We start from the raw sequence: 144,179 nt of genomic DNA on the forward strand, positions 1-144,179 counted from the left end.
GCGCACGTGTTAGACAAAGCTTCCGGTCTTTGTGGGGAAAACTTGCACGTTCTTGAAAACTACCTGGCAGATGATTGGATGAACCATCTAGCACAGGCCTGTAGATGCAAACTGTAGATTATAGCCATGGTGATGCCAAGTTTGCAAAGCCTTTGTATCACTTTTAGAAATATAGCAGTGTCTTCTCAGTAACAGGGTAGGCGATTCCTTACGGCACGCTCTGCTTTATCTTGGTTTCTTTCTATAATGCAAATTACAATATATATGTCATGTGTGCAGAAGGCTGTAAACCAGAGATTGAGACTGCACACTCATTATCAACATCTTAAAGGAGGTCATGAAGTGAGCAGTAAGGTCATTTTCCTCATAGACTTTCCTTACAACTGGACCTTTTTGCAGCCATACGCTGACAAAGAATCCATGTATAAGACACTTCCACACTGGCTTCACTTTCAGATGTGGAAGCAATGTTCATTTTGACTGGTGCGGCTACAAGCACAGAGTTTAAACCCTGGCATGATTGTGGATCCTTCAATCCAGAAGTCTGACATATTACCGTAGCTGTTGCATATGTCTGCAACATTAAACTAATTAAAAATTACGTATTTTGTTCATTAGTTCATGGTTCTGGCAGGATTAGATATTCAGCTAGCTTGAATTTATCTTGCATTAATACCCCAAAATGAGTCATTCATAACTGTAGACTAAATAGCTAACTTAGAAATGCTAAGCTAACCCTGTTCCTTATTTTTGTCTCAGCTTTTACTCCACCAGTGCCTTCAGAGCAGCTCTTATAGTTAAGAGTTTCGGTACATGACAGCAATTTCAAAAACATGCATTCTGTGTAGAATCAACATGGCTCTATGTGACCTGCACTTTCTACCATTTCCATATGTTCCCTATCCCATATTTGCCACTGAACGATTTGTAAATTGCAACAAACCACCTGTCTGGTGGTTTTGTAAATGGTCGTTACAGTTACATCAGCGTTGGTGAGGGAGAGTATTTGTAATGCATAGAGGCTGTAACTTGTACTGTTATACTGCTAAATTAATCAGGATCTGATCAAATAGAATCATGTTGTAATGAATTAACTGCATTTTATTAACCCTTTCCCAAATTTTCCTGATAAATCGGTGCTAAGATATTTTAAAGTAGTAGCATATTGTAAGTATTCGAACCACACCTGTACTGTATAATAAAGACTGGAACAGATTCATTTTATAACTCGGACTTTTGCCTCGTCATTTGAAAAGCCAGTACTCGTGCTCTTTCACGTAATGCTGAAATACAAGCAGACCCATTCGGTTTCATTGAATGTTCATCTCTTTACAATGAAAATGTTTATGTTATTCATTCAAGAGCTCCAGCCCTGCTCTGTCACTAATGCATGATAATCAATTCCAAGACGGAGACATCCATCATGTTTTATGTCTAAACCTGATTATAGAAATCATGCTGCACTCTTCTCCTATACCAAGCTTCATGAACCTTGAGCATCCATTCACTTACAGTACACATCTATAAACACGATGTCTCCGAGCCACGATAACATCTGTTAGATGAAAGGGTTGTCCTTGGAATGGCTCCTATGCCGACTCCTTCCTAACCGCTTACATAAAAGTCATATTTGATCTGTGAGTGTATTTGTGTTGTGCAGACAGAGGTGAGGATGGTGTTGACTTTCCTTTGTAACCAGGCAACTGTGAAATGCCTTGCTGAATCAACATTATATCCATAATAACCCGGGGACTTTTTGTCTGGACAAAAAAGGCTGTGGAATTTCATGATGGCACACTTTCAAAACACAACACTTTATTGCAGCATTTGAACAAGATCATCGATTTGACAAAATGAGGGGAACAAATGTATGATCCTAAATTAAATAGCAGGTTGAAGATATAATCTCATGTCTGATGTTAGTATCAGGTTTTGGTTTTTTTTTTTGTAAAACCTAGCTTCACTATAAGATTGGCTCATGATCGCTTCAATATGGGTCACATAATAGACTTTAATATTAGCTAAAAGAGCAGAATTGATATTGAATGACTGTGGTGGGTGACTTGTGTGCCCTGGACCTGCCATCAGTCAGAAGTTGCTCCGGGATGAGTAACAGCGGTTTTTGAATGTTGGGTTAGTTAACATCTGTCCAGTAATCTCCAATTGTGCCTCACTTCTGTTTCCCTGTCCGTCTCTTCGTTCCGTGGTTCAGATGGAGACTTCCAAAGATCACCGTGCTTTGACAAGTCCTGAAATGTGGTCACTGGCAGGATGAGATTTGGAGTGTTTCAGTGAGCTTGGGGTGTGTCATGGGTTTTTGTAGCCAATGGATTTCTTCCCACCAACCATATAAAGTGGAGGATGTCTGCCTATACAGGTTGATGGGTCACAAAAGCCAGGAGACCCTGGGAGCCCCCTTGGACCAACAGGTCCAGGGATACCAGGACTACCTGTCTCACCACGGTCTCCGTTTCTACCATCCTTTCCAATGCCGGGGGCGCCGGTTGCACCTGAGGAAACAAAAACATGTTAAGTATTATGTCAACTTAAAGTGAAAAATGGTATTTTGTAAAGAAACCATATCTGCAAAAGTCAGATATAGTGGCTTCTGCACCAGGAACAATACTTTTCATGTCACACATGCTACTCTTTGGCAGTTTATAAAGGCAATAGGTAAATAACCACTGCTATGCAGATGGCATCCAGGTATATTTATCTATGAAAGTAGACGACACAAATGATTTAGTTAAGTTACAGCCATGCCTTAAAGACATAAAGGTGTGGATGATGTGCAGTTTCGATATTTAGATAAAACTATGTTATACCTTCTTCTTTTTTTTAAACTTTTCTTTTGTTACATTTTATAATATTACACACTAATCTCATCACCACATATTACCACATAGAACAGTATAATGTAGAACCTTCCCCTTTCTTAACCCTAACCATCTGTTCATTTAATTCTAGGATTCCAGGAATAAAGTGGTCAATATCTGAATATGAATGACACAACACTAAGACAAGTCAAACTGCGGGTGCACATTAACAACCTACTAAAACAGCCACACACACGTGATCCATATGTGATCCATATCTCACAGAAATCATCCTTCATTCATTTTAAAGTATATTTCACATAACTTCTCTCAGATATCTAGCATGGACGGGGTGAACTGGGATCTTTCCAGTTTAAAAAATAAGATGATGGGCTAACAGGCAAGCAAAAGAAAAAAGAAGCATTATCGACATTTGTTACACCAGGTCGTGTTTTCAGGTTTTACACTAAATCAGCTGATCTGGCTCAGCTGGTATTTGAGACTCACTCGTTCTTTGATGCACACATTAAACAAGTCTCTAGTACGTTGTGTCTTTCACTGGCATAAATGTTGGTACAATTAGAAACATCCTGTCTTAGTATGACCCTAAACAATATACTTTTGCTACTTTGAGAGAGGCTGCCCCTCCCTGGATAAAAAATACTAATAAAAAAAAACAGGAAAAGGTATAAGATTGTGTAAACAATTACTTTTAGTGGTGAAGGAACTACTCATCCCATAATCCATTGCAAATCCCAGTTTCCAGAGCAATGTCTTCTAACCTTCTTAAATGGTATCCTTTTCATTGTTGTGTATATATTGAATTATAACAGTGTAATTGTGTGTGTGGTAAAGTATGGCCTAGCTCTCAGTAAGTACAGCGCTCTGTAACTCGCTGTATTAACCGTTCTTGCAGTTTAGTCAACCTGAAATTTTCTGGTTTCCATAGTAACTGCTCCACCAAAAGGAGATGTTGCAGAGATGTCAGTTTTTGGGTAGAGTAGGACTTTTCAATTCAATTTCAATTTCACAAAAGTTGCTTCGAGGTGCTTTATTCTGTAAGGTAAAGACCTTACAATGGAACAACAATCAGAAACGCCCCATCAGCTTCCACTTGGAAAAACTTCCTTTTACAAGAACTAGGCTCAGCTGTTCTTTCCAGTGCCGGGGACGCCAAACTAGTAGGTAAAGGCTGGGATCTTTACATCTGAGGTTGGGCTTTGTAAGTAGTTTAATTATCACCACTTTAAAAGCCGGCGATACAACCTGTGGCCTGTTAACAGATGAAAACATATTAAAGTTGCTGTACTTAATGGTACATCAGATGAAAGGCTGCGAATAACAGTAATGTTTTCTTTACTGCTTAAAATTTTATTTGTAAAGAAATGAATGAAGTCATTGCTACTTAAAGGAATAGTTAAAAGAATAGTTGGCCCAACAGAGCCCTGACTCTCTGCTGTTGTTACTGTTGTCCTTGATCAGTGATGAATAGCGAGCTATCGAAGCTTTATTGAGGGTCTTTTTTAAATAAAGTAACAAACTATTTTTTCTACGACATTTCACATTGCATTTTTAAAAAACAAGGTTGATGTCAATTAGATTTATGCGTCTACTATCAGTTCAAGTAATACAACAGCTTTGGACGGCTATAAAATAATGGCTAAATATCAAAATCCCTATGAAATCTTTACTTCCAGAGCCCCACAGCGGAGCTCTATAGTGGTCACTACACTGTGGTACTTTCTGTTGGTGATTTGTGGAGCATTTTAAATGGAATGATCTGACAAATAAATTGTCCTGCTGTGAGATAAAGCCTGTATTTGAGCAAGTTGAATGACTTTTATACAGTACAGTATATATATTTATATTTATATGTGAGGGCTATCTCTCTAACGTGCTACAAAAACTGCACTTTTAATGAGAATTAAAAATTAAAGTCAGTTTTTAGCTCAGTTTGACATTTCGAAGACCCCCTGTTTACTGTGACCAGCGCTCTGCTCTAATTACAACAAGAATCCTTACCTGGTGCACCTGGTGCGCCTTGGCTTCCTTTGATTCCCACACCATCCTCTCCCCTGTCTCCCTTGTCTCCCCTCTCCCCGGCATCACCTGCACAGGGACACGCACATTGATGCTGAGATGAAATGGAGAGGCACAGCTATAGGCACGTAATTAGGAAACTTAATGACTCCACTCTGATTCCGCCCTGTTTAGTGCATCATTGATTGTATAATGTTATGCATCAGTGACTCTCTTCCATCCTCAGAGCTCTCTGCATAACGTCAGCGTTTGCTTTGGCAAAGACAAAGGCATACTGCCAGAGCTGACAGCATTGTTTTCTCTAAAGGCTTCATTTAATTTTTTCCACTACAGCCACTCTAGGATTGGAAGGTCTCCAAGAAAATAGAGAAGAAGCAAAAGGCTATCACAGCCTCGCAGCTTATCTGTCATGGTGTGGGTGAAACGCATACATAATGAACAACCCACTTACAGCTGTAAGTAAAGGATGCTAAAAACCGAGGCTCAGTTTTTACTAAAGGTGAAAACATTTGAAATGCCATACTGACCTTTTTGTCCTGGTGCGCCTGGAAGTCCAAAGTAGCCTGGAGGCCCTTTGGGACCCATTGGGCCTGGAGCTCCTGCTGCTCCTGCAGCTCCAGCTGGTCCAGGGAGTCCAGGAAGACCTGCAGGTCCAGGAGTACCAGGGGCACCAATGGCTGCTGGCTTTTTTGAGAGTTCTTTCATAAATTCAGCTAATTGCTCTAAATGAATTACAACAAATAGGTTTTAATATTTAACTGCTCAACCCTTCATTGGGTTCAATGTGAGGTTTTATTAAGGTGAACAAACGGCACCTTCAACAACAGCTGAACACATTTCCCGAAGCTTCTCGTCACTCACTTTTGGCCCCTGTGAAATCACGAATACTATTACTGCAAAGTTACTGCAAAGGGTTGATGCAGCCAACAGTTGCATTTGCACTGTTTCTGTCAGTTTCATTCGTTAGAAATAATTGCTGAGATTATTCCAAACCAAACTGGTGGATCAGGTGCTGCCATCTCTAGAACCACTAGCATGTCTGCTATGTGGTTTAAGTGTATGCATTTCATATACTGGTTAAATGTGTCACTTACAGGTAGACCTCTCGGGCCTGGTGCTCCGGGAAGGCCCGACTCTCCTTCCAGCCCTCGAGCTCCCATTGGACCCGTCAAACCCTCGTGTCCTGGCTGGCCTGGTCTGCCATCGGCTCCTGTAACTCCTCTTTGGCCCTTCTCCCCACGCTAATGGTGAAAACGAATCATTATGAACCAAGGCTGTATGTGTCAGCAGTAGGATACTGCCCCTATCAGCTAAGATAGCTTGTGTGCCAGAACAATACACAACTCAGTGTTCGAATAGCTTCAATAACATTCTGTAAGCTTTTTATACCATATGCTAAGGTGGGAATTGATTGTAGTACCTATTCAAATGCTCTAAATTGTTTGTTTGTATATACAATCCAAGCTTGCAATGTTAGAAGTCATGAAACACTTTCCATGTAAAAAGCTCCTTAGGCAAGCTTTTATAGCAGACAACTGTTTATGCATACCTCTCCTTTGATTCCATGAACACCAGGAGGGCCCTGAGACACACACATAAAGATAAATCAACATCTCTCAAATCCAGCGACAGAAAATACATTTTTGTTGCATTTAATTAAGCATATGAGTCAAATACCTGGTCTCCCTTTATCCCAGGATCTCCTTGCATTCCTCTGTCCCCCTGTTTTACAACAGATTGAGCAAAAAAGTCAAATTACTGGACGAACCGTTAAGGTTCATTTGCAGATAAACTGGAAATTACAATATTACTCACCTGACTTCCTTTCGGTCCTACTGGTCCAACAGGTCCCTAAACAACACATTATGTTCTTCACTAAACTCTTATTATAAGATTTCTAAGCTTTGGTAAAGAATGAAATTTGTCTCACCAGATCACCTTTGTGCCCAGTATGGCCCTTCAGTCCTTTGGCGCCGGGGTTACCTTTAGCTCCTTTCTCACCCTGAAAATACAACAAACATATTTATGTCTGTGTGTTCAGAGCAACAGGGTTGAGACAGCTGAAGTAGCTTTGTTTTACCACCCCTAACACCTGCTCTGATTCACCTTTTTACATGATGTCATTTGTGAATTTTGCAGAAACTAACTCTTCATCATTAGCTGTTACAGACACATCTCCATTTAGGCTGCAGATAAAAATACTCTGCAGTAGAACAAAGAAGAAAGAAAACCATAAATCAACATCTGAACATTACCTGATGCTGCTGAAGTGAAACAGAGCAAAGTTACAGAGGTTTTATTAAAGACACAGCTGAGCATTTTGCAATTTTGCATAATTTAAAAAAGTTAAAAAAAAAAAAACAGTGGCAGACAGCTCTGTACACAACGGTAGACTGGTGGGTAATAAGCAAGTGAATAATGCAGAAAACAGAGAGAGAGAGACGGAGAGCTCTGCATGAAGTGTGATTTTTATCGTGGTGGAAGCAAAACAGCAAAAGTAAGAGGGAATTCATGACGATGTTTATGTGAAGCGAAACGTGAAGCTAGTTTGGATCTTCTTCTGCTGCTGGTTCAGTCAATGTTGTTTGGAGAGAGATCAAACCTGCAGCTTCAGAATCGAGCGCAAAAAAGACAAACACAAAGAGCGGAGCCGCCGACGCATCAGAATCAGTGAGCTGTCGGCTTTCAGTCCCGACAGCATGTCCATGGTGAGAAAGCAGACGTCTCACTGATTCTGATGCGCCGGGTCCGCGCTTTGTTGTGTTTACGTCTTTGTGCAGAATCCGTGTACTGCTGTCATTTACTGTTTAAAGTTTTTGTTGGTTGTCGAAAATTTTGGAGGTTTAACCTGAGATTCTGGCGTTTCGGGCAAAATGAATTTATATTTAAAAATTGATTCAGGATTTTAATGAATCGATATCACGTTATCCAAGCTAGAATTGATTGCAATCGATAAATCGATAATCAAAACCCACCCCTAACGTTAATAGACCTCTCTGCACTGAATCATACTTGTTATTAATCTCAGTCTCTCTTCCACAGCATGTCAGCTTCCTTTTATCCTGTCTTCCTTGGCCCTGTCTGCAGGTGGTTCATGCTTGCTCTGTATGTATTATTGTAGGGTCTCCCTTACAATATAAAGCACCTTGGGGCGACTGTTGTTGTGATTTGGCGCTGTATAAATTGAATTGAATTGAACTTCCAGAGACGTCATCAAAGTTTCTGTTCCTCTGTAAAGCTGTAAAGGCGTGCCTGGGACAATAAGACAAAAAGACTCGCTTCTGGAACATAGAATTGAACGATGAGACAACACTGATGTCATCAGGCCAATCAAGCAGCTAAAACGGGTTTACTCCGCCTTAGTGATAGAGAGAGGAGCTCACACACATCGATGGAGTTCAGAGTAGAGCTACTGCGCCTTCACTTTGGTTGAAGCCAGCTAAAGTGGTTTAGACAAATAGTCAGGATGGCTCCTGTGTGTTTCTCTTTGAATGTTTTCTGGGAATGCCCAGCTGGGAGCAGATGGATGGATGGACAGGATCTCACCTGGATTCCTGGTGGACCTGCAGGCCCAACTGGTCCTTGTTTTCCTGTTTGACCCTGTACATCAAGAAGCAGTAAAACCTCAACTTCAGTTTGCACATGAATGTGCTGGTACTAACGTACCTGAAAAGTCTAAAAGTGTGACTTGTTTTTAATTTAAATATAAAAATCATGAAGCAATGGGGACAAAATGTCAACTTACAGTTGCTCCTTTATCTCCAGGTTTTCCATCTGCTCCATCTTTTCCAGGCCCACCCTATATGGGAAAAATATCCAAATGAATTTGAATGAGTGTGAATATCACTTGCAGAACCAAGATAACTGATGAAAAATATCTGTAAAATTAGAGGCTCATGGATAGAGTTCTGTGGGTAGCGTAATCTCACAGTTTTTCCAGGAAGTCCAGCTGGTCCGACAGGTCCCTCTGCACCAGTGCTGCCCTAAATCCACAGCAGGAATTGCACTGAATAAGTCAGCTCAAACCTCAAAGAGAGTGTTCTACTGAAGCTGTCAGCTGCAATAACATTAGGGATGTGCTATAAAGACATGCCTCATTAAATGGATGATTATTCCAATTACCTTTTCACCAGGGGTTCCAGCTACTCCCGACTTCCCTGGCAGACCCTAGGAACAAAAACATGTCATGAAAACAAACTGAAAATGTTTGTGTCATTGCCTCACGTCTGTTTCTGTGAGAAGCAATAGATAACATTAACAGGAAATGGGATCAGGGAATTAGCATAGCAGTGAAGTAGCATAAAACGTTGCTTAACATTAACAGGAAATCAATTTGTAACACTTATAACTGTTTGAGAAACAATAGTAATAAAAATCTTTAGGTAAAAGCACACTGGAAATAAGTCACACAGCCTATAGTAAAAACACTGTCCTTTTATCTACTGTGCTGTTTGTGAATTCACATTTACCATTCAAGTCACATCTCACAGCCTTACAGGCAACAGTAGGTGTGCCCTTGCCCTTCCTGCAGGTTGTTTGACTTTAATGTTTTATTTAGCTGACCAGCTTTGTTGCTTCAGAGAGAAGCTCGTCCTCCTTTAATTTACCAGCGTCACTAGCTTCCCAATGAAACGCTAACACCTGGAAATCGTAACCACAGAGGATATAATTCAATTACAGGTTTAACAGAATGTACAAAAATTAAGTTTGACTTACTGGAATACCCACAATCCCCCTGACACCAACAGCTCCAGGAGTGCCGGGCTCTCCCTGTTGAGGAGATGCAAAGTGTGCACAGATTGTTGTATGCGGTATACAAGTTTACTTTTGTTTAATGTGTGTTCAACGATTTTTCCAAAGAAACCAACATGGCGCCAGCCAAAAGTCCAATGGACGCCATACTACACCCATGATGCATTCAGCAGAATAATTTGGTAAATTTTGGGGGGGGACACCATATGTTGTAGACCAGCGGTCCCCACTTCATTCACAAATTCATGGTTTTTAGGGTTTTTAATCGTTATTTTTTTGTCAGACATTTCAAGCCTGATAAAAACAAACATTAATAGCAATATGCAATAATAATATTTGATGTGTTTCCTTCTTTCTTAATTAATTAACTGAATACTTGTATACTCTTAGATTTTTGGTTGAGTCAGCCTTTCTTGGCCACGTGTCACCATTAGCTTGTAGATTTGATGTATTTCTGTCTTGTATATTTTACAAACAGGCCCATCCAATTCAATCTTTCCATGTCTCCCAGACAATTATTGAGTTTTAGTTTAGTATGATGCACTTTTATTAGTAAAAAGATCACAGGGGATAACGGTTACCTTGGCGCCATCAACTCCAGGACTTCCATCTAAGCCATTATTTCCAGGCCCTCCCTGAAAAACACTATATATTAAGCAATGCTGTGCTAAAAATAAATGTCTCACCATTCATCCATTTTCTTCCACTTCTACTTTATATCTTCCAGCTTACTTACAGTATCTCCTTTTTCCCCTGGAGGACCCTGTGATCCCTGAGCTCCCATGGCTCCCTAAACAAGATCAAATCACATTTTTTTAAATGCTTTTCGAATTATGATTTGTTATATAAATCATCTTAGGTAGAGAGCAGGACTCACATCTTCGCCTTTAGGCCCCGGCAAACCCGGACGTCCACGCATTCCCTCCACACCCTGAGAGAAAGTTAGTTACAGGTTAAAGTACATCCCTTTTTCGCTCTTAGAGCAAATGCCAGAAGATCAGAGGCCGTGGAGCTGATCAAACTAAGACTGCTTACAGGAGCTCCAGGAGGACCAGTGGGTCCTGGGACACCGTTGAAGCCAGGTGGGCCCTGAGAATGGAGAAGAGTTAGCTTTCATTTACATGTACAAAGGTCCAAATGTCTGTGTCATCTCTGTTAAACGTACTCTGTCTCCCTTCTCTCCTGCGGTTCCAGGGACTCCGATGGGTCCTCTTTGTCCCTATAAGGACAAAAGAGATTTTATTTTGTAGATATTTATCACTTTATATCTTTAGGGAGACATAATTTCATTAATATTAATACAGTGTAACCAAGGGAGAAGCTTCCCTACATCATCTCCCATGTGACCTGGTGGTCCTTGAGGACCCTGCTTTCCTGATTCCCCCTGTGGAAAACCGCAAGTGTAAACACATTAACATCACATTTTGTGAAGGTGGATTGTAGCATGTGTACAAATGGTTCTTGGTATCCTGTTGGTAGAGAAACATAGCTCATTGCTACAAGGTAACTACTGTATGTACTGTATGCTCTGTCTGGTTTTCACTCTGCTTGTACCTTCTCTCCAGGAACGCCGTCCTTTCCAGGCACACCATCCAGACCTTTGTGTCCCTAAAGGTAACAATCACATCATTAATCTATCTATCTATCTATCTATCTATCTATCTATCTATCTATCTATCTATCTATCTATCTATCTATCTATCTATCTATCTATCTATCTATCTATCTTTACAGCACGGTACAAAAGCTGTTGTGGGTTCTACAGAATGTTTCCAGATTATTTTCTGAATCATACACAGCTGATCGCTGTCTGCAAAGCCACACCTTCACTAAAACAAATCACTGAACAGGAGTCCTTATTTTTGCTGTTGGTACCTTTTGGAGCAGTTTCAGTGCAATTATTTGACAAATAAAATGGTTTAAATAAAATCGTCTGCTTATCCATTAACTCTATGCTTCAGCTTTGTTGTGTGGATTTCCATTATGTTATTAACGTGGCATGCAGCCCTAATTATAGCTATGTATATCTGTGCTTCGTTTGGTAAACACGGTTGATAATGTTAGCTGACAAATTAGCACGCCACTCGCTTATCAAAATATGGTGACATATGGCTCAGAAAAAATAACATTTGGCTAATGTCATGCTAAGATCAAAAAATCAGTGGGTGCTGGCACAATAGTGACATCCAGAGATCTGAATCCATCTTTTATATACAGTCTCTTTGAGTTACATGTGAGAAAGGACAACTCTGGATAATGTCCTGACCTGATCGTCAGAGTCTGAGTTTCTACAGTTCATTCTTGCTGACTTGCTGACACTTATCGATGCATTGATGTTAGTCATTCCATATTTATTGAGGATGATGAGATGTTGAGCTTCACAGCCTATTAAGTAAACTTGAAGTCTAAAGCTACGCCTTGCAGAATGATATTAGATGGAATAGAAATGAAGATTTTTTGCAGTCCCATGATAACCTAAACATTTAAAAAACCTCTCCCAGTCTGACAAGAATACTAATTTAAATGTCTGGTTTGGCTTTTAATTAGCTGAATCACTGAACATCCTTCATTAACATTCCTCACCTTCATCCCTGGTAGCCCAGGCAGCCCCTGGGGTCCAGCAGGGCAGGCAGCAGGACACTATAAACATACACAGCCAGTCAGATACTCAACAAGCGTGGCTGTTACCAGCCTCTTTTTAACATGACTCATTCTGGTCACAAATTCACTGTCACCACTCCAATTGCCATGCATCCAGGAAAAATTTGGCAGCATATAAGACAGAAAAACACTCACAGCTTCCCCACTTCCCTCATTGCTGGCACCGGGCGGTCCCTAAAACACAGCAGAGTGAGATCTAAAACAGCCACAGGGGGTTAGACGTTCACAAAAATCTATGTTCCAGATTTGAATGTGTGAAAAGAGACGGCTGCATGCGGGACCATCACATGCTCGTGATTTCATACAGAGATCTGAGCTCAGGACGAGATTTGTCCGCAAGGAAAGGGCTAGTTACAATGTGTGCTGTTAGCATCGCTAAGAACTAAGACTGGAAGTACCAGTGATCGAACCACCAACCTTGATTGGTAGACAACCCCATGTGCGCTGTTGTACCATGTATGTATATAACGTAGGAAATGTATGAAATAATAAAGTCTCACATGATAATAAAACCAGTGTTGGATCAGGTTCTTACCACACGCCCTGGTGGGCCAGGAGGGCCAGGAGGCCCTGGAACCCCAGGTCCTCCTCTAGGCCCAGGTGGACCCTGCAATAACACATTTAATCAAATCAAATCAAATCAATTTATTTATATAGCACTAAAAACCACAAAGTGCTTCACAGTAATATAAAACAGAAATACATAAAATACATTAATAATAAAACACACAGCACAAATCTAATTAAAAGCCAATCTAAATAAATGAGTCTTAAGCTGCTTTTTAAAAGAATAAATACAATCAAGGCAACGTAATGATGGAGCATTCCACAACCTGGGGGCCACCGCTCTAAAAGATCTATCACCTCTGGTTTTAAAATATGTTCGAGGGACTACCAACAGCCTTTGATTAGATGATCTCAGGCTTCGAGAGGGAGCGCGGGGTTCTAAAAGATCAGAAATGTAAGCAGGGGCATCACAATTCAAAGCTTTAAAAGTCAGTACCAAGATTTTAAAATGAATTCTGAAATGTACTGGAAGCCAGTGTAATGAACGTAACACTGGTGTAATGTGCTCTCTTTTTCGTGTCTTAGTTAAAAGCCTTGCAGCAGCATTCTGGACTAACTGGAGACAGTCAAGATTCCTTTTGCTCAAACAAAGAAAAAGACTGTTACAATAATCTAAGCGAGCCAACCATCTAACCATTTCTAACTCAGATTTAGACAGCAAAGTTCGCAGTTTGGAGATGTTTCTTAGCTGAAAAAGGCAATTCCTAATTAACTGGCGAGAGTTTTGTTCTAGGGACATGGCAGAATCAAAGATCACACCAAGGTACCTGAGGCTCAGGTGAACAGATGAGCCAAGAGAACCAAGATGCTGTTTGATTAGAGATATCTGGTTGTCGGGGGCAATAATTAATGTTTCTGACTTCTCAGAGTTCTACTGTAAGTAGTTGTCACCAAGCCACTGTTCAATGGAAGCTAAACATTTAATTAAAGAGGACAGTTTATGGACTTCCATCAGCTTAAAAGAACAATAGAGCTGAATATCATCAGCATAGAAGTGATAAGACACCTCAGGGAACTGCCTTACTAGAGTCCTAGAGTCCTAGAGGTAACATGTACAAAAGAAAAAGAATAGGACCCAGAACTGAACCCTGCGGTACCCCACATGTCAGATCTTTAGAATGTGACATAAACCGATTCGCAAAAACACTAAAAGATCTGTTGGAGAGGTGTGACTGAAACCACTTCAAAGCCAGACCGGACACACCGACTACGTCCCGGATCCTGTTAATCAGAATGGTATGGTCAATGGTGTCAAAGGCAGATGTCAAGTCCACCAAAACCATGACTGAGGATGCTCCGGAGTCAGCTGACATCATAATGTCACTAGAGACTTTAAGTAATGCGGTTTCTGTTGAGTGACTTTTACGGAAACCCGACTGAAATTTGTCATAAATTTCATGTTTTTCTAAAAAAGTGGTAAGTTGATCTGCAACTACTTTTTCCAGAATTTTCGATAATAATGGAAGCTTAGAGATAGGCCTATACTTCTTAAGCTGAGTAGGTCCTCTCTGATGTAGTGGCTGTTTTGGAACTGATAAGATGTCTTTTAAAAGTACTAAAAGGTTTTCAGTTAGTTCTTTATTCTTTTGATTTTTATTCTGGGTTTGTTTGTTTGCCTTTAAAAAGTAGTATTCTCTTTTTCTTGGTGTTATGTATTATTACATTTCCTGTTTGTATTTTTCTTGCTATTTGAAGTCATTCTTTGAGGTTATCTTTGGTTTTGGCTTCTGTGTTCCTTAGTTAACCCGTATTTGCTTTCCTGGTTATTGTGCCCTTGTGTTAAAGTCTCGTTTACATCCTTTTTTTGTGGGTTCTTTATGGTTGATTTTCAAGTCTGGTTATTTGAGTCTACTATTCTTAGTTTGGTCACTCTCACATTATCTTTTAGCTTGTTCCCTTTGTGTTTTTATTCACTTCCTCCTTCTGTCTCATCTTTGTCTTTCTACGCACACCTGTGTGCTCTTTCTATCCTACCACTGTGTCGAGGTAATCCTATCCCCCCTGCTGATTCGTGTTGTACTTCCTGTTTTATTTTGGCAAGGGGCGTTCTCTGAGTTTTGTGCTGCTTTTAACTTCCACCCATCTTATTATGTCTCTAGCTGTGTGTCCCATCTGTTACCTGTTATTATTGCCTCAGTCTCCGCTTGTTCATTGTTGTGTCATCCCTCATAGCTGCGTGACACCCTAACATTCATCCTGCTCTGAGTTTCCTTGATAATACGTGCTTCCTGTTCATTTCTATCTTTTTGGATTCCCTTGCTTGGTTCCTTGTGTGTTCCTGGAATTTTGCACTTATGAGCATTACCTGTTTACTCCTGCATCTTGTGTTTGGGTCCACAATAAACAGCTCGCACAGCCAACTTATGACAATATGAAGTTGAGACATTGCTGGAGCAGTAATGTCTCAAAATCATTTTACCTCCTACCTCCACAAAAACACATTTTCATACATGGCTGCCCCATAACAGCGTGGCATTGATGCACAAGCTTCAACAGTGTAGCTCCTGTCATAATTCTCACCAACATCATTGTTGCAATAAAGTACAACTATGGGTTGCAATAACATGCTTCCACAAGCAAGCTGTGGGAGCTCTTTTTATGGGACTTGACTTTATGTTGTACACCTATTCCACAAAAACATTCTGACCTCTGGTCCAATGTTCCCCTCATCTCCTGGGGTTCCTGGTTTTCCAGGAGGTCCCTGCCAGACATGAATAGAAACCAGATAATTCACCAGTAAGGCCATGTACATGTGAGAAACAAAACATCAACATTGGTAGCAAACACATACAGGAGGTCCTTCTCTTGCTGGACCCTGGAAAGGAGACACAGAAGAAGGAGCATTTATCACATCGTCGTCATTTAGTGTCATTTCCATATGCATATGTTGCTTTAAATGAGAATTCTTTCCACTTACAGCAGGACCTGGAGGTCCAGGAAAGCCAGGAAGTCCCTGTGATGAAAAGCAGAGAAAATCAGTACATTGTCAATTATTTCCTGTAAATCATTGATTTGAATGAAAGTAAATGTTGACTCACTCTCTCTCCTACAGGCCCTCTGGGACCCATTGGACCAGCTGAACCCTGCAGATAGTCAACATACAGTCAAATTAATGTGGCATCCTTACACACTACAACACAGAATGTTTGTAACAATTTTTAGCGAGCACATTTTTATCCTTAGCTTGAAACATATACATATATTTACACACACACACGCACACACACACAAACAGGCAGCACTGGCAGGTATTAAAAAATGTGTGTCAGGTGCTGTTTCCTACAGCAGGTCCTGGAAGACCAGGCAGGCCTCTCTGTCCAGGAAGACCGATCTCCCCCTGCTCTCCTTTGCTGCCCTAGGAAACAGACACAACAAGAATAAAACTGTTTTATCTTCTTCCTGCATCTTCCTGCCCCGTTGCTTAGATACACAGAGGCAGAGCCAGTCAACATTTAATCAATGAAAGGTGGGCCGCACTCGACGATCAACCGCAAGATGAGCTTGTGTAAGGCTATGTCGAAAACAAAGGAGGCGTGACTGTGAATGACAAAGGCACTGCTTAACATGAGGCCTTTATCTGAACCAGGCTTGTGTCTGCTACTTAGCATGCCTTTATTCCTAAATTTCTCTTTTAGCATAAATGCTAATATTTTAGTAGAAAGCCTACTCTTCTTGGGAAACTTAATTGTTGTACACTTTTATTACAAAGTCACGAAGACATCTCAGTTATTATTGAATGAAAGAAAACAGGGCATCATAGTCAAGATTTCACTGCTATATTAAGTAGTTTATAGCAGCACATTAAGTGGCATTCACATCATATGAGAACTCCCACCCACGCTACCTACTGAGCACTCCCCCTTTTTTTTATTTTTGCCATTCGTTTAATGGAGGAAATTGATTTATTTGTGACAAAGCTACTTGTGATCAAATTAAACTGGTAGAAGAAAGATAAGTATACTGCAACACTAAGACTTCAATTTTATTCATATAACAGTAGCTGCCTCAAGGCGCTTCCTAGTGTCAGGTAAAGACCCTGCAATAATACAAAGAAAACCCCAAAAAGCAAATGACCCCCTGGGGGTGTCCAAATTCATAGACTGCATCCTCCTGAGGACCTGGCCTTCACGGTCTACGTGGGCCGGATCCTCCGAAGGTCGGGTAGGCCGGAAGTGAGCGGCTGCAAAATTGGACGGTCTAGCCTTTTGCGTCAGCAGCTGTCTCCCTCCTGCATCTTTCTATCTAAAATATAACAGGACACTGGCGTAAATTCTCGATCATTTCACACTTCTGTTTAATCAGTTTTCTGTTTGACATTTATTCAGCTGTGTTAAAACTATAACTTTAATCTCAGCCAAACCGATTTACTCACAAACAAATAAAACAGTGAAAAAAGCCAAACAATAACATTTATAAGTTATCTAAGTGACTTATATATCATGTTTAACCTGAGTAGCAAAAGACCGCGGGAGTTTGAAAACGATGTGCCGGGAGTTTGGTGTTCTCGCCCCAGCTAGCTATCGAGCTGGTGGGTAACAGACGTCTCTGAAAACATCGGAGCACTTTTGCAAATATGTGATGTCTTGATAAACCAAGCAGATATTTGAAGTTTACACAGCTACATTCTCGCCTAAAAATATCTCAGACTCAGAAAGAGTAATAAGAGTAATATTAAAACTAAGTAGCTGATGCCATTGTTGGAAACTGGAATTGGCTGGGGCACACTATGAATTCTGGGATATGGTGGAAGACGAAGGATACACCCGACCCATCCTTCAAATTTGGGGAAAAGGAGGACGCATTTGTCAGCTGCATTTGGACGAGTCTTCGAATTTGGACAGCCTTTGTCGCGTCGCTGTGACGTAATCGGTCTATAAATGCAGCGCCAGGAGGATGCAGCTCATGAATTTGGACACCCCTCCCCCTATGAGAACACGCTTGGCGACAGTGGGAATAAAAAAACTCTTAACAGGAAAAAACGTCTGTGAGAGGCAGCCATATGACGCAGCCTGTCATGGCCTGGGCCTAGGGACCCAGGCCTCATGTATTTCTGTATTTATGTCTATTTTTCCGTATGTAGTGTTTTGGTTGTTGTGTATCCTTTTTCCTCCGTCTCCCTGTGTGTGTTTATGTTCATTCATATTCCTGGATGTTTTGGGTTGCTGAGGGATTGCGACCCGGAAGTGTTCCCACGCTGGAAGCTGCCACACCTGCCGCTTCTCAGCCATCACCAACTGCAGCTGATGGCCTCGTTAAGAGCGCCCTATTTAAGAGTGTGGCTGAGCTCCAGTCAGCGCTGATCCTGGAGTCAAAACTCGTTTAATCCTGCTAACCTGAGTGCGTTTGTGTGTTACCGGGAATCGGAGAGCAGAGTACTTTTGGAGTCACGGTGTTGGGAACAGGAGTTTTTAGAGTTGCTACTTTTCACCTTTCATGGACATCTGCACTATGTTGGATTCAGGGAGAATCGCCACAGGGCCACAGTGCTGGGATTTGTATATAGCCATGTTGTTTTTCCACTCACTGTAAATAAATCCACTGTTCATTATAAGAGTCCTGTATTTTGGGTCCTCCTTTTCACTGCTACTCCACAGTCTGCCACCGCATTCTGTGACACTAACCTATTTAACCTCTTACTATCCAACAGATCTCTAGCATTTGGGTTTTGCTGTGTTTAGCCATATGCTAACCAACCACATCTTCAGAAGATTAGAAGTTAAAGTAGAAGCAGTAGATGCATTTTGGCCTGACAACTCTTCTTTCATAAGCTTTTTAATTTGGCTGTACCAAACAGGAAAAGCATTAAAAAAAACTTTATGTTAACCCAAGTTGACCCTTTTCCTGTTGAAGCCCTTGGATATTAAGTATTTATGAACACAGGCCCTTGTCAACAAAAAATAAGATGTAACAAGTGCCTTTAAGTTCGTAACTTACCAAGCTGCACTGTGCATGTTTTTCAAAAAACCAGAATTGACCTAGTAGCTGCTGATTACTACAGCATCACTGATGCTTTCCATTTGAAATCCAGACTTTTGTCTTAAAGAGATTTATACTGATATTCCGTTTACATTGTATTTGAATTAAAGTCCAATGTTTTGTTGACCCATTCATCCACACCAACCTCTTCTCTATGTCACATCCCATTGCTGTTGTTAAGAGATAATTCTAACCACTGTGTGCACTGTTAAAGTTAGTATATATGAACATTGGAATGGATTGTAATTAAGGAGCAACCTCCAGGGTGAAAAAAAGAAGCCATCAAGAAAGATCCAAAAACTGCAACTCCTCTAACAGCCACTTGAGGGTAGTTCCCACACGGAGTCCTGTAATTCAAGAGGTTAGAGGTCCTGATAAAGTATCAGGGTTTCAGACTGACTTTGGTCATGTTACACTTTCAGTGTAGGAAACTTTGCCAGAATAACTGTTAGCTGTCAGTGACCAGGTGGATGTTCTGAAGTTAATTTACCCAGATTATTTCAACACTCTCTCACTGGAGACACACTACAGAAGTAACAGGATTGGTCTACAAAGAAGTGTTATCATAGTAAGCAATGCCGAGTCATATTGTGTCAGACAAATCTGTTTTGAAACTGTGTAACTGAGCCGCGACGTGAATCATTTCCCTGGGGTATCATATGACAAACAAACACATTGAGAGGGAGAACGCAGCCTCGAGGTACGTCGTCAGTATATCATTTTGCGTTTAATACTCACAGGAGCGCCAGGACTGCCAGGAGGCCCTGGAAGACCCTGGAGAGATAAATAAAAGAAGTCAAATAAGAGAGAAAAATACTCACTCTGTGCTAATGGAAGTAGGAAATACTTACATCTCTTCCATCTCTGCCATTTTCTCCTGCTGGCCCTCGGGGGCCCTCTGGGCCAGGGGTACCTGGGGGGCCTGGGATTGATTTTTCAGGCTGACAGAAGAGACAAACAAACAATTAACATATTATCACAGAAAACTTGAGAAATGCTAGATAACTGAATTTAAACGTTCAATCTAAACACTTGTGTAGAAGAGAAGATAAAGTCTTTTTCAGCGTAAAGGCTTCTTCTTCACAGATTTAGTTACAATCTATGGAAATTATCTCTGTGCCACCTGGTTTTAAGTCACTTCTGGGCACATGATTTGATGTACAAATGTAAGAATGGTCAACCTATGCAATGCTAAAAACAAATAATATCACCACCATTTATTAGATATAGAACAAAGCATTAAGGCAATTAGGCAACTGAAGCACTGAAACAGATTATTGGTTTAAAATCACAAAGCAAAAAGAAAGTAGAGATGAAAAATAAATACCTCAGCATTGGCATACATCTGAAGAAGCAAGAGAAATCAGATAAAGGGAGAGTTAGTGAAAGTAGTCACACCACCCTCACCAAAAGTGTCAGCAAAAGCGCTCTGGTTCACAACAACGGCAGTGAGTGATGTCATGCTGTCATTTAAATACAAAGCCCCGTAAACAGTACCCACACTCCCCGTGTTAGCCTGAGAGCTAATAGAGTGCACCAGGGCAGGAAATGAATCTGTCCACAGGGTGTACAATCAGTCACATTTTGATGAAAGTGATTAAATTAAAAAAAAATAAAAACAATTCTCACTAATCCTAATTCATTGCACGGCAGAGTTCACAGAGCACGAAATGTGAGACTGCAGAGTGGCATTTTCATCGCAGGCAGCCATCTCATTAATCACAGTAGAAATGAAACATAATATTTAATTATAAATTAAATTATAAACAGAGAATAACTGGGACACATTGTTGAGGCAGAGAGTAATATTCCCGGGGTTGGAAAACTCCTTGTGCAGTTGAAAAAGTCAACTGCACAAGGAGTAACTATTCCTATACTTTAGTTTTATTTTTACGTATACGTTTTAATTATGCTTTTAAAAAACAAACAAAAAAAAAACCCTCTTTCTTGCTACATCCTGTGCAGTTAATTGCTCATAGTAGTGTCTGACTGTATACATCAGATTTTCAGGAGAAAAAAATCACACTGATAATATAATAAAGGGCTCAAAGCCTCATACGATGCACTTGGTGTAACAGGGTTAAAGTTACCCCTTTTCCGCTAATAAAACCGCATAAAGATGGCTGTTTGGTTTCTCCATTAAATACATACATTTGTTTTAAGGCTGTTTTTCACCTATTGAAGTTAACTCCCCTTTAAATATTGCAGTTAACTGTGGATATGCTTTGCTAACCAAGCAACAAAAAGGAAGGCCAATATGGCTGCAACCAATACCCTTACTTCAAAATGCTAAGTCCAGGCACCAGTGGGTGGTGTCACAGTTTATATATACAGTCTGTAGGTTTAAAGTAGCTCCTAAACAGCTCTTCCTCCAACAAATGTTTGTAGGACAACAGCTCAATGTTGACAATAAAAAATAAAGAGCTAAAGAGTAAAACTGCTTGGCGAGGTGTTTGTTACACTTCTGCAGCTCTGTCTCAGCATTTCTGCCGCTTCCCTTCAAAAATACTGGAAGCTCCATCAACCTGAGTAAAACCACAAACCACAACAGATGCTGAGCAGATCCTTGTCTCCGCTACTGTACCTCAGAGGGAGGCAGCTCATTGCAGCTTTCTCTCTGGGCTCTCTTTGGGTCGCAATGTATCAGCATCCACTGGAGCTCAAACTGTAAAAAAAACATGGTAACATGTGGAATTATTTTCATAAATGAAACTGAGAAAAGAAAGGGCTTTGAAATGCTTCTTCGTGGTGCTGTTACTTCTTTGTAGCTTGGAATCAATGCTGTCTATATGGGTTGTTGAGCTTGCTTTTCCACCAATGTGATTCTCTGCAGGGATTAAGTCGCCCCCCCCCCCCAATCCCCATCCTTTTTTCCTACTGGGACCCAGCTGAGCAGATTTGCCGTGACAGCAGCACTTTAGAATTATAGCAGAGCTCAGCACACACATAAACCTGAATGTGTTGTTCTCAAAGAGCACAATTTCCCTGATAATGCTCGTAAGGAGGGTGAAGATTATTAAATAGAGCAGGCAGTTCTCCATACTTGCTTACCACTACGGAGGCGTTGGGATCAGCATCCAGCCTGCCAATAAGAGTGTCTCCCTCTGTGTTGATGGAGCCTTTGCCTTTGATGGGTTTCTGATCAACAGGCTGGCAATCCACATACAGCGTGACCTGGTCGTGCTCTACGCCAATCATCACCTTATGCCACTTTGTGTTAAAGAGCACAGAAAGGCCGGGGAATGTGACTGTCTGCAGATTTCCATCGGGGCCTGTCAGGAAGTACTCCAGAGCCTGCTCGTCGCCATTCAGGCGTAATCCGGCCTGCTTGTAGCCATCTTCATCAACTATTTGCCAGATGTTCCACACCTTGCTCATGGTGTTCTTGATCATGCGGAAGGTCGTCATGAAGGAGTACTCATCTGGGAAGCCACGAGGAAAGTTGAGTCTGAGGGAGAAGTGAGGAGCAGGGGTTCAAATCTTCTGGTTTCTGCGAATCACACCAAAATGCACTGCCACTCACCCAGCCGGGTTAAAACACTCAAAATATTTCCGATGTCAGAGTTAATTTATGATCAGCACTTAGCAAAACTACCATCAAATCAAGTGCAAGACTTGGGTAAAAATAACTCAAAGCCCTGTCGTCATTGTCTTTGAGATTCAAATTAAAGGCACACACTTCAAAGAAACAAAGAGAGGTTTTAAATTCTGCTATTATATCAAAAATCAGATACTGTGAGGGAGGCTGTCTCAGTGCATAAATCAGTAGCTCAGTCACAATATGCTACCCTGGTTAGCATCCAGACTGGTGCTTTCTGTGTTTTTGACAAGCCAACATCTCAGTGGGTGGTGCATTCATAGATGGGCACTACAGCCTTTTACCACCTAGTAAATAACTAAGGTGAGGTAATAAAAACCCAATAAAACAAATGAAGAGCTTTCTCTTCAGCTAAGTGCTGCGAGTATGTGCTGCCTTTGCCCTGCAGACGACAAGAGCAGGAGTGCAGCTGAAGCAAAGACTTCAAAGCACAGCTTGTGCGACTGGACTTGTGAGGTGGGGGGAAAAACAAGTATTTACATTTAGCATGACTGAACCAAGGGGCATAGATGCAGGGTGCCAGCAACTTACATAAGAGCTTCGAAGGAAAGCTGGCCTCCAGGAACAGATTAGCCAAAACAGACTGGAGCGGGCAAGCTGGGAAACAACAGGAGGCATCTCTGCTTACGTAACATTTTGTTCTAGGACAAGTTACTGGAAATTAACATGTAACATTTGCCAGGTTATTGGGCATCTGGGGTTAGGGTTAAGATCTTTAAACATAAGACTTCAAGTGGTTTTTAAATAAAACGGACTGATGAGCATGTGGCTAGAAGAAACCCCAGCTGTAATCTTGACCCGACACGTGTCTGCAGTGAGTCGGTCCATGTTAAGAGGCTATGTCACCGGGGAAATCTTGATCGTTTAGTTGCTGTAATGATCAGGTGCCCAGGTTTACTATATGTCCATTTTTGACAGGATCCTGGCCATCTGGACATGCAGCTGAACACTTTCTCTAGCATCTACTTCAATTCTGCTGCCACAACACCTGCATTCATTTCAGATTTCAGCTCTTTATTGTATCATATTCTTTATTACCTTTTATACTCTTTACCCACTCCACTTTTTTGTATTTTCTATTTCTGTTATTACTGAATGCCTTCTTTACTGTTTGGGTTGTGACACTGACATATTTATTTTATGGAGCTAAGTTGTTTTTCATGTTTTGTCTGCTTTACCACAGTAAACCCAACCTTTGGCATAAATAAAGCATTTCTTCTCCCATAAATCTTCATCAAGAAAGGTGGAGGTTAAACTATTCCATGTGCCAAGTGCCAAACTGATAACTGGTATTTCAGGTATGATGTGATATTAGCAGACAAACCCCTCGCAGGAGGTGGGGTTCACCCTGGACAGGTACTCAGTCTAACAAAGGGCCATAAACAGAGACACAAACAATGGCTTTGGGCTGTGGCAGGAAGCAGGAGTAGCGGGAGACAATGCAGAGAATATTGTCCATGCTAACAGACTCAAACCCAGGACTTGTGAGGCAACAGTGTAAACCACTGAACCACTCGGCCACCCTGCTGTAGGTCTGTTCCCGTTAAAAGTTATCTGTGGCTTCCCACTATTGCCAAGTGCTTACTTATATTGGATTGTCAGAGAACTGGTGTAGTGACTGCGACCCATTATGAAAGCCCCCGAGAGTGACTTCTTAGTCTCCCAGGTAGGATTCCACTTAGCCTTCAAATAATGCCCACTATAGTTGTGTTTTATTATTAAAAGGACTGACAGGAGTAATTACACTAGAAGCATTAAAACAAAACGTGACAGCCCACGGGAAATATTGAAGCCCTTCTCACGCTTCCCACCACACAAACAAACAGGCAAGTAACACAATCTGTGTGCCTATTACTGGAAATGATGGTTAACATGGTAACATTTGCAGATCATGGTTAAAAAATGATGTTTAAAAAAGTTGTCCTTTAAACATCCAGATTACTACAGCTAACCTTTAATTACAAACTAGCAAAGATCCTCACAGGAAGCCAGAACTGTTGTCAGTACATGCTATGGTACACTCATACCTAAACGTCTGAAGGTAAGTACAACTTAAAGTTATTAAAGTGGTGAATTATGTTTTTTTTTCTCTTATCCTGACAAAACAGCTTCAATCAGGGTCTTAGTTGCTATTTCTCTGCACTCACTCAAACACATCCAAAAATACTCTGACTCTTTGTGTTTCTAAGAGATGCCAAATACGTCCTGACATGTTTTTCCTCAAACAATTATACGCCGCTCGCCGAGCAGCAACATCTGTGCCAGACCTGTAATAATGCAACACCTGCATGAGGGCTGGTGCTGTTAGACATTTTAAAAAATCAGCTTCTTTAAAGATGCCCCTGCTTTACTTACATAGTTGGAATTTGGAAGTTGGCCTCTTTGTCGAGGCGGTAGGCCACCTGGAGGTTTGTGGAGCCATCCACTTTCCTCACACCTTTCAGGGGAATAACATCCAGCTGGAACTGAGTGATCAGATCAAACCCTACATGGGATAATGACACGATGGCAGGATTGAATGTGATGGAAGCAACATGTCTCAAAAACATTTAGATGAGCCAGTAAAAGGCTGGAAATATTAAAAAAGCAGCAAATATCACATATTGTGTATAAAACATGGGTTTACAACGGCGTCCCCCAACCCTCCGGCCACGGATCAGTACCGGCCCGTGAGTCATTTGGTACCGGGCCGCGAGAGTTGAGGCTCGGGTGTGAAATTTATGGTTTTCAGGGTTTTTATCGTTATTTTTTGTAATCGTTTTTATCGATAACTCGGTTTCCCTGGGTCTTTTCCCATGTGTTATGAATGGTTTTATTTTGTTGTATTTATCCACAACACCTTAAAGGCCAGTCTGTGAAAATATTGTTGGACATAAACTGCCCGTTACCCGTGTGAGAAACAGGCAGAGCAATTACATTCTCTCCCACTAGAGGGCAGTACAACTACCTGCTCTAATTAAACAGGTTTCCATCTGCCAGTAAAGCAGAAGAAGACGAAGAAGCAATTATGTAGTCATGCTGTGAGTAAAATGACGCAGCACGTAATAGCAATACATAAATATTGTCCGTTAAAATATTGTCGGACATAAACTGATCCGTGGCACAAAAAAGGTTGGGAACCGCTGGTTTGCGAGATTTGCAGATCTTTGCATACTGTTTCAATTTACATTTTGCATAATGTTCCAACATATTCAGAACAGAACTGGGTTTGCAGTATTAGTGCTGATCCCATTAGTGTGAAGAGAACAACAATAGCATTAGCATTAGCACTGCACATAACATGAGCACTAATGTAAGTTTAAACATTTCAATAACAATCATTTTGATTTTACTGTCTGTGATTCCACATCTACTCACACTAATAATATAATTGCTAGCGGTTTTGTGTCACACCATTCCTGTTACATTCATGCATAAAGTAGTGATCAGCACTTTTGTTGTATAGCTCGTTTGTAGAAACAGCTTTCATGTGCAGTGCAGCCTGTTTTGAAATGATCTTATGACAAGGCAGCGAATCAGTTGTCGCTTCAGCTTCTGTACATTTACTACATATGTTTGTTGTATTTACATTGACACAGTTTAACTTGGCAGGAGTTACAGGAGCTTGCATGGATAAAATATTAATGAGGTGCATTCACTGTATGGGGCAGGCTGATTTCCAATCCTTGCCAAATAGTCTTTCCATACATTTAAAGTGTAAACTCTTCCTTATGAACAGGATGTAAACAAAGACGCTTTTTACTTTATTGTAAATAACTTAAAACCACAGAGCAGCATGTGAGCAGATGTGTAGGAGTGAACAGAGCAGCAGTGCCAAGCGGTTACAAGCTGCTGAGTTTGTATTGTTCTACAGTTTTGTTAAACTCAAGTGGAACATTTTATTTGCCTCATTTGAAATCTTGAGGCATTAGGCAGCCCACCCTGTTCCTCCAATTAAACTCACCGCCTTCCTTTTCTCCTTTTGGGATTTTCTAGACTTGGATTTGTTGTTTTAAAGCTTCTGTTGTATATTTTCAAAGAGTGTCCCACTAAGTATTTTACCTGGAAGGTCATCTTGGCCACTTCTTATTGGCGGGCAGACAGAATCTCCATCCAGTCTGTTCAGGTCCAGTTCTGATGGGACAAAAAGAAAAGAAAAAATCCTGCCGCACTTGTTGTTTGCTTTAAATGTGGCAAGGCTAATATATAATACTGGCCACGTTCATTCATTTGTCATAGACAGCAACAAAGGAGAAGCAAGGTCTGGATTAACATCACAAGGTTCATTCTGTTCATCTGGATGTAGCTGAAAATGCTACATCCAGATAAACAGAATCAGCCTTTTGGGATTTACTTAGCTGGATGATTGAGCATTAAGACAGTTGCAGTTCAGACTAATCAAAGCAGTGTTTGAAATTTATAATACAGATCTCTCAGCGCCCTGTTCAGAATATTTCACCAAGGTCAGAAACTACAACAGGCAGAAAAAGCCACAAGTCATTAGGAACATTTTAGCGGGGTAATGTGGAAGCAATTTATCAAAATTACAACCTGCTAACATCCCACCACCATCCTGTTTCTGCTTTCATCATTAATATTACACATTTATTCTATAATTTTATGCTCATAATAAAATAATGGACAGGTTTTACATCACAACAGGTTTACAGTTGATAGAGTTTCTAGTGAAAAACACTTTCATCGTCACAGAAAATCTATTTGTGTGATGTGCCAGAGGAGGGCGCTATCCTGACTCCTCACAGTGCAGTTGTTCAGGAGGAAATCCTCGTGAATAACTCTGGGAAACGAAGATGGTGAGAGCCAGAGGGGCTCCCCAGTCAATGAGCTGACTCAGCTCATTGCCAGCGAGCGGCGTGAACACAACACATCTGGAAGTCGTTCCCACATCCCCATTAAAACTGCTGAGAAATGAGATATTTACCACCACTAAATACTTATCTGACTGTGCATGTGGGCCTCAAGTTGTTAAAAGTTACTGCTTGCCGCAGCGTTACGCTCAGAAAGCCCGTCATTAGTGCAACGAGCTGGAGATGAACCACGTTTAAAATGCCACGTGCATCTGCATGTGTGCGCCTGGATAATGAGGCGAATTCCACAAAGCGGTGCACAATCTGCCCCAAACAAGAGCGGGGAGTGAGTCTGCCGCGATTATCAGAGTGCACGTTTAATCCGATGTACTGCCACCACACAGACCGGCACAATATGTCAATAATATACTATTTATGGCTTTTGATTTGTGACTTCTAATGATGAGTCTGACTTATCAAAGGTCAGCATTGGGGTGTTAACAGTAACCTTCTTTCTTTGTGTTTATAAGACAGAGTCACAGCAATGGTGTAATCCATGTAAGATATGGGACTCTGATTTGTGTTGTGTCAGGTGACTCCACACTGTGCTGCAATGTGACTTACGACCAAAAGCTGGAGTGAGGAGGAAGGACAGAAGAGCCACACAGATGGGGGAGTAAGCCGACATCAATAGATGGCACGGTTGCTTTCTGTTCAGGAATGATGGAGAAACATCAGTATCACACTCACAGGTCTCTTTGACTGAGTTTATAACACAACACATGAATAACATGTAGCAGGTGACCTCTGTGTTTTCTTTGCATTGCAGTTAAGATAAAGGAGAAAAAGAAAAATGCTGTATGTGATGTTGATGGTGCATGAAGTTGGAGAAATTGTTTGACAAGTACCTTTTAGATTTTGAATGGAACAAAGATTTTTGCGACATGATTTGAAGATCAACTATATTTAATTTGGAGAAATCCAAACCTCGGAGCCATAGATAAATCAGTCATCTCACTGCGTTACAGTAATTACAGTGATCTATGGTAAATTTAAAGGTACTACAGTCATTTCAGTTTTATTTCAATAAGGGGTTAAACCAGTGTTTTCCAGCCACTGTGCCGCAGCACATAGGTGTGCCATGAGAAATGATCAAGAGTACCGTGGGAGATTATCTGGTTTCACCTGATTGGTAATCTAAGCCAGCGGTCTCCAACCCCCGGGACGAGTCGTTTGGTACCAGGCCGCGAGAGTTGAGGCTCGGGTGTGAAATTTATGGTTTTCAGGGTTTTTATCGTTATTTTTTAAATGCTTTTATCATTAACTCCGTTTCCCTGGGTCTTTTTCTCTGTGTTATGATTAAATCTTCTTTTTTTGGCAACGGTACTGGTTTTATTTTGTTGTATTTACACCGGTCTGTGAAAATATTGTCAGACATAAACTGGTCAGTGGCACAAAAAAGGTTGGGGACCGCTGCTCTAAGCGACCCACGTGAGAAACAGGCAGAGCAATTACACTCTCTTCCATTAGAGGGCAGTACAACTACCTGCTCTAATTAAATGGGTTGCCAACTGCCAGTAAAACAGAAGAAGAGGAAGAAGCAATTACGTAATAGTCATGCTGTGAGTAGAACAACACAGCACATAATAGCAATAGATAAATAGTTAAATAGTTGAAAAGAAAAGTAATCAGTCTGACCTGGATCCTGGAGAAAATCCGACCCAGATGAAGGCCCTAGCATGAGTAGTGGTCAGAAGAAAGCAGCATATCAGGGACAAATCGAAACAATTACACTATGCCTGGTGCGCGGGAAAAAACTATCAACTATCAATATTTCCCAGCTCCAAAAGGCTGGGAAACAGTTGGTTAAGCTCCTTATATGTCAAATGTGTTACCGTGTAAGCTGAATGAAAAAGTTGTAAGCAGCTTCCAAGTTTGAAAATTGACATGAACATGGAGGGGCGTTAAAGCGGGATTAATTTTAATTGCCACCAGGGGGAGGTAGCTAGGTTTTTAAAAACACTTCCAGTCATACTAAAGTGTATGAGACAGTGTATGAGCCACTGACGTGACCTCTGCAAAGGTTGTGTGTTGTATGCAGATGTCTAGAATCGGTTTGTTCATAACTGTTTTTTATAAGCATAGTTTCATTGTTCTAATGAAATGTTCTAGTTTGACTACAGGCAAACTAGCTATTGGTGACATAAAGTGATAGATAACCTTTTTGTCATATATCAGACATATATTCTGTTAGTAAATGCATCACAAGGTTACCTCAAAAACTGTATGTCTAGAATGTCAACAAGCGGCCAGCAGTCAGCTTCACACTGGAACCATTTAGCAAATTCATTTAGAGAATTAATGATGTCAGAAAATAAGCAGCCTTACTATTTCCTCAAAACCATTACTACAAGTCAGGGGTAAGCTGATCTTTTCATCGCTATGCTCAGAGGGCATCATCATGTGTTATGCAGGCAAACAAACTGTATTTCAATGGCTCCATCCACTCGTGCTTAACTTAAATCAGATCATTTCTGCCCGGCTGTCTCCGAGGCAAATTCTAATCCTTCATATGGAGAGCTTTCTCAATGAGGGCATGAACTTATGTGCATATTTACTAATTACTTATACGAGCATCAATGAAATACTTCACCAAAACTTTCAGTTGAAGTATCTCTCTATTTACTTAAATATTGCCAAAGGTGGCTGATATAAATGGATTGGATTTATATAGCGCTTTACAATACCACTATTCATTCACTCTCACATTCATACACTGGTGGAGGCAGCTACAGTTGTAGCCACAGCTGCCCTGGGGCAGACTGACAGAAGCGAGGCTGCCATATCGCGCCATCGGCCCCTCTGGCCAACACCAGTAGGCAAGTAGGGTAAAGTGTCTTGCCCAGGGACACAACAACCAGGACAGAGAGCCCAGGGATCGAACCGGCAACCTTCTGGTTACAGATGCGATTCCCAACCCCCTGAGCCACGGTCGCCAGTAGCAGTAGCTACACAGCTTTTTGAGGTTATCTTTCACAGCTGAAGTGTCTGAGCAGTGCTACATTTTGTTCACACTTGTATTATCACACTCGGCCGCTTTAGCTTCCTCTATGTGTCCTGCGTTATGAAAGCTTTCTACAGCTATTCTGAATCCGTCATCAACATGACTGATAGAGACAGTGAGGCCTCTCCTCTGAAGGCAAATGCTGCAGCTTGTCTAGCTGAGAAATGGATGAGGTTGGGGTGATGTTACTGAGGGCGTAACCCACCTCTAGAGTGTGAACTCTCCTGCTAATGTGTGTGTTTGCTTGAGGAATATGTACCAGTGTGTGTGTAGTGTCTGAAGAAATGACTAATGGCTAAGTCAGCAAGGCCTCTTCAGAGGTGTGGTCTCAAACACTATGCCCTTCACGTTAAAGGAGCATCTTCAGAGCCCCAGTGGGCTGTCTGTCTTAAGCACCAATCCATCACTGTTCTAGACTAGTGCAGCTATATGGGGCTCAAATGTATGATTTTATTCTTATTTTAAAGGGCCTGACATTTGCGGAAAATTTGCCAAGACTTGAGCAATCGTTCACCTTGCTTTCAATCTTTCAGCCTTTCCTAACTAAGTTAACCATGTCTAAATCTAGCAGTCAGAGTTCAGTTGTTGTAGTTACAACAGAAGCTAAAAAGGACAGGCTACTGGAAATATGTGCTGTTAATAGTAGGTTTCTTTAAAGTACCGTGATAAATATTGCATGACACACCAACATTTTCTATTGTGGCAGAAATATCTAATCAGTTTAAAGCAGCAGCTTTATCAGCTAAGTTTAAGGTTTCAATTCTACTTTTTAAAGTTTTAATCCTACTTAAGACACACAACAACTTTGTGCAGTGGATAGATGTGCGTTTACAGTGCAATGGATGAATTCAGACACACTCACATAAAGTGTACCTAGTTTGATCTTGCAACACTCAACAGTCTATCTTTCCGAAACTGGCTTCTTGTGAGTAAAAGAGTAGTATTGATTCTTCATCTTACTCTCAGCAAGAAAGCAAGTAAATTTATAGCCCTGCATGTCAGAGAATTCCTCTAAGACAGGTAAGTGTTTTCTTTGAAGCATGATTTGAGTTTTTCTTTGTTTTCCTTGGAGGATTTCTTCCTATAACTGTTCATCAAGCTTGTCTTCCATCTGACTATATTTAGCTTCTTCCTACAGTTCTGTAAACAACAACAGAAATATAAGAAAGAGAAAGCTTCGCTTCATAGAGATGTTGGGAATGAAAAACTCCCTTTTAATAATAAATCTTTTATGTGCTACTTTGTCACTGACGAAACTGATAAAAATTGATGAAAAAATATAAACGGGTTAGAAGTGAAATATATAAGAAAACCCTACCTCTACCATCAGAAGACAAGACAAAGCCTCTGTTATATTCCTAGAACAATCCTTTCATGTAATCATTCTTTCAGCTCAGTTAGGTAATGATGTGCCCTCTCCTTTAACTCCTGACTGAATTCCCGATTCATCGTCTTTTGGCTTTTGACATGGTTGTAAGTGACAGACTTTCCCTTTGCTGTTGTGCATGTTTCAGTACCCCTTAGGCACTCCCAAAATGCTGAGAGCAAGCCAGCTTGCCAACTCTTGACATAATTAATGCTCTCCCATTTGTGTTAATTACCCAAGAATGGATCGCTGTTGGCCATGAAGCAACTGGCCATGTGGTTCAGTCATATTCAAGTTGACTGTAGCAGGAAACGTGTGGACAAAAACTTTGAGGAGTACAGTATCTATGTGAAAATGTTCAGTGCTGTTGAAGCCGGTAGTATTATTCAGATAAGAACTCTTTTATCCTAACAGCCGGAAGGGAAACAGCGAAGACGTGTGCATAGATGTGGTTGGATTAAAAGACAAACGTCTAATTTCTTTAATTTATGCTCAGACGATTCTTATTACACCCATAAAGTTATGAGAAAGAGAAAATGGAGCCATTTCCTCCTACTAAATAAAGATTACAAATTTATTATTAGTTAGTGTGAAATGGCTCTGCATAAATTTGGAAATAATAAAAAAAAAATTATGAAGAGCCCTGACAGAAAGACAGATATTTGAGATATTTACCTCCTCAAACCGGAGACTTTGAGGGCCATGTTTCACACCCCCTCCGTGACGAGACACGCTCAGTCGAGATGCAGAAGCAGAAGGAGCCGCGGTCATGAAATTCCCTCCCTAGAAGTCGGTCCTACCTGCGCATGTTGAGGGATTAACCGGAGTGGCACAGGGGATGCTCAAGCATTTTTGGAGGGCACATAAAAAGTTTGTTCAGTGGGCTCCTATTGGCCAGGGGTTTTCTGGAGGTGGTGACTAAGTTTTATTACCATCACTTAAAAAGATGCAGAAACCCATATGGCCTTTATGTGAAACACCTCTGCCCGCTTCTCTTCTTTTATGGTGCCTCCTAATGACATGTGCTGCCTGCGTGTAATTCTCCTAATAATCATCGTCAAGATAGCAAAGGAGCAGCCGGAGAGTGATGAAATGTGGATTTCATAATCATGTTCACTCATCAGTTTACCTGGAGAAGGCATGTTAGCCTGTAGCGCTGAAGAAAGCCTTGTTATTACCTTGAAGGGCCTCAGGCAGACACACTGTTTATGTTTCCTGCCTGTTGTGCAGTTGATTCTTTGGTGTTAGGTTCTTAGATCTTCTGAAGTGAAAACCAAAGACTATGACGCGGTTTCTTGCAAGACAGCTTTCGTTAGCATGCACAGGTATGCTGACATGTCTCACAGGGCTATGTTGCCCAAAAATATGTCAGAGGAGGCAGGAACTGCTTGGCTCATAGGCACAGATCTCTCTGTGGAAAAAAGAAAACCCCTTTTAACCACAATTGCACAAAAAAATGCCTTGGCTTTGACAAAATTACATGCCGCAGTGTGTTTTTATTCATAAGGCTGTTTATTTTTTTTATATTTCCCTGGGGTATATAGGTCTATTGATCCTGGCAACTGCTGTCCCTTCTATATGATGTGATATTGTGAATCAATAGCCTCACAGTCTTCTGATACTCAGTTTACTACCAGAATTTGTTACTATATCATATTTCACGAATCGATTGTTTGTGTAGCCACACCAACGCACTCATCTCAGAGAGTTGTAAAGGAAACACGATACAGATATTGGCGCTCCTCAGAGATTCAGCAGAAAGATCATGTGTCCAGCCTGGATAATGAAGACCTCCTGCTCTCAATGAGACAACATGCACAGACGGTGCAAGGAGAGAGAAAGAGAAGGCATTTTGGGATGATCCAGCCATGAGACTCGCCACATGACCAGGCAACTTGTGATCTGGAGTCAGATGAGACCCTCTAGTTTTTTTTTAAACCATCGAGGAAATCTTTTTACACCCTGAGAAGTAACAAACATACACACAAGCTTCAAATGTGGCCTCATTTCACGTGAGCGAAAAGGCTACAGCATTGTTAGCTAACGAGCTAAAGAGTAAGATAACAGAGGAGGTTTCGCTAACTCCACACTGTAGCAAAAGTCCTTACAGAACATGCTATTGTTGTTTCTGGGGTGTAAAGTAGTGCAGTTTTAGAATAACTACTGGTGTCTCACACAATGTCTTTGGTAATGGTGTGTCCAAATTCATAGGCTGCATCCTCCTGAGGACCCGGTCTTCGCGGTCTACGTGGGCCGGGTCCTCCGAAGGCCCAGTGTTGCCTTCTTAGCGACTTTGTCGATATATTTAGCAAGTTTTCAGACCCCCTCAGCAACTTTTTTCTAAAAAGCGACTAGCGACAAATCTGGTGACTTTTTCTGGTGTTATGGGAGACTCATTTATGACGACTTTTTGACAGGAAAGCACGTATCGCTCTTACTCTCAACAAGCAGCAGGTGCTGCCATGGGCACCTCGCCCGTGCCAAAGCGCTCACGGGCGGAGGATAGTCCTCCCTCAGCTGCTGTCAGGGCAGCAGATGTTCACATCTATGCGTCCAAACTGCAAATGAATCGCGCATGAGCGAAGCCGCTGCTCCCGCACTGACTGTAGCGCAGTCAGTTCTTCTTTTGTTGTTATGTTGTTTTGTGGATCACAAGGGTTAAAACTACTTATAAACACACACACACACACACACACACACACACACACACACACACACACACACACACACACACACAAAGTAACTCTATCAGAGTGCCTATTTCGGCACACTTTTGCCAGTCCAAACCTGGATAAAGGAGTAGGGTTGGAATTGTGACATTAAAAAAACAATAATTGTTAAAAGAAAGTTAATTTGTAGTTCTAAATAAATTCTAAATGCATTTAGGACGTTTTTAACTCACTATATGTCTCTTCCACAATGAGACATAAACCTACAACCGAGGTTACAATTACATTAGCATGACCAATTATGCAAATAATTATGCATTTAGCGAATTCTAGCGACTTTTAGGACAGCCAATAGCGGTTTTCCTTACTGAGGAGTTGGCAACACTGCGAAGGCTGGGTAGGCCGGAAGTGAGCAGCTGTGAAACTGAAGCTAAAGATAATGCTAACAAGACTGAATGCACTTTTCATTTAGTGGTGGAATTTAGCCGCTGACTAGCATTAGAGAGCCAAAAAATGCTAAAATCATCTTTAATGAAAAACGCCAGTCCTAAAGTGAAACATTAGCTGTTGTAGCTGTTCCAACTATAAATACATTTAAACATATAGTTAAAAAAAAACTATATGTGAAATGAAAACAAAATGATAAATACTGTATGCTTAGCTTTTCTATACTGGAAGTCTACATGAATGTAGTACTGTGGAAAGAACACATTTCTTTGTTTTGTCAAGTTTGTGAAATTCAGATGTGATAAACACATTTGGTGGATTATAGTTTTTGTTATTGGCAGTTTCACTCAATTTTTTTTTTGTTTTGTTTGCATTTGGACTTCTTTTAACAGAACGGTATTTGGTTTTATTTAACAACTTTACTGTTCAGAAAGCAGCAGGAAAATTTTGCTTAGGACCATCAAACAGTTGTAGTTTTTTGCTTTTTAGCAAATATGACTAATATCCAAGTGTGTGTAACTTTACTTTAGGTATAAAAGGTCATCAGTGTTAAGACTCACACAATTTTCAACTTCATTAGTGATAGGGATTAAAAACAAATGCCTACATAAATCTATCAAATCCAACTTGATAGTAGAATTAAACAAATATCGCATTTAATCGCAATAATAAGCAATGCAAGCTTGATATTGGACTCTCAGAAAATTGGTGCCCTTGCTGTATAACCTCGGGAAATTCAGCCAGGTTTTTTTTTTCTTTCCCCAGACTATATAGTCATCTGGGCTCTGGCAACTGCCTGAAAAACTGAAAAAAAGAAAATCAATAGTGCTCCCCTTTTAATCAAGAGTGCTTGGAGCTTATGGCAGAATGCCACAAGAGAAAAGCAGCAATTGACTTTGGGTTTTTAAGCAGAAGGTGAAGCTTAGAACACAGGAGAACTGTTATCCAGCACTCACTTGGTGAATCAGAGACACAGAAGAACCAAACAAATTGTTAGAGGAAACTAATGCTCTGCTGCTGACAGCAGTTAAACACACAGTTGTCATATCCAGCAGATTATGGGCATTTTTATTCATTTGTTACATAATCCTCCCCTCCCCCTTATCTGACAAGTGATTAGTCAGTGAAGAGTTGTTTAACCAGGACAGATGGCTTTTTAATTGTACCTGATTGCCAAGAACAAGCTAGACAGTGGCTACTGTGTGAATTTATTGTTGTCTTCAAGAAGAAAACCTAGATCAGGAATCCAGATTGTTGTCTTACATGATCAAAACAATCAAACAGATGAGGTCGTCCACCTAATGATTCAATATGTTTTATTCTAGGGGGAAGAAATTGCTTACTGTATCATTTTGTTTGGAGTCATAGCATTTTTCAGCCATTTGTTTTGATTTTACTGCTTCTAACTTTACTGCTATGCTTCAATCTCCTCAGCAAAATCTCCATCAGGAGCTGTTTTTAGAAAAACCCACTGTTCTGCTAACCATTATCAGGTAGGCTATGTTTAGAACTAGTTGGTTGAACACAGTGGAGGATTTAGCCAATAAACTTACAAATACACAGCTGAAGTGTTGGTAGTGGGTAAAATACAGACAGGAGAATGCATCGGTTTTAGGGCCAAAAACCTGTGTGGAGCCAGAAAAATCTCACAGGAAAACAAAATAGCATTGAAAACAAAACAGGTAAGGAAATCCTGGACAGTTTAAACGATGAACAGCACTTTTGGGTTGCAAACACAAAGCTAACATGGAAGTGCAGATCTTGTTCAATGACCATTAGGGAGCGACTCCACTGGTTCCAAAAAGACTTCTGGTTGTAATAAACATCTGTTGGAGAAATCCTTGCTCCCATGCTCTGTGGCCTCCATGAAGACTTTCCTGATAAGTTTATGGGTTAAATAGCTAGTTTTAGCTCATTACCATGGACTGGATCTACCACGGATGCATAATGGATAAGGCTAAGTAACGGATTCTAGTTGGAATAGAATAGAATAGAATGCCTTTATTGTCACTATACAGTTGTACAATGAGATACAGAGCATCTCCCACTCAGTGTAAACATGCTGGGGAAGGGGGGGGGGGGGGGGGGGGGGTACAGTTCTGCAGCGCTATGTACATATGGACAGTATTAACATAGGGAAAAACATATATATATATAAAATGTACAATATACAAGATGTAAGTAATATGTAATAAATAGTGTTATGTATATACAGTTGAGTTATTGCACATAGAATTGGTATTGCACAGTGGTGGTCCATAGAGGAAGTGGGAAGTGGGGGGCTGTGTTATCTGTGCATGTGTGAGTTCAGGGTGGTTATCGCTTTGGGGAAGAAACTGTTTTTGAGTCTGTGGGGTTTTGTGTTGATGCACCTGTAGCGCTTCCCTGAGGGAAGCAGGCTGAACATGTTGAAACCAGGGTGGGAGCTGTCCTTGATAATGTTTGCTGCTCTGGTGAGGCAGCGGGAGGAATAAATGTCCATCAGGGAGGGGAGAGGGCAGCCGATGATCTTTTGTGCTGTCTCGACCACACTCTGAAGCCTCACTCTATCTGCTTTGGTGCAGCTGCCGTACCATACCGTGATGCAGTAGGTTAGCAGGCTCTCAATGGACGAGCGGTAGAAGGTCAGCAGCAGGTTGGAGTTCAGCTTGTACTTCCTGAGGACTCTCAGGAAGTGCAGCCGCTGTTGGGCCTTCTTGATGACCGCTGAGATGTTTCCTGTCCAGGAGATGTCAGCAGAGATGAGTACACCAAGGAAACGGAAAGTGTGGACCCTCTCCACACACTCCCCGTTGATGTAGAGGGGGGCCAAGTCGGTGCTGTGTCTCCTGAAGTCAACAACAAAAGTTTGTAGTTTGTAGTTGCACAACAAAATGAATATGGAACAGATCAGGACTGGAAACCATTTGGATGCAGTCATTTCCCAGTTCATTCGGCCCAGATCAGATACAGATCCGTTCATGTACAAGCTCATATGACCTGGATCCATTTTATATATTTTTATTTTTATAATTTAAATTTAAAAATGTAATTTTTTTATGACTTTGTAAATTATTATCCAGGATATGCTTATTGGCTAATGACTTGTCAGTCAGATCCATCCTTTGCTTTTCACATCCAATTCCAAACACCACACTGTTATATAATGTATGATAATGGCTCACATAATAAAACATATAAATAAAGAATTTCTTGCCTCTGTTTGAATAGGAATGTTGATTTGTTAACATTATTATGGTAATACACATGTTGTTAAAGATATGATGGATAAAATAAACTTCCATCCACCCCAATCTCAATTCTATTCAAACTTTGTTCCCATATAGCAAACTCATTTTAAGAAATGCTAATTTGTATGTGCATCATAGAGGATAATTATGGGTTATAATCAAACCGCTTCCCAAAGAAACCTATGGTCACCTATCAAACAGCTCTTTTCTCTAAGCAATCACGCATTTCATTTTTAGTCATTATTATTTTTCCTTCCACTAAGCCCAATAGTGTGTCCAAATCACGTGACGTCCGCCTGCTTATTATTGCAATAACACTTTGTTTGCATAACAGTCACCCTTTTGTTCCTTATCATGGTAATTTCCGAGTGCACGGTTCACTACAGCTTTTAGGGGGCCGGCTCTGACGTCAGCCCGCCCTGCCGGACGGACACCAGCAGCACTACGCTGACTGGGTGCTGCTGACTATTAATATTCACCTTGTGAAACTATCCACAGTCAGTATATGCGGTCAGCGTTGTGCACAAAGACACGGCCACTCAGCGATACTTTTCCCAAACTGAAATCCCCTTCAGGGGAGGGAGAGAGAGAGAGAGAGAGAGAGAGACGGGGAGCGAGAGGGGACTGCAGAACACACAGGGTCTGGATGAATAACCATGGCAACAGCAGCAGCAGCAGGAGAAGCGATGATATAAACATTTACATCCGCGCATCCGTCCGCAAACAGCAATTCACTCCAGTAGAGGCTTGGACCAGAAACCCTCTGCGGATATCACTCCACATCAGCGCTAAGGTGAGGCTGTTTCATTCCTCATGTGACACCTTCCTCCTCTGCCTTTTGCTGGCTGGTTTGTTGTCTTCGGAACACGAGAGGATAGAGGGAAGCTCAGCTGTCATACATTACAACAGAGAAAGCTGCTTTCTGTAGTACACTGCTGCTCGGCGCCAGAGCTGCAAGGCTGACGGATTTGCTTAAAACACGGAGGCTAACGGGTTAAATTCATAGTCCATATGCGTTTCCTCTGTATGGCAGCTGAGGGTCTCTGTCTGACCTATTGCATATATGTGGTCACCACTGAGGAAACAAAACATTTAAGCCCACTCTACAGTGATAAGCTGAAGAAGCAATGGGGAAAATACATGTAGCTTTCAAAATAAAAGCATTGATAATTGTCTTTAAGCAAGCCACATACTACAGTGTGGTTTAATTTTGATAACTGGCAACTGTGTTTGGTGCAGCACTGGATTTCTTTTGATAACAAAGGATTTTTGTCAAAGCTGTCCCCCTGTAGGCTCAAATAGTGTAACACAAACACAGCAGAGACTGAAACTCGTGTGCAAAAATGCTAAAACAGACATAACTGATGACATAAGGGCAAATAGTCTTCATTTAATAATGCTGCTCATGTACTAATGTGACAAATTCAGGGACTGGTGTAGCTGACTGATCTCAAAATGTCATTATAGAACATAACGCCGAGGTTAGAGTACTTTGAAACCAGTTAATCCAACACCGAGCATTCCATTTTAATGCCCATCTTCACACTTTTAACTAGTTTTTTCTTTGGACAACGTGACCAGCACTCGGTTTCCATACAAGTGAACAGTGCTTCAGAGTTGTGAATACAAATAGTATGTCTGTTTACGGATTGCATGCAGCCCTCCAAACGCCAGCAGAAAAGCCTTTTGATCTTCAGAGAATCTAATTTGGCGATTGCAGCGATGCCAGTCACATCCTCTCAAAGTCATATTCTGATTCATTTAACTCCATAACTCGGCCCACTCCTCTCTCTTGTTCTCTTTCGTTTTTATCCTTTTTTTTTTTGCAGGGATTTGGCGTAATATTGTAATTTAACAACAGAGAGCATAATACAGCATCATGGAGGGGTTTTAGCAAATGCTAGATTATGCCATCACATGATTGCTGGGCTGGCTCAGTGGATTTCTGTAAAGTGCCACTCCAGATAACCAATTTGCAGATAGCTTTCTCTCGAAATTAGAGATGGTGAAAATGATGGATTTGCTACAGCAACTGTGATTTGATACTTGCTTATAAGAAGGTGCTGTAACCTAACAGCCCTTTGTCACATATTTGGTGACAGCTTTTTGTTGTTGTGTGCTGGAGAGGGATGTGGATGTTAATCAGTGGAATAATGTCTGAGATTAATTTCCGGTTCTTTGAGCTATGTGCACATACAGCAGCTCATGGCAAACAATGGCTCTCTGTCTTACAGTGACATTTATGCCTGCTAAGCCTGCAAAAATGTGCTTATTTCACACGCAGACACTGTGAACGTGTTGCTTTTTCATCCGTTCTCAAATTGACACTGGAGATGTCATCGGTGGTCCCAGCTGAGCTGACGCCAACAGGAGCTGCAGCAAAGGAAAGAGGGCAGCTTAAGGACAACAAAGAGTTTTTAGGTTTTCCTTAAGGTGGTAGAATTAGCCAAGTTGCAAACTCTAGACCTCCAAGAATGCCAGAGTGTGTGGTGTGTTTGTGGCCTGCATTAAATAATAATAAGACAGCAGATGGGTGTTTTGCAACGATTAGTGTTTAATGATTTGCTTCTAGTAAGAAAGAGATAATTCACAAAATTGCACAAGCAGAAAATTCCAAGTGTAGTTTGGCTACAGGTTATGTAGAGATGTCTGGGAGCTGTGCTCGAACACAGTTAATTCAACAGTGTATTAAGGACATTGTATGAATGCAGGAATGTGTTTTTTACTTGTTATGTTAGTTGACATTGACCTGTTAATCATTCAGGCATAAAAGAGGCCTCCTAACTCAAAGGGTAAGCCAGGGTTGTGTCTACACATAACACACCTCTTAGCAAAGAACCAAATGTAAATTGTACCTTTAGGCACTTTGTCACTTTGTCACAGCATGTTGCAAAAACTCAACATCTGTTCAATTTCTTTTGTCGAATCTACAAAACAAACAGACAAAAAAACCTGTTTAGTATTTGTGCACCAGCACACCGATTCCCAAACATGTATTATCTAAAAATTGGGCTTATAGCAGCATCGTGTGCAATGGGTTTATAAAAAAATTGAGGAAATTGAACAAATGGAAGAAAAAAGAAAGCTGTGAGTTCTATTTTCTGCAAAGAGTTATGCAAATCGAGCAGTTAATAAAATAAAACTCTGTTGTTGTACTATTTTCGGGTCTTTACCTTACAATATAAAGCGCCTTAAGGTGACTGTTGTTGGGATTTGGCGCTATATTAATAATACTGAACTGCATTGGAATTTTCTCTCATCCTTAAATGCCAGCATTTCAAGTTCAGTCCCACAGGCATCTACATTCAACTTATTCACTAATTTATTAATGCTGACGTAAAGGTACAGAGAATGCTTTAAAACAGGGGCGTCAAACTCAAATACACAGTGGGCCAAAATTCAAAACTGGAACAAAGTCGCGGGCTAACATTAATATTTATTGAAAAATCTTCCTCCAGATATAAGAATGAATCTTTTGTTATGGACTCAAACAAGTTTTGCTGAAAAACTGAATATGGAACAAGCAAAGCTTAATACTAAACAATATATATATTACCTGTATAATACCAGTAGGCCAGCTCTAATAGTAATTTGGTATGGCTTCGCCAAATTTGGCCCGCGGGCCAGAGTTTGACACCTATGCTTTAAAAGGTCCGATGCTGCAGTTTAGCTGGTGGGGCGTTTCATCAACCAAGATCATTGTTGTCATCGTCATGAAAAGAAACACAGTGTGTCTCTCTTAGATGACTGACAGCTGTATGCCTCTGGAGCTGTCAGCGTGGGTGCTTTGGTGTGTGCCTCGCTGATTTGATTAACGTATTGATGAATTTTCAACACAGGCTGATAATCAGTGCATGCGTCTGGGTGCTCTTGTCATGTACTGTAGGCTGCTGATTGTTTCACTGGGAAATAAAAACATATTACAGTAAGTCCCCGGCCTGTGAGCTTCCATTTTATCAAGTACACAGTGTTCATTCGACTTACTGCCTACCTAACACATTGTCAGAGAAGTGAGCTGCTCCTTCTTATTATGTATGTTGGAGACAGCCGATAACAGATAAGTATAACGGTGGCCTGCACAACAGTTCAGTGAATTAAGGAAGCAACAAAGCAGCTTTAGCTATATCTTAAGCAGCGCAAAAAGAAACATATTTCAGCATCTCACCGTCTCCCATCAAATGACCTATAACTGTTCTTACAAGCAGCATGCCGAGTCAGCACAAAGAGAAAGCGTCTCTGTCGTTACTTGTCTCCTTAGGCCATTTGCGGCAGTGGGCAGCTGATGTACTACATTAGTGAAGGATACTGTGTGTCTCAGGACTGTACTCATTTGCTTTTATGGTCTTCAGCTTTAATGTGGGCACTGGATTTTACTTTCTTTCTCCACTGTTGGCAGGAATCTTCTAATCCATCTTATCAGCATTAGAAGAGAGCGTTTTTCTGCCAACTGTCAGGACACCTTAGATTCACCCTATTTGGTCAAATAAAGTGTTAAGAGAGGACACTGGGAATTAATTTCTCTGCTCAGATGAAGGGACAAGTCAGACTTTTTTCTCTAACATTTCTTTCTTTTTTAAAAGCTGTAACATCTTCTTAAAAGAATCTTGAAAAAAATCTGAAATAAAAGAAGCCTTTTTGTCCCAGCCCAGACACATTTATGCAAATGGTACAATAACTGACTCAGAAACTCACCATTAGATGCTCATTGGATAACGGCTTACTAACTTTTCCCCAATGAGGATATTCCAGATAATCTTTCTTCCTTACTCGTAGAATGACCATCATTTTCAGGGAAATGTTTATTAAGGTGACACCTAAAGTGACCTGAAGGCGGGTGATTTCATGTAGCCTTCTATACCACCAGAAGTCTTTTTGCTTAGAGGAAGATTGCTCCCGGCTAAGCTAGCTTGGCACCTCCAAGTTAGCTTGGCCTGGACGCTCTTATACCGTCTGTGCTTTTGTCTGACTCATGCATATAGTTTAGCTGTTAATGAAATACTATGTGTGTAGTCAAGGACTCCTTTTACATAATCCTCAATTTAAAACAAATTAGATAAAAATAGAAAAAACAGTTGATATACCTGTAGTTTAGCTATTAGCACATCGTGTAAGTATTTTAAAGTGCATTCGTTTTAAAACAAGTGTCTTGAAGCTTTAAAAAAATGTGCCCCAAAGGCCCCTTTTTTAAACTAACTCAACCAATCACACCTATGGGCCATACTGAATCACCAATTAGCCTAACTGCAAACACACCCATCACCTTCTTGCTGTGAGGCAACAGTGCTAACCTCACGCTATATCGATATAAATACACTGAATACTAAGACAGGGACAGTTGTATTTTTTTCCCCCATTTTCCTTATTGCAAATTCAAATGATATACGCTCTGAGTGTCTGAGCTCTGATGAAATGAAACGTCACTGTGTACGTCTTACTTTATAGTAATATTGCTTTTATAGTTTTTACAGTGCTTACAGGAAGACTCACCCAATACCACACACATGGTGGTGTTATATTTCAAAGCGTTTAATTATGGGTTTCTTAATATGCTTGACTGTAAACACAGTCAGTGTTTGAGCACCTTTCGATTGATGGCAGCTCAAACTTGCCGTGTTTCAGCTCTCATAGCACTTTATAGCCTGTGTACTACGAGGTTGGTATCTAATGTTTGTAGTAAATTGGATGGTTCATGTTCTGAGCTTTAATTACAAGTGACAGGTAGTACTTTTAATATGGTATGAATGAACGGAGAGTCAGCAAGTCTAGTATGTACAGTACTGATCAGAAGTTATTTTGGACACATGGGTTTATAATTGTGATTTATTTAAGCAGGACTCAATGACTTGAAGCATACCTATTAGATCCTACCAATAAGAGATCCCAATAGATACCTAAGTCAAGAGACAATGGAAATTCAATATTAGTTTATATAACTGTATAATAGTAAGGCTTCTGGAGAAAGATAATGGGTTTCTGTGTTGTGTATCCAAAGGATGGATTCAAAAAAATTGTGCTACAGTAAACAAAACTGTGATAGATAATCACCCTTTCTTTTGAATAAATGGGCACCACAGCGATACACTACGTTAAACTATAAGTATTAAATGTTATTGTTATGTCAAACATAATAAGGAGACTCTTCTTCTTTGTGTTTTAAAATATTGGGCATACAAAAGTGATGTTTAAAAATGAAAAACATCTGTGTTATAAAAGTTATTATTATTCAAATGTACTATAAAGGTAATGTGACAATGCTACTGCTGCCAATAAACTGATGTTTTCTACAATAGAACCTGGCTCACAGCTTTTCTTTTTAAGGTAGATAGAAGACAGAGAACATACAGCTGCACGCATTCATTTTTTACTGTGACATAATTCAATCACAGGGGTGGTTGTCATATGTGCAACATTAACCTGACCACTGGTAATGAGAACTATATTCAGACCAGGGTCTCTATCTTTGTCTGCTATCCACACTGCAGTGGACTGAATGAGTCATGCAGTATCACTTCCATGGGAGCTAGTTTTAGAAATGTCATCATTTGTCTTACCTCTCAGTGTGGATTTGGTGTTATTTTGGCTCATTGGTCTTATACATCATATTGATTGGTTGTTTTCTTTTTTGACAGGTGATGAGTGGGATCATATCATGTCTGAAGTACAGGGAACAGTGGAGTTTTCTCTAGAGTTGCACAAGTTTCACAATGTGGATCTCTTTCAAAGGGGGTAAGAATTTTTCTTATATATATTTAATAGTATTTAAAAAGTGCACATATCCTGAATCATTTAATTTACTGGAAAATTTCTATTTCTATTTCTGCTGCTAGTTAAATACTCTGCTGGTTAAATGCAACCATTGTTAGCTAATATCAAAATCTCTGTTTGTTTCATCATAGAACAATAACAATGCTATTTTTTGACACAGAGCTTGTGTACGCAACTAATTAAAATTAGTTCAAACATTAGTTCAATTTGTTAGCACAATCTAAAGCTTTTGATGTGGCTAAAGTCCAAAAGCTATATCAAAACTGGCGCTAACTAGCTAGAGTGTTGTAGCTGCTAATTCTGCTATTGCTAGCCGATGCACAGGCCTAAGAAGAAATGTTTGCAGTAAAGTGTTGCAAAATGTCACATGCAGAGCACTGACAGTGCTGTTTGGAACAGTGTTCAAGAGAGGCAAATGAAAATGAAGCAGTGAGGCCCCCAGCAGACTGCCTGTAATGCAAAGTCGTCTTCCTATTATTATATAATGTAGTATTATTAATGAAAAAGACAGATGTTACATCCAGTGCTTTACAAATAGGGAGTTTAAAAGGTTTTGTTAATGATAGAGGTAGTTCTTCTTTCTTGTTGCAGTTTTTATGATATTCCCAGACTAAAAAAGGGCCCTGTGTAGCCTGCTCTGTCTGCAGATTAAAACATGTCATTTGGCTCAGTGAAACACCAGCTTTATCAAAATGATTTTCCCTCTCCAAATGTGATGGGCTAAAGCTTTATCACGATAATCCCTTCAGTTGAGTGCACTAATATGTTTGTTTTTACTCGATGCCACGTTGCTCTGTGATATCAGAAGAGATCCGTTGTGAGCACGAAACAAAATCTGACCCCAGTGTAAAGATAAAGCCCTATGGACAGAGAATAGTTTAGTTACCAACATCTACACATCTTCCCACACTGAAATGTGCTTTCTTAAGTCAATACTAATCCCTGTGCTAGACTAGTGGGCCACACAGCTGTCCACTGATTGCATTAGGAATACTGATTAAATCTGCATTTGATTTGCAAAGGATAAAATGGCGATAAGCAGCATTTACATTTTATACTGTAATAGGAAAAGTACGTTTTAAAAACACAGGTGCATTTTCTTATTCAGTATTCTGTCCTTTCTGCAATTTAGCCTTTTAATAAAAACAATTCAGCTTGTTGAAAACTATTCATGGAACACTGCTATTTATACATCTCTGCCATAGCACATGAGTAAGAAGTGATCACTAAATTGACCTATTTTCTTTCCAAAAAAACACCTTTTTGATTTTCTTTATTGTGACATCTTCTCTATCGAGCGCTGTCATTAACACACTGATGACATAATCAAGTTCACAGCCATGCTTTGGTCTCAGCTTGCTAATGATGTGAAGGTTTTACCCAAATCTGCTTTGGGTCACAATGATTCAATGTAAATGATACATTTTTAACACAAAAAGACTGTTTATCATTTCAAATGAACCCTATTTGAGATATTTTCCAATACTTTTACCTAATTAATAACCCTCTGTCAATAATTCTTTAATAGTATAAGAATATTTGTGCAATCGATGGGCGACTTTGTGTAGCTTTAATGTTATTTTCTCATTAAGTTAATGGAAAGCACGTTAGAATCTGAAAACAAAGACTCTAATCAGTTTCAATAAACAGGATTACTGCAATACGTTGGTTTAAACAAGAGCTGCAAAGTTAGCCAAATTAGCCAAAGCTTTCTGTATTAGGCTCCAGGTGAATTTCACAATGCCAAAACTGCACATACCTTAAATCAGTTTCCCTGGATCTTCTTGTTAATAAAAAAATGTAGTTACAAAGATCTGTAACTGCATTTTTCAGTTGCTGAAATTTCAGCAAGTCAAACTATAAGTGGCAAATATCTTAAATGAGTTTATCACATTAATATAAATACATGGTACAATGCACAGTTATGTTCCAGAAATGGTTTGGCTAACACATACATTACCTCCAAACCATGTATTTAATTGTTTTAATCGTTAATTGTCCTAGCAACGTCTGCTCCAAGTGTTTAACTACAAAACAAGTGGGCCTGGTGAACACAGTAAAATGAACAGACAATTTTATGCAATTTTTAAGTACCATTTTCTTGTCACTTCCACTATACTAACATGCAAACTGAATGTTAATTAGCCAGATATTAGCGTGGGCAGCATGATGGCGTGGTGTTTAGCACTGTTGCCTCATAGAAGAAGGGCCTGAGTTTGATTCCACCAAGTGTCCAGGGCCTTTCTGTGTGGAGTTTGTATGGATGGTTAGGAAGAGGCTAGAAAATATGATATTTAACATCTTTTGAATTTAAGTGGCTTTAGTTGAAGAATAGTTTTACAAACAACTGCAAAGTTAAATGAAAGATGGGCTTAAGAACATTTCTGTCAAGAAAATATTTTGTGGGAATGGGAATTGAAAGCCAATACTAAGGATATAAAAAACTAAAACCTTTATTAAGGTCAAAGAGCACCAACGAGACAAAAATACAGACAAAGTACAAGGAATGCATGTCTGAAACAATAAAACAGGAAATAACTAAACAGGGAAACACCTCACACAGAGACAGGACTTGACACAGGAGAGAAAGCCAAGGGTCTTATGGAGAAACTGTTATCAAAGCTAGAAACTAAAAGGAAACTAAGGGCACAGAATATATACCTATAAAGTTATAAGTATAGGTATATACTATATATATACCTGTAATAATAATAATAATAATAATACATTTTATTTGAGGGCGCCTTTCAGAAACCCAAGGTCACCTTACAAAAAACACAATTAATAAAAGGAACAATAGTCATAAAATACATAAAATAAGTTAAAATTACAAAACAGAGCGTGACAACAGATAAAATCAGCATTAAAGCGAATAAGCCAGTTTAAACAGATGTGTTTTGAGCTGTGTCTTAAATACGGAGAGGGAGTCAATATTTCTTAGTGCAGGAGGAAGAGAGTTCCAGAGCTGAGGAGCAGAGCGACTGAAAGCTCTGTTCCCCATAGTGATAAGGTGTGAGGACGGAACAGTAAGATGAATAGCAGATGATGATCTGAGAGTGCGGGAAACAGTGGTGATATGGAGCAGGTCACACAAATATGAAGGAGCAGATTTATGGATACACTTGTATGCAAGAAGTAAGATTTTAAAATTTATCCTGGCTTCTATGGGCAACCAGTGAAGCTGCTGAAGAACTGGGGTAATATGAGCACTTAACGGAGTGCAAGTTATGACCCGAGCTGCAGAATTTTGAAGAAGTTGGAGTTTATGAAGGGACCTTTTAGGGAGACCAAATAGGAGGGAATTACAGTAATCAATACGGGATGTAATAAGACTATGGACAAGGATGGCAGCAGCATGGGGAGTAAGGAAGGGACGGAGTTGGTGAATATTACGTAAATGGAAGTAAGCAGACCGTGTTATGTAATTAATGTGAGACTGGAATGAAAGAGTATTATCAAGTATGACACCCAAACTCTTAACCTGAGGGGAGGGAAGGGTGGGAGAATTTTCAACGTTAATGGAAAAGCTGTGGGATTTGGTTAAGATAGATGGTGTACCAACAAGTAAAACTTCAGTTTTATTACTGTTAAGTTTGAGGAAATTGGAGGAGAACCAGGATCTAATCTCAATAAGACAGTCTGAGAGGGAGGTAGGTGGGAGGGATGAATTGGGTTTAGAAGAAAGGTAGAGCTGGGTGTCATCGGCATAACAGTGAAAATTTATATTATATTTTCGGAATATATAACCAAGAGGAAGCATATAAATAATGAATAAAAGAGGCCCCAATACTGAACCCTGGGGCACACCAGCAGAAACAGGATAGAGAGCTGAAGAATGGGATTTAAGTTGGATAAACTGAGTGCGGTCTGAGAGATAGGAGGTAAACCAGGTAAGTGGGGTATGACTAATACCAATGGAAGCTAACCGGTTCAGGAGAATATTGTGAGAAATGGTATCAAACGCTGCACTAAGATCAAGAAGGATGAGAATGGTATAGGTATATATATACTATATATACCTATACATAGTATATATATACCTATACTATGACTGAGACAGAGAAACTCTTGAATCAAAAGAAACAAACCCTGAGAAACAATTCAACTGTAATACCAATAAAGTGGATCTAAAGCACTGGATAAATAATACTAAGGAAATGGATAAAGATAAAAAATAAAAATAAAACCAATAAACATACAAAGAGTACAAACAGAGACAGTAAATCGAAAGTAATTTAAAATAAACATACAAAAAATTGTTAAAACCTAAAGTTGTGTTGATACCTTTCACCTACTCACAGACTGCAGAGGGTGAAGTTAAGCAGTGCTGCTTCGTTAAGCGTGACTGTTCTGTTTTTATCCACCACCTCAGGTTCTACCAGATACGAGCAGGGCTGAAGGTCTCACCTCGAGTGCCCCACAGGGTCATAGCAACAACACAAGACAATGCAGGTAAGACAGACGATGTTTACTTCCTCACACTCTGAGAAACACACACATCAACTTTACCACTCGTTCTGGTGTGTGGAGGAACTCTTAATTTGCTGTGTTGTGTTCAGTAATCTGTTTGTGTAGTTTTGTTAAATAGATGGTGGAGCACATGTCTGAATACTTTAGTTTGACACTGGGTACTAGACCATGGTTATTGTTTTTTTGCCTCATGTTTGGCCATTTTACTGGTGCTTTTTCATGGTCAATTTCCGTCACATTTTAATTCCTTCATTGTCCCTTTCTGGCCATTTAGTGTCTCTCAGCAGTTAGTTGGCATCACCCTTTAGTCGTTGTGCTTTCATATATAGTGTTGTTCTCTGTGTGTCGTTTGTGACTACAAAGGTTGTTCTGTGTTGCTTCACCATTGTTCTCTTTTTGAATATTTTTACAACCATGTTTGGCTGTTTTGTGGTCATTTCTGATCGATCTTTTCATACAGTTTTGGATCTTTTTAAACTTGTTTGAATGACTTTCTAACAGTTAAAGGTAAATTGCATTGAGAAACAGCACACAGACTCCAAATTTACCTGCATTAATAAATTACCAGACATGATAAAATTAGACCAAATAAACCTTTGAGTTAACACACTTTGTTTTTTGAAAAAGATTGAATATTGAATATAGTTAATATTTCATGAAAAATATTAGCTAAATAAGATTCTGTACACTGCAGTCATTTCTACGTGGCCTGGCTGTGAACACCTGTAGTATTGTAGTACCAGAGTCTTTTAAGCTGATCAATTGAAACTCTTCAAATAAACAAAGAGTTTAAGTGAAGGTTTAGAACGCATCATAGCAAAAAACAGCACTAGTGAAGGTTACTAATGATCTCAGTAATGGTCTCAGATTTGAGTCAATTTGTAAAAAACACTTTACTTCAGCATCTGTCTGATAGATTCTAATTTGTCCCGGTAAACAAAGAGTTTTCCTCGCACACAAAATAAGTCATAAAAATCTATCTCAGCCCCGCCCGCCGGGCAATCATATAGCCCGATGGGCGGGGCTGAGATAGATTTCGGTCGCCCGACCCGAGATATCGCTAGCCCCGGGCTAGAGATTTTGCGAGCCCTGCCCAGTGGTGACTAGTGAAACATGTAGCATTAGATTACATTTCAGTAACATGCAAGTAAGAAAAAGTAGATGTCACCCTTCAAATCAAGTCACTTAGATGTTTCTTGGTTTCACAATTCTTCTAAGATTTTCAAATCAGACATGTATAAATTGGATACAAAGGACAAGATTTGAACCTTGCAGGGATATAAGAGGTTAATCAAATCTCTAAACTAGTCTTCATTCATCTGCACATCTGTCTATGAGTGATCCTGAAAGAATAATTGATGCAGTTGTTCTAAACTTCTAAGCTGGAACATTCAAATTCTTCGTCCTCAAAGCACTCTGAAAAGCCTCTAAGTGACCCCAAATGCTGCAGCATGAATGATAGAAGGGACTAGAAGGAAAGCTAATATTTCTCACATACCTCTTTATTTGCTCCTGTTAAATCCAGAATTGAGCTTAAATGTATTCTTCTAGCATATAATTCAAGTTTCCAAAAGTAGAATGGGAGGTCCCTGTGAAGCTAGCTCCCAGTTTGGGTTCAGAAGACAGACGCCTTCTCTACTTTTATGATTAGGTCTCCAATTTTCCTGTTTAAAGCTTACTGTTGAGGCTGGTTCTGGAAATCCTGAACCATTAAGCTGCTGTAGGCTTCGTATGATGCATCGACTACTGTCACTCACGTACTTTGACTCCCCTTGCATTTATATGCTGCTATTGCATGCCCTCCTTTTTCTCTTCTTTTGCCCCTTACTCTCTAGTCAGCTGAAGACCCCTGAGCCTGCCTGATGTCTCTTCCTATTAAAAGCAGTTTTTCTCCCTACCATTAGGGACTGTCTCAACATGTGGTCCTCTATCTTTACCTAAGAATTTAAACCACCTTAAATTGGCACCATATTAAAAAATTGAATATAAAATTTTGATGTCTATATTTAAAAAAGTATCAATTAAAGATGTGACTGTTTTCTTAACGTAGAGCTGTCAACAGATGACAGATGATAATTTTAATAATAGTAATAATACTAATAATAATAATAATAATAATAATAATAATAATAATAATAATAATAATGACAATAGGAAAATAAAACAACCAACAATTTGACTGCTGAGTACTCAGATTTGTCTCCAAATGCACTGTAATTTCTCACTGCTATTGTGGATAAAAGACAGAAATTTACAAAAGGTTACAGTAAACAGTAAGTAGTCCCACCACTGTGCCAGCTATCCAGGATCTGTAGAGAGTGAGAGCGCTGTCTGGGAATTTTATGGCCCTGTCTTACCGATGTGATTTAGGATTTAAAAACTGAGTGATTCATCCTGCAGAATATCTGGCATCTAAAATAGCTTTGAAACATTTCAAACAATAACTCTTAAACGTTTAATAAAATTTTATTGGATTTCCAGTTATTGAGGGAAAGTCTTTAGTCTTGGCTGAAAAGGGCAAAGCCGGCTTAAAGCTGCACTGTGCTGCATAATAGAAAAACTCATCTTATGGAGAATGTCCATGTATTGAAAAAGCTCTTTAAATTTCTAAAATACATTTGTTTCCTACTTAATTAGAAAAAAAAGTGTAAACAATCACCAAAAAATACACTGTAGTGAAAGTTTTGTGAACATTGAATGCTTCATTCCTATACAAATATACAATTACTTTCAGGTTCCTCAAAGATCATGAAATATTCTTCTTCTGTTGCGTCCATATTTGTATTCATAGGTTGTGACTGAAGGCTTCCAAACCTACCTAACTGTCAAAATGTGGATCTGTGGCGTTGCAGAAAGCTGTTTCACTGCCAATCCTGATTCTCAATATTGGCTATTTTTAGCCTATCATGACTGGAGCAGTGTGTGTATGTGTGCGTGTGTGTGTACACCAGCTGTACTTGTGACAGTGCAGCCTACTGTTTTCACTAGGATGTTTTAGATTGTGAGGGCATTTTGGTCTTTTGGAGCAGGATATTAGTCTCAGGCATGTAGCTGTTGTCAGTGTTCTCACTGCTATAGAGGACAGCACCACCAGCAACACCAAACCGTCCATGCGTGCGTGATTGTAAAGATGATGTGTGAGTGTTTTCACCTAAAACACAGTGACAGGAGGCACGGGGTTTTTGATTAAGAAGAATTTCTTGCTCCCTCATTACTGCTGGTTCCAAGTAGCCACTATAATGTCAAGTTGAATAGAAATGAAGAATAGCGGTTTGTCTATTTTTAGGGCTGCTGAATCCTGGAGGATCAGCTTTTTTACATGTTGTAAAGAAAGAGGTAGATCATTTTCCAGACAGGGGAGGCTTCAGTTTTGTTACTTTAGCTCAGATTAGCTGACACAAATATATTTAATAATGTAACTCATTTTTAGAGGTGCCTAATGGTGCTTACTATTCAGTATTTTCACCTAAAAGCTGCTTAAGTATTGACAGTTTGTGTCTTGACAGAATGCTACCTGTTTACACAACTGTAGGCCCACACATTATCCCAAACTACAGGTGACTGTAGATGCTTGAGCTCATGATTTGTTTTAAACATGTAACTTTCCTCAAATTCACAAATTGCGTTTTTTATAAAATACTTCTTCATATACAGTAAGGAAAACTCCAGCATGCTAAGCTAGTCTAGTCTAAGCTAGTCTAAGGTCGCGCCATAGCATTTCAGTCAGGCTGATGTCTAGACTTTCACATTTGTGTTTGGTTTCATTATCTTGTTTCATAACCTAATTCGGGCCAAGCTTTAGTTGTCAGACAGATGGCGTCTCGTTGACTCTAGAATACTTTGATATATGCTCATGTTTGTGAGTTCATGGTTGACTCAAGGTTTCCAGATCCCGTGGCTGCAAAACAAGTTAAAATAATTATCCCTCCACCATCATGCTTGACAGCTGGCATGGGCTGTTTTGTTGATATACTGTGTTTAATGCAGCTTTGCAAAACCTAAGCCATTCAGTCCTGTTTTGTTTTTTAGAGAGAAGAGACTTTCTCTGGGCAATATTCTTTTATATAAGCAATATTTTATATATTTGTACTATCATGAGCTTTAACGTCTGACACTAACTGAGCTCTGTGGAGTCTGGAATGCAGCTCTTAGGTTTTTTGCAGTTTCTCTGAGAATTTTATGGTCTGATCTTGGGGTGTATTTGCTGGGTCATCTGCTCCGTGAACAATTTTTCCATTGTGTTAATGCTCACCTGAACGCTACAGAGCAGCAAACGGCCAAAACCTTTGCTTTAATAGTTGGCGTGACACTTTCTGATGATCAAATAATCAAATACATTTGATTAGCACTTGATATAGATTGGTATAGTGCATTTTTGATGCACTAATATCTAAGCTGCTGACTACACTGCAATGTTTCACCAGCCATTAGCATATGTAGACAGCAAGAAACACTGCAGCTACGTATATTACAGTGAAGATCTTGCATGCATATTGTAATTGGAAGGCTGCGGCCCTCCCCTCTCCTCTGCAGCTCTTTCCACAAGGTCATGCACTGAGCCTGCATACCTCACAGACTGAATCATAAACATAAAGCTGCCATTCTGGCCACAGATAGAACAATTACATTCATCATACAATTCCCTTACTGTGTCCTCTTTGAAAGCGTGTGCTTGACATTTCAATTGTATGTGCCCTTCAGAAAAAAAATGAATTACTTGTGAAGGATCGTGCCACACACTCAGCTGAAGGATTTAATGACTGTGATTCATGCGCAGTAAGATTAGGATTTTCAAGTCAGAATGTTAACTGGGAGAACTGGAGTGTTGTTTACGGTGCACCGGCTAAGATGCCCTTTCTTATTAATATCATGAGGAGCAAATCTGTGTGGCGAGTTCTGTGTGCTTTACTGATAGGCAGAACACGAACACACACACACACACGCACGCACGCACGCACGCACGCACGCACACACACACACACACACAGCAGATGCAGAGCAGAGGCTGTAAGCTGATTATTTCCAGCACAGAAGCACTGTGGCTAAAGCTGAAGGGCGTTTCAGCAGGTTTTAATGTGCAGGATGTGTTAACAGTCCAGTACCTGTGAGAAGCACAGTACACCAGAAGAGTGTCAGAACCGAGTGATTTCTGATGGCATGTGAATATGTAGTTAGTTTGATGATGCTAGGTAATTTTGTGTCAGGTAGGTTTAGCTTCTTACAAATTTCTGGACGACTAGTCCAGAAAAAAGACAAAGAAACTGGTCAAAACTGGGAGTAAAAAACCAAGATGTTTATGGCACGGTGGAACAGTGGTCAACACTGCTGCTTACAGCTACCAGATTCTGTCAATGAACATGTGGGTCAGCTTGAGCCTTCCTGTTGACATGTTTTGAACTGCCTGTGTGAGTTTTAAAGGCTCCTTCAGTTAACATGTGCCACCCTCTCATCGATATTGATTCAATCAAAAATATTATCATTTTACTTTCAAATAAGAACACTTTCATTTTGAGATGTTGTCGGCCTGAGTAAAAAAAATACCTTGGGATTGATGATGCTTAATATTTCCTTAAGAATAGGCATCCATCCATTCACTACAGCCTATCCTTTTCAGGGTCGTGGGGGCGGGCGCTGGAGCCTATCCCAGCTGTCATAGGGTCGCCAGTCTGTCGCAGGGCTAACATATAGACATAGACAATATTTACATTTAAAATAAGTAATCAGAAGTGTTATTATAGTAGATTATGATATTACTATTTTTTATCAATTAGCGTTAGATACCAGCAAAATTACAGTTTAATATATTTATATTGTAAGTCTTAAATTATATATATAATGTATATTATATATATAATATATGGTGTGTGAGTGTGTTCTACCGAATGTGTAAGAAAATGCAACTTTTAAAATTTTTTATATACTATATTTAAAGGTCTTTTCTTCTACAGCCTCATGTGACTGCCATGACAAATAGCTTACAGCCAATTTAGTGCCAGTTCTGTATAAACAAACTATAAACAATACAGTGTTACACCGATTATCAGTTTCCATCTTAACTGATCTTCAATCTTATGAAAGAAGGGTTCATAATATTGTTATATTGCATTTTACGGGTGGTTTAGTGTTTTTTCCACCTCAAGTGTGCACAGCACTGCTAGATGTGTCAAAGCTGTTATTTCAGTTAAGCTGCGTTCTTATCAAGGCCTTATCACTGAAAGTCCCTCGACACGTATTGTAACATTTAATCAAGTCTGTAGAACAAACAGGCATTGAAAGGGAAGTATAATATCTGTGAGCGTGTGAGAGTAGCCACTGCAGCAGGTGCAGTTTGTTGATTTAGTGATTCTGGCCACATGAAGGGAGAAATCCAGCGTTTGTGAAGCACGGAGGCTCCCGAGGGAAACGATGAGTCCTTCACAGGTCAAATAGACACAGAGGATAATTTATGTTAATGACAGCACACGGTGTCGAGTTTCTAATCTGCTTACGTGTCTTGAAACAGGAGCTTGAAACCTACACAAAAACAAAATAAAAACAAGAACATCAAAGTCACATTCATGCAACTGTAAGGAGACCGTGCTAACACCGCGCAACAACTCCTACCCCAGAAAGTACATCCCCAGAGGGATTACGCTGTCTGTGCCACACATCCACCAAGCCTTTGACAGCACTCGTGCTTCCACACATCCGTCACCCTGGCTGGGGCTGCTTGATGCTGCAAGTAGTGACAGCATTATCGGGAGGAGGCCTGCAGAGAGAGGGAGAGTAAGACCGAGACAGAAAAGAGCACAACCTCAGCAGGGGATTTCAAAGACCTCTCACGGCTCACAGCTGGACAGCAGCTCTGCAGTGCTGCCAGGGAAAAATGCGCTAGTAGCACACAGTAAACAGCCACCGCGTCGCACACCAAAGTGCTGCGACGTGGACGATGATGGCAGTTGAAACAATGGGCTGCCTCTGAGATCGTGTGAGTTTTGGGGGCAAATGTGTGACCTAAGTTTTGCACATAAAATCCAATTTATTAGTTTTTCCTTGTGCTTGAAAACATATGTGAATTTAAAGGTACTACTGGCTCTGCATTCCCACACCAAGAAGTTTAAAGGACTTTAAAGTTTATCAGTTGAACTTGATGTGAGCAACATCGATAGACCTAAATATGAAAAACAGCCCACAGCTGTTCGCTTTGCCTTGCTTTAGTTAAACAAGCCTAGAGACAAGCGGTAACTTTGCTAAGAAAAACTCCAGAGTAGTTTCTGGAGGTTGTTGGCTGGCCCTGGGCGAAATTGACTGCTGCACCAACAGCCTCACTGTGATTGCTTTGGTTGCTAACAGACTGCCACGATTGCCCATAGTTTGCATGGGAAACATGTGCCATTTGTCCATGGATTAATGAAATGGGGAATGTTCACCTTTCAAAGTAAATGTTGTTCCTTACTGCTGAAACCAACAGCTTTTACACTGACACTGAACATTCTCTGTTTCCTGTTTGCATCACAATTTTTCAGGTGTTTCGAGGTAGCTGCAAATAAAAGCTGACAGATCACCCAATGTTGCAGTCAACCCGAGTCAGTCTGCCCTCACCTGTGACTCTGGTTCTATTCTACAATATGTATTCTGATATAACAGAGCGTTGCCAGGTACATGTGGGATTTTGCAATTAAATTGCCATCATGCAGCAACTACTTCGCTATTTGTGGAAGAACTTCTGAATTGAACTGATCAATACAACTGCAGGAAGGTTTTTTCTCTAGCATCCGCAGCCAGTGTGAATACAGGTTTAGAGGGAACCTACTCATAGATTTTTTTTTTGTTAACAGTGTGCGCTGACCTGCTTTCTGAACCAGCCTAAGTGGTCACATGAAGAACTGCAGTTTTTTATGTTTCCATTTTGCTGCTTGATTTCTTTTTTTTTCAGCGTTCTTGGCCCAAAACTCATTTACAGATTTTATCACTTGGTTCTAGAGCTAAACGTAGATGCTTGCCTCTGAGTGCCTGTAAATATGTGCAAATGTCCTCACAAACCTGTTGATGCTGTGCAAAGATAAAGTGATGTTTTGTTTGTTTGTAGTCATGACAGAGAGCTCTGAGAAAGCTCCTGTTATCAGTTAAACATTGGTGTTTAATGCTTGTTTTAGTCTATCGGATCTATGTCTTATCATATGTGGATACTAATTGCACTTGCTGTCACTGTGCTGTGCTTTTGCGTCCCACATTAGGAGAGTGCAGCTTCAGCTCTGCGGGGGTTTACGACGGCACCGTGTTCAGCCGGATATTTCAGATCCTGTACAGAAACGAGGAGATTGCGGTGAATGACTGTATGATCTTCAAAGTCCACCTGCTATTGGACGGAGAACGGGTGAGTCATGCCGGTGACATTTTCTGCACACACACAGACAAATATCCAGTTTGAAAGGGGGGGGGGGTGGATTGATTGCCATTTGCTCGCTTTTTTATTTATTCCATAGCAACTTGTAGCTTTACAGCATATTAAATGGCCCGTAATTAATGGATTTCATCATTCTCTGTTCCCTTCTGCACTTGTTGTTTTTATCATCTGACACAAACAATACTCCTTGTTCAGAACACACACATTCGTTCCACTTAATCACAGCAGATATTTTACACAACAGGGAATAAAAGATAAAAAACTACAGTGCTATATATTTTGCAGTCTGAACACCTGCAAAATATATAGTCTATCTGTCTATAGCAGTATAGATTTAAAGCAGGGGTGTTGGAGCCGTTCTATTTCTTTGGCCAAAGACAGCTCAATTTGCAAAGATGTACTTTCTGGAAACATTGACTTGTAAGGTTTGTCTAACAGAGCTTAAGATGTCTAAAGCATCATTGACTGTAGAATGAAAATAGGGCAGCAACCTCCTTGCGATTAGGAACAATCGATGGGCGCCCAGTGGTTGCATTAAATTGTTTTGCTGTTGGGAACCAATTGTAAGTAATTGTCAGTGCGCAACACCCTCACCTGACGATTGCACAGGCCACCTGGCAGGAGGCAACCTATCTCCAAACAGTTGCAGTCCGACTCAGACTAACTGCGGTCCCGCTCATCCAGATGAAGGCGAAGGTTTGCAAATAAAGCAGACGGATTGCCGATATGTTGCTTTCAATCGGACTCAGTCTTGTCAGTGACACGTAGGTAGGGACTCGACTCAACTTATATAAACTGTTTGCATTCTGATTATAGATTCCTGTTGAAAAGCAAGATTGCCGGGCAGCTATAGCAAATTGAAATTAAAGTGTCGTCATGCAGCAGAGGAATTTCTGAATTTCTACTTCAGATCTATGAACTGTGGCTGAAATGGAAGTAGTTGTGTATGAAGACAGCAACAGATTTGTGATTTTTGCAGACTGATCACAGTTATAGCTGCCATATTCTTAGAAGTTTGCACTGATGTTCTTGGTAAACATTTCATGTGATGGCTATAACAGGGATAAAAATGCATTTAAATAAACAAAGCTTATAAGTTAATGTAGCTCTAATCTTTGAAACTACTGGTCAGTCTGATGGCTCGCCCTTTGGTGCCGTTAGCTAATTTTCTGAGGCTACCAGTGTAGCCCGGATACTTGGATAGACGTTAAAGGAAATCCAGTTCAGAACTTCCTCTTAAATGTTTATGAACCCAGAAAATGTAATAAAGCTTATTGAAAGCTAAGTTGACCTCAGACACAGCAACTGTTTTTGCGATTGCATTGGTCATATTAAATTAACTATTAAATGGCTGCTAATTGGTTAGCTACATGCATGAACTGTTCCAGAAAGAGTTAGTGGTAAGTAACAGATTTTTTTAAATGGGCACTGATTTTATTTTGGAGTAGGTCTGAAGTGGAACTTTTCAACTTTTTGACAGCTGGCTTTCATTTTCAGGCCTAGAACTTGTCTCCAATACTTTCTTTAAGGGTCTGTGGGCACACTATAGTTTTTTTTGTTAACGGAGGCATTAGCGGTTTTTAAATGTGATGAAATGATTGACAGGAGTTTGGTTCCCTGAAAGATAACAAAAGCTATTCAGTGGAAAAGGTTAATTGCCTTTTTCAAAGGAATTCTGTGCTAATCATAATAACCACTCAACCAGTGTGAGGGTCACTGAGCTCGTAGACTCGTTCCGTGAAATTAATGTTATGTAACTGAAAGACTGTGCCTGTGCACCCAGACCGGCCATATTTAGTTCAGCTGATCAGGTGTGTAAACCTACCTGACAGTTATTGATGTTCTGTTTTACTGTGGGCGTGACCCTGAGAATCCACTCTGCCCGTTTTTGCCTGTGGGAGCCACCGGAGCTCAAATTGATCAGCAGTGACAGCGGTGACACGGGCTTGATGCTGGGACGTGGGAGTGTTAAGATGGCCTCATTTGAAGCTAATCATGCATTTGATAGCCGTAGCTCACACGCTGACAGTACTCTAAACCGTCGCTCAGCTGCTCCCTAACATGTGGTGTATACGCCTAGTTTACTGTGGAAGGATTCCTGCTTCTGCCAGAATGTGGATTTTCTGTCTCACATGACAACTAATTTTAGAAATTTTCATTAAACGTAGGTGTTGCTGTGGAGGTGTGGAGACAGAAGAGCTTAAAGGCATATCAGATTTCATCTGTAAGCTCTCCCGAAGGCTCCCCGCTCATTAACCTTCCGGAGGTTATCTGCTGTTCACAGCTACAGATAGCGCAGACGAAAATAGCCTCTCATTTCCCCTGTGCACACCCGATGTATTCTTAATCAATCACAGCATCAATATCAGATGGATTTATACGTTTACTGTAAGCGCTACAAAAGTGGAACTACTTCTATTAAAATTTAACAGCGCTGCACACCAATCCTCAGAAGAGTCTGTTGCATCCATTTTCGGCCCCGGCTTTGTAGTTTCCTAATATCGTTTTCTTTTTCTTTTTTCACTTTGTTGTTCAGATTTATGCCTTTATTTTCTACCGCACTTTGAACATGAAAGTAATTGATTTTTTCAGCCCACATGAAAGACATAAATGCCGGAATACAGAGAACATAAACAGTTAATCAAAAAGAACACTAAAGTGGCTAAATCAGAATTGCAAACAAGGTTGGTTACATTAGCTTCTGTGCCAAATAGCAGCAAATCCATCATGTTCTTGTTGGTACCGTGTGATGGCCGTTCCCCTTCATTAATTCCGAATTTCTCCATTCACGTGAGTGACAGTAAATAAATGAGAGTCAGATCCTTCTCCACAGAGCACAAGTGGCTGCCGGATGGTTTGATGAGTGCAAAGATAATGTGAAAGCTGAGGCTACAGCTGTCACATCCACCTCTGGGAGATTTTTGAACATGTTAAATGAACCCTGTCATCTAGAAATGGCATTTATAAAAAAAATATGTTTTTGTGAAATATCAGAATCTACATACGTTGACTTTTACCAGCCTACCTGTGCTGCTTAAATCTAGATATGAACACTAGTCTAGTCTTCTGTGTGAAACACCCAACGGCCTCTTGCACTGATTTGTTGCACTTCCGTTCTGAAGTCTCAGTTTTGCATTCGCCATTGTGTCAGGATGGAAGCTGTTGGGTGTTATCAGCAGTGTTGGTCAAGTTACTTAAAAAAAGTAATTAGTTGCTGATTACTTCTCCAAGAAAGTAATCCCATTACTTTACTGATATTTATTTTCAGAAGTAAATAGTTACTTTATTACTTAGTTACATGATACACAACCCAAATACATACTAAAGCAATAGACCTTTCAGCCCAATTCTATTTTTTCTGCATAATCCATCATATAAAATTGAATCAAGTGAAAAACTTGTTTTATTAGTTTTAATCTTTTAGCTTTATGCACATTGCATTAAGCAAAAATGTAATTATATGAAACAGTCTTTGACTTGAACTTTGTTTAATAATTAAACCTATTTTTTTGCATATTCCAGCATATAACATAAAATAATGTTTTAGCGGCACTAAGTCCTGTCGCTCTTATATCTATGGTCACCTGGAGGTTTGCCCCGTGCTGCAGCGGTCATGTCAGTGGGAGGATCTCTGTGAATTTCACACTCCCGTGGCAGCGTGCTAGGTGCTTGCTCAGATTTGAAGTTAAATTTTTTGCTGTAGAAAGAAGTTTTCTTCCCACGCTGAGTGTACAGCAGATGCTAATGTTTTTGTCACTTTTTACGGAATCAAGCTCAAAGTAACGTCAGTACGTCCATACTTTAAACGCTGCACAGTCGTACTCTCTCCCGCTCTCCATATTATCCATTATTGATCTACACACGTCTGTTGCTGCCACGGACGTCGCACGCTTTTACGTAATTGTCATGAGACACTCTCACAAACAAAATCATGGTCTACTAACACAGTAACGCAGTGTGCTTACAGGAAAGTGACAGTAATCTAATTAGGTTTTTTTTTCAATAGTAGTGCCTTACTTTACTCATTGCTTGAAAAAAGTAATCGGATTACGGTAACGCGTTACTGCCCATCTCTGGTTATCAGCTATTGCTAACTAGCTTGATTAGCAAGGTGCAGTTACAATTCTATGTGATATCAATGCTACATTTGGTTAGCAAATAAACAGGTGGAAGTAAATAAGTATAATCCAACACCGATTAAAATACACTAATGCAAAGGTACAGAGACCAAAACTCTCACAGACTCATGGGCCACTTGATGCCATGTCCAAAGCGAGTTAACCCACGTTCATTTTTATTTTACACCATAAAAAAGCATGTTTAGAAACCTGGTAAAAAGGGATCTGGCTTCTATGGAAAGTTTCCCCACCATAATAACTGTGTGGACGGACAGATTTGTGTACATCTGGACACTGTAGTTAGGGGCGTGGTCACCTTGGCAGACAGGGACCAGTTGAGGTAGCTGAACTTGACCTGTCTACATGAGTTTTTTTGGTTTGTTCTGTGATACAAAGATTATGATTATGATTATTTTGTGCCCAAGGTCTTTCAATATTTATGCATCAACAATCCTTATCGTTCCCATTTGCAGGTGGAGGAGGCCTTGAGTGAGGTGGATTTTCAGTTGAAGCTGGATCTTCATTTCACTGACAATGAGCAGCAGTAAGTTTCTGAACCACTTTGAAAATATGTGTTTGGTGTGTATTTGAGATGTGAAGTGAGCGACTTTCCCATTTGGCTGCTAGACATCACTTTAAGCACCTGATCACAAATATACGGCATACGATCCATGACTGCAGGGGTTTGTATGTTTGCTTGGGACAAAAGGAAGAAGAAGAAATATTTAGATTGTATCATCATTGTTGATATTGGATTATGAGTGAGCAGCTTTCCCAGTTATTTAAAACTGGTACTTGCTAAAGGCAGTTGCCCTGATATTTCCCACTCACTTAACAAAGAGATGCTCCTTTTAATGTGAAGTTTTAGGCGCTACAGGGTCACACTTTTACTATCAGCAATAAAACCACTTCTTTAGTTAATCTGCACTCTGTGGCACAGATACAAAGATTATCAGATTTTAATTTTTTATGTATTATTTAATTCTCATTTTCAGTGCTGAAAAAAGCAGGCATTGAAATTCTGCTTAGTTTTAACAGTCTACTCATAACATAAATAACAGTTATGATTCGTCATATTAAAAACTTTAACTGTAAATATTTTCATTAGTGTTTCCTGATTAATTTAATATACCAACGGAGAACAGTGTAGCATTATCTAATTAAAACATCTGAGTACTTCCATCAATGATGTTGTTTAGTTATTCTGTCCTTTGCTACATGAGCCATTCTAATGGAACAGCTGCAAACATTATGGACGATGGCAAAAAAGGACGATTTTCACTTAAAGAGTTGGGTTTTGTTTTTACTCCCTCAGGTTGGCTGATATAGCGACTGTCCCCTTGATCAGTAGTCGGACCCTCAGCCTCCATTTCCACCCGCGAAGAGGCCTCCACCACCACGTCCCTGTCATGTTCGACTATTTCCACCTGTCAGTCATTTCTGTCTCCATCCACGCTTCACTGGTTGCCTTACATCAGCCCCTGCTCAGGTAAAGTCTGGAAAGCTTGCAACTGTTTCGCATCCTGCAGACCCCGAATCTTCACATTACACAAATTTGTATCTGATTTGGTATGATCTCAGGAACCCAGCTATTCTTTTCACTGCACAATCTGCTAATCCGTTATCCAAACCTTGCTTGGATTCATTTTTGTTTCTTTATAAATAAGCCATTCATTTTGTAATCTATGGCTTTGAATGCTGTTTGGAGATGTGTTCAAGAAAAAAGGTCAACCATCTGCAATGAGCAGGTTTTAATTTTTTAAGTGAAAAATTTAACTGAAATGAAACCCATACAATCAAGCAGGCGAGAACGTGAGCTTGAACTGCTGGCACATCTTATAATATGATATATAATGTATCTCTTGGCGAGCTGAATGAATCATTTTCCAAACACTCATCTGATGAATTCAGCCGTCAGTGTCATAGTCGATGTTCCAACATGCATTACATAGATTACTGCAGCACTTGACTGATTGCAGCAGAACTGCTCTTATTTCTCAGTTCATGTCTTCCTTCAGAGTCACAAACACTAAATACAACACAAACATTATTCATGCTTTGCCCCTGCTGTGTCATCCCTGCCCTCTCTCCAGCTTTGCCCGTACAGGAAAGGGCTCCTGGCTTGGGAAGGGCTCGCCAGAGAGCACGAACGACCCGTCCGCCATGTCTGTAGAGAACCTCGTGTTCGGCGCTGGCTACTGCAAACCTGTCATCTCTGAGGTGTGTTAACCTTTAGCGGTTCAGCTGCTTTCAAATAGACAGTCACACAAAGCCTATTTTGTCTCACAAAGCTGAAAACAAATGTCTCCCTTTGAGCTGGTTGTTCTCTTCTTTTTGTGAGCAAGCAGCTAAATGCCAAGCGATGACGTAAACAGAAAGGTTTAGGACAGAGGCCGACAGATTTAGCCGGGATTTGCTTGGGCATGTCATCCAGAAGCAACGGGATTTTGAGCTGGGAAGGGAGTCGTCCTGATTTGGATTACAGATTCCAGACCTTGTCTGTCCTTCGGAATCAGTCATTTGTTGGCACTATGCAGAATCCTGTAGGTTTTAAGACCAGAGGCCAACGTGGTGATTATCACTGTGCAGCGCTGTGGTGTTTCATACTATTTGTTGAAGCCGCTTGCCCAGGCTTGTAGGCTTCCAGGCTTAGCATCTGGAATTGATAGGAACTCCCACTGGAAATGATGGTGCTGTCTCTCATGCTTCTGGCTTATTTATAGCGCACTTAATTCACAATGAAATAAATAATAATCTATCATAATTACTAATCATGATCATATATGGCCTATAGCAAATTTATTTTATTGCCTTTTATTCACCTAGGCGTATATTAGTAAAAAGCTGTATTCAATAGTAGCAGGTGATAAAAGACACACATGACTCATGTTCATTATTGTGACTCAACAACTTCTTTCTTTAGTTTTGTAATTAGCCTTGATTCTGTGAGTGTGTAGCTAGCTGTCAGTCAATAGGAGAGAATGCAGCACTTTGGTTAACAAGCCCTACAGCTCACAGATAAAAGTGAGAAATCTGCAGGCGTACGGAGACACAACCAGTATGCAGCAGGCGTGTCAAACGTATGGGAAGCGGGCCCGAAAAGGCCTCATCAGAGGGTCCAGTGTGAAAAGATATCATTAAAAATCAGAGTGGTGATTCCAGCAATTTTGTCATGGTCCCTGTGCCCTGCTGGTCAATCCTCTATTGGGCAATATGTTTGTGGTTTGTTTTCTCTCTCACTCTCTCTCTCTCTCGCCACGGCGATGCTCACTGCGGGCTCCCGCTGCTGGCCCACACACCTGCTCATCACCACACCGGCCGCTGATCCCAGCTGATTACTGCACTACTTAGATGGCGAGTCTGCACTAGTCTTCGCTGGATCGTTGAACTATCAGCGTCAGTCAAACTTGTGTATCTGCCAACCTGTATCTTGAAAAGCCCTTTGTTATTATCCCGCTAACCCGACCTTTTGTGTTTAGATCGTTTTTGGAACCGGATTCTGAGAGGAGTGACTGAGGAGGAGTTTTTGTACAGAAAGTGTGGAGCACCTTTTCCCCTAACCCTGTTTCCCACGGACCCTGGCGACCCGGACCCTTTTCCCCCTGCACATTGTACATAGCCACTTGGTGATTGTGTTCACTGTGAATAAAACGCACTGTTCTTCGCTTAAAGGGAAACCCTGGCCTGCGCCTGAGTCTCTTTCGGAACCCTTAACAGAACGATCCAGCCATTATGGACTCAGCAGGACAGGACCCCGCAGGACAGGACCCCGTGGGCCGGGCTCTGGCCGCCCAGGAAGCCGCGCTGGTCCGCCATGAACAAATGCTCGGGCAGCTACGGCAGGATGTCGCCGCATTGACCCTGGCAGTGGCGCAGTTAATACCGCTGGAGGGAAATGCGCAACCAGGGAATCCCCAGCCGCCCAGCCCGGCTCCCCAGGCGGCACCGCCCGCCGTAGCGTCAGGTAGCTCACCGCGGGTCGGTACGCCGTCTGACGGACCTTTACCCACACCGGAACCATTCTCGGGTGAGTCTGACAAATGCGCCGGATTTTTGGCTCAGGTGTCTCTGACGTTTCGCGAGCTGCAGCGTTTTCATGGCAACGATGGGGCGAAGATAACTTATTTAGTTCAACTTCTGAGGGGCCGTGCACTAAAGTGGGCCCAGGTTGTGTTAAACTCTGATCCTGTCATCACCTACGCTGACTTTCTCTCCAAGTTTAAGAATGTGTTTAACCCAGGCACCGGGGCAGAGGCCGCTGCTCTCCGTCTCCTCAACTTCAAACAAGGTAGGAGAAGCATGTCTGATTACGCTATCGACTTCTGGATTCTGGCAGAAGAGGCAGGGTGGAATCAGGAGGCGCTACGGAGCACGTTGCTGAACAATGTCAGAGAAGAATTAAGGGACGAGCTAATCATGCGTGATCTCCCTGCCTCCTTTAATGAGCTAATGTCCCTGTGCATTAAGGTGGATGAGCGGTTACGGGCTCGCCGGTCGCAGCGGAACTACAACTTCCATGAGGCTGCGGGAGTCTCTGGCACCGGCGCCATGGCGGATGCCGGCCCCTCCCGGACTCACGAGAGCGGGGACGGAGAGGAACCCATGCAGCTGGGCGGCTCCCATCTCACCGCGGCGGAGCGTCAGCGCCGGATTACCGCCGGTGAGTGCCTCTATTGTGGTCACAGGGGACATGTTGTGGCTACCTGCCCTTCGCGGGCAAAAGGGCGCGCCCGCCAGTGATGGTAGGAGTACTGGTGGGCGAGCTGAGCCAGGAAGAAGCTCCTCCCCGTTTAACACTACCGGCCACGCTTTCCATTCACTCTAAGAGCCGCTCCCTATCGGTGTTAATCGACTCTGGGGCGGAACAAAACTTTATTGACTGTCAGTTAGCCCGGCAACTTGGGTTACTATTGGAGCCCCTGCCTCATGCATTACGTGTTACGGCATTGTCAGGTCAACGCCTTCCAGACATCACTCTGGTGACGGAGCCTGTCGAGCTCACCCTCTCTGGCAATCATTCTGAAGAAATCTGTTTTTTGGTGTTTAAAGCAACTCGCACTCCACTAGTTCTCGGCCATCCTTGGCTACAACAGCACAACCCTCACATAGATTGGCTAAAGGGGCGTGTCACTGGGTGGGGGGAGGACTGCCACATGACCTGCCTTAAAGCAGCCTCGCCTCCAAGCGTTGAAACGCCCTCTTCTGGGGTATTGGAATCAGCTGATTTAACTAATGTGCCCTCTGTTTATCACGACCTAGCTGAGGTGTTTCAAAAGGCCCGCGCCCAGTCACTCCCTCCGCATAGACCCTATGACTGTGCTATCGAACTGCTCCCGGGAGCTCCTTTACCCACCAGTCGGCTATATAGCATCTCACTTCCAGAACGAGACGCTATGGACAAGTACATCACGGAATCCCTGGCTGCCGGCCTCATTCGGGCCTCCACCTCTCCAGTCGCGGCAGGCTTCTTCTTTGTCGAAAAGAAGGATAAAACCCTCCGGCCATGCATTGACTATCGCGGATTAAACAACATCACAGTAAAGAATAAATACCCTCTGCCGCTCCTCAGTTCTGCCTTCGAGCTCCTCCAGGGGGTTACTGTTTTCACCAAACTGGATTTGCGAAACGCATACCATCTGGTTCGCATCCGTAAGGGCGATGAGTGGAAGACCGCCTTCAACACCCACCTCGGCCACTTCGAGTACCTTGTCATGCCCTTTGGTCTCACTAACGCCCCTGCGGTGTTCCAAGCCCTGGTGAACGACGTGCTCAGAGACTTCATTAACCGTTTTGTTTTTGTCTATCTAGATGACATCCTGATCTTTTCCAGAAACCAATCCGAGCACGAGACCCATGTCAGACAGGTCCTGCAACGACTCCTCGAAAACCGATTGTTCGTCAAAGGAGAGAAGTGTGAGTTCCACGTCTCCACCGTTGCATTCCTGGGGTACATAATCGACCAAGGAAACCTCCGCCCGGACCCTGTGAAGGTAAAAGCCGTTGTTGAGTGGCCGGAACCTCCTAATAGGCACCAACTGCAACGTTTCCTTGGATTTGCCAACTTTTACCGGCGGTTCATTCGGGACTTCAGCCGAGTTGCCTTGCCGCTGACCCAGCTAACCTCTCCCAAGCTTCCTTTTCAGTTGAACAAAGAAGCTCAGGCAGCTTTCCAAGAACTGAAGAAACGATTCGCCTCAGCCCCCATCCTGATCCAACCCGACCTCACGCAGCCATTTGTGGTCGAGGTCGACGCGTCCGACTCAGGGGTTGGAGCGGTTCTGTCGCAACGGAAGGATGGTAAGCTCCACCCTTGTGCCTTCTTCTCCCGCCGTCTGTCCCCTGCAGAGAGAAACTATGACGTCGGGGATCGGGAACTGCTGGCGATAAAACTAGCCCTGGAGGAGTGGCGGCACTGGTTGGAGGGCACGGCTCAGCCTTTCCTCGTCTGGACAGACCACAAGAACCTGGCATACCTACAATCAGCTAAGAGGCTCAACGCTCGACAGGCCAGGTGGGCCCTGTTTTTCACCCGTTTCCACTTTTCCATCTCTTACAGACCCGGTTCCCGGAATGTCAAACCCGATGCCCTGTCCCGTCAGTTCTCAGTCTCGGAGGACACCACTGAGCCCGCTCCCGTTCTCCCCGCCACCTGTGTCGTGGGCGCCATCTCCTGGGGGATCGAAGCAGCCATTCGGGAGGCTCAGGTGTTGGAACCGGATCCGGGAGGCGGGCCAGCCCAACGGCTCTACGTCCCTCAATCAGTACGTTCTCAAGTGCTTCAATGGGCCCACACTGCCCGCTTTACGTGCCACCCAGGGGTCCACCGCACTATCAACTTCCTCCAGCGCTACTTCTGGTGGCCCTCTCTGACTAAAGATGCTCGGGAGTACGTCTCCGCCTGCGCGACCTGTGCCCGGAATAAACCATCTCATCAGCCGCCCGCTGGACAGCTCAATCCCCTGCCGACTCCGTCCAGGCCGTGGTCCCATATAGCTTTGGACTTTGTAACCGGACTGCCGCAATCAGCAGGCAACACTGTCATACTTACCATCGTGGACCGTTTTTCTAAAGCTGCCCACTTCATAGCTCTACCCAAGCTTCCCACGGCCATGGAGACCGCACGACTGCTTACCCGTCATGTGTTTCGTTTGCATGGGATCCCGGAAGACATTGTGTCTGACAGAGGCCCCCAGTTCACGTCTGGCGTCTGGAAGGAATTCTGCTCCTCATTAGGAGCAAAGGTCAGTCTGACCTCCGGTTACCATCCCCAAAGCAACGGTCAGTGTGAGCGAGCTAACCAGGAGCTCGAGGCAATGTTGCGGTGCACAGCGTCCTCCAACCAGTCCATCTGGAGTGATGAACTACCCTGGATTGAGTACGCCCACAACAGTCTGACTTCCTCCGCCACTGGTCTGTCTCCCTTCGAGGTCTCACTGGGTTTCCAGCCGCCTCTCTTCCCCTCTGTCGAGGGTGAGCATTCTGTGCCATCTGTCCAGGCCCATCTACGGAGGTGCCGACGAGCTTGGCGGGCCGCACGGACGACGTTGCTGCGCACGAAGGACCGAACCAAACAGACCGCAGATCGCCGCCGCACACCAGCTCCAGCATACAGCGTGGGACAAAAGGTATGGCTGTCCACGCGCTTTGTTCCTCTCAGGACTGAGTCCAAGAAGCTCAACCCAAACTTCATTGGTCCTTTTGAGGTTTCGGCGCTGATCAACCCCGTCTCTCTGAAACTCCGGCTGCCCCGCAACATGAGGATTCACAATGTGTTCCACGTCTCCCAAATCAAACCTGTACAGAATAGCCCCCTGTGCCCTCCGTCCAGGCCCCCTCCGCCCGCCCGGCTTGTGGACGGCTTGCCCGCCTATTCCATCACGCGGATTATGGACTCTCGCCGCCGCGGGCGTGGCTTCCAGTACCTTGTGGACTGGGAGGGCTATGGCATTGAGGAGCGATCCTGGGTTCCGCGGGCCGCTGTCCTGGACAAGCGTATGCTGCGGGCCTTCCATCTGTCTCATCCTGGTAAGCCTGGTGGGTCGCCGGGGGGCTCCCGTTGAGGGGGGGGTACTGTCATGGTCCCTGTGCCCTGCTGGTCAATCCTCTATTGGGCAATATGTTTGTGGTTTGTTTTCTCTCTCACTCTCTCTCTCTCTCGCCACGGCGATGCTCACTGCGGGCTCCCGCTGCTGGCCCACACACCTGCTCATCACCACACCGGCCGCTGATCCCAGCTGATTACTGCACTACTTAGATGGCGAGTCTGCACTAGTCTTCGCTGGATCGTTGAACTATCAGCGTCAGTCAAACTTGTGTATCTGCCAACCTGTATCTTGAAAAGCCCTTTGTTATTATCCCGCTAACCCGACCTTTTGTGTTTAGATCGTTTTTGGAACCGGATTCTGAGAGGAGTGACTGAGGAGGAGTTTTTGTACAGAAAGTGTGGAGCACCTTTTCCCCTAACCCTGTTTCCCACGGACCCTGGCGACCCGGACCCTTTTCCCCCTGCACATTGTACATAGCCACTTGGTGATTGTGTTCACTGTGAATAAAACGCACTGTTCTTCGCTTAAAGGGAAACCCTGGCCTGCGCCTGAGTCTCTTTCGGAACCCTTAACAAATTTCTTTTTTCCAAAAGACTCATAAAAAGGTTTTGTGCATTTGTCGATCCACTGTGTGGGTGCATTTGAGACACAGTGCCACTTATTTACCATCATTTCTCCTGTAAATGGAAGATTCATGTATAAAGTTACATGCACTTCTTAAAACTAGAAGAAAATGTTTTATATTTCAATATGTTACAATGCAGTGAATGCTGTGAAAGCACGGGTGAATGATAGTTTTAATCTCACATAGATTCCTGTCTAGACTAGTTTGCATAGTTTACAGATAAGGAGCCACACAGTATCTCTTTGCACTATCAAGCAACTAGCCTGTCCTCGTGACTCTTTGGACTCGGAGCAAACAGTACTGAGCAGACAAAAGGAAACAAAAAGTGTCACCTTTTTCAAGTCTTCCAAGAATTGCAGAACCCAATGCAGCGGTGTACTCCCAACACAACTCGAATCTATGATAGTTTCACTGCTGCTGTTTTCAGGTATCACCACATATCCAAAAATTATATTTTGGGGCTGTTGCTCCTTACTGAGTTTAGCTTTCTTGTGTATATTTGGTAATTACACCAGTATAAGGTACAAAGAGTTTTTCCTCAGGTTTTATAACATGCATCTCTCAGGTCTCCGTGAACGTCACGGTCTGCACAGTAAATCCTAATGAGCTCCCAGGCCCCCACGCCACCTTGCCTCTCCTCCTCCCGGTTTTTACTCCCACCCCTGGCTGGGCGCTTTAATAAGCTCAGCGTTTAGCCAAGCGGGGGGGTTCCGTTTGATCACAGTAATGAGTTGTGCTTGCAAGCGCCACGTACCACATAGCTGCAGGTGAAAGCTGCGCACAACGCTGCAGACTCTTTCACCTTTATTTATTTACAGCTTTTTACCCGCGGCTACGCTTAGTTTCCAGCACTTTCCCCCTTAACATGTGTCATTTTGTCTAAATCTTGTGCTTCTGCTGTAAGATAAGACTTTTTAAAATGTGGTGTTTCTTTGTGGAATGAAACGCTACCTGCATGCTTCAGAAGTAAACGGCTCCGTAGCCATAAACAAGCAGCAAACAGAAGCAGAAATCGACATCAGGTGAACTGTGGCAGATTTTAACCATTGTTAGTGTGCAGAGAAACTGTGCTTTTAGGATAATGACTAGTTTATGGGGGGAAAAAAGCTATTTTTCGGTGCATCTCGCTTACAGACTGTTCCCCAGCGGGCCTCTATAAAGCTAAAGAGAATTATGGAAGTAAACATACAGGTGTTCCTTCCTGGTTCGGGTATACTCCACTGGAGCAATTACAGAGTGTGCACAGGTATGATGATAGGGCCGGCAACTTTACTAGCTCGAGGGAAATTACAGTATGTCCTGATACTCAGGCATCACATGCCTTTTGGAGCTCTACGCTCCACAGAGGCAGCCAAAAATCTCGGCACTGGGTGGGAAGAACTCTGATGAGTGTTTGGGGTCAGGGACCATGGATGGTTGTAGGCATACTGTGATGACTCACGTCTAAAGTGATACAGTCTTTTTGGACCACTGTCTCTTCTAGAAGACTTCAAGGCTTTGGTGATTTGTAGTTGGTTGCACAGTGCCAGCAAATGCTATTAACGGCTTTGGTGAAGCACAGCTAGAGCCCGTCTTTCATTGTTAGAGAGCCATCTGCTGGAACAAAGGCCCATATTACAGCCCAGATTTTACTGGCCAATCAGAAAGCAGAGGTTTGTACTTGAGCTACCAGATCTTGTTGTTTTTATTATTTCTCTTTTTATGTGCTGGTTCCTCGTCAAGCAGCTTTTCACCTACATTTTAGCATACACTTATTTATGTAAGAAAGAAACACTCAGTGGTAAATGGGCTGGCAGGCAGATGAGTGAGCCACAGCAGACACTGATAGGGGTTAGTTGTTTTTGTTATACTTGATGACTCGCACCCTTTACATTCTGAGTTTCAGTTTCCTTCTTTTGGATGAAGTGCAAAATAACATGGTATAAAAATAACTTTTCTACACCAGCTACCAAACTGATGGTGGTGCTTTCCTGACGCAGATGCAATTTTTTGGGCACTATTTGGGGGATGACTCATCTACTCAAAACCATATCTACCTACAGGCACAAACAAAGGACCTGTGTTTGGACGTTTGATTCTAGTTCAGTGGATATAATGTGAAGCATAGTTAAATACTATTTCATACAGATTGTTGCACCGATTTTAAAAAGACTATTCTCCAAACAGTGCTTTGCTTCTTGGGCCAAGTTCCCACACCTGGGACCTCTGAAGGCCCTAAAGGGCTGCCATACATCCACGTGTGCCACATAAATGTCTTGATCTGCTTTTGCAGCTCACAGCTAGCTGTTTTTAAGAGGCATTTGTTTTATTGTATCAGATCTTCCAAGGAGTTATTGTGACTGCAAAAGTAAGCTTCTATTACTAAGAGGTCAGAGCAACAAACCTTCAAACCAGGCTATAGTAGAGCCTGTTAAGTTCAAGTATGTGTACATGTTTGTCATTAAAAGAGGACATTGTACTTGAGAGGTGGCTTGTGACCTACATAGTAGCTGACATTTCCTCTGTCCTTCTCCTCAGGGAAGTTTTTATGTGCCCAGTGAAAACTGCCTGCAGAGAGCTCATACGTGGCACTGGCGACTCTGTCGCCTCCTGTTGGTGGCACACAGAGGCCTGCACACGTACTACACAGCACTCATGAAGGAGATCCCACAGCTGCAGCAGATTCCTCTGGAATCAGGTGGCACATATATAGAAAGCCTTGGACCTGTTTCTTCATTAAAAGTCTAGTGAGATCTGAAAATAACATATTGGAACATTTTAATAATGCAGGAACTGTTTTTTTTTACGACAATGTAAATTATTAAAAAAATATGATTAAAACTGTAGAAAAAGTATTATTTTAATGACCTTGTCAGAAAGTAATTTAAAATCAGCCCAATAGAAATAGAGGACTAACATTAAACAGTTTACCTGTACTGAAAACTAAACTATAAGTACTGCTATTATTTGATGTACTTAGAGTACTTGTTGTGTATTCTGTAAACCTTTTTCCGACTCTGGTACAGTGACAGTATATTTCCGCTAAAACCTTAACTTCGTATATATGTAGTGGAGTACAAGCATGCTGATTGTAACCTCCAGTTTCCTGAACACAGTTTGATCACATGGTCTTAAGCAGTGAATGTAAAAGTTTCCGTATTTGCCCTTTTAGACCGGGCTTCGCGCAGCCTCTTAGCCGCTCAGTAAAACAAGCCATTTCTGTTCCCTTCACTTCAGCTTGTCTATATCTAAAACTGTGCACATATGCTTAACTTGTTTTATAAGATTTTCAAACTATATGTGTGTATGACCCCCTGTCACAGGATAACGAAAGTTAAAACTCCCCAAATATCTTTATTCCCACAGATGTGTCGCCTGTAGAAGAAACGCTAAATCAGCTGACAATAGAGCTACAGGTAAGTTCATGTCTTTGTATGATAGTAACAAACATATCTTATCTTATTGTATCTTTATAAATATTTTATTACACAAAAAGTAGGAAAAATGCAGGTTAATCTATAAGTAAAAATAATTAAACTTAACAATCAATCAAACCATTACTTGTATGTGAATTACTGACATAACGCTATTTTATTTTTAACCTCATCAACGCAGAGCACACACTGACAATAACAAAAATACTTTATTATAGAGCTCTATGTAAGAAAACATTACTTTTTTAGAGTCTAACCAACAAAGCAGCCTCTGTCACTTTTCACTTTGATATGTCACTAGTCCATAGTACCTGCTGTTTCCTGTTTGTTTCTATTCTAATACAAAAAAGCACCAGCACGCTAAGAATAGATTCACATTAAAAAAGTTATTTCTTTATATTGTTATGTGCTTCTAAGGAATCAAACGTCTTAATTTTTAAAGTGATCTGGAGCAAAAGTTTTCTAGACATTCTAACTCAACATTTTTAGTCCACTCCTTCTCACTGACCATTTATTAAGTCACTCAACACTGACCTATGAACTGTCAAGCAATCAAGTACAGGATGAGCCAGTGTTCTCACCGCACATAACAGAAACTTAGCAAAGAAAGACTTTTAAATACTATCTATAGGCACTTTGTTACGAGCAGCCTGTTAAAAAAAATCACGATTTGCTTCCATGTGTTTAGATGAATCTGCAAAAAATGCCAAAGACAACTTATAAAATAGTATTTTTACGCCAGTGAGGTGATTACCAGAGAGCTATTAGTCAAAAACTTGGTGTATCTCATCATGGTGTGCAATGTGCTCTTAAAAAATTGGAGGTAACTGAGCAAGTGTCGGACAAAATAAGATATAGCAGACCTAATGATATATATCACAGATGAACAGTATCTGATTTAGGAAAAAATCCGAAGACTCATCAGAAAAGGACTCTGTGGAAGGGTGGTGATAGTATAAGTAGTGGTTATAAGTTTGGGGTTCAAATCATTGAGTGGGTCATCAGAGATATACAGATACAACTGGAGTTCTGATTGGCAACAGCTTTTTTTTTAGCTTGACAATGACCCCAAACACACTGCAGTAAAAACATAGACACAGTGGAACATTATCAGTCATAGACAGGCCTCTCCAGAGTCCGGACCTCAACATTGCTGAAACAGTGTAACAGTTTGCTGTGGCTATAGCTCAGGAGGTAGCGCAGGTCAGCTGCTGATTGGAAGGTTGGTGGTTCGACCCCCGGCTCGCCCAGTCGGCATGACAAATATCCTCGTGTTGTACTAACCGACTTGCTCTCTAATGCATCCATCAGAGTATGAATGATAGTTAGAAAGCTCTCATAGTGCTTGTGTGAATGGGTGTGTATGGGGTGAATGTGGCGTGTTGTATAGAGTGCTTTGAGTACTCCGGGAGAGTAGAAAAGCGCTATATAAGAACCAGTCTATTTAACAGTGTGCAGTGTTCATCTTGACCAAAAAGCATAAAGCAGCCAACATCCAAAGAAGAGTGAATCCTGGAGAACTATTCCTGAAGGCTCCTTAAAGAAATGACATGAAAGCTTGACTAAGAGAGTTCAGGCTCTCGTGATCTTTATGTTTATGTGCGGGGATCTATTCTTAGTACTTATTTCATTTTACTTCCTTTAGTTTAGCTGAAAAAAAAGAAGTGTTTTAGTTCCCTCATTTTTTTGTCCCGTCATTGTTGTTGTCCTGATGGCGTTCACCTGTTATTATTATTCTCCATGCTGTGTGCAATTAGTTGGTTTTCTACTTCAGTCTTTGTCAGCTTGTTGTGTGATCTCCGTCTCACTCCTTTCCCTCTCTGTTTGTTACTACTAAAGTGCTTTTACCCTGGTTGTTTTTCTGCATTTGGTTTTAATTTCTGTGTTTTTCTGGCATCTCAGTGTGCATTGATATGTGCCTTAATCAGAATATGTTGGGGCATTTAATAAAATCTGTTTATGAGGCCGGAGCTTTTCAGTATAATGAAGCTATTAGATGATACCAGTAAAAATGGTCGTGATTAGTGTTTAGGTGAGCAGCTGCCAACCAGTCAATCTAGGATCTGACAATTCTTCGCTGTGTAGGCAAACTGCCACTCCATACTTGGACATAAATTTCATATTAATAATCTGCCCACAGTCATTTTCATATCAGACAGATTGTAGACACTGTTTTCTTTGTAGGTATGAATATGTGAACAGGACAATCACCCAGCCTTGGACTTGTGCATGCTTTATTCTGGGAGTTCTTTGAAATGCAACACTTTCAGCTAAATATTACAGGACTGCGTTTTTCTTTTCAGCTGCAAGAAGGCCACGAGAAGGTGGCGGAGCAGATCAGCAGGGACGTAAGCGAGCTCTGCTTCCAGCTGGCTGCTCTGTGGAGCTGCTTCCTGGAGGCCGCTGTGTTCAACCCCCACATCCTGTCCTATCTGGCCCAGGAGCACCACACGCTCAGGGTGAGAGTTCAGCTCCATCAAAGGCAGGCTTATACAATGTTCAAACGTCATCATTTGCCTCTCTGAGGTGCTGAGCCTTTATTAGGCCCTGGTGCCGATATGTTTAAATATAGTGATTGTGATCCACCCACGCTAAAATGCAAGAATACCACAGAACAATAAAACATGTTTCATAAGCATTGACATTTTATCTCTGAAAGCAGCTCCTTAAAGGCATGTTGTCACCAGTTTTCAGAAAGTAACATGATACTGAACAGTCTGTCTAAGAAGAATCAAACTAACTTTCACATTGATGAGGAAAAACATGTCAAAGTTAAGCCCAATCAAGCATCAATAACTGTTATGCACTAAAAAAGTTCGGATGATTACCTATAGAAAGCACTGTTAAATTTGTCCATCATGAAGATAGTTTGGATACAGCGCTTTCACAGGACTCAATGCGCACTCGTGAAAAATGAAGTACAGCCTTATTGCTTCCAATTTGGAGGTTAAGTAGGAGCCAAGTGCTACTGATTAAGTGATCGTCCCAAAAAGGACTGACCTCTGTAAAAGCAGGGTGACACAGTCCTCCCAGGGGTGGACATCCCAGCAAATTCATCCCAAGATTACCTCAAGCAAAGCTCAGAGATATTACAAAAATTACTTTTTAGGAAGAGCTGCCAGGAGAAAGTATCGTCTCCCTAAAAAGAACATGGCAGCGACTTTGGTTGCATCTTAGCAAACCTCAAGACTTGAAAAATCCATCAATCAGATCAGACCTTCTACCTACTGTTTATCATCTTCTTCTTCTACTATTACCAATACTGGCTGCTCTCTGTTCACTGATCATCACCCACATCCTTAACCTTCAACACCTTCTTCCCAGATATCTGGCAACTCTTCCCTACCACCCAGGACCAGTTTTTGTGCTTTGCTCCTTCTTCAACTTCCAATATTTAATCCCTGTTCCTGCCTTCACTTGCTTCCTTTTCTTGACTTCCAAAGTCAACCTGCACCCTACCAACACGGTGTTGTAAAGATGAGTGGGCCAAAAATCCCCCCACAGTGATGTTAGAATCTAATAAAGTCATAGAGAAAGTGATTACTTCACATTCCCGCTAGTAAAGATGGTTCTATAAGCTCCTGAATGAGGTGTACTTAGTTTTTCACAGGAGTGCATAAAGTTCTGTAAAAAGAATATACATGTTACTGTCTCCTTAAAGTTTGGTATTGGAAATGCATCTGATCCCATGACATCAATGTCTGTTTAAATACATGAAGATAATAAGATACCAGAGGCAGCCAAGTCAGTCTTTAAAAGGGGAGCTTTGTTCTCAATTCCAGCTCTGCATATTTATTCTTGGATTCTTCTAGAGTAACTGCACATGATTTAAATTTATTATTATACATCCATACTGACCCTCAGTTCATCCTCTGTCTAAATAAGCCTTATAAGCTCTCCCTCCCCTGCCCTTAAGCCTAGTTGACTTTCTCAAACAGAAGATTTGATCGCAGGTGAGTAAGGAGCATGAAAAGTCTGTGCTTAGCTTACTGACAGGGCTGGACTGGGACAAAAAAATCTGCCCGGGCATTTTGACTAGAGACAAGGTATTATAGGAAAAGCCATAAAGCCTTTGAATGGAAATAAACGCTGTTGTGACAGTGATATGCACTGTCTTGTTGGTATATGTATGATTTCTATACATGTTACATCAGGTCAAAACTTTGGTTGTAAGATTCAGATAATTATTCATTAAAAGCAAAACATTTTAAATGTTAATGCCCTACCTGGCCACCTGCCAAAACTTTGCTAGACCCGCCGCTGCACAGTTACCAGCTGTCAGCTACTTAGAAAAGGATCCTGGTGTTATTTGTCTCTCAGAAACAGTTCATAACTTCCCTTCAACTCATTCATGTCACCTAAAAGCTGTTTCTGAGGGGTGCAACGATACACAAAATTCACAGTTCGTTCGATACTTTGGTGTAACTGTTCGATATTATTTTATATTTTTTCAATACAAAAAAATGTTCATGCCTTTTTTAATTTGTCATTTATTAAAATTATAAACACATATTTTAACTCAAAAGTACAGTTGAGGCAATTGCCATGTTGTAACGAGCTTAACTTCTGTCTTGCTAGCTTGCACTGCGCTCAGTGGATCTGCACTCGACAGTGCAGCCTAGGCGGAGTAAAATGGTAAAATGGTAAATGGCCTGTATTTGTTTAGCACTTTACGAGTCCCTAAGGACCCCAAAGCGCTTTACACATCCAGTCATCCACCCATTCACACACTGGTGATGGCAGCTACATTGTAGCCACAGCCACCCTGGGGCACACTGGCGCCACCGGGCCCTCTGACCACCACCAGTAGGCAGCGGGTGAAGTGTCTTGCCCAAGGACACAACGAGCGAGACTGGGGCTCGAACCGGCAACCTTCTGATTACAAGGCGAACTCCCAACTCTTGAGCCACGATCGCAGTCGAACACAGTTCCACTGAGCGCTCAACACAGACAGCATCGTTAGAAGAAAAGTTGATAAAATAAATTAAAAGATTTTGTATTGTTCGATACATATGCGTACCGAACCGAAAGCAGTGTATCGAACGGTTCAATACCGATACGAGTATCGTTGCACCCCTACTGTTTCTCCAATCACCTGTTCAGCTCTGATGATTCAGTAAGGACATCTCCTGGTTTCATTTTCATGTTTCCCTCTCACCACATATCCAAACCGATGTCATGACCAGCAGCTTTACAGCTGTGGCTCCAGCAAACATCAGCTGATACTAGAAATTAATATTAAAAAATTCTAACCACAGTTGATCAAGCGTAAACGTGCTGCTGTTGTTTAGCGCGACATCCGCTGGTTTCCTCTTTCTGGCACAAAGTGTGCGATAAACAAACAAAAGAGACGGGACTTGAGACAGAAAAGCCGATCAGCTGATCATTGATCAGTTTCATGATTGAAATAATAACAGGAGAGAGAGGGGAGAGAATGAGCAAACAAGAGGCAGCTGTGCAGCAAAGACACAGAATAACTCCAGCTTTGTGTCTTTTCCATTCTAGCTGAAGTTCGGGACAAACTGTGTTCCTTCTCAGCTCAATACGAAACACGTAATATTTTCCCTGAATATGAGACGATTCCGTTTTTTACGGGACGGTTGGCAACTCTACTAACTAACCTTATGAATAAAATAAAGTTCACTATCAGTAACATCATAGCACCCACCCAGCTGTATAGAAACTCCATTATGCTAGCTAGTACGCAGTATTATTATTGTAGCTGACTGTAAAAAGTCAGCACAACGAAAATAAAACTCCACCTAAACTCTGTTTATATCTGACCCAGATAGACTGCAGGTCACAACTTCTTACCTGAATTTTAGTTCACCTGACACTCAGACCGGCGGCCGCCTCGGGTCTCTGCTCCTCCTGCCTCCCCTTTCCCTCATCCACCTGCTGGCCTCTGTGGAAGCTTCGCCATAGAAGCCACCACCAAACAACTGAGTTATTTTTACACATCTGCCAGCATCTGGCCAATCCACCACCTTTCGTTGTTTATACCGTTAAAAAAAACAACAACAAAAAAACATCAGCCCATGAAAACGAAAAATCACCATCGGGCATACCGGGCAAATACCCAGTATGCCCGATGGCCAGTCCAGCTATGCTTACTGAATATGTGTAAGATCAGAGACAAAGGTTTAAATGATGTAATTTCATATCATGAACCCCTGATCAGTCATGTCCCATTAAATCAAGTTGTCCTTTTTTCCATGTACATAATTTATTCTGTTGTTAAATATTGAATACACTAATTTCCAATCTTGTGTAAAATGCATCAAACCTGTTGCCATTAACACAGCAGGCTTGCTGCTCCCTCTCTGAGTCCACATTTAGACTATGTTTAGTCTCATTGCTGATGCACTTGACTATTTGTGAGCTTTGAGTGTTTCAAAAGGAATCATTCAAATTATAAATGCCATTCTGGACCTCTATATCCTAAAGCTTGCTGAGCAATCTAATATGATTTCCCCTGCAGTTTCTATTAAATCACTGGGCTGTTTAATATGAAAATGTGCTACACAGTGGAGTAGCTCTCAAGCTTTTTTGTCTGTTTTTTGTGCTCATCAAATACTTGGTAAATTTTTCTTGCTTATTGAACCAAGAAATCGAACCCAACCATATGTTTGCCAGTGATCTGAGACTGAGACTGAGGCTCTTATCAAAATTAATTTGTTTGTATGTCTTTGGAAACACAAGGTCAGGAGGTTCTCTGAGGCGTACTTTTTCACCGAGCACCACAAAGAGATATCTCTGACATTTCAAGAGGAATTGTAAGTACCACCCCTGTCAGAAAGCTCATTCTGTGAGTGCAAAGAAGTATAATATTTAATATTGAATTGTCCTGATTTAGAATCAATAGACACAGCCAGATAGCTGCAGAAGTACGGAGCTCAGACTACTTGACCAAAATGCCTCCTTTACCTGTTGAGTGCCTGGACATCGATGGAGACTGGAACAGCCTGCCTATCATCTTTGAGGACAGATACGTGGAGTCTCCTCAAACACGTACTACAAAATATATATCTTCTGCTACCTGCTATTAACATATCATTACGTATTGTCTCAGGACCAAACTCTTGTTCTACAAACTGAATTTCTTTGTCTTTCCAGAGTACACATCACATGTGCCAATGCCTGCAACTGCTGATGAACAAACCAACTTAGATCTTGCCAAGAGGATTCTCGAAAGCAGCCAAGAAGCCGTATCACCAGCAGTACCCAATGACTCTCTGGGTAGTGAATGCACGGACCTGCCCTTGTATGTCTCGCTCACAGCAGACCAGAATAAGAGCGACACCAGATGTACCCAGAACATCATTCCTACTGAGGGCAGAACTGAACTTTCCGCAGCAGTGAAGGAAAACTTGACGGAAGCAGCAGAAAATCACAACCAAAATAAGGAGAGCTATAGTTCAGGAGAGATCTACGTTGCAAATAAGTCATGTGATCCTTGTAGAGGAGAGGCAATTTTGGCTCCCTCCTCAAGCTTTAGTCCCCTCACAGATTCTGCAGACAACAGTGACAAGTCTTCTCATCCTGTAACAGAAGTAATTGCCCAACTTTGTGATGCCACAAACCACAGCAAAGCAATAGAGAATGAAAACACTGAAGAGCAGCCTGACATTGCCATGCCTTTAAATCACTCAGTGGATGATGAAAGTGAGGATGTCCCTCCTATCAGTGTACCCGCTGGCTGTCCAGTAATACCACTCTTTCCGGGTGAGCTCAGAAAAGAGACGACTCATCGCGGAGGTTTGGTCGGCACCAAGGTCATGAAGCGCTCGTCCTCTGTTATTTCAGACTCTGGTATCGAGAGTGAGCCCAGCTCTGTAGCGTGGCCGGTGGAGGCCGCACTGCGAGGACGACCCCCTCTGGACTTTTCCAGCGAACGGGAGATCCCACAGCAAATAGTGTTAAATCATCCGGTGCACCGCAGCTATCTGGAAGGGCTGCAGATGGAGAGCAACGGCAGCCTTCCAAGTGGAGGTATACAGGCTTCACTTACATCAATTAGCTCTCTGCCCTATGAGGAGGATCAGCATCAGAGGCAGCTAAGCAAGCTGACCAAGTCTGTTTCTGCGCCGCAGATAAGTAGCCCAGAAGATGTAGAGGATGGCCATATGCTGCTCAACCAGGAAACAGATTGCAAGAGCTTAGTACAACATGAAGATTCATGTAGGACAAACTGTTCTTTGTACAGCAACCTGGATTCTGGACAGTCAGAATTATCACCATTAGACATGAGTTCATCATCAAATCCTGGCCATATTGTCAAGGAGAATGGGACCTCTGAAAAGTCAAACTCTCCACAGTACCTGTCAGAGACATACAGGATAAAGTCAGCGTCAAGCAGTGTTTCTGAAGTATTACTTTTACAAGAGTCTGCAGAAAGCCCTCATGTCAAGGAAAGTGCTGTTATTGGCAGCCAGAGGGAGAATACGAACAATCAAACACACATCAGTGGAGTAACCTCAGTGAAGAATGTCTTTGTCGTTGAATCGGAAACAGTGCCCTGCAGCTGTGGAAACAAACCATGTGTGCATGAAAGTGCAACAGATCAGGAGAGGATTAACACGGGAGATGAGTGCCAAAGTTTCCATCAGACCCAACTATTCGGGCCTGAGAAACATGAATGCCTAGATCCCTCACAGATACTTATAAAACCTTCATGCTTCAGTGATCTGCCCAACAGTAACAGCACCACTCAGAGGCCAAGTGACCCCTTGGGTGTGACAAACAGAGAGATAGTGTCACCTGCTGATGTAAATGGAGTATCGAGCTGTGAGAAAGCACCTTTGGACTGCCAATCGAAGGCCACCAAGATCCCTAACTCAGGACTAGCCTTTGTGAACAAGAAGATGGTGGAGGTGGTGAACATGTCAGTCTCCTGTGCCCCAACCTGCCTCCCATTTTCATCCGTCCTGAGAGACTCTCCATCTATCAGTGGAATGTCCACTCGTCAGACTACCTCACCTATCACCCATCAGCCTCTGGGCTCCTTCGGTATCATCTCCTCATCTTCACTCAGTCCCCTGAACATGGATGAAGAGACAAATGAACGAATGCTGAAGTGAGTTTTTCTTTTTCCTAACAGGCATTCTACCTCTTTGTATCCCGCTAAGTTTATTAGTACACTTACTACTTACTTTTGTGTTGCTGCTCAATACAAAAAAGATATTTTAAAGTGCAAATCACATCCAATTTACACAGAGTTTTAAGATCTATAAGCATATACAACTTTCTTGTGGTATTTACCAAGCAGTAACCTTTAGAAATGAAAAATTAAATGCATTAGCTAAGCCGGCAGGCCTAGCAATGCTTGCTAGCTTAGCTAATATATAATGTCTCATTGAAATGTGCTCAATTCTCTTTGCACTGCAAAGTAAAATAACTTTTCCCAAAGCAAACAAATAATATATGGGAATATATATGGGAATATGGGAAAAAGCAGAAATACACAAAGAATGATACACATACAATGCCAGTGCTAACAAAGAGACAAGACTTATGCTGCACTTTGGTTTGCAGAACAAGCAAGAGAATCAACAACCGCCTACTTAAAGAAGCACAAGTATATTTTCAATCTGAAGATCTTAAAACTCTGAGGTCTGAGTTGACAACACTGGCAACACCAACTCTAATCCCAACCTAACCATAATCAGTGGGAATTTGTCATATATGTTTTTTTTATGTGTTCCCTCAAGTTCTGGCAATGAGGGAATCAAGAAAAAAAATGGACACACTGAAAACTATTCATATTTATTCAAATAAAGGCATCTTTTACCTTTTTCTAAAAACTGTTTTAGGGTAGGACGAGGGTTAGGATTATGGTTACCACCTATGATGACTTTGGCCTAGGGTTAACTGGATGCTTCAAATAAACCTTAAACTTAGTTACCATTAAAATGTGGCATTAAACTGTTGACTTCGGTCAACACTGACCTACTGAGTAGCTGCAAATTTAAACATGTATTAACATAGCTTTGCAAATGTTCTCAGTCCTATGACATCAGTTCTGTTATGCACTTTTAAAGTTCAAGGACCGATGTGATCAATTTCACAAGTTTTGAAGCGCAGTATTTAGCTTAAATGTCTGTATAACTATCTATTAAATATGTACAGTGTGTCTTGTACAACAAAGCTTGAAGACTTTCTTGATTAACACCCACCAAACACGGAAGATGGAAAAGAAAGTTGAGAATATAATGTTTTTGTTCTTTCTAAAGCTCTAGCCAATTAGTGTAAAAGTAAAGTAACCATCCTAGCAGATGTGCATCAAAATCTGTAGACATTTTTTCTGATAAATACTTGCTTGTGTCCAAAACATTGGGCTAGGGTTTGAGACTTGAGGTCATCACTAATGAGAATTTAGATCTCAGGGGGTTATGGTGGGCTGGATTTATGTTCAGGGTTCCTTTCTCAATTGGGTGTCAATAAAAATTTTTTCTAAAATTTAGCTCAATTTCTGAAGGAAAATTTTGTGTTATTTGAGTGTTATCATCATCCACACCAGCTGCAGGAAACAAGGCAGTGATTCTTGAGATAAGGGACAAAACATGTCTGGCAGATAAAACCCCAATTTTGTGGTTAAAAATATGCATACAAGTGTTAACCCAACTGCCTAAAAGACAAACCAAGGCAATGTTTATACAACAAAAGTATGATTTTGCATTTTTTATAAATATGTATTTATTTTAAATGGTACAGTACATTACCAGTACCTTAAAAATCCATTGTCCAGAAGCAGGTGTGATAATATTAAAATACAGAAAAAAAAATTAAAAGTAATGTAAAATTAAACATCATGGCTCTCGTCACTAAGTATTTAAGTCAATACCTTATATAATATCAAAATATGCAATTGAAACTTTATTTTTAAATATTTTTTAAGTGATTAAAATCGTGTCCAGAGTTTTTGTCAACACCATCAGATTTTTTTAAAAGTACAAAAAATCAGGAATTATTGTGGGTGGCTTACACTCTGAGGACCCCTTTACCACTTCCTGTTTGATACACATGCCATGAGGTCACTGCTGTGATAATTTGTTTGTTTTTATTTCATTTATTGCACACCTTTCTGATAAAACTCTGTGTCACAACCATAGTGCGTCAACACCAAAGTCGATGTAATTAATTATTTTTTTTGTAAAAACAGCCTCATTTAGGTAGATTGTAGAGGCCATCAGCAAATGATGAAAAACAAGATGGCTTCTGTCAGATAAACATGTGTTATGAGAGAAAGTCGGGTATTTTGTCAACACCATCAGATGTCAACACCATCAGGACTTTTGTCTGACCCTTTTTCTAATGGTGTTGACAAATGTCACAAAAGTGTTCTATTCACCATTTATATTAAGTTATTTTTTACTAATATTTCAGTCATATTACTTCTTGTGTGTTTTACTGATATTTCTGCTTCACAGATGTGTCAAATATTATCAAATTTGCCTTATCTTGAATCTCATTGTTTATGTATACATTATTAATCCTGTAGAGGAATGCAGAGGAAAATGCTTAGTCCTCTGCATTTAACCCATTCACTCAGTGATGCAGTGGGCAGCTACCAATCCAGGATAGCCTCTGTTCATTGGATTTGAACGCCCAACCTTTCAATCATGTGGCATCTACTGAGCTAGCTGTGCCCCGAGAGTTGGTCTTTAAGTGATGATGCTTCCTGCTTCCGGGCCCACACTACTCTTATAGCCTGTTGTGCTGTTAAAATTTTTAATGCTTTTTATCTTGTTCTATTACATCTGAACAAGCCCCTAAAAACAGCCAGTGATCACTGCCAGCCTAACCATCGGGAATCCTCACGTTAACCTTTATCAAGTGGTAAAAAGTTAGCATTCATCCTCCAGCTTCACTGTGTTTATGTTATGCTAACACAGCTGTGTCGCTAGCGATCACGTAGCACATCACTATATACTAGCTAGCCCAACTTAGGAATCAAGGAGTAGTAGGCAGCTACTTATGGAACGCCAGGACTGCCATAATGAATTAATTAAATACACCATTAAATAATTAATTAAATGTGTCAATAATTAATTAAAATTGGAATTAATTAATTAAATAAATAGTTATGACACATGTAATTAATTAATTATTGACACATTTAATTAATTATTTATGTATTTCACATTTTAATTAATTATTGACACATTTAATTAATTAATTATTGACACATTTAATTAATTATTTATGTATTTCACATTTTAATTAATTATTGACACATTTAATTAATTATTGACACATTTAATTAATTATTTAATGATATATTTATTTATTTCATTTTGGCAGTCCTGACGCCTGGCTCTCGTCATGAAATAATTTTATCTGTCAGCCTCACCCATCAAACTCAGGGGGCGGGGTTAACGCTGCCCATGCAGCTTCTCTAACATTTGATTGGTTGCCGTGCAAAGTAAGTCAAAACAGGTCGATCCTAGATAATCGATTGCTTGTGTAGACTTGGGGCAGCCAGTTATCCCAGAATGCAGATCAAATCACAGGCAGCAATGGTGGTGGTGTAGTTTTTCTGTCACCAGCTACACTTTTAACAGTGTTTTAGCCGCGAATGTCGCGCCGTATGTCTGGTCAGGTTGTCAACATAGAACATGTTTGCAAAAGTGCTCAGATGTTTTCAGAGATTTCACTAGCTCTGCTAACAGTTAGCATGCAGAGCGCACCGAGGGGGTACATTAACCGGTTTGTTTACATATTCCACTCTCCGTGTTCCACATGTTGCATTCGCAGATTCTCATTTTCACCGAACGATCGTCTCTTTCCGCCTGGTCTTGTGTCTCTGTGCTTCTGTAACATAAAGAACGAGCTGACATTTTTCTCACGAAACCAGCGATCAGCTCAGCAGACCCTCAGTTTACCTGCATGCATCCTCCTCCTCATCTGTCAGCTGTTTAACACCTGCTGCTAATTCAAGAAACACGCCTACGTTACCTGGTGATAGTCACAGTTTAACTGGGCAGCCGGTGCTCGATATAACGCAATGTCAGCGCATTTTTCTGCACAAGATAAGTAAATATAGTATTTTCCCCGAGCGCAGAGCTGCTGGAGCTTGTTTCCTTACAGAGCACTTTATAGGCGAGCAGCTTTATCAGCGGCTGATGTCCAATCACCGGCACACAGCTTTCAAACCTCAGCTGAGTTTTAGCTCTCAGTGGTTAAACGCTGGACTTCATTCACTCAGGTTATGTCTGTCGGGTCACGTTTACTTCGCTGTTTTATTTACAACTGAGCAAATCGGTTTGGCTGAGGTTAAAGTTACGTTTCATAACTGCATAGTTTCACAGACGTTTAATGGTTCACTGGCACATGTGTTAGACTGAACTATCATCTAAATATCATCTGTTTTTTAATAGTTATTCAACTGTATTCTAAGCACCAGCTGTCTGTTAGAATGTGATTTTTTTTCTCTCTCTGTTGGCAGAGGTATAAAAATGCGCAGGAAAATCTGACGTGCATGGCAAACTTCACCGACGATATTTAGGGAGGAATAAACACACATCAAACATAAATGAACCATTTGCCTGTCTCCATAATTGAGAGCATTTTCTCTTCTTATGTCAACACTCTCTCTCTCTCTCTCTCTCTTTTTTTTTTTTTTTTTTTTTTTTTGCTTTTTCGGTCATGTTATGTTTACCTGTCAAAGGCTTGTTACAAACTATGAAACACATTGTGCAGACTTCTGGATGTTAGAAGAAAACTAATACTGCTCATGAATGAGACTAAAGGCAGGAAGGTGTCCTTTAAAACTAAACATGTTAATAGGACCTCCCTGTTTATATCATAGTTTATGATATAGCACGTGTATTTCAGTAATAGCCTGCTGAGGCCACTATACGTGCTGGCCTCATATCAAATGTGAAGGCAGACTGAGTCTATGTTTGACGTTTGTTTATATCTAATCTTCCTTTTCAAACATTTAAACAGCAGCGAGTCTGCAGCTGAGGGAATACAAATTCAAATTGTCGGAACAGGTTTGCTCGTTTCTTGGATTCATTTGGTGATTTATTAAATGTATAACTGTTATTCTAATCTGCTGCTGAGTCTCTTACACTTTTCTTTATGCTGTATATTTTCACGTCATTGGAATAGTTGGCAGTTAGATAGTCAGCTGTGAAAGTCTGTGTTAACTCATGGAGCTGAGGATATCGTGGATATGCTGACCTCGCTGCGTGGTGTACAGAGCGAGGTCAGCATGATTAATATTCACAATAAAAATATTAGCCGAACATCATGAAGTCTGTATGTGTTTCATAGTGTCGAACAACCTTTGTACAGTTAAAGCCAGCAGTTACTACATGACGGAAACACCAACGTTATCTCTTTTATGTGTTTATACACAGGTCACGCTGATTACTGAACAAAAACCCAAAGATCAGATGTTAAACAGATTTATTTGCTCTCTCTCCTCCTTAAACATGTTTTTAATGTTAGTTATAATTCAGAATTGGCGACTGAAACACGTAGGACACATAAGAACATCAGGAAATAAAACACCGATAAATATAACCTCAGTAAAAGAAGTCAGCGGGGGTTACTACAGCTGTGTACCGGGGCCTGCGCTTTGTCGGTGGGATTGCTTGCGAGGCGAGCGGGTCTATCCCACGCTTTGCCGTGAGACTGGGACGACATCTCCGAAATCATCGAAACACTTTTGCAAAGAGGCTGTATCTTGACAAACCGACCAGACACATGAAGATTAAACCACTACATTCTCGGCTAAAAAAATATTAAAACGGTATTTGGTAACACACAAACAGGGTTTTTCAAAGCTCAGTTCTGTTAGCTTCCACATGCCGGTTGTTGTGTGCTAGAAACAATGGCCACCAGGCCAAAGCAATGGTTTTGACTCGATCAGCGTTAACCCCGCCCCCTGAGTTTGATGGGTGAGGCTGACAGATAAAATTATTTCATGATGAGAGCCAGGCGTCAGGACTGCCAAAATGAAATAAATAAATATATCATTAAATAATTAATTAAATGTGTCAATAATTAATTAAATGTGTCAATAATTAATTAAAATGTGAAATACATAAATAATTAATTAAATATGTCAATAATTAATTAATTAAATGTGTCAATAATTAATTAAAATGTGAAATACATAAATAATTAATTAAATATGTCAATAATTAATTAATTAAATGTGTCAATAATTAATTAAAACGTGAAATACATAAATAATTAATTAAATGTGTCAATAATTAATTAATTACATATATCATAACTATTTATTTAATTAATTAATTCCAATTTTAATTAATTATTGACACATTTAATTAATTATTTAATGATGTATTTAATTAATTCATTATGGCAGTCCTGGCGTTCCATAGCTACTTGCTGGTGAACTATTAAGATGTAGAACTTGACATGTGCAAAAGCAGAATTGTTATGATGTGTCTTGTGATATTACAAAGGTTGTTAAGGTTTAATTGTCATTTTGAAAGAAATAATATCTTGTTTTCTACTAGAGTGTCACCACCGTCAGCGCCTTGTCAACTCCATAATATGGAGTTTTTGTTTATTTTTCTCTTTTGGAGAACCATATATTTTCCTCCCTCATGATCTTCCAATAAAAATACATAATTTTCTCAATAAATGTGTAATTTGCATGCTGCTTAATATGACTGTTTCTTATACAGATTAAATACAAGCTTCTGAAAATATGTATGACTGTAACTCTAACAATAAAAAGCCAAAACAATCTTACTTTTAAATGTGGTATAATTACTTTGAAAACCTATGTGCATAAACAATAGAATAGAGAAGCTGCTAATAAGATAAGATAAGATAAGATGACCTTTAATAGTCCCACAGGTGGGAAATTTGTTTTGTTACAGCAAAAGTGCAAAGTTATGTAGCAGAAATTAGAAAACACTGGAATGCAATAAAATAAAATACTATATACAATAGAATAAAATAGAATAGAATAAAATAATATATACAACAGAATAAAATAGAATACAAATGCTATTTACAACTGAGTATGAAAAGTAATTGTCAAAATAGCTGCAACAACTTCATTTAAAATATATATTTTTGCATTTCTTTGTGTCTGACGGTGTTGACAAAAACCTTGCACTTCTCCAGCAAAAACATAAATTATTAAAAACTGTTACACCTGGGAGATTGTACCAAAACATGGTGAGACAGACAAAACTTTGTGTAACAATTATATGTAAATGTGTTTTTGAAAAATCAAAAAATATATTTTGTCCAACATGAAGATTCATGTAGGACAAACTGTTCTTTGTACAGCAACCTGGATTCTGGACAGTCAGAATTATCACCATTAGACATGAGTTCATCATCAAATCCTGGCCATATTGTTTTGTCCCTAATCTCAGGAATCACTGAAGGCCAAAACATGAGGGGTTTACATGGGTTTTGGGAGATGACTCCTGACATCTGGTGCAGTAGCTGGCAGTTACTCATGCTTGGAAAGTCTAGCATAACAAAATGAAACGAGGGCAAATATGAAGCAAGGAAGCCAAAACGAGGTGAAATGCCTCCTGAATGTATTAAGTCACATCAAAGAGTACACAGACAAATCCATCACGATAAGCTGGAAGTACACTAACTTGAATCGGATTGGCTTTGACTTCTGCATGACTGTAATCTGAAACCTGGCAGAATGACAGAGTAATAAAACTTTTGAGCAGCTTACTGGTTAGTCTGAGACTTCTGTTAAGCAACACGGGCTTGCTCAAGAAGTGGGCAGCATGAGCAATGTAAATTCTGAAAATTGAATGTAGGTTGTCTATTATATTTGGGCCACACGGCGAAAGCTGTAGGAGTAATTCACTTTTTGGAAAATGAAACATCAACTTGTCTCTAAGGCAGCGGTAGACAATTAGGTTTTCCCAACGGGCTGCAAGTGAGATACTGGGACTGTTGTGGAGGACTGTCCCAGTAGGCTGGACTCAGTTCTGCTTAATATCAATTTTATCTTTTTATAAGACTACTGGCGCGACCCTCCACATCTCATGTGGCCCCTTGGGGAAATTAATTTGCCACCCCTGCTCTTAGGTCTACATGCCAACCCTAAACTCAGGCCTAAGTTTAAAGCTAGGCAATTATAGTATATAATTTTAAAAAAATATTATTAAACTATTCTCTCCAGTGTTTACAGTCAAGAGTCATAAAAATGAATCATTCTGTCACACATGAAAAAGTAGCCACATTTTGCCCTTTTAAGACTAGATTACAATTAGAACATATGATGGCTGAGACAGCAAAGGGTTAAAGGCTTAAATCAGCTCATATCTCATTAGCTTAAAATTGTTCAGTATAAGTTTAGTAATATAATATCACATTTTTTTCTCCAGTTTCTACAAAGCCAAAGAGGAGCTGTTCAAAGAGTTGAGCTTCCAGGCCAGCTTGTACAGCGACCTCCCGCTCCTGGCATCAGATCTCCCCTACTTCCCTCCTGAAGAGGATGATGAGGAGTTTGATGACGGCATACACCTGGTGGTGTGCGTCCATGGGCTTGATGGTGAGGCTGCACATTTAAAAAATGTTCTGCTTCGCTGCGATCCAGTTCCACGTCTGCATTGCACTGACACATCCATAACTTTCTGTGACAGCCTTTCATATCATTCCCTATTAGCATTGTAAATGTAATATAGCCTGATAAAGCCCTACAACTTTATTACACTGCACTGTGCAGTCTGTGAATACTAATTCCCTGAAACTCATTTCAGGTTAACTTTTAAATGTTTATCGAACATGCTTAATAAAAGCAGAGCTACAAACTTTGTGTGTCTGTTTCGTCACCTGCTTCTAGGAAACAGTGCTGACCTTCGTCTTGTGAAGACTTTCATAGAGCTGGGATTGCCAGGATCCAGGCTCGACTTCCTCATGTCTGAGAGAAACCAGGTACATTTGACAGTGACGGGAGCAAAACTGTGAAAGTGTGCTTCGAGGCAATTTGCAGAGCGCTGACAGCCTTGCTTTTCTCCCGTAGGCCGACACGTTTGCAGACTTCGACGCCATGACGGACAGGCTGCTGGATGAAATCATTCAGCACATCCAGCTCTACAATCTCACCATAGGCAGGATCAGGTCAGTCGGCCAGGTTTAACACGCTGCAGCGTGCCCATTATTGACACATTTCATTTTGATTGGATATTAAACCTCTTAATATCCACTAGCTTGCTGGTGAACCCCCTAAGGGCAGAGATAGGGTGCAAATACATTCAAGTGACTTTTCAAACAAGCCTGCTTCCAGAAATTAGAATATATCACCCTTCAAGTTGAGTTTGTAGTTTCATTTTGGTCTTACAGTTCCTCTGCTAGAAGATTCTCATGTGGGAAGTCATTTGAGGTTAAGGGAAACCAGTAAAGGACCAGCCTGAGCAGTATTCAGTCCAGTCAGCAGATGGCAGCAGAGACTTGGCTCTGATTCTTCTGTGGAAGTCTTAACTTCGGAGAATGACAGCTCCGTCATAATGTATAGACTCAAAATGGATAAGTGGCAGAAAACAGATGAAAAGCTCTTATCATACCGTGCCAATAAGCTTGTGACTTTCACATGATAGACTGCGCTGCTTTATGCAGCACTGTGCTGCCTAGTTCCAATCAAATTAAGCTATCCATCTTCCCGCTTAATTGCCCTCAATGTGACAATTTATTTCTTTGTGAGAGTTTCTGCCCAAGTTTCTTAACTCTCTTTTTATTGTGGCGTATTCTCTGGGGAGCGAGTATCAAAGACAAAAGGCAATGGAGTGCCGCAACAGCATCTGGTTCTTTCCACATTACCTCTATATTTAGTTTGGGAGCAGACAGATGAGAAGGAGCAGGGATGGAGATGAGGGATTGTGGGTAGAGCCGCAACAGTACAGTAATTAAACTAAGTGACAGACATAGCTTGATGAATCTAATATTTCCCACTGCTGGGAAGCTGCTATTAATTCGTGCGGTTTGTCCTCTATGTTCGCATCAATAAGTTGTCATTGCCTTTGAGGATGTTTAAACATTTAGCAAGTTAATGAATTTTCTGTAATCACCGCATGCTGCAGCAGGAATCTCCAAATAGCTTCCGCTGCAACCCGTTCCTGCTTCCAGAGGAATCTACCAAAGCTATCGGGCAGTGTCGTAGGTCAGCAGCGTTGGAGGCATTTTTTTTTTTCCCAGCCGCCCACTCATGCTGCAAGTTCCTCTCTCTGAAAGTTGTTTGTCTTCGGCCAACAGCTTCATCGGCCACTCTCTGGGGAACATCATCATCCGCTCGGTGCTGACGAGGCCTCGCTTCCGCTGCTATTTGCCCAAACTGCACACTTTCCTCTCGTTGTCAGGGCCACACTTGGGAACGCTGTACAACAACAGCACACTGGTCAGCACAGGTGAGGCCACGGCTCGTCTCCTGGAAGAAGGCAGAGCGCTGCATGTTTCGCGCCTCTCAGCAGCGTATTGTCTTTTGTCTAAGAATATCATCCATACTGCTCAGCTACTGTGATGCATGTGGAGTCCTGATTCGGTGTGTGTGTGTTTTGCTTAGGTTTGTGGTTAATGCAGAAGCTGAAAAAATCCGGATCGTTGCTGCAGCTCACCTTCAGAGATCACGTTGATCCACGGAAAACGTTCCTCTATCTCCTGAGTCAGAAACCAGGTACGGCTTGAAAGCGGCTGAGATCCGAAACAGAGGCTGCGTGTTGACGGCCCCACTTTACAGACTGTTGCTTGAAAGGCAGGCTGTTCAAATATTAATGAAAATGTTGTCATCTTGTCTTTTTTTTGTCAAATTTCTGTACGTGTCAGCTCGCTAACACTCAAACCCCTGCCAGCGAGCTGCAAGAGGCCTGTGAGAGGCCTCCCCACTGTGTGAGTGGAACAAAGCAGTCGTTTGTCACACAGGCTTGAAGAAGATAAGCCTGAAAACGCTTTCCCCCCCCCCTCTCTACAGCTGTGGCAGGCTGACAAAGTGATCCAAACCCTGTCATTGGAAACCCACCAGTGCACTCTCTTAAAAGCACACAGAGAGGAGACTAGAGAGAGAGAGAAAAAAAAAAAACACAGCTTTATCGTATCAAGGCCTGTCATTGTGCTTTGTGATTGTACTTTGCATTTTACAACCAATTCAATCCTTTACCCTGTCTTGCCCTCCTTCTCTCTACTCTGTGCTGTCTCCTTTACTTGCGTCTTTCATGTCCTTGTAGGGCTCCAGTTCTTCAAGAACGTTGTGCTAGTGGCGTCTCCGCAGGACCGCTACGTTCCTTTTCACTCTGCCAGAATAGAGATGTGCAAAACTGCTCTCAAAGATAGAACCACAGGTGAACAATCCAGCTGTCATCACTTCAGCTCATATTTGTATTTCAATAGTTTCTATCTGGATATCTGGGCACCTGGGGACCTTGTCGTCCACATTATTTTAGCACACTTGTTTGTTCCTAGAATGACATTTTACATTATTCACGAAAGGAGCGTGCCTCACATAACAGCAGGTAAGACTGTGTCCCCTTCTCTCCTCTAACACTGCAGGTTAATAGGGAAGACTTGGCAGAACAGTGTCATAAAAACAGCAATTACATATTCTGATCGCCTCGGGTTCAGAGTTTGAGTTGGAGTTAGAGTTGATGGTGTCATCGATGACTTAAACGCCAGAAGGTTACTTAGTCACACTTTTTCTCATTTCATGCCATCCCTGTTGAGTTAAAATAAGATATAGGAATGCTTTACTTTTGTTTTACGTATGTCTGGGTCTAGAACACCCACATGCAAAACCTTTTAAGGGCTTCATCAGTGATGAGTCCAGCCTTTGCTCTCAACACTGACCTTATTATTTGGAGAGAAGCAAAAAAAGTACCTCTTTGGAAAATAGCCTCAACAGATTTTTATATGTGTCAGTGAGAATTATTCCTCTCTTTGTCCATGGATTGCCAAGACTTTATGGAATAATGAAAAAAAAATCTTATACCATACATTTAGGGTTGGGGTTATCAGTGGTTATAGATGGTTAGCAGAAGACCTGTAACTGTGCCAGTGTAGGCCAAATACATTCACTGATGTATCATCTTCTAGTTTTATATGTTTCTTAGTCATCCAGGTCAGGGTTTAAAAAAAGAAAGGAACTGGACCGTTCATCCAAGGCTATGTCCACACGTACATGGGTAGTTTTGAAAACGCTGACACCCAGGCTTCTAGACTTCTGATTGGCCAACATTTCGTTTTTAGCGTTTACATGTGGACAGAGTTTTGTTTTGTTTTTTCAAAACGAAAACGGAAAATCTCAGTTTTCAAAAATATCCGTGTGCATGTGGACGTAGCGCAAGAGACTTCTTCAGATTTAAAAACCAAAAGGTGGAGAGTTCAAGGTGGTCTTGAGGGTCGTTGATCCACTATTGATCATGTGAGCTAAGGTGTGAAAACAGGCGCAAGTTGTTAACGTCACCAGGAGTTAAGGGTTAAATCACTGCGAGACCTTAAGGTAACTAGAGGCAAAGTGTGAATACGGGTAAAATGCCTGGAAAGAGATCTCAAGACTGCATGGTAGGTAGCTGATAGCTGGTGTTGTAAGCCACAAGCTCTGTTTAACCCCCACAGGGAGGTAAATACCTGGCACTCTGCACCTTTTGTTTTTAGAAATCAAGAAACCTTGAATGAGAAGTGAAATGTCCTTAAAACATCAAGCCGTCAGCTCTTAAAACATCTACTAGTTTGTATAAAAACCGTTAAGCATGTGGCTAAATATGAATGCATCGCCTGATGACGTCTTTAACAAATTCATTTGCTTTCATTTATAAACCTCTGGACTTTAACAGCTCAGATTTAGCAACTTCTTCTAAATTTCTACCCATATGGAAAACTTAAGTCATACATATCTGTGCAGACACTCTGAACTGATCCTGCCACCCATGTTCCACACATGACATGGTTGGGGGGGTTGGCATGACATTTTTAGTTTTACAGGAGATTAGGCTCTAGGGTGTTGTATGGCAACCAGCCAAGACTCTAGGAAGTCATTGCACTGGGGCAAAAAACAGTCTGGCTCACCAGCACCTGTACATGCCTCATGCAACTTTGGGCAAAAATCCCAGTAAGGGTAAACACTCTGCAATGGCAAAACTTTGCACTCATCAGAGATTTCAAAAAAAGTGGAACGGAAGTATGTTGCAGTAAGTATGCAAATCAGAAAAATTGACAAGAATTATTGTTATTATGGGGTGTATGTTTCATGTTTCTTATTAAGGTCGTTTAGATGGTGGTGATGTTCTGCACTGCGTTATATTTAGAAGCTTTCCTAATTTTATACCCACTCTATCAACATGAAAAAGTAAGTTTCTCCATAGAATATCTGGCATTTGTTGACCAAACAAAAACAGCTGATGAATCACTAATGAATCTAACTGTGGCCCTAAGTTTTAACACTTGAATATGGATAAGACATCATGCACGTAGGAGGACACGCTATTACTTTCCTTTTTTTTCCTCGCACTGAAGGGCCCGTGTACACCGAGATGATCAACAACCTCCTGCAGCCACTCGTAGAAGCTAAAGAGTGCCGCCTGATCCGCCAGAATGTGTTCCACGCTCTACCCAACACAGCCAACACGCTGATCGGCCGCGCCGCCCACATCGCCGTCTTGGACTCTGAGCTATTCCTGGAGAAGTTCTTCTTAGTGGCAGGACTCAACTACTTCAAGTAAAGGTGCTCCTACTGCAGGCTTGCTGGACCGATCTGAATGGTGGATAAAGGAGTATAAAGGAAGGGGATGAGGTCATTTTACCCTGTACAATAGATGTAATGTATATATTTCCTGGTATCCAAGAGGCCAGATTTGTATATCCCATTTGTTAGGATGGTTAGCAGCTGTTAATAAAGGATTGGTATATTGTGACTGTTTAAACCGCTAACTCAGAAGTCTGAGTTTGATGTGTAGCCAGTCAAAGCAAAACATCTGACATCGATGACAGGATTGATTGTAGATGTTTTGTCGGCCTTATGAATAACCTCTCAGCCAGAACACTAACAGATGCTAATTGTGGTTTAAAGCATTTACTTTCTTTCCCTTTAGAGTTGGTTTAGAGCCTTTGCTATCGCTGGTTGATTGAATTCTTCTTTAAGGGTTACACTAATGATAGTCTTACACTATCCTTACAAGGCAATAGATGCATAGCATTTATGTCCTTGATTGTACATGAAGTATTTTGTTGTACGAAACATAGATGTTCATTTATACAGAAATGACTATATTGTTTAAAATTATTTATTTTTTACCTGCTTATGTTATTTACAGTGTAAGTAGTCCGTCTACATTTAAGTCTCTGTGTGTAATTATCATCAAATGTGTCAAATGAAAAGTAAAAAGTGTGTTGTCTGTATGTTTATCTGTACATCTCAAAAAATCTTGCTGTCCATGACTAGCTAAGTGTTAGGCTACAACAAACGTTTGCATAGAAGTGTGCAGCAAAGTATATTTGATAAGAAATGATCCTACCTGCTGTGATAGCATTTACTTTGTAATTGTGTTTTTGTACTGACTTAGTAACAGATTAACAAGATTCAGGATTGGACCATTTGCTAAGCCCCACCTCCCCTTAGTTACCATCGTGCCACCTGTCGAGCTTTTCAGCCTTTTAAGGCCCTTATGCAATCTAGAATGATACCCCTCCAACCTGCAGTAATGTTTACATTACTAAAATGTGATGTCAGACCTAAGTAGACAAAAGCAGACCTGTCACTGCTCCTGGATTTTTCAGCGTTAGCTAGCTAACCAATCAAGCTAATCTCAGCTACTTGACTATCATACCTCTGTTTGACTTTGTTGCCTGCAATTTTTCCTTTTTTAAGCTGAATTTAGACATAACATAGCTTTATTTGCATGATTTTTATGACGTTTGCATGACGTTTTGGGTTATGTTGGTTGGGGAAGCCAACATCCCAAAATGTGTTAAACAGCGCACAAAGGAAAAAGTAGTACAAGTTGTGATTAGACGTTTTTATACTGATTCTGTAGACATTTGACCACCAACCATTCATCACCCATTTTAGACATGTGCCAAAAATGGTGGTGACAAGATCAGTTGAAGACTAGACACAAAATCTTAGCGACAGTCTGACCATTACTTTGAAGGTGAGCTTTCTCCCTTTCTGGTTTGTTTTATATCTGCTTGGCTAATAGTGCCGGTAACAGTGTTTGCTGACAAATCTGAAGAACTACAGGAAACATTTGCTGCCAGCCAGTCAAGGCATACATATGTTTCCTTAGCAACAGGTTGTTGTATCATGTCCATTATGGCAGACAAATTTTAGGCAATGTGTGCATGGCATTATATAAAAAGTGAATGTGAATTTGGCATTTGGGATTTTTGGAACAAGAAGTGTATATGTAGATTCATGATGTTTTTGGACTTCTTATATGGTGTGTTTGAAATAAATAACTGCACAGCCATAGTATTTGTCAAATAATGCAAAAAAAAAGAAAAAAAAGAAAAAAGAAATCAGCTCCAAATAAAAGATACTGTATGTGGCTTTAAACATGCATTTCTTCTAATGACCAGAAGGGGGCGACTCCTCTTGTGTCAAAAAGAACTTCTATAGTCAATGGAAAAATTGTCCTTGGCTCTTCTGATCTCTTTTATGGTGTCACAGTGCATGTTTGGTAAATTCTGGTCCTTAGTAGGTTAGTAGGTTATAAAAAAATAGTAAAAGGGTAAAAGCCCTTAGGCCAGGGCTGCTGTGTGGTTGACAAGTGGCTGCTGCATGTGATTGCAGTGCATTCTGGTTCTCCGTCAGTTTCCCCTCTCACATCCGGTTTAAAAACACCAAAGTAGCGACAGTGAAAATGTTCAGCCCTCAGCACAGTACAGCACATTTTCTTCCAAAAGGTAACGTCATATTTATCTAAAGGCAGTCTACAACTTCTTATATGTCACAACCTATAACACAAATTATTCATCTACTTTTGCCCGGACATCTTTGGATGTGGAAGTTGATAGGTTACAATGATGTAAGATGTAAATGCATACAGCTGCAGCTGATGGTAGCACCCAACATTATCATACCCTCCCATACTTTTGTGCCTACTTTTGGTTTTGGAACAAGCCACGGGCAGCGTTTAGTTCTGTTGCTTCACTGGTTTGAACCCCAGCTGGGAATTTTCTGTGTTGAGCTTTCGTGTTCTCCCTGTGAATGAGCAGGTTTTCCTCGGGGTAATCTTCCTCCACAGTCTAAAGTCTAAATTGGCCATGCATGTGATGTATAGATAAAATATTTAAACTGCATCAAGTAAAGCACTCTATGAATGTATGTTTAAGTGTGGCTTGGAGGCAAAAGCACTTTGATTTATCAACAAAGCTAGAAAAGCACTGTATAAATGCCCACACACTTAAACATGCAGAAATCCATAGCTTGACAGGCTTCTTGTGCCTAAACGAGTTGCTACGATGGAGCGATAGCTAACCGGGGGAGAGGTTTAGCAAACAATTTTTCCTTTGACGTGATGAATATTTAACAATCTAACAATCATGAAGCAATTTTATGGAATTACTGCTATAAAATATAAAATTATATACAACTACTAGTAGTTGTAGCCTCTAGTTAATCAGTTCTTTTGATAATGCGTCTTGAATCTCGAATGGCAGGCGGTAAACAGGCTTGCTGGTATAATCAACGGCAGATTTGATGTGCATGCATGTGACAAAGATTTGCCATTCATGACTGTACGATACAATAGACTATTGTGGTCTAATGAGGATCTATTTTCTAATTAGCCATGTAAAGCTGTAGATTAAAACCCTTTGAAATGCATTGCTTTTTTTTTTTTAAATTGGTGTAAATCAGGGTGTCATTGCTTTTGTTATCCTGGATGATTCTGTGTAATACTGACACACTGCCAAGATTCTCCCCCGCACACTGTCTACGCAATGTGATGCATGATGATAGCAGGGAACCGCTGTGCAAGCAGTCGAATGTTCTCTTGAACATGCCGTGTTGTGATCTCATCAGCTTTTCCCACATCCTTGGCTGTCAGATGCAAAGTGTTGTTTTCTAGCATCCTGGCGAGGATTGTTTCCTCACCGCCGTGCTGTTCATCAGACAGTGTTTACATATTCTGATATTAGAGAACTGTCACACACGTCTCATTTCCAGCTGTAGTTATGCGTCTGCTGCATATGTAGTTATATACAGACAGAGAGATATATTTTAACCTTTGCACTGGTTTGAAGTGCACTTTATTGAAAACCTTGGATCAACTTCCACTAGCTTTACAAACTACAAACAGCTATTTTTCTTTCTTTTTTAGATCTGAAGGTCACGTCCTGTTCTCATTGTAAAAACTAACCTCACCTGTCTGTCTTGGCTGTACAAGCATTGTTTTTTGTTCAAAGCGTGCTGTCTCAAAGAACGACCGGTGACACGGCAAAGTGCTTTTTTTCCCCGTGTGGAAGCTGCTGCTCTGTCACTGTGATCGACTCTAACCAAATGGGTTCCTTAAGGACGACGGTTCTCAAAGACCCGCTAAGCAAAGCTGCGCAAGCAGTCTGCTGGAGCTGCCGTGTATCATGCACCAAAAACACACATACTGTACATGGCTGAGGCTTAAGCTTGTTTGCTTTTCCTTTGTGTGTGTTTACTCAAAGGAGTCGGCAGGAATCAATGGAGGGGAAAAGTGATGGAGAGGTATTGAGATTGACCCCTTCAAGGGCAAACAGAGGTATGAAATTGCTTTATGAGATGGATGGCTGTCCTGCAAAAGGTTTCATTTGAAGGTTTCATCAGAAAGAATTGTATTTACGTCACTCTTAGCTCTCTTTTTTACCAAATATTTATTGGCTGTTAACTGTACATTTATGTTGTTGAGTAAATTCTATAAACCCAACACTTGACTGACTTGAACCATTTTGTATTTGACTTTTTAGAGAGCCTTGTTTATGTGTAGCACATGGAGGTGTGTATGGAAACTGTGTTATATGTCTGTGAAAGCTCATCTGTCTTCGCTGTCCCTATTATTTTGGACCCTCCATTTGTTTGATCTGATTATAAAAATGTTTCATGTCCCTCAAAGAATCATTAATTTATTTCATTCTGCATTTCTTTTGCTGAATGTACAACATGTAAAGTATAAAACAAATACTACTTCATCTTTGCCAATACTACTATAATATTTTTCTATGTTGCTGACTGTACTGTACGCATTCCTTAGTAGCTTGTGTTCAATGTAGAAATAGAAATATAATTATATGCAGTATATAGCATAATATTGTTATAACATATATGAAAAAAATAAATGACAAATGTTCTTTTGCATAATTATTTTGTTCGTGAGCCTCAGTTCTATATTGATGTTAACTCTCTCAGTTTGAATGATGATTCCAACCTGAACCCAAAACAAAAAAAAGAATCTTTCTACCTGATAAACACTAAAAATGGACATTTTTCTTTCTTAAAAGTACAGAGTTAGCATAAGGTTAGGATTATCATTAATAATGCCTTAGATCTCAGAGGATTAGCCACTTAACACTGCGAACAACTAGACATGGAGCACATGTGCAAGAGTCGTTGCGGTCACAAAACCTCAGCATTCATGTGGACCATTGTGTTCACTGTCTTATAATGAAACTCATGTCACTCATACCTGATTTGATCCTAGCGTACTTGAGGACACAGAAAGTACAATCAAGGCCACAGCAAATCCAGCATGTCCAAATTAACACTGTCAGATTTGATTTCAACACTATTAGAGTGTCTATATGGGTCCACACCAGAGAGTGTTAATTTAACTCTTTTTGGAGAGTTGGTAAGTTAACTCTGATTTAGTGTTAAACACCAAATCTGTCTGGAGTTGATAATTTAACACTTACTAATGCTAACTAGGTGTTAAGAGTTTATATATTAACTCCCAAAGAGTATTTTAGTTTAACTACGTAAGAGTTATCTTCTAATTAATTCTAAAAAGCGGGAATTTTCCTGTTCTGAACCTCTAGAAATTTCTTTTGGAAATAAACATTTACTAAAAAGATGCAATGGTTTTTAAAAACATTTATTCTGAACTGTGCACCACAATTTCAAAACATTTTCTGAAAGATGTAACAGTATACATGTTCTCACTTTCATTAGAATTTTGTTTATCAAAGGTCTGACATGGTAAATGCAAATAACAGCGTTCTCATCACTTATTTCTTCAATACAATATGCATGTCCTTCATTCATCACTTTGTGGAACTTCAACGCACTTCTGCTCTCCCCCACATTCCATCTTCACAAGCATATCCTATGTGGAGATTGAAAAAATAAATAAATTAGTTGACACTAATTAATGGCACAAATAATCCGGTAATCAATTGCAGCACAGTAAAAAAAAAAAAAAAGGAATCCTCTTTGAGCCATTACTTGTGTAAAGTATTTTCCCAAAAGACAAGGACACAGGCAACAGGTAATACTGAACTAAATGTAAAACCTCAACCTTTTTCATTTTTACCTAAACCGTGTGCGCAAAACTCTGGAGGGATCTATGCTAACGTAGAACCCAGTCAGGACGTCTGCTACTGCTGTTTGCTCGTTTTTTTTTTATTTATGGGAGATCATTTTCAGGGTTCAAGTAGCACCATTATACCAACATTTCACATTCTAGACATTGTTTTAGGTGTATTTGACCAAAAAATTTGACTGAAAATTCACATGCAAGCTTTTTTTCAAGGCTAGCTAAAACAGAATATTATGCTATCACCGAGCAACATGGCTAATGCCTTTAACACAGCTTTGTCTCAACTCCAAAGAGCCACAGAAGTAAAAGCTAATAATAATAATTGAAACAATCTTTGAAAAAATGACTTACCAAGCATGGCAAACAACTCAAATATGTAGAGCAAAATGTTCTAAAACGGCTTCACTTCAGCTTCGATTGGAGCCGTGCTGGGGGCGGAGTCTGTGAATTTACTCTGTTGGTGTCATAGCCCCTGTAGGAGTTCAGAGTTCAGAGGTCAAGAGTTAATGTTTCCATTGTAACACCTCCAGATTTGACATAGAAACACTCATTTTTAACACTCGATTTTAACTACTATCATTTTACACCTCAGAGTTACATTAAAAGAATGTGACTCTGCTTAGAGTAAAATTAACTCTACTTTTGCAAGAAGACTATTAACACCAAAACATTTAACACTTTTGAATTTGCTGTGGGATTAGGGGTACGGTTGTGTTGCATATTGGCGACATGGTAAACAAGCCTAGTTTTAGGAGCCTGGTTCATGTTAAGAGGTCATACATGTTACATATTCTCATAGCATGAGGTAAAGGCTAGGTTTTAGCTCGGCGAGGTCATTACTGTTAACTCTAACAGAGTGCTATCAGCATATATGTTTCCCCTTAAAAGTACTTTTAATTAGGGGCGACAAAGAACGTAATCATTCTGACTGATACACATCAAAAGATGACTGCCCCTCTCTCAGATTCTGCTGGAGGTTTCTGCCTGTTAAAAGGGAGTTTTTCTTTCCCACTGTCGCCAAGTGCTTGCTCATATAGGGGATCATCTGAATATTGGGGGTTTCTCTCTATTATTGTGAGGTCTTGACCTTACAATAGAAAGCACTTTGAGGTGACTTGTTATTTTGGGCTATACATATTAAACTGAATTGAACTGAATCAAAAACCTGGTACAGTTTAAAAAGAAGGAATCCAAGTCTAAGTACAGTAACAGGTAACACTCACAAGCAGAAAGACATTCACAGGAAACATCTTAAAGTCTGTTCATGTATGAAACAAGTTTTTCGGGACAGCTTAAACCTAGATGAACTCGTAGAAGAGGGATGGGATGAGTGTGGAGAAGGGAAATGAGAAGCTCATGATCCAAAGCATCTTTCAAACATTGTGAAAGGCATAATTACTGCATTGTCATTCATGGGTGCCACTGGACCCGGGTCACTGGTATTTACTGATGATATGAATCTTTGTCATGTTCATTAAACCATCCTGTGGACTGCTCTGTGAAATGAAGCATGTTCATGTTGGAAGTTACCTTGAGAAGGTGCAAAATTGTGGCCATAAAAGGCCACAAAGCATTCAAACAGTGATTGATTGGTGCAGGCAACACAACACACCTCACACTGTGATACTGAGCGTGAACTATTGACGTGCTGCAAGTTTGGTCTGTTCGTTCATGCTGTTGTGAGCCAACTTGTGAGCGTATGTGCAGCCTCAGCAGAATGCATTCTGAGAAGCTTGTCATCTCAGCACAGTTCGAAAGAGGGGTTATCTTAGTTACTGTAGTCTCCGCTCCATCAATTCCGGCAGTCCTTCTCAGGGTGAAATGACTCGCGAAAAGCTTAAAATGTGTTGACATGACACGGAAAATGTCCTGAAAAGTGTTGGTTAATAATACGGAAACAATTGCTGGCTATTAATGCAAAGATGTAAAATTGCAGCAGAATCAATCTTCCTTTGTCATGGAGAAGACTGAAAACATGCTACTTTTTGGCAACTTTGTATATATTAAAAAAAATGAGATTTGTTGTTTAGACCTGTGAAAGAGGCTAGGAATTATCTAGACATATGATTCGTGTCACAATATGGAATTTGTCAAAATTAAAGTTTCATCAGTTTTCTTTTACATCAGGATGTATTTGGTTTTATTACATGCCAATAGCTATCCAATTCAGGCTTTGGCCTTGTGAGACAGGTTGTTGTGAGTTAAACTGTACTCCAAATTAATTACTGTGCTTGTCTAATAAGGGCTAATCATTTTTCTGGACGGGCTGAAGGATTTATGTGGACCAAACTGTACCTCAACAAACTATAAAAGACATAATTTTCAAATAAATACAAGCATGTCCATCCATCCATCCATCCTAAGCAGAGAAGCCCAGACCTCCCTCTACCCGGCCACCTCCTCCAGCCTTCCCACGTGAACACCAAAGCGTTTCCAGGCCCACTGAGAGGTATAATCTCTCCAGCGTGTCCTGGGTCTGCCCCGGGGCCTCCTCTCGGTGTGACATGCCCGCAACTACTCACCCAGGAGGTGCCCAGGAGGCATCCTTGTCAGATGCCCGAACCACGTCAACTGGATCCTTTTGATGTGGAGGAGCAGCGGCTCTACTCTGAGCAGACGGCTAAACTGCTCACCCTGTCTCTAAGGGAGAGGCCAGCCACCCGTCGGAGAAAGCTAATTTCCGACGCTTGTATCTGCGAACTTGTTCTTTCGGTCACTACACAAAACCTGTGACCATAGGTGAGGGTAGGGACGTAGACCAACTGATAAATTGAGAGCTTCATTTTTATGCTCAACTCTCTCTTTTCAAATTATGTTCAATCATAATTTCCTTGGGGATTAGTGAAGTATTAACCCCCTGAGGTGTAAGTAGGGAGCGGAATTAAAAAATAACTCTTGCAGCGAACTGTAGTTCAATTCCTTGGAATTGTTAGCTCGCCTATCATTTCCATTTATCAGTCCACTACTGCTATAATCCACTGATTTGAATTTGGTGCTGAACGAGGAAAATAGTGTTGCAGCCTACAGCGTGGATGTGGACATTATACTTTTATTTTTATTGCACAAAAGGACGAGAGTGAGATGGTAAAGTGCAAACTGCATCCAGGACAGCTGGATTATGCTGCTAACAGAACTTCTGCTCTTTGCTAGCACCTACGCAGATGGCAAGCTAATGCTAAGCTAGCCAAGAACCCAAATGATGTTAAAGCAGTGATGAGCAGTCAGGCTTACAACCTCTACTTCTACCTGTTCATGTTTCTAAAGTAGAATCTTTGTGACGATCGCTTCAACGTATTTTTGGCTCTTTTAACTTTTACTTTGTGTTGTTGACTTGTAACTATACCTAAAAACTAAACAAAAGATCCTATCTCCGTCTCCTTATGAAAATGGGGAATTGTGTTGGTGTGTGATAAAGTGTTTCAGGTCATTTTGCAGAGTAATGAGAAAGTAATGTAACTCGTAGTGTAACCCAGCGGTCTCCAACCTTTTTTTGCACCACGAACCAGTTTAATGTCACACAATATTTTCACAGACTGGCCTTTAAGGTGTCGCGGATAAATACAACAAAATAAATGGTACGACCGAGACAAAAACTGTGGTATTTTGGAAATATAATAACAAACGCAAATTCACTGTGTAATTGTGTAACTTTATTACTGAAATGCGCTAACAGCAGTAAGAGTAACATCCTCCTCTCTGCCCCTTAATGCTCTTTGGTCGCTATGGTAACGTGTAAATATTTCTTTCAAAATAAAACACACAACTACAACACGGGGAAAGACCCAGGGTAACAGAGTTAACAATAAAAACCCTGAAAACCAAAAATTTCACACCCGAGCCTCAACTCTCGGTACCAAGCGACTCACGGACCAGTGCCGGTCCGTGGCCCGGGGGTTGGGGACCGCTGGTGTAACCCATGACTTTCTCTGGTGACCAATGAAGTAATGTAATGCATTACTTTTAAGAAAAGCAACAAGTAACATGCAGAATGTTAAAAAAGTGAATAGATTTTTGTTATATGTTACTTTCTTTATCCATTGAATGTTGAAAATATACATTTTCATAAACATTTAGCATCATAGGCTCACGAATGACGATCACTTAGACTTGGATGCTTATTAAAACATTTCTATTCCTTGTGATTCTTCTTTCCCCATATGGACCTTACTGAAAAGTGGTTTAGAAACCTCAGATTTAATGCATCACTTTATTTTTTTGCAAAGTAACTGTTTACCTTGTAGTTTGTGTATTTTTACACAAACTACAATTTTGTGAAAAAAATGTGTACTCTACCTGGTCTAACCTCGCATGTCAACCTATCAGTGTCCCTTAGCGGTGCTTGTGCCGCGCGCAGATATGTGGCTGTTTCCTGCCTCCCTGAGCCACTCGGCCCACAGAGGCAGATTTGTCACGCCCTTTAAATTCTGTCTGTGTATATTCTATTAACGAGCCCTGTTGTGGGACTACAGTGACTCGCCATTTGTATTGTCCGACGGTGACACGCGCAGTAAACGAATCATAGCAGCAATCCCCTACTGACGCCCCATTTCAACTATATCAATTTATGACTTCCAGGTCTGGGGTACCCTGGAGCTATAAATCCAGGCCCACAACAATCCATACTCAATTTGATTTCAGGGTGTTCTTTCTCATTCCGCCCCCCATTTGTCATTGCGTGTTGAACTCATGATCCAACTGAGGCTAGTTGGAGTCCCACTACTTGCCTTTCTCCTTTCTTTCTTCCCTCCCTGAAATCAATAGAGCTCATTTTTCCTCCCCCAACCCTAAAGACATCACTGTCACTGGAAAAATGATGAGGGAATTGCGCTCACACATAGTAATGCATTTCATTTTCATCAAGTTAACAGTAATTTGTCGGTCACATTCACTTATCATCAAATGCAGGGAAATCGTAGCAACCCAGCCAACATTTATATGTGGGGCCCATATGGTTTGGAAATGGGCTGAAAAATGGGCCCCATATAGGATTGTCCGCGGGTTCCGTAATGGCCCCATATTAAATGCCCATATAGGTGTTATGTTAGGAAAATCTGGGAACTAAATGGGCCCCAACTGGGAAAAGTACACAGAAACCCACCTGGGCCCCATCTTTCAAGTTTTTGTGGGTACCATGTAGGCACCACATAGGCTAAAAAGTGGGTTTTAAGTGGGATTGTCCGCAGGTTCCACAATGGCCCCATTTTATAAGCCCATCTCGGTGTTATATTGGTAAAATCTGGGAACTAAATGTGCCCCAACTGGGCAAAGTACACAGAAACCCACCTGGGCCCCATCTTTCAAGTTTTTTGTGGGTACCATGTGGGCACCACATAGGCTAAAAAGTGGGTTTTAAGTGGGATTGTCCGCGGGTTCCATAATGGCCCCATTTAATAAGCCCATCTCGGTATTATATTGGTAAAATCTGGGAACTAGATGGACCCCAACTGGGCAAAGTACACAGAAACCCACCCGGGCCCCATCTTTCAAGTTTTTGTGGGTACCATGTGGGCACCACATAGGCTAAAAAGTGGGTTTTAAGTGGGATTGTCCGCGGGTTCCATAATGGCCCCATTTTGTAAGCCCATCTCGGTGTTATATTGGTATAATCTGGGAACTAAATGGACCCCAACTGGGCAAAGTACAAAGAAACCCACCCAGGCCCCACCTTTCAAGTTGTTTTGTGGGTACCATGTGAGTACCACATAGGCTAAAAAGTGGGTTTTAAGTGGGATTGTCCACGGGTTCCATAATGGCCCCATTTTATAAGCCCATCTCGGTGTTATATAGGTAAAATCTGGGAACTAAATGGACCCCAACTGGGCAAAGTACACTGAAACCCACCTAGGCCCCATTTTTCAAGTTCTTAGTGGGTACAACATGAGGAAAACATGAGCTAAAAAGTTGGAATGGCATTAGCAGTGGGTTCTGTATTTGCATCTTATTTCTAGTTTGAATTGACTAAGTTCTGGCACTGAGTGGGCCCCATGTAGTAAAACAGTCACAAAATCAATTTTTCAGACGGCTAATACGGGTTCTGTGACACAAAGACACCAAATATATTAAAGCTGACCGCAAACAAAATCTAGTTTGTAAATAAAACCATTTCAAAAATCACGAGGGTACACAAAACAACATTTTTCACATTTATTTTGTCCAACAACTGTGATTTTACGTAACTGTATTCCAAAGTGCGTAAACGTTTAAAAACTAGAAATGTCAAACTACAGCAAAATTCCTTAGATATTTGGAACTGTAGCAACATGGGGAAAAAGTCAGATGGAAAACTCAAAAGCTTATCTTGAATCAGCAGGGTTTGTTTTTTTACAGAGCCGTAAGTCTATTTTGTACCCTTGCAGCCCTCGGTCCTCCTCTGTCTTTAGCTCCACTGAACCACTTGGACAGAGCCTTCTCTGCTTCTTGCAAGTTGACTTTTGATGTTAAATAATTCTTCAGTGCCTCTGCAAATGAAGAAGAAGAAAAACGGGCAAGCCAAAGTAAAGTTAATCTTAGCTTACTTCATTTGGTGATGATTTTCAAAGAACAATGTTTATTTCACTTTATTGCCTCAAAAAATATATACAAATTGCATGATAACCAATCTCAGTTACACTTTCAAACACTTTATTAAAAAAGTTTAGTTTTCTAAAGTTCAAATGTCTCAAGTGAAACTAACTTACCATACACAACATTAAAAAGACGCAAATCTCTGAACTTTTTTTCCCCATGTCGGCCAAGCATGTTGTACTCCACAGCCAGCTCAGGTGATATGAGGAATTTCATCATCCTTCTTGTGGCATCGTCTACACTTGTTTCCCCTGTATCTGCTACCATGGCAACCTGAGGGGAACATACAAAAAGGACAGATTAGATACTGGCATCTGGTTAGGATGCCTCCCTGGTGAGGTGTTTTGGGCACGTCCCACCAGGAAGAGACCCAGAACACCCAGGACATGCTGGAGGGACTATGTTTTTCGGCTGGCCTGGGAATGCCTTGGGATTCCCCCGGAAGAGCTGGGCCAAGTGCCTGGAGAGAGCGAAGTCTGGGCCTCTCTACTTAGTACCGGATTGGGTCGAGGGGCAGCAGCCTAAGCTTAAGATAATGGACCGGAATGGAGGATAAATGGACACTTTACATATTACTTAATGTTTACTGTGTGGTGATAAAAAAAAAATGGTAGTAAACACAAGCTAAACTAAAAAAATTAATTGCGCTTCCTTAACCCTTTATCCCCAATAATGTTACGCAGGATAACTGGTAGGTCTGGTAGGTTTTTTCCTCTACTGTATACTATATGAATGTAATCAAGGATTAATAACAGAAAGAAAAAAGAAATTGAAATTTTGCCATTTTTACTAAAGGCAATCAAAATGTACATGAATAAAATATTTAAATTAGTCAATTCAAATTAATAACTCTAAAACACTGAACAAAATTAAGTATTTGACCCTGTGGTTTATTTTCGGACATCTCTTTTCTTCTAAAAGTCCAGGCGTGTTGGGCCCCTGGCAGAGCTCAGGTTTGACGAGACAGGTTTGGAAAAACCTGTCGCTGGCGACTTTTTGGGGGCTAAAGGGTTAAAATAAATAGGAATTGGCCAAAATTTGTATAAACTATGAAATAGCAGAACAAAAGTAAAAAAAAAAATCTTTATCTGTTATCAGAATCAAATATTTGATTAGAATAAAAAATTTAACTTTCTGGAAGATTTCTCGTTACATCTGTCATAAAAGTAACAACATCTCAGAAAAGAAACATGATAGCAACAGAAAAATATGATAGCAGTGTGATGTGATGGTCCCTGGCCAGATTTTTACACATATTATAAGCCCTGTGACACAAAAACCACAGAACTCTGACACGCACAGACTGTTTTCCTTCGTGCTAATGAAGAAAAATGCTGGTCTGGTATGTAAAAGGGAATTTATTCTTCCAGGACCTGAAGCTCCGTAATGCAGCCCTCCAACAGCCAAACCTATCTGTTCTCTGATTGTCTTGATGCATGCTCAATCATCCAGGTAAGTAAATCTCCAAAAGTTGATTCTGTTCATCTGGACGTAGCGCTTGCAGCATTTTCTCCCACTGAAAATGCTACGTCCAGATGAACAGAATCAACTTCTAGAGATGTTCTCTGATTGGATTGTTTAATTGGTGATTGACATGAAATTGACCAATCAGCTGAAAGGAAGAAAAATAGGGTCAAAATTTGGATGTGTAAGTATAAATCCACACACAGCCAGGAAAGCCGAGCGCAGAGTTGTTTGTAGCACCAATTCAGCCAGAGTGGAGCCAGATGGATTTTCCATCCATCCACACTGTAAAGTCTATAGACCAGCAAGTGATAAATTAACAGTGTTGTTGGTATTTTCTAAAACAGTTGTATGCAATAGGAATTGCTGTTTATAGTCCTCCTGTATATCTGCATGTTCCCTCCCAATTAAAACCTGTGATAATGGAGATTCAAATTCATGTCATACCTATACCAACAGTTATCAAGTATCCAGATCGACCTTTACTGATGTGCTCTGTCAGTGCGCCCCAGGGCAGCTGTGGCTACAATGTAGCTTGCCATCGCCAGTGTGTGATTGTGTGTGTGAATGGGTGAATGACTGAATGTAGTGTGAAGCGCTTTGGGGTCCTTAGGGACTAGAAAAGCGCTATAAAAATGCAGGCCATTTACCATTTAAAGGAAAATTGTTATTTCCATGTATTTTCCTGTTCTGCCTTCAACTTTGAGGACTTCCCCCCACATTTCTAGTTGTGACAGTGCACCTACAACAAAAAAAATCTGCTGTGATTTACATTTGTTGAAAGAGCAATTTTGTAAAATAGTCTATTTTTGTATGCAGTTTACAAATCTGTCCTGTACAGCATGGACTGATTGCATGCTAAAAAGTTGTTGCTTAAAAATAAAACAATACATTTTTAATTAATAACATCAGCAGAAAGCCTTGTTATTAATTAGATGTACAATTTCTATAGAATACGAAACAACTCAGTTCATTTTTGATCATATCAATACCAGCATATTACACAACTAGTGATGGGATTTTCGTCTCTTTTTAGAAAGCCGGCTCTTTCGGCTCCCAACCGGCTCTTCAGGTTGTTTTGTTGCTTTAATTAATTTATTATTAACAACAATATAAAATTATGAACAAAAGGAATTACTAATGTAAAAAAAGAAACGTGGTTTTATTTATATATGTTTATATATAAATATATATGGTGGCCCCTAGAGACAAAGCATGTACAAACTCCAAAACCCATTTCTAGCGTCAACTGAACTTCCAAAACAGAGCTATCTAGATCACTTAATTTACACAATTGAAATCATATGTGTATTTTTTGTGTATTTATACACAAGCACTCATATATATTCATAAAAAATTCCAAAAGCTGTTCATTTACCTGTTACTACCACACACCAAATCCGGTCGTTGGTACTTCCTGGCTTGTGTAGCCACTAGGTAACAAAATCTCAACACTGTGCCTAGCATCCTGGAGCACTTCTGTTGTGTTTTGTACGTGCTTTGGAGTTTGTACGTGCTATGGAGTTTTTACGTGTTTTGGGGTTTGTACGTGCTTTGTCTCTAGCAGCCACCGTAAATATACTTTTATTTATTCTCTCCACATAAAATGTAATAAATAAATCATATAATACAAAAAAAACAACTATTTACATTTCAACTTTTAACTATTTAAATTTTCAGCTTTTTCCTTTTAAACAAATTTAAAGTGAAACAACACAAAACACTGCAAACCACAACACAATTAAATATAAATTATAATATGAAAACAAACAGAAGATGCACATTCTCTGTCATATGGGCCTGCATGAATAAACTTTCTGAATCCTTTATCATCCGCAATTGAAAATAGTTGTGGATGATTACTATACCTTTCTAATGTGACGTTGTTGTCCCTGGCTCTCTTTCTCTCTCTCTCCCTCCTGCTCTGTTACTGTGCTACTGCGTGTGTAACAACCGCCCCTCCCCCCTCTTCCCAGCGCAAAGCACAAGGCTCGCGTGCAGAGTGAAGCGGAAAAAAAGTGCGAGAGAGAGGGTGAGAGAGAGAGAAAAAACACGCTTGTGTCGTTCACTTCAAAGAGCCGTTTCGTTTTGACCAACACATCACTAACAACCATGATGAAAAACGCTCATCTGCTTCCATCACCATCAGCTGATTAACATTGAGCTGCTGCAGTCAACACCATCAAACTAATTTAGTGTTTAATGTTATGTTATGTTATTGAATGCTTTTATTTTTAAATCTTTACCAGCGCTTAAAGACTGTAGATGTTCACACCTGGTGTTAGAAAACCGAGCTCACTGCAGCATTTTTTTTTATAACAGGAAATTTTAATTTTTATTGGTTACCGTGTTTATTACCACTTTTATCAGTAATGTACTTCCTATAAAATATGGATTTGATAAGTTACCGGTTTATTGAAATCAGCTAGTGAACACATCGATCACTTTATTGAACTACACGCCTTACACTCTTGTGAGCTCTGGTTACTAACAGCAGGTGTGAATGTTTGGAGTCCAAAACGCAGATAAAGATTAGAATAACAAGGCAATGTAAAATCAGTTTAATGCAGTTGACAGTAGCAGCTCAGATGGAAATCAGCCAATTGTGAGGAGAGCAGAGGACCAAAACTGTCAGAGTTGTGGGTCAAGTGAAGAGAACACTGTTGGCATTATTGTTAGCATAAAAGATGAAAATTAAATAAATGTTAAATTTTAAAATAGATCATTGCCTCCTGTGCCTAAATAAATATATATACTTAATACCAATAAAAAAAAAAGGATGCCCCAAAGACCATCACTTTTCAAAAATAATAATAATAATAATAATAATAATAAGTAATACAAATAATATGAAAGTTACTTACATGTCAAAGATGGTGCTTGTGATCTTGAAGAATCTAAACGTGATAAGGAAATGAAAGAAAGTGCATGAGAAAATACAAACATTTTTGTTTTTTCCCAGGATAATTCAATATAAAAGATTCTCTTACTAATGCACAAAATGAACAGTGTAATTAAAAGTTTGAAAGGCACTGCATGTGTTTATATGATAAACTGACTAATTCAAGCAGCAAACACTAGCAGTGCAAAAATGTATCTAACTAAATGACAGACTTTAAAGTCACAGGAAGATATATCAAAATGGTGACTTATGCCAGAACAAATGACTTGACAGACATAAATCCTAAATTCCTTTAAGTAAAAAAGGAATTACTTTTTTATAAGTGGTCCCTAGTGGTTTTCAAATTATTACATGGCTTGTTAATTTTTTATTAAATTATTAAGAAGCCAGATGAGTTCAAAACATTTACAAATGACTATAAAGCACTATCCAAACTTCAAATCAAGTGGCAAAATCTCCAAATTAAAAGTACTCGCAAACTATAAAAATTTGATTATACTTAAAAATATGCAAAAACTAATTTAGTGGAATTTTTACCTGCTCAAGAATACATTGAACATGCAATATTTAATTGAAAAGAACAAAATTTGTGTACTTTTAGAAAGGATTATTAAATATTTGGGGATACTAGACATAAAGAGGGTCTCGTACATTTACGGGCATCTAATTTCCTGGATTTAATGGTTTAAAAGTTTAATAGGTCTTTGAAGTTGATAATAAAATTGAGTCCATTATTAGCAAAAAGAATTTAAAAAAAAAAGAGCAAAAAAATGCTTAATATATAATAATTGTTTTAAACTTAAGCTTTGTAATTGTAGCAGATTTCATTATGTCTGTAATTTTTTATTTAGCACCACAGTAGTAAAAGCCATAAATGGGAGTTAGATTTATTACTAGTATTTTACACAGCATTCAGCTATAATAACATGTTCTGCATTTTCCTACTTCACCATCTGATCTGAACAGCTGCACTCTCTTAATTAATTAATGACCTAACATTTCTCAGTAACCAATAACTAGATGGAACAGCACAGTATCTAAGAGAGTGATCAGACAGTGTTTGAGCTAAAGACGCTGTGTGTTTCTTTTGGGGGCTTTTTACACACTGATCCACCACCGTTTTCCCATAGTACAATGCATATCTGGTAACATTACCGTATTCAGATCAGAAAACCGTTTCAGCTGCAGGCATCTACTCCTGTAATTTAAACAATCACCTTGCTACACTGCACATGAATATTACGTAACATGGTATGACTAGCTCATGTTCAGACATTTAAGATACTGTTCAGCCATTTTGTTTACTGGGTAGTGCATAATGGCCGAGTTAGCTGAGCAGGAATCCACTAAAGCCAAAAAAATAATATAAATTTTTTAAATTAATTACAAAAACCTTATAGGAAAACCCAAGAAACAGTTGCAGAAGCACAGAAAAAAACTGCCGTGTACGTTATAGTGTGTAAATTCAAAAACTGTATAGAGAGAATGGTGCAATGAAAACAGAATAAGATAAGATGAACTTTATTGAGTAGAATATAGGCAGTAAGAGTTTTTTAATTAACTTTAAATTATGTTTGCCAAAGACAATGCAGCAAATTAACCCAGTTCTACCTGCTAGCTAAAGATGTTATGCTTCTCCCCCTTATACCGTTTAGGACGACTATAGAAAGTTACTAAAATAACCATTGATGAAAACGTATCAAACTTTAAGTATTTACCTTTGTCATAATTTTCGATTCTTTGGTATCCTTTTGTCCTCCACGTTCTTAAACACCAGGGAGAGAAAAGGCGCAACAGACGAAAGACCGCGAAGACTAGACGCTAGGCGGTGCAATCTGCTCCTCCCTCTTTTTAAACGAGCCAATAGGAGCTGCTCACATTAAAAACAACTTTATTTAAAAAGTCGTTTTACACCTGATACAAAAATTTTAAAAGTCAAACAATGCACAAGTTTAAAAGAACAATTTTATTTTTAAAAGTTTTTTAAGCATAGGGATGGTTAATATGTTTTAAAAAGTAATATATAATATTTATCAAAAAGTGTCACCCAAATCAACATCATAATAAAAATATAATTAATAAAAATATAATAATGATAAGAAGAAGAATAACAGTTTACCTAAAAGCTCTTCTAACATTAGACTGGTTTTGAAAAGTTTCAATAGTGTCAATACACCATAAGGACAAGGGAGTTTCACAGTTGAAGTGTGACTGCTTGAAAGACCCCATTCCCTCTCCTTTCCACTAGTTCAAAGAAAATATAAATTATTTCTGGTTATATAATTTAAGGGCACAAGTTTGAAGAGTAACATTTTAACAGATCGGTAATATACTTCAGGAGCTTTACTGGATCTGATTAACCAAAACTTCCATCTTCCATGTAACTAACTGTCTTTTCTCTAATACAGTAGAGTGTGTCTGATCTACTAAAAATCCTCAACTGCATGTTTGCTCAAGTAAATAGTCTTAATTGTTTGAACAACCAGTAATCCTTAATTTGCAAATGCCAAATCTGGATTTTGCCTGTGTAATTCACTTTTATCTTAGGTTTTTTATTCGTATTTTTTGCTTTTCTTTTTTTCTACTCTTGTGTCCGTTTTAATCACTTATTATTGCTGCTGTGACAAGTGAATTTACCTAAGAAGAATCATGAAGTCCTTATTTTATCTTATCTGAGCCTCACCATGCAGCCTACCATGCAGAGTTCACATTAAGTACATAAAATGAAATCTAAAATTAAAAAGTAACCAGTTTCAAACCAGTTATTTGGAATAGTGTGCAGAGTGTTTTGAGTAACATTGAATGTTCAAAAACACCAAAGTTCCTATAGTCTCACTTGACAGCTGGGTTGTAGTGTCTGATAACACATAACATCTTGAGGTCTCAATGTGGACTTTGAGTACATTTGCTAGCCAAGGCTAAATACTGAGAGGGTCAAAAATGAAGGGTCAAGAACATCTGACTGTACGTAAGGGTAGCAAAAGTGATAGACTGAGGTTGTGCCAAATATGTTAAAGTTAGGGTGATTTCTTAGAGAATGGTACCACATGGGTGCCGTCTGCAGGTTATAAAAGAGAGTTATGTTCATACTTTCTTTTGAGATTATTTTTACAATTTGACTTTCAGAACTCCCTGGGTTGTGCGCAATCTGTGATGGGCTTGTTTGGAATAAATCCTCCTTTATTCAAATAACACTTTCTCAGGCTCTTCACAGAAGAAGAATCCTCACATAAGCATGTGCTACCATTTTGAACCAATGTACACATTTACCATCACTAACCCAACTAGGACCTACATTGGATGCCCACCCATATGGATTTGATGTTAGAAACGCAAGTGGGTCCCATATATACTAAACAATCTTGAGCCCATGTAAAATATATGCCCATATTAATTTAACATAACCCATTTGGGGCCCACATAGACATGTTTTCAGGGTCTGACTTGCATTTGCCCATGTGTGACACATATAGTTTGACCAGGTGGGCCCCACCTATGTCATCAGTACCAAAAAATATATACCGATTACCTCACTTTGCCCCACCTGGGGCACACAGCAAATGCTTTTCTTTAAATGACTGTGTTTGCCCATGTCTAACCCAGGTGAAAAACCCAAGTGGGTCCTACGTGTGTTTCCCATTTTGAAACAAGTGAAGTGTTTCCCATGTTTGACCCAGCCAGGACCTACTATATGTTTCCACTCGGTTTTGCCCATATGGCTTTAATGTGAGAAACCTAAGTGGGTCCCATATATACTAAACAATCTTGAGCCCACATAAAATATATGCCCATATTAACTTAACATAACCCATATGGGGCCCACATAGACATGTTTTCAGGGTCTGACTTGCATTTGCCCATGTGTGACCCATATAGTTTGGCCAGGTAGGCCCCACCTGTGTCATCAGTACTAAAAAATATATACTGATTACCTAACTTTGCCCTACTTGGGGCACACAGCAAACGCTTTTCTTTAAATGACTGTGTTTGCCCATGTCTAACCCAGGTGAAAAACCCAAGTGGGTCCTACGTGTGTTTCCCATTTTGAAACAAGTGAAGTGTTTCCCATGTTTGACCCAGCCAGGACCTACTATATGTTTCCACTCGGTTTTGCCCATATGGCTTTAATGTGAGAAACCTAAGTGGGTCCCATATATACTAAACAATCTTGAGCCCACATAAAATATATGCCCATATTAACTTAACATAACCCATATGGGGCCCACATAGACATGTTTTCAGGGTCTGACTTGCATTTGCCCATGTGTGACCCATATAGTTTGACCAGGTGGGCCCCACCTGTGTCATCAGTACCAAAAAATATATACCGATTACCTCACTTTGCCCCACCTGGGGCACACAGCAAATGCTTTTCTTTAAATGACTGTGTTTGCCCATGTCTAACCCAGGTGAAAAACCCAAGTGGGTCCTACGTGTGTTTCCCATTTTGAAACAAGTGAAGTGTTTCCCATGTTTGACCCAGCCAGGACCTACTATATGTTCCCACTTGGTTTTGCCCATATGGCTTTCATGTGAGAAACCCAAGTGGGTCCCATATATACTAAACAATCTTGAGCCCACATAAAATATATGCCCATATTAACTTAACATAACCCATATGGGGCCTACATAGACATGTTTTCAGGGTCTAACTTGCATTTGCCCATGTGTGACCCATATAGTTTGACCAGGTGGGCCCCACCTATGTCATCAGTGCTAAAAAAATATATTGATTACCTAACTTTGCCCCACCTGGGGCCCACATAGACATGTTTCAGGGTCTGACTTGCATTTGCCCATGTGCGACCCATATAGTTTGACCAGGTGGGCCCCACCTATGTCATCAGTGCTAAAAAAATATATTGATTACCTCACGTTGCCCCACCTGGGGCCCACATAGACATGTTTTCAGGGTCTGACTTGCATTTGCCCATGTGCGACCCATTTAGTTTGACCAGGTGGGGCCCACCTGTGTCATCGATACTAAAACATATATTGATTACCTAACTTTGCCCCACCTGGGGCACACAACAACAGCCTATCCTTAAATGACTGTGTTTGCCCATGTCTATCCCAGGTGGAAAACCCAAGTGGGTCCTACATGTGTTTCCCATTTTGGACCAAGTTAAGTGTTTCCCATGTTTGACCCAGCTAGGACCTACTAAAAGTGCTCACTTGGGATGGCCCATATGGGTTTAATGTGAAGAACCCAAGTAGGCCCCATACAAAAAGCCCAGTTTGAGCCCATGCCCACATGGTACCCATCCAGCCCGAGCAAAAACCAGGTGGGGCCCATATATACATGTTGGCTGGGAAATAAAAGGCAAGTTTCGTGTTTACAGCTCGACTCTCGCACAAACACATCCCCTCGGAGACCCATCTCATTCTGCATGTGTTGCTCCGCCCCGGCCATAAAGCGGAGCGAGGAATGATTTTGTCATTAAATCCATCACTCAGAGTTTATTGAAGCAGTGTTCATTCCATTGTTTGCCTTGTGAAGGAGGGAAACCATTAGTCCCAGAGCGATACTTTGGGCAGGCGTCGTCAATAAGCAAAGCTGCCAGTGGGAGTAATTATTGCTGCACGAAACTGTCGGTGCTGGAAGGTAATAAGATCTCACATGGTCTCATTATCTCCAGTGACACTGATTAGCAGGATTTCACACCTAAATATTGGGGAGATAAAGCAGCACAAATGTGACGGAACTGGACTTCCAGAGCTGTTCTGAATGACGTCTCGCTGTCTGCTGTTTGGAAGTGCACACGGTTCTGAAGCCTAACCGCTATGGATTTTTGCTGCAGAATTTGTTTGGAAAATGATGTATTTGAAAGAACGATCCAACTGAGAACAATACCCCCACTCTACATGCCTTTAAAAACAAGTGTAGTGTACCATTATGTGCAGACAGGATGCATGAAAACATCAACAAAAATGGCTTTCCTCAGGGTGTAGCTCAGGCGGTAGGTTGGTGGTTCAACTCCTGGCTTCCCCCTAGTCTGCTTGCTAAAGTCTTTTTTTCCCTTTCTCATATATTAGGATTGGGCTTAGGGGACCACCTGTGATGACTCGTTGCCCTGAGTAGGCTGTGTTTTTAAATGTTTCTGAATGAATGGGCTAAAAGTTAAGCTGGCCTTTAAGTTCCAGACTAAGTGCAGTTCCTCACAATGCCTCTAATTTTCAAATGACTGTCAGTCACTGTGGATTTCTTAAAATCTACTTCACAGTTTTACAAAAAGCCTGTTTACACTGGTTTACTTGTTTTTATAACTTATACTGGTGTTATACTGGTAAGGTGCATGACTGCTGTGATTGCCAGGATCTGCTAGGTCCAGCTGGTTTATCTGCTAGGTTCATCCTAGATAAACCAGCTGGACCTCTTAACTGTGTTTTTACTGCTGTAACTATCTTACTTGCTGTGTGCACTATCTCATCAAAGAAGACTGTGTTTTAAATGTTTCTGAATGATTTTTGTTTTTGGTGTACTTGCTTGGGACTAATTAACAGGATTAGTTTTTAACTTTGTTAAAAAAAGGAAAAAGTTTTCTAGCATGAGCTGAAAACTCATATTCCACTTCGTTGTCCCTTCTGTTCCCAAAACATCCAAGATGTTGTAGTCACGCTAACAACAAATGCAGAATTTAGAAGCACTTTTCATATTTGCTTTAGGCCAGCACAGCTAGCTGCTTCATTTACACATGTAAGTTTCTGCTTCTGAATTTAACTACACATCAAAGGAGCATGTCATGTCATGAATCCTTAATGTCTAAACCAATCAAACAGTATGACTCTCGTGGATTGGCTCTGGAATAATCTGCTCACATCACTACGACTGTTATCTCAGATATTTTACATATTTGCTTCCAAGCTTGGCCTTCCAAATATGTATAAATGAAAATTTGAGAAAGTCAAGAAGTTGACTGAAAAGTTGAGATGTCAATCTCCTTAAAATGATAATTTCATCTGTCACTGACGACAGCATGTGTACACCACAGCCTGCTGGCAATCTTTCAAAAATGTTATACTGAGAAGTACAATTTTTCTAATTGCTAGATGGAGTTATATACATTCAAAATTGTTTGCCTTATACTAATCACCATGACAGAAATGCCAGTGAATCATGAAAAGATGGTGACAACTCCTGTGCAAGTTCAGTATGGATCAGATACATAATTAGAACATATGTTTGGTCTGAAACACCATTTAAGTGTGTGATATGTGTCTAAGTAGCATCCACAAGAGGGTATTGCATTTCAACATTGCATTGCAGCAGCTGAATATTACTGTAGCTGTTGAAAGTGTAAGGGCATAAATACATCTGGCTGTCTTCTGTCACGGTGCGTTTGTCCAGCAGGTGATGCTACTGCACCTGTAACTGCAGCCTGTTATTAAAAGAACCATCAATGAAAACATTTTGTCAGTAATATGGGGAAAAAAACTTCTACACAGTGCCCTTTAAATCATTGCATTATGTTTATGTAGCTCCTGTTTGTGCAGTTTTAAGGTTATGTAGACCCATGGGTCAGATGCATCTATAATGAGCAGAGAAGTGAGAGAGATGTTGTACTGTGCAGCGCTACAGGCAATGATATTGATCCAGAGACATTTACTGTAGCATCCTTACAGGCCATAAAGTGTCAAGATGCCTCCTCATATCTCAGCTAAGTGGTTAGAAAGCAGACAAGAAAAAAGGAAGGAAAAAATACACAAAATCTATTCGTTTTCACCTCGATGAGACCCATTTCCTCCATCTTTCCTCAAGGTGACCAACCTCTGCTGTGGGATAATAGCAAGTCGGCTTCCAAAAGTGATTCAGACAATACCTACCAATTTTGTGTCATTGCTGGTGAACACACTTCACCTGACACATTCATATCATTTCTCAGCTGGGCTGGGCTGTAACTATAGAGGTCAGTGAAACCTGAAACTAGATATATCTGTGGGGGGTGACAGGCTGTCAAGAAAGAGCTGGGCAGATGCAAAGTGGGAGGATAAGAGAAGAAAATGATGTGGTTAAAGCGAGTGTTCAACATTTGGAGGAAAAATACTTATTCTCACGTATAGAGTGCTCCACAATATAAGGCATCTGATAGCAGGGATCACGAGAAAGTATAGTATTAGTGCTTTTAATAAATTGTCAGATAATTTGCTGGGACAAAAAATTCTTGCTTCTTGAATGAAGAAATATTAATGGTTATGCAATGGTGCAGAATTTCACTAACCAAAACAGGAAGCACTGTGTTCTTATACAGGACGTACCAAACCACGAACACGGTGGAGAGCTGCAGCAGCTGCTCTGAATGTCAGGATACAGGAAAGCAGCTACGCTCCAAACTTTAGTAGTAACCATAGAAGTGAATACTGCAATCTCCACTGTACAGCTGCTAGAAAGGTGAAATATTTTCTCTAATAAAATGAAATAATGGTGCTTTACAAAACTTTTTATGATCACCAACAGTCCATTTTTCCAGTGTCGCATGTTTTAGACGGTGCACACTCATCTCACGGTGCCTCTTTCTATTTAATTCAATTCAATTTTATATATACAGCATCAAACCACATTAACAGTCACCTCAAGTTGCCTTACACTGTAAGGTAGACCCTACAATAACATACAGAGAGCAACCCAACAATCAGATGACACACTATGGGCAAGCACAGGCGACAGTGGGAAAGAAAAACTCCCCTTCCCATCGGTTGAGAAGTCATTCAGTGTGTAACACTTAGACACTGAGTTACAACCAGTTTCATTAAATTGTCCAGCTTTGATCATTTTGGTGAAAATGTCTGCAGTTGGAAATCAGCATTATTTGTGTTTTTAGATCTTTCAATTATGATTTTAGGTGATCCAATAGATTAATATGATCCCATCGGCCATGTCTGGACTTTAAGGTTAAAGTCACTCTTTGCATTTCCTACGCAGTAAGGACAGCTGAAATGGAAAAACAGCTAAGTTGGCTATTATCCCGAAATAGAGAAAACGTTTTGAAACTTCCCAGAAGTGGCCAGCCTACAAAATAGAATACTAATAGAGCGCATGAACGACTCACCCAGGAGGTCACAACAGAACCCAGAACAACATCTAAAGGACTCAGTTAAGGTCAGAGTTCATAATTCAGCAATAAGAGAGAGACCGAGCAAAGATGGCATCCATGCAAGAGTTCTGAGGAGAAAACTACTGCTGACCAAGAGAAACTCTATCTATCTATCTATCTATCTATCTATCTATCTATCTATCTATCTATCTATCTATCTATCTATCTATCTATCTATCTATCTATCTATCTATCTATCTATCTATCTATCTATCTATCTATCTATCTATCTATCTATCTATCTATCTATCTATCTATCTATCTATCTATCTATCTAGATTTTATTTAAGCCAGCTTCCTGTGCTTTGTTGGAGACACAATTCCCAAGCCTATTATTTATCCCCATACAGGAATTCCAAGAAGGCAAAAGAGAACAGATCAGAATATCACCTTCAAATTTACTCAGCTGACTTCGTGCGTTGTTAATAAAGTGCAGTTTCCTACATGGAACAGCTACTATATCTCCTTCAAATCCTTAGGGAGAGAGAACAGGCAAGTCTTGCTCAATGCATATGAAAATGTAAAAAAACAACAACAAAAAACACCCAAACTGAAGCATATAATACTGATTTGGTCTTACAGAGGTAATGGTGATAATGGCTAGAATGGTGATGGATGCACATAAATCACAAGTTTTACTAATGTTGACAAAATAGAAATTAATTCTCTGAGAAGTCGTCAGGATGGAGGAGATTGAGTGTCTTACCAAAAACTGTTGGATGGAAAAGATAAAGGCAGATTTAGCACAGGGGTTTAAAAATATGAAGTAATCTCCCTGTAATCCCAAGAGATCCCTACATGCAAAGAAATAGTAATCCCACATAATGATAGATGATCTTTACAAAGGTCCACTCTATCATGCAAAAGAAAGCCTGTGAAAGAAAGGTGAAAGAGGATATACAGACATAAACCCATGCAGGCTTTACGTCTGGACTCTCAAGTAAGTCATCATGACTTTCACCCTCCAGCTAAATGTGCTGCATTGGCAAAACCACAGAACGTGCTGAGTGAGAGATATTTGGTCTTGATATCTTCTGAATCCATTTCATTTTTTAACAACAGATTAACCTTGATCCTGTGTATCTCGGGATTATCCACTCAGTGACAAGTACATATGGTGTGCTTTTCTGAAATGCATCCAAATCCACCATCATAGCTGCATGCATTTGTACAGTCCCCTCCTCTTCAAGATCGCACTGCTGGCACTCTTTAGAATCGACAGCATCTTCTTCAGATGTCAGGGGCCTTTGTGGTCCTCGTCTGAACATCACACAACTACACCGAGGCAGAATCAGACGATTTACGTGCACAGCATTTGTCCTCCACTTGTTTACCTTTGCTTCTTCTGCAGCCTCAGCCTGCTTCTTCTCAGGTGGTAAGAGAAACTGAAAGGTGAAGGAGTTTTGGAAAGTTTAAGCCCTGCAGGCCAGCCTCAGGCTACAGGCCCCGGTGAAGAGTGCAGACTGAAAAAGACATTTTAAGTTGCATAATTGAGGGTTATTTAATAATAGACAGTATAGAATAGACTATAGGGGAATTATTCATGCAAAGACAACAGAGAGATGACAGAGAGGTTCAAACTTCACATCAAGCACAAACAAACAAATCTGTGGCTTGTTTTCGATGCATTTAAGATTTAATTTAAAAAAAAAAGGACGTCAGAGGATTGAAAAGATACAACAGATCTAATGTTGATGAGTCTGACGTTTCTGGAGAGAGTTTTTGCTCACTGCTGTATAATAAGAGTTTGTTTTTCGCTGAGGTTTTCATTTGACGCTGCCTGGGATTACAGAAGAAAGTATACCTGACACCTGAAATGACAAATCTGCAACATCTTAGCTGGTGGGGATGAGGTGGGGAAAGAGTGAGGCAGTGAGGATGAATATTTCAAAAAGCCAAACTCTGTCTTTCCACAGGAGAAGAAAACAGTGAAGCAAAGAGGATACTGATGGAATGAAAGCCTTAGCGTCTTACAGTTTTTCTCAGTTGCTTTGGTGCATTTCTCACAACAGAATTAAACTTTGCACAACAGTTAGTTCAACCTCCACAACATGTAGTCGTTTTGGCACAACCTTGTGGCGGTTTCATGTTCATTGCGTCCAAAGGCAAATGCCTTTGGACATGAAGCAGTTGAGTAAGTACAAATATCTAAAGAATGGTCACTTTTGACTTGCTATTCATCACTATCTCCTTTCTTTTATCATGAATGTCACAATTATTTATACTTGTACCGGCTGAATAGTCATTGTCCTTACAACTAATAGTCTTCATTTCATTGCTTGTGTCAGTGCACTCAAAATTGTTGAACATCTTGTCAAACACTTTGTACACCCATTTTGAAAACCCTATTTTTAAGGAGTTTCCATGAAACCCCTGCAAACGTTTGTATATCTTGACGAAGCGGGATTCAATCTTGCAAAAGGCGTGAACGAAATCACATTGGAGAAATAGCCACCATTGATATCCCAGGCCAACGAGGAGGAAATATTACAATGTGTGCAGCAATCTCAGAAAATGGCATTCACACCCATATTCCTCGTATTGGTGCATACAATACACAACACCGGTTGGCTTTTCTGGACGCTCTTTATAGGGACCTAATCCCACAAAATGAAAGGGATGATCCTGGTGACAATCGGACAATGTATGTAGTGGTTTGGGATAATGTTAGCTTCCATCACTCTGCTGTAGTCGGGCAGTGGTTTGCAGCACACGACAGGATGCTTATGGAGTTTCTTCCTCCTTACACTCCATTCCTAAATCCAATTGAGGAGTTTTTCTCTTCCTGGAGGTGGAAGGTATATGACAGGCATCCACATACCCAAATGACCCTGCTAGCAGCTATGGATGCAGCTTGTGATGACATCACAGCAGAGTCCTGCAGAGGGTGGAGTTGACACTCCAGAAGATACTTTCCCCGATGCATCGATAGAGCTGACATTCGCTGTGATGTTGATGCAAATATGTGGGCAGACAGACGGGAGCGTCTAGATATCAATGATTGATATGCAGCAGTGTCTGTTTTTCAGTTTTGTTTTTTTGTTTCATAACCACTGGAGTGAGGTTTACTGTCTAAGTGAGTTTATGTTTGCTGTAAAATGTTTGATTTACTGTATTTCCCCAGTTTGCACAATGCTGTGAACAGTTTCAATTAAATATTATCAAGAGTGCATATGGAGTGTCTTGATTTTCCTTTACAATTTATGGTTTTCAACATGCCATGCATGCTGTCCAGACTTGACATGTCATTGGGAAGCACCTACAAAGAAATCCGTCACAATGAGAACATGTTCAAACCATTTGATTTTGTGACCAAAGGTGCTGGTGTAATGACTTGTAATTGTGACAGCCCTGACACTTTGATTGATATAAGTACTTGCTTTTGATGAATGTATTATCTGTTTTGATTAAGGGACTTGCTTTTGAAGCATTGACTACTTATTTTGAACAACTGACTTTTCTTTTTGATGAAGTGACTCACTTTTGCAAGTTATCCACCATGTTTTGCAGTTTGCACTAATTGTTTTGAGAAGAGCCTTAGTAGTGGTGCAGAGATCAATTCTGTTGTGAGAAATGCACCAAAGCAACTGAGAAAAACTGTAACATCCACCTCTGAGTGGAGGTAGGATTAGGGTTGTTTAGTCATTATACATATACACTACAGAAGAGGACAAAATACTGTAACTAAACCAAGAATAAAACGTTCGTCTGGTCCAATAACAAAGCCAAAGACTCATAAATCTCATAAGAAGAATATTGTGAGTTGGAATCATTGGCTTCCTCCTATGTGTAGACGTGAATGGAAGGTAGATACTGAACTTTACAGGGGATTTCCTTGACTTTCAGACAGTGGGGGACACAGAGTCATCTGGTGGAGCGTTATTCCCAGAATCCGATCGTTAAGTCTGACGTCATTAGCCGTGTCTGGGCCCAAACTCCGCCGCAGGTCCCAAAGTCACACGATCACTGCGGCGTCACTGAGAGTGAAAAACTGTTTAAATCCTTTCATCTGTAATAAAATGATCAGCGTTGCTGCTTTACCAGGTGTAACAATTAAGTTTAACATCCAGGCATCCATGAAAACAGAATTAATGAAATTTAATGGAGTTAGAAGTTAGCAGGAAGTTAGCTTGCTAGTTTCCATCTAAATATATCACGTTCTGACTGAGAGATTTCCGAAACAAATTAACACGCACAGCTCTGTTATCACTTCCAACATAAATGAAGACAGAAAAGTAAACAGCAGTGACGTTTGTAGGATTACTGAAGTTTGGCTAGCTGGTATATAATGATGTGCTACGTTAGGGTGACCAACCGTCCTTTTTTCCCTGGACATGTCCACTTTTCACGTTCTGTCCGGGGCATCCGGGGGGATTTTCGAGATTGATGAAAATGTCCGGGTTTTCCTATAGTCCGACAGAGGACCCATGTATTTGAAGTCACCCAAAGTTGCATTATTGTATTATTAAAGCTCTTCATGACTGAGCCAAGTGTCCTCTTTTTGGAAAAACAAAATATGGTCACCCTATGCTACGTGATCGCTAACAACAAAACTATCCTAACATAATATAAACATTGATGCTGGAGGATGAACGCTAACTTTTTCCACTCAGTAAAAGCTAACGTGAGGGTTTCCGATGTTCAGGAACAAATGCAATCGCATGGCAGGATGCTGTAAACGGACCAAACTTCAGTCAGGAGAACAACTGAGATAATCCATCCACAATACGAGGTTAGTCATTAATATGCGCAGAGTACGCAGAGTAGTTTGGGCCCGGAAGCAGGATTCATCACGTCATCACTTAAAGACCGGATTGCTCATATTTTTGACCATAAAGTTAAGCTTGTAAAGGTAGCTGGTGCGCTCTGCGAGTCCCGTAGCCTCAATCGGACTCATGCAGCTTGGGATGTCAGCAGTGGCAAAATAGGCAGACAAATTACATCCATTCACATGCTCACCTATAAAAATGTTTACTTCGCCTAAAAAGGCTCTCTTTCCATCACATTTGCACGTGATTTTGGGCTTTCACTGCTGAATAAAAGTCTTATAACACCAGACAAAATGACAGCTGTCATTAACTGTCCAGCCATGAACTGAAATGCATAAAAAAAGTGCTGAAATTATATATTATTAAAGAGTATATGTGGCTTTCAGGGGTCATTAAGACTAAAAACAGGCTGTATGTTTCCACACTGACTGCATGTGTGAGGAACTAATACATATGTGCCATAATGAGCATAACAACATTACAATATTGTAGCAAGTAGAGAGCACTACTTCATGGAGCCTTTGCTCCAAAAGTGGCTGATGATAACAGTGGTTTTTAGGCTGTCACTTTTTTGATGTCGTGTTAGCATTGTGCAAAGCATTGTGCAACTTCAGAGCACCAGTCCTTGATATTTTCTTTTTTTGCTTCCATAAATGCTTTTTTCCCACCTCCATCTGACACTTGGTCTTGATGGGCACAAGTAAGAAAAGGGGAGTGAATTGAGATGGATGGACGGACAGATGGAGGAGGACGGGCGTAAGAGCTGCCTGGGTTTTAGTTACTCTCCCTGGGTGGTTATGTCTGCAGGATGCAATAATAGGACACGGTACACAAATTTGCTCATCTCTATTTATGCTTCACTCCCGTAATCTGTGAAAATGTAGATGTACATATGCAGGTAAATAATTAAGCATCAAAGTCTAATTCAAAGTTAATTACCAGATTAGCAGATGAAGGTCATCCTCCGAAGATTTCACTTGCCTTATAGTTTCATTAAGAGCAAGGAAGGGGAGCAACTGGGATCCATCAATTCTAAACATGTAGCCTCCCCTGCTAATACAGTTAATTGGCAATTTGATTAAATTTCAGAATTGAATTGCGCAGTTGGCTATTCACCCTTTTAATTTTACAGAGATATAGTTTTCTCTCTCCGGACTATGAGGGAGAAGTCTATTAATAAAAAGTAATATGATTCTGAGCTAATTTTTAAAGCTGCTGAGCCGTTTAATCACTAGCAGATGTGGATTCTCGATAAAGATAGTGGAGACAAAAGATTTTACCAGGGATTACTTTAAAATGCCAGCTTCACTATGATGTTGGCCTGAAACTAAGCAGTTTGCAGAGTTGGCAGAAATCTTTGCAAGAAGAATCAAACAGAAATATTGGGTCAAACGCAGATGATTTTTAAACATGAAGCTTCAGTCAATCTCAGTGGGGACATCCAGCAAAGAGGGAAGGATAGACCACTTCATGAATTTAAAAGGAGGGGAAAAATATGCAAACGTAAAGCTGTGTTAGTCTGTTAATCCCAGGCTTCATTCTGCCTTCCTGGAAGCCAGCACAGTGCACAGCGACCTGCTGAAATTGCTGGTGCAGGTGGGTTTTCTGAATTAAAAAAAAAAATTCTTATATTCTATGTGCCTACATTACAGACTTGAAAAATATACGGACAACAGCGTGCTGCAGAGTCAGAAAACAGGAGCGCGAGAGAGGAGGAAATACACCATGTGAGGTGAATTAATGAGGAGCAGGTGATGAAAGGGTTACAGGGAAATCATGAACAGAGAAAGTCCAACAAAGAACAGTCAGGAGTCAGTTTTAATTGAAAGGAGAACTCATCTCATTTGGGTAGAAGTGGTGCTGGCAGCTTTGATGTTGGGTATCAAACTTTAATGGCGACCAGGTAGGACAAAGAATGAATAACAGAAATAAAAGAGGACGGTTTGTTCAACAGAGTCGACGTTATGCAAGATTTGCAACAGAGCAGAGATCAATGGTGATGCATTTTTCATTATCCAACAGTTGGAAGATGTCAGAAACTACTGTGAAGCTGAAGTTGCAGAGTACTAACATTAAAAGTAAAACTTTTTTTAAGGTCGGGCGATGCTCTCAGAGTAGAACTGTCGTCTTTGCTATCAATAATTGTAGCAGCTTAGAAAATACATCGCTTCAAGGTGCTTTATATTGTAAGGCAGACACAACAATGATACATACAGAGAAAAACCCAACAATCATGTGACAGTGGGAAGGAAAAACTCCCTTTTTTTTTTTTTTTTTTCTGGAATAACTTTTATTTTTTAGTGAACAACAATAACAACAAAACAAAATCCTTTTGACTCTCTTTTTTTTGACAAAGCCAAATCAGACACAAGCACACACTCAGTTGTAGGTCATGTATCTGGGAGTGGCGCTGAACTTGGCGTATGATTTGATGACCTTGTTAACGGCTTCCAGGAAATCTTTCTCTGTGGCGATCTTCCTGCGGGCCCTGATGGCAAACATTCCTGCCTCGGTGCACACGCTGCGGATCTCGGCACCGGTGCTGTTGGGACAGAGGCGAGCCAGCAGCTCAAAGCGGATGTCTCTCTCCACACTCATAGAGCGGGCATGGATCTTGAAGATGTGGGTGCGACCCTCAAGGTCAGGCAGGCTGAACTCGATCTTCCTATCCAGACGTCCGGGCCTCATCAGGGCCGGGTCCAGCGTGTCCGGCCTGTTGGTGGCCATCAGCACTTTGATGTTGCCTCGAGGGTCGAAACCATCCAGCTGATTGATGAGCTCCAGCATGGTCCTTTGGACCTCGTTGTCTCCACCGGCGCCGTCATCAAAACGAGCACCTCCAATAGCATCAATTTCATCAAAGAAGATCAGACAGGCCTTTTTGGTCCTGGCCATCTCAAAGAGCTCACGCACCATCCTGGCGCCCTCTCCCACGTATTTCTGCACCAGCTCGGAGCCGATGACTCTGATGAAGCAGGCGTCTGTTCTGTTGGCCACAGCCCGGGCACACAGGGTCTTTCCGGTTCCGGGGGGCCCGAATAGCAGCACACCTTTAGGAGGCTCAATTCCCAGATTGACAAACCTCTCAGGATGGAGCAGCGGAGTTTCAACCACCTCTCTTAGCTTCTCAATCTGCTCCTTGCATCCACCAACATCACTGTAGGTCACATCAGGCTTCTCTTCCACCTGCATCATGGTGACAGTGGGGTCGATTTTCGGAGGCAGAGGAATGTGGATCTGATACTTGTTTCTGTCAACCCCCACTCTCATGCCCTCCTCGATGTCAGTTGGAGCCACCTGGTCACTCAGGTCCACCACAAACTTGGCAAACTGTTTGACGTTGATGATGTATTTGGGATCCTCAGAGTCTGCATTGATGATCTTTGTGCATCTTGCTACCTGCAGCGGCTGCTCGCTCTGCAGTGTCTGCTTGTCAGCAGCTAGATCCCAGAGAGCCGGTGGAGCCAGGCCTGTGTCAGACTCCTTGATGCCCGTCAGCTCGTTTATCTTCTTGAGCAGCTGCTGAATGTCATCTTCCACTTGTTTGATCTGCCTGGAATAGGTACTCTGACCATATGTTTTGAGCAGAGCGATGTCCCCTTCATCCAAAGCTCTAATAGGGGAGTCACCCTTCTCCTCTTCCTTAATCTTCCTTTGGTCATCTCCCAGATAGTCCGGCATGTCTAACGTGAGAACAAACTGTCTGGTCAAAACTCCCTTTTAACAGGAAGAAACCTCAGGCAGAACCAGGCTGAGGGAGGGGCGGGGCCATCTGCTGTGACTGGAATAAATATGAACAGTAATGTGGATCACGTTCGTAGACTAAAACAGGACATATTAATCATGTGTTGAGTTAAGCTTTGGCCACTTTTCTCCTGCACAGAAAAAGTCAGAAAGGAAGTAGGTATAACACAAAGCACTAAATGACAGCATTTCATATTAGACAGCTTGTTGCTACACGTCAGAGTGGAGACACTGTGTTAGTTACATAAATTACAACCTAAACTTTTTCTTTTGAAATGTTCTTATATACTTGAGACTTCTGGTCAATATGAAAGTTCATCTGTGCATTTAAACCATTTACAAATGAACATGAACATCCCTGTAGACTAAAGTATTCTATATTCAAATGTGAGGGAATCTGTCCGACAGCTAAAGTTTGGCTGAAATTGGCTCATATTGTAACGGTTTGTCCAAGAACTTCCTTATTTATATCCTTTTTTTATTTTATATTTTTGTGGTGCCAGCCAGAGGGCTCTTTGTGAAAGGAAAAAACTTAGCTACTAGGTGAGTCTCAGAAAAACAGCATTGACTAAACAGCGCTCAGGTGTCCCTTTGACCTTTTCAAATTCAAAGTTATTTTTTGGATCTTCAGTGTGTGTTAGACAAATTAAGGCAGGTCAAGCTCATTTATTCCAGACATAATTAAGTTTATTAAGATCACAGTGTATCAGCAGAAAGCATCCAGGTGGATCCAGAAAAAACAAAGGTATGAAGGATTTCATAGCACCTACTAGTCTCAAGGCTGTTCAGAGGTTCTTGGGAATAGTAGAATTTCCCCTTGAATCGCTGAATGCTTTAAACTGAAAAGGAGCCAAATTCCATTGGACCACAGAATGTAAGCATTCCTTTGAGACACTTAAACAACATCTGATATCCCCTCCCATCTTAGGCCATCCCAACCTTGACCTATCCTCTGTTGTGTACACAGACCAGTTTGACTTGGAGCTGTGCTTGTTCAACAAAGTGCATTAGGCACAGAAGAAGTGTTCGCCTACATCAGCAGAATCCTGAACAAAGCAGAGAGAAATTATTCCTCTACAATATAATGGGACAATATTCCAAAGCACAGCAACACATCTAAAACCGAATGGCTAAAAAAGAATCAAGGTATTGCAGTGGCTCAGTGAAAGTCCAGATGTTAACCTGACTAAAATGTTGTGGTGGTAGCTTAAAAAAGCTGCGCACAAAATCGAAATGAACTCAAATACAGAAGCAAAGAAGAGTTTGTCAAAAATTCCTCCACAAAGACGTGAGAGACTGATAAAGTCGTACTGAAAATAAATCAGTTACTGCTGCTACAAGTAGTTCTACCAGCTGCTGACTCATGGAGTTTACTTCATTTTTCACAGCAAGTCCTATGAAAACTTTAATTTTCATGTCCAACATGCCACACAACACAAAAGCATAGCTGAAAGCCCTGAAACATTTTCACGAGTCATTAGACAGGAAAGAAATTTGCATTTCACAGATTATCCTTGATTCTGAGTCTCTCTAATACATCCAGAATAACTAGAGCATTATCTGATATTGTGCTGTGTTCCAACATACTCGATATCATGAGTCTGACTGAGAACAAACAAAGAAACTTACTTAAAGTCTGTGTTTAACCTGCTCATCCATGAGAACCAGCTCCTCGTTTCCCCTCAGAGCTATGATATGAACACTAAGGTGAATGGTCACTTTGAAACACATTCTTATATGACTGAATAGGATATTTTATAAACTATGCCATTCACTGTTATCACTTCTTTTCTACTTGTGAGTGATGTGTGCATAAATGTTGCTAGGCAGGTCTTGTAACAAACTTCTGTAACAAACAGAAACTCAGTGGTCACTCACCAAGAGCTTCAGCCATTGTTGAATTAACCATTTCAATAAATAGAGATCATTAGAAGGATTCCATGATTTATTAATATGCAGAATTTAATTAAGGTATTTGGTGATTAGACTTCTATGGCCCATCGCAGCAGAATGTAATCCCAGCGGTGATCGGGATTAGGCCACGACCACCCCAGGAGTCTAGACGCTTGTAGCGGACATGAAAATGGAGACATAGCTGGAGCCTGAGTAACCTGGGGGAGGCTGAGATGGGAGGAGGTGAATCGTATGAAGGTGCCTACAACGAGCAGTGAGACTTAAAGTACGTGGAGTGGAGGCTGATTGGACTGAAGAAGGCGGACGGAAACATGATTGGATTAGACGAGTGACGTCGCAATGAGCTTGACAGTGTGTTGAAGTGGAAGTGATTAGATTATCCACCAAACACCTGGGAAGCAGACAGATGTGTGACTACAGATGTTTCTTATTGAACCTACACACAAGCTTCATTTTATTTATTGCCTCTTTTCCCAAAAACATGACTAACAATAGGTAGGAATCGTAAACTTATGAAAGAATCATGCAAGCAGCTTCTTTAAGACCAGTCGTGCTCATTTAGCATGACTACAGTAAGACCTTTGAACAAGCTGAACCCTACATTTAGTGCTGCTAGCTTTTTCAATGCAAATGTTAAATGTCAGGAAAAAAATCTCTGCAGCCTATCATTTTAAGAGAGGAGCATTTTAACACCAACTATGTTGTTGCTACACTTACAACTGATTCTAGACTGATAAACTCTCTGTAAACTGTATATCGATTGAGACCTGTGGAGTCTGTGCACCTGATGTGCACTGCAGATGAATCAGCCCGAAGCTCTACTTTGGGTTTCTTCAGCCATTTGATAACAGTCAAGAACAACCAGATAGGTTTTTACTAAAGGCTTCGACAGTTCAGAGACCAGAACATTGAGCTTCTAGTAAGTCTTCAAATTCTGACATGATAGAAGCAACGGGGAGGTTCCTTTACTTATTTCTCTTTTTTAAAATTGCATTTAAAAAAAAATTAAATAATAAATGACTTTAGTAATATCTAATAAATGAAACAATTAAAGATATTTCATTCCACGATTCTTATTGAAGCACGAAATTCTTTATCTGATGTGCGTGACTCTTCTGAGCCTCCACAGACAGCCACACAGTTGGGAGCATTTAAAATTCAGATTTACTGAACCTGAATAAATCTGGTGTGAGTGCACCACCTCCCCCCCACAGTGATATATTGGTACATTGATCTGGAATATGACTTCGTTTCCTTGTCTGTCTTTTTTCTCTGCACATGCACACTGACTGTCAAGAGACAAGAGATTCAGGTAAGCTCCACAATTTACACATTTCACTATTCAAACAGCACCTGTTCAGTAATGATAGATCAACACTGCGCGGGGAATGAGAGAGCATATTTAATTGGATGTTTACATGAGGAATAACTTCAACCATATGGATTAGATTATTGGACCATATGCACGTCGACGCTTCATCTGGACTCCTCAGTTGCTGAAGTATTTCCAAAAGAACTCATAAAACTGTGCAGAGAAGAAATAAAAGCTGCTTCAAATCCCATAAAGACCATCACATATCTCCTTCAAAAACAATGGTGAAAACAGGGACATAAAACACATATTGTTAAAAAGCCTGCCAAATAGTTGCCTGAAGACCTTTAACAAACACAAACTGAGTTATAGCACATTTAGACTTTTAGTGAACTCTGCTCGGAGGCTATTTATTGCTATGTGGGTGGATGATTTGTAGGAATTCAGCCATTGCTGGACTCACCTGCAAGTTTCTTGGTCCCTGCTAAAACACACTTAAACAAAAATTTATTATGTGTCTTATCCAGTTTTGCAGCATTTTGTGAGTGTGAAACTACCCTTAGTTCATGGGCCAGATGCTACCCTATTTATTGTCAAATGCATGATACCTTTTATCCATAAAATAATAAATGTTTTCCCCTTTCTTTAGATTTAGTTATAATTGCATTCCGATGATGTTCACTTGAGCGATTGCCTGGATTTAAAAAAAGTGAAACCACAAGCCCGTACACCTCTCATCTGACAAATGACTAGACAACAGAAGGCATTATTTCTTGTTAAGATATTCTCCTCTTTTAATAAGTGGCTATTTAGTTTACAAAAGAAATGATGAACAGCCTCATTTCAACAGTATATCACAGTTTTTCACATAAATTAGGTCTACTATCAATTATATGTATATTACACCCAAACCTTCACATTTAACTATTTTCACAGCTTTTCAATTCAAAACAACTAGTCTAGATATAGAAATGCTAGAATTTTGCAAAGCTTGATGCCATTTTGATCTGTAATTAAAGCTTAAATTCTGATTTTCTTATAGTACTAAAGCATAAAATTATTGCACCAGTCTATCTTTTTAAAAGCATGCTTATATTGCATCATTTCTTATATCCATATGTATCACTGATGGCTGTACACACCCAGTGCTTTATGTCTCTTCTGACCTCCGTACACAGATTGTCATGGTCCTGGGCCGTGTTGGCCCAGTATTCTTAGTTCTCTTGTATTTTTGTATTCAGTTCCCTGTTTAGGTTCTGTTTCCTGAGTTGCCCTGTTATGTGGTTCCCTGTGTGCTTTCCCTTTGTGACTCTCACCCCCTGTGTGCCCCTCTATGTATTCATGAGCCCTTGTCCCCTTTCGTGTTTTATTCCATGTTTTCCCCAGCCTGTTATGTCTGTGTTCTCCCCGTGCTCTCTCCTCCTGTCTGAACCTCTGTACTTCCTGTTTTACTTTGACAGTCTCTCGTCAGTATGCGTCATGTTGTGTTCACTCCTGCCCTGTCTCGTTATGATTATCTGTGTCAGCTGTGTTCCCCGTGTGCTCCCACTTCCCTCGTTAACCCTCTGTGTATTTATGTCTGCGTCTCCCTCAGTTCTGTGTCGTAGTCTCCCTCATGCTGCGTGGATTTCCCTGTGTCGCTCTCCAAGTATTAGTTTATTGTGCCCAGTTTAAGTTTTGTATTTTCCTGTCATCTTGTCAGCAATAAAGCTGCCTTTTGAGTTCATCCCTTGAGTCCGTGAGTTTTGCGATTGGGTCCTCATCCTGCCTGCCACACAGCCGACCATGACACAGATTTTCAGATTCCGATTCCTTTATTGGTATTCAGTCAATACATCAAGAATCAATTGAAGAAAAATTACAAGCAAAATTCTCATATACACACACAAAAGAAATCACAGTTCATACTGAACCAGGTTAAAAGCGTAGGTTGCAAATGGCTATTAAACAATGAACAATAAAATGAAATAACTGATGATGATTTCAACCCAAAATTTTAAATTTGGGTCCATCACTCCAAAACACTTGTTTCAGTGCAGTTCTTGTGTGATGCGTCATTCCTCAGCCTTTTCTTCCCGTTCACCGTCCTTAAGAATTAAGACCAAGGATAGTTGAGGAGCGAGGATCTCTGGGGAATTGGTGTTGGCGGATCAATTTTTCATTCCCTAAAGGCCTTTAGGAGAAGTGAGATACATGAGCTTAATGAGCTAAATGAGCTTAATAGCTAAAAATCACTAAAATTGTGCTTTAAACTTATGTCAGATTTGGCTGTTGTTCCTCTGTCGTGCTGTCCGTATGAGCAGCCCCCATGCACATTACACATTTCATCTACTGACTGAATATAAAAAGAATGATTCAACGCTTTAAGCCATCGACGTCATTGAAATTAGATTTTTGCCAGCTGCGAGTCCTGATTTGCATTTACCAGGAATAAAAGCATGAAATGGTGGGAATTTGTGCGTTATTATCAAACATCTGGTCACATTGCATGTATTTATCACGTAAGAAGACCACAGCGCAAAGAACAAACTGATGATTCCAAAAATCACCGCCCGTCAACATGTCATGTTGGTGAAGGGTAACCCTCCTGATTCGCCTGTACTTGTGCAAGCTCGCTGAATCATAAACATTCTTCTTTTGTCAGTTCATAGACTCTGGGCCCAACGAGAACACATTACAAGTCCTGTGCTTCCACCTGAACCCTGGCTTTGATTACAGAAAAGAGCAGGTGTGAATTAAGCGGGTGAAACAGGACAGCTTCCTGTGAATAAATGCATTTTGATTATGAGCAAACATTGGCCTCCTTTGGCCCTCATTATGCAAATCAGGAATTGTATTTTAGGGTAAGGGAAGGGACGGAGGGCGAGGGTGATTTGTTTGCAAGAGGATTTTGTGCAGCCTGGCAGTCATATGCTGTTGATTAACGGACTAATGGACAGGCAGCAGAGTGGGGTGAAGTAATTTCATACCAATCACTATTCATTACTTAATGAGAGATGATGACTCGGGGCACTCTCCGAGCTCAAATGGCAGTGAAAGGCAAAGTTGATGAATCGTAATAAAAAAATCATATCATTATTTACCTCTTTAAATTCACCGGGGCCAAGGAACATAATTAAGAGGCACACGGGAGAGCGATGGAACAGTTTTCTCACAGAAAGATAATCATTTATCATGACCTAATAGGATTTTTGTTTACAGCCGGGGCCATCACAACAGCTGCAGCCTTTACCTGTTGAACCAAAGCATAATCGAATCAAATAAGCCAATAAATCGACCATATATTTTACGTTTCTGTAATGCGCACAATCCCACTGAGTAAGTGAACCAGAAAGATAAATATTATTTAATGATTTTAATTGACTACATTTTACAGAATTTTATTTTAATGGGATGTTCTTTCTGGGGTCTGGGCACTGAGAAAACAATGACACATGACAACATATTTATTTGAGCAACAGAAATGAACACTTTTGTCTTTAGCAAATGGAGGCAACTGTTTATAAATGAAGCACATGAATTATATGAACAGGGCTTTATATAATGAAGGCACTGTTAGTCATGCAATGGTAGCTGAGCATTGCAAAATCCGTCTACCATCTCACTACATTTTGTACCATACAAGGCAATAAAAATGCTCAGTTCACTGCTTATTAGTCAGCGTACTGTTGCTGATGTGTAACATGAATTAAATTCAATGTTATTTATACAGCATCAAATCACAACAACAGTCGCCTCCAGATGATTTATACTGTAAGGTAGACCCTACAATAATACATACAGAGGAAAAACCCAACAATCATATGACCCCCTGTGAGCACTTTGGTGAGAGTGGGAAGGAAAAACTCCCTTTTAACAGGAAGAAACCTCCAGCAGAACCAGGCTCAGGGAGGGGCACCAAATTATAAAACGCTATTGAAAAACCCTCTTAACATTCACCAGGTTATTGGTGACAAATTACCGTAATTGTCGGGCTATAAGCCGCTACTTTTTGCACAAGCTTTGAACCCTGCGGCTTTTAGTCAGGTGCGGCTTTTCTATGGATTGTCCATGATTTTTGTCATATCGTAAGACGATTTGTTTTGTTTGTTCCGCTGTTGTACGGCACTACGTTGCCTGGCGGAAGGGCATGTGATCAGACACACAGTGGTCGTGTCCAAATTCATGGGCTGCATCCTCCTCAGGATGAGGCCTTCGCGGTCTACGTGGGCCGGGTCCTCAGAAGGTCGGGTAGGCCGGAAGTAAACGGCCGTGAAATTGGACGGTCTAGCCTTCTGATTAGCGTCACCGCTGTCTCGGTGGAGTTTAATAAACTCAGCCGTCTGCTCCTTGCTATCTAAAATATAACGGGACACTGGCGTAAATTCTCGACTGTCTCATACTTCTGTTTAATCAGTTTTCTGTTTGACGTTTAGTCAGCTGTGTAAAAACCAAGGAGGAACCCACCCGGGGGATTAATAAAGTTTTATTTTATCTAATCTACTAACTTTAATCTCAGCCAAACCGATTTACTCACGAACAAACAAAACACTGAAAAAAGCCCAACAATAACATTTTTAGGTTGTCTAAGTGACTTATATATTACGTTTAACCCGAGCAGCGAAAGTCCGCGGTGATCTGAAAATGATGTGCCGGGAGTTGTGTCGTTCTCGGCCGCATCAGTAACCCTCGAGCTCCCGGCTAGCTATCGAGCTGGTGGGTAGCAGACGCCTCCGAAAACGTCGAAGCACTTTTGCAAATATGCGATATCTTGATAAACTGAGCAGATATTTGATGTTTACATAACTACTTTATCGCCTGAAAATATGTTAAAAGTTTATTTTGTGACCCAGAAAGATTAGTATGAGTAATTTTAAAACTTAGTAGCGGCCGCCATTGTTGGAAACTGGAGTTTGGCTGGGCCGCGCTATGAATTCTGGGATATGGTAGGCCACGAAGGACACACCCGACCCATCCTTCAAATTCGGGGAAAAGGAGGACGCATTTGTCGGCTGCATTCGGAGGAGTCTACGAAAATTTGGACAGCCTTCGGCGCGTCGCTGTGACGTAATCGGTCTACAAATGCGGCCTCAGGAGGATGCAGCCCATGAATTTGGACACGACAAGTATCTGGGTTCAAGAGTGGTATGTTGGTCACGTGTCCATCCGCCAGGCAACATAGTGCCGTACAAGTAGCGCGAAAAACAAACTTCAAATTAACGCTACGCGTTCAGCGGGAGTCGTGGATGACGAGCGGCGATAAACTTGCGAAAAGCAAGTTATGCTCAACTCCACCGGTGGAATCTGACAGCGTGGAAAAGTGTGAAAACATCCATGATCACCAATGGATTTCGAAGGGCTGGACTGCTGCATGATGGAGAGGAGGACACCGCCACGGCCCTTCTGATGGTGTTTGACTCTGACACTGACAACGAGGATTTCTTTGGTTTTGTAAGTGACAACGAAGGAGAGAAGTGGAGAGTGGATGACGAAGCCATCCTGAGCCTGTTCGTGTCCGACACTGGAGAAGAGGACTTTGGTGGTTTTAGTGCGCAGGAAGAAGAGAAAGATGGTGAATGACTGACTTTTCTTCTTGTTAAAGCCGTGTCACTGCACCTGAGCCTAAAAGGTAGTCTGAATCTATTTTTCTGGTGTGCTGTAGGTTGCTGTTATGTACTACATTTGTTACTCATTTATGAAGCACAGCACATGTTTCGTACTTGTAATTACCGCTACTTGTACATATACCTAAAAAGTTATGCAAATATGTACCCATAACTTGTTTTTCAAAATATTAATAAAAGGGGTGTGTCTCCAAACAGCCATCTCTTTCCTGACAATTCCCTTTGTGCATATTCTCTTACATATGATAAGTCAACATTGAAACACCTGCGGCTTTTGGTCAGGTGCGGCTAATGTATGTACAAAACAGGATTTTCCCCTGATTTTAGCTTGTGCGGCTAATATTCAGGTGCGCTTTGTAGTCCGGGAAATACGGTAATTAGCTATTGGTGACTATTTAAGGTTGAGGTTAGGGGGTCGGAGAAACTGTATATTTGCCCTTTATACTGTATAGTATTTTCACCCATTGGGCAGGACTATGTAGTGTAAAATCGTGGAAAATTAACCTTCTTCTTTCAGCCAGCAGACTGAAGATAGGTCTTCAAAAACACACCACCAACAATACAAAATGGCTAAAAAAAAAGACCCCAAAAGAAGCACATTAATGTCATGGAGTAGCCTAACCAGGCTCCAGACCTCAGAAAGGGAGCTGAAGCTTCAGGTTTCACCCAAAGAAGCCTAAAGGATTTTACAGAGTTCAGGTAAACAGGCCCTCGTGAAATGTGTCCAAATCTGGTGACCAACTACGAGAAGCTTCTTACCACCATGTCACAAATTTCAAAACTTGCTGTTCATATCACTCTTCTGGCTTTTACTGTCATGCCCACAACCTCCCCTTTCCCTCAGCAACCAAATGCCTCATGTTGCCTTCTAATCTTTTGATTGGCTGACGTGGTGCATTTTTCCACCAGAAGGCTTGGTGGTGCTTTCAAGCAGAAAGTTTTAAATCTTCTTAAATCCCATCTTTACTGTTTTTTTCCTGCGCTGAGCTCGACAATAGTTTATTTATCATAAGTCTGGTTTTACCCGACCTATCAAGATAATTGAACAATTTGAGATTCGACACAACTTGAAATGAAGACTCAACCAGAGTGTATGTTGCTATTACATGATCTTAATTGGTCATGTGATCTGGACCTACCAGCAATTTCTTCGACTCTAGAAGGTTAAATGTCCAACCTTTGCAGACAAAACTAAAATTCAAAACAAAACACAGCCACTTTATTGCAAACATAGTTAGTGACAAGCAGCATGAGAGCTAAAGCAAAGAATATTTTCCATAGAATTAAAGCACATGATGGGAGAATAAATATCAAAAGAATAATTTTTTTAAGACACTTTGTGCAAAAAACCCCCCTCAAAAAAAAAAACCAGTCGGTTTCCTGATGCACAGTAACTGTATAGGTGTAATACAGCAAATGATAAAACAATCATCAAAACAATTATTTTAAAAAATGACAAAAACTAGCATTAGCAGCAGCTCAGAAAAATCAAACAGATGATTGTTCCTGTTTAAACTAAAAGGAAAATAGATACAAAACAAGGCTTACTTTTCTTTATTTCCTTTTATCTCTATCTGTCTTACTCTGTCTGTCTTAGCTCTCTGAAATTACCACGGATCAACATTTGTAATGTATGCTATAACTGATATAACAGCATTTTATAAATACATGTTACAATATTTAAAAAATGGTAAGCACCAAAAAAGGGTTGCCAGTTGTCTACTGTAAAAGGAAGGCAATGAAGAAATGCACTGTATCCAAGGCATGGTGTATTTACTGTTTACATACTGTAAAGAAGATCACAATGAGGTGAGACAATCAAAAGCCTGCTATCTTTTTAGAGAATATTTTTCTAAACTGCTGGGATAGGGGAAGTCCAAAGAAAACAGTAGGAAAACTAAGTTAAGACGGGAAACACAGGCACAAAAGAAGGAAGAACAACTGAGGAGCACAACAGGATGGAACAAAGACAAGAAGAAAGCAGGAATAAAAAGGACTAAAAGCAAACTTATCCATCGTAGACGTTACTGGGAGATGTGAAACAGATCGAGAACAACGGACAAGTGAAAGTAAAGAGGAAGTGAAAACAAAAACAATACACACATCAAGTAAAACATGCATTCATCACAAAACAACAGCATAGAGAAAGCACTAATACAGCGGTCCCCAACTCCCGGGCCTCAGACCGGTACCGGTCCGTGACTCGTTTGGTACCGGCTCAGGTGTGAAAATGTATGGTTTTCCGGGTTTTTATCGGTTTTCAGCTTTATTTTGTTATCGTTTTTATCGTTAATTCGGTTTTCCTTGGTCTTTTCACGTGTGTTATGAATAAATCTTCTTTTTTTCAGTACCGGTATTAGTTTTATTTTGTTGTATTTATCCACCTTAAAGGCCGGTCCATGAAAATATTGTCGGGCATAAACCGGTCCGTGGCGCAAAAAAGGTCGGGGACCGCTGCACTAATACATAGAAGACCAAAACAGGAGACGCTATTTTTAGCCTTTTTTAAAGCTTTTTTTAAAAAATGAAGTCATCATGTGAAACCTGCATTTTGTCATTTTTGTCTAATATTTATGTTTTGATGACCTGAAACATTTAAGTGTGACAAATATGCAAAAACATGCATTTTAGTACACTCCACCTTCTATACACTGTTTATTGTTTATTGTTTAGTGCATAAGCTAAAAAAATAGGTTCCATCAGAAGTGTCTTGTTAGCCTTAATGCAATATATTTCACGGTGAACAAATCAAAACAAACAAGCTTTGTGAGGACCGTCTTCTTAATATGTCCACATTGTGGGATGTAAATGCTTTGTGATGGTTGGTGTGTCTGGGTCAGTAAGGGTCACATTTTCCCGTCTCCTCTACTGTCACAGTTTCCCAACGCACTCCCCTGATCCCAGGTGCTCATCCTGATTAGCATCTTGCCACAGAGTTTCAGCACAGCACCTCCCAGAGGTCACCTGTCAATCAAGCCATGTGTTTGGCACTCTGACGTCTCTTTGATTTACTGCTTGACTTTGTTAGGAGAGCAACCTCTTTCCTTTTGCTGTTAAACCACTGTAGCATCTCCTGTCCACGGCTGCTTCTCCTGCACATCTGAAATTTTATGCCTAGCCCTTCATATTTGGAGCAAAATTTATAAAAAAAAAAACTAAAAAAAAAACATCTGTCAGTCCCGGTGATGACAAAATTGTTACACACTGATTATTATGTTAATGACCAACAGTGGGTATACTTAAGCAATCATTATTCTAAATGTGACACATTGTGTTCATCTTAAGGCTCCAAATTCATCGTTTAAGCTAGGCATCAGTTCACTCTAAATAAAAATAAGATGCTTTATAAAAGCCGATCAGCATAAATCAGAGTTGTTGCAGTAATAATGACAAAAGACCATCACAAACGCACAGGAAACTAATTTCAGCCGGGGACTGGAAATCACCTTGTAATGGACGAGGTCAGTAAATACACACGGACATACTATAATTGATTAATAAGAACATATTTACCTGTTATGATTTAAAAAAGAATACGTGTGTAATAATGGGAGGAGCTCAAAGAGCCGGATCGCCCCGTGCGTGTGGCTGGACAACGAGCAGCCATCTATACTGTTAACGAGCTAACCACGCTAAGGCGCTGACGCCGTGCAGCCCTCACACGGGGCGATCTGTGTTAACTCGCTAACAGAGATTTGCCGCGTTAAAACGGTTATGGCGTTAACGTCATGTTGAGATTAACGCTGACAGCGCGACTTTTTTTTTATGCTACAAAGTTACAGTGACAGCTTTTTTTAGGAGGGGAAAAAAAGGGAAAAGAAGGAAATATTACACAGTTTCTAAAAAAAAATCAGTCAAACATTTGAAAACTTTATTTGAAATTTATGGATTTTATTCGTTTGTTTGATTCTTTTGCATTTAAAATGAAAGCTTTTATCAAATTGAGTCTGTATTCTTGAGAGGGGGGGTGAAAGCATCTCATGGCTTTTCGTGTTATCAAACAGACAGTGACAGTCTCAGTGAAACATGTAAATGTGAACATGCTCTGACCTAACAAGGACACCTTGTTAACCAACATCATTCTGTAAGATGAAACGAGAAAAAGCAGGCTTATCCATCTCTGTCAGAAAAACAAGCAGCCTAATAGAATGGATAAGGTCATCACCAAATGTCAAACGTGTTTACCCTCCAGAAGCAGACAGATTGGCCAGAATTCATCATAAACACAACAGGTTCCCATTACGGAAAAATTCCCTCATCCCCTTTTGAGCTGTGCAGCCATTGCCTCTGGTTTAATTGTGTGAAAATAAAAAGGAGAGAAAGGTAGATGCGGGAAAAGTCTGCTGCTGTCTTTTCCAGAGAAATGCTAGTTTAGGGACTATAAAGGTCATCTATTCAGGAATGATGACACAATGAAGACACACTGCAAGCTTATTAAGCAGGGATGTAACCTGTAGTTGTTCAAGGCGAGTGTGAGCCACAGAGTGTTTTGACTAAAGGAAAACAAGAGGGAATTCTATGGCTGTTACTCTCCTTGCTGTTATCTCCAAAAACTGAGAACTACTGAGT

The 144,179-nt window shown here is 40.6% G+C and overlaps 3 protein-coding genes across 3 annotated transcripts; 1 reads left to right on the top strand and 2 right to left on the bottom strand.

Annotated features, from left to right (window-relative positions):
• Positions 1-2,307: 2,307 nt before the first annotated feature.
• On the bottom strand, positions 2,308-32,331 carry col9a1c (collagen, type IX, alpha 1c). The gene is made up of 39 exons (XM_085346638.1): positions 32,303-32,331; positions 28,896-28,931; positions 27,822-27,907; positions 26,452-26,523; positions 24,766-24,895; positions 21,864-22,260; positions 21,397-21,477; positions 20,140-20,157; positions 19,664-19,753; positions 19,551-19,586; positions 16,120-16,191; positions 15,875-15,919; positions 15,754-15,789; positions 15,628-15,651; positions 15,484-15,537; positions 12,805-12,876; positions 12,405-12,443; positions 12,192-12,248; positions 11,163-11,216; positions 10,939-10,992; positions 10,774-10,827; positions 10,644-10,697; positions 10,486-10,539; positions 10,345-10,398; positions 10,190-10,243; positions 9,573-9,626; positions 8,979-9,023; positions 8,786-8,839; positions 8,602-8,655; positions 8,403-8,456; positions 6,787-6,858; positions 6,672-6,707; positions 6,534-6,578; positions 6,406-6,438; positions 5,951-6,097; positions 5,672-5,726; positions 5,384-5,578; positions 4,839-4,925; positions 2,308-2,510 (listed from the first exon to the last, which is right to left on the bottom strand). Exons 1-39 carry the CDS (start codon positions 32,329-32,331, stop codon positions 2,308-2,310), a joined length of 2,886 nt encoding a protein of 961 aa, XP_085202764.1.
• Positions 32,332-44,622: 12,291 nt separating this feature from the next.
• On the top strand, positions 44,623-96,465 carry fam135b (family with sequence similarity 135 member B). The gene is made up of 19 exons (XM_085345805.1): positions 44,623-44,699; positions 49,111-49,190; positions 57,425-57,564; positions 62,186-62,256; positions 63,028-63,201; positions 63,806-63,932; positions 72,900-73,059; positions 73,728-73,777; positions 76,099-76,254; positions 80,498-80,571; positions 80,652-80,806; positions 80,912-82,871; positions 91,150-91,316; positions 91,608-91,699; positions 91,788-91,885; positions 93,014-93,165; positions 93,321-93,431; positions 93,979-94,092; positions 96,260-96,465. Exons 1-19 carry the CDS (start codon positions 44,623-44,625, stop codon positions 96,463-96,465), a joined length of 4,164 nt encoding a protein of 1,387 aa, XP_085201931.1.
• Positions 96,466-129,319: 32,854 nt separating this feature from the next.
• On the bottom strand, positions 129,320-130,740 carry LOC146610110 (26S proteasome regulatory subunit 7). The gene has a single exon (XM_085345730.1). The coding sequence runs from the start codon at positions 130,716-130,718 to the stop codon at positions 129,417-129,419; it is 1,302 nt and encodes a 433-aa protein (XP_085201856.1). The 5' UTR covers positions 130,719-130,740; the 3' UTR covers positions 129,320-129,416.
• Positions 130,741-144,179: the final 13,439 nt, after the last annotated feature.

The sequence above is a fragment of the Diplotaxodon limnothrissa genome, linkage group LG22 (genome assembly GCF_057381915.1).
Source record: "Diplotaxodon limnothrissa isolate DT_005_m linkage group LG22, D_limnothrissa_male_GT1.1, whole genome shotgun sequence".
Classification (NCBI taxonomy): Eukaryota; Metazoa; Chordata; class Actinopteri; order Cichliformes; family Cichlidae; genus Diplotaxodon; species Diplotaxodon limnothrissa.

What these genes read in the sequence shown, in the direction of transcription:
- col9a1c (XM_085346638.1), bottom strand. Translation starts at nt 32,331, where the DNA reads ATGGCCCTCAAAGTCTCCGGTTTGAGGAG. An exon ending in CTGGTCCTCCTGGAGCTCCT is followed by an intron (nt 10,540 to 10,643) that starts GTAAGCAGTCTT and finishes ACTTTCTCTCAG; the next exon opens with GGTGTGGAGGGAATGCGTGG. An exon ending in GGGGGATTGTGGGTATTCCA is followed by an intron (nt 9,024 to 9,572) that starts GTAAGTCAAACT and finishes TTTTGTTCCTAG; the next exon opens with GGTCTGCCAGGGAAGTCGGG.
- fam135b (XM_085345805.1), top strand. Translation starts at nt 44,623, where the DNA reads ATGTCTGAAGTACAGGGAACAGTGGAGTTTTCTCTAGAGTTGCACAAG. An exon ending in AACAACACAAGACAATGCAG is followed by an intron (nt 49,191 to 57,424) that starts GTAAGACAGACG and finishes GTCCCACATTAG; the next exon opens with GAGAGTGCAGCTTCAGCTCT. An exon ending in ACAAATGAACGAATGCTGAA is followed by an intron (nt 82,872 to 91,149) that starts GTGAGTTTTTCT and finishes TTTTTTCTCCAG; the next exon opens with TTTCTACAAAGCCAAAGAGG.
- LOC146610110 (XM_085345730.1), bottom strand. Translation starts at nt 130,718, where the DNA reads ATGCCGGACTATCTGGGAGATGACCAAAGGAAGATTAAGGAAGAGGAG.